The sequence below is a fragment of the Aquarana catesbeiana genome, linkage group LG02, assembly GCF_042186555.1.
Source record: "Aquarana catesbeiana isolate 2022-GZ linkage group LG02, ASM4218655v1, whole genome shotgun sequence".
Lineage (NCBI taxonomy): Eukaryota > Metazoa > Chordata > Amphibia > Anura > Ranidae > Aquarana > Aquarana catesbeiana.
The window spans coordinates 325,157,951-325,302,129 of record NC_133325.1 but is presented as its reverse complement, the minus strand read 5'-3'; positions in this window follow the sequence as shown (position 1 = coordinate 325,302,129).

Here is a 144,179-nt window from a genome sequence, read left to right as displayed (position 1 = left end):
TTATACAATCGTATTGGTAAAGGAGTGTTTGATCAGCAAACCAAGTAAATCCTTTCATGTTTCTAGATCAAAATGATAAGCTTGTTGGTAAATCAAGGTGAGTCTGGGAATGTTGTCAATAGGCTATTGGCTAAACGTAGAGAGGTGGACAGGTGGAAGTACCCCCAACCACCCCTAAAGGGATCATGCTGTGGGTGAGGGACCTCCCCCCCCCCCCCCCGGGCTCCCCAGCCACCAGACTCAAGTCTCCTCGAAGAAGCACGAAGTGCAAGCAATTATTAATTGAATATACTATTATCTTAAAACTGGAAAAGTAATCATTAATGTGTCTAGTACCAACACTAGGATGTAAAGAACAGGGTGGGGGAAAGCTTGAGTTTACTTGGAGAATAGGAACTCCGAAGAGGCCTAGCTCCAGTGTTACTGTTCCTTGCACCGCTGATGCATAATAGATAAATCAGGATCGGTTAAGTCTTAGATATCATGCCATGAATCAGTGAGAAGAAATGCTGACTATCTTCTCCTGTGCCATGATCCAGGATATTTTATGATTCACCGCTGTGAAAGGAACCGCAGTTTTTTTCCAACGGGCAGCTATTGTAATTTTTGTGCCCAGTAGGATAAAGAAAATCAGTTTTTGCGTATGTTTATATACCTTACTCACTTTAAGGTTAAGGAGTGCTATGTTCGGTGTTTAGGGGACCTGAACAGTCATCACTCTGCATATCAGAGAGAATACTTTGTTCCATAGGCCCCTTATACGTGGGCATGACCACCATATGTGATACATTGTTCCTATATGATTGCAATTTCGGAAGCACAGCGGGGAAGCATCTGGGTAAATCTTAGCAAGAGGCGAGGGAACCCTGTACCAACGGGTTATTACCTTAAGGCTAGCTTCAATTAGAGAGATATTTAATATACCCTTGAAGGAGCGCTGATAGCAGGAAAACCATTTGTCCTGATCCCAGGATATATAAAGGTAATTTTCCCAAGATAAAGTGTAGGGAGGTTTAGACGTGACTGAGGCTAGGGAGGAATAAATGATGGAGATCCCACCCCTCTGATCCATAATGTCCGAACACCATGATTCGTAGGTCGCGACCCTAGGAGGTTCTGGTTTATTAGGCCAGATGGAATGGAGGAAGTGTAGTAGTTGTGTGTATCTGAATCGTTCAGTGGGTGGCATCTCAAGTTTACTGGTGCAGAATGCAATAGATAAGGGGCCTGTGGGTGTGAAATAGTTTCCAATTCTAAGTAGACCTTTATTAAGCCACCAGCTAAATGCTAAAATGTTCATTCCCGACGGAGCCAATGAGTGGGAAAGAGTGGGAGCCAAAATGGGGGGGGGGGGGGTCTAAGCTTAGCAGGAGACCATATTAAGAAGTCAATAGTGTGGAGAGGGACTGCTTGACGTTCCATGGAGACCCAATCAGGTTTTGGGCCCTGTGAATAGACAGTGGAGATCTGGGCCAGCTGAGCGGCTTGGTAATACCACCAAATGTTGGGTAAGGCTAAACCCCCTTGAGATTTAAGTCTGAATAGAATAGAATAGAATGTTTTTAGAGCATCTTCTTCCCTTTGGTCCCCATATAAATTGAAGAATTTTGGATTGCAATGTATGTAATTGTGATTTCCAGATTGGGATAGGTAAAGACCTGAATAAGTAAAGTAGGTGAGGGAGGAGGGTCATTTTGATTGCATTAATATGACCTAGCCAGGAAAGGTTATGCTTAGCCCAGGTAGTAAGGTCTGAAGACAGTTTATGGAAGATGGCCGGGTAATTAGAAAAGTATAAGGAATCTATACTAGAGGAGAGATTGACCCCTAAATAAGGGATGGACGTTGAGCTCCATGAGAATGGGAAATGGCTTTGTAGGTTACCTAGTAGGTTGGGGGGAACAGTGATGTTTAGTGCTAGTGATTTGGAGACATTAATGCGGAGGCCAGAGATATCGCCAAATTTTTCAAGCAGGGAGAAAATGTTGGGGGTTGAGGTCAGTGGAGATGTTATAAATAATAGCAAGTCATCAGTGAACAGAGCGCATCTGTGTTCTTGTTTACCACAAAAAACCCCCTTAATGTCAGGATGGGATCTGATTGCAATGGCCAGGGTCTCTATTGCTATAGCAAAAAGGAGGGGTGAAAGCGGGCAGCCTTGCCTGGTACCCTTTTCTCTAACGAGGGGTTCAGTGTAGCAGCCCTGGAGTCTAACCTGTGCACTAGGGCCAGAGTACAGGGCTTGTAGCGTCCCCAGAAAGTGTGGGCCGAAGCCCCATCTCTCCAGGACACTAAATAGGTATGGCCAGGTTACTGTGTCGAAAGCTTTTTGGAGGTTGATCGATAACAAGAATCCTTCCTGATGGGGTCCTCCGTCCCAATGGGAGTTAAGGAGGGAAATGATGTCCACTGCTCTTCTTATTTGGTCAGGTCCTTGTCTCCCCGGGATAAAGCCCGCTTGGTCCATATGAATATAGAGAGCTATGCAGGATGAGAGTCTGTTGGACAAAATTTTTGTTAAGATTTTTAGGTCGTTGTTGATTAAGGAGATAATTAGAGACCAAGGATGTATCTTTACCCGGTTTAGGTATAACCAATATAAAAGCCAGGTTTAGGGCTTTATCCAGGGGAGAACCAGACCTGAGAGAGTTGAAGAACCTGACCATATAAGGGACTAAGGTGGTGGCAATTTTTTTGTAATAACCGACAGAAAAGCCATTCGGTGCCGGGGCTGAATTTTGTTTAAGCTGTTTTATCACCTCGAGGACTTCCGATTCGGAAATCGGGTCGTCTAGGAGGTCAGAATGTTCCGAGGATAGTTTTGGGAGAGAAACATTGTTCAGGAATTCTGCTATGGGAGGTTGGCTTCCAGAATGTGCATTTTTATATAAAGAGGTGTAGAAATCATGGAATGTTTCCATGATGCCGCGTGGGTTTTGTGTTAGCTCCCCCCGTCCGAGCTCGTATTTTGGGAAAGGTGTGAGAGCGAGTCCGTGGGGATAATTTTGCTGTAAATTTGGCTCCTATTTTGTCTGCCTGGTAATAGAATCGAGCTCCTGACCATCTTAGGTGTTTCTCAGCTTCGGTGGTGAGTGCCAGATTTAGGGATGAGTTGATTCCAGGGATTCCAGAGACTCTCTAGTGGGGTTCTGTTTATAAGCTTTGCTTAAAGATTGGAATTCCCTAGTAAGGTTGCTGATATCTACTTTACGTTCTTTTTTAAGTCGTGAGGTAATTTGGATAATCTTTCTTCTAATAACTGATTTGTGGGCAGCCCACAATGTTTCTGGGGAGACTTCATCATTATTGTTTAAGCGGAAGTATTCTTGAATTTCCTGTGTAATGATCGTGCATTGGACCGGTTCGCTTAATAGCCCTTCATTAAGGCGCCATATAAATTTTGTGCAGGGGTTATGGGTATGTTGCATGTATAAGAGAACCATGGAGTGGTCTGAGATAGTGGTATCTCTGATGACTGCTCTATTAGCCGAAGGGATATTGTGGGATTGGATAAAAATGTGATCGATTCTGGTATAAAGTTGATGGGGGGCAGAGTAGTGTGTATAGTCTTTGGATCTGGGGTTTAATTCTCTCCAGATGTCCACAAGGCCCAGGGAACACAATCTGGAGGCTATCTTAGTGCTCTGTTTCGGAGGTTTCCTTGCCCGAGAGGGGCCTGACCCTGATTTGTCAAGGGAGAGATCGAAAGGGAGATATGTGTCTCCACCTATGATTATTTTCCCCTCCAGCTGCGGGCCTAGTATGGACATCATGGAGGAGAAAAAGGAAGCCTGGCCTTTGTTTGGGGCATAATAGGATTCAAATGAGTACTGGATACCCTCAGTAGTGCCTTTTACTAATAGATATCTGCCTGCTTGGTCTCTTATGACATCTGTTGGGGAAAATTTCAGGTGTTTTGAGAAGCATATGGCCACATCTTTAGTTTTATTGTCTGCTTTGGATAAATAAAACTGGGGATAGTTCCCGTGCAAAAAGGAGGGGTTGTATGATGACAGGAAATGTGTTTCCTGTAATAAAAGGACTGCAATCTTTTGTGATTGATAGTGGTTAAAAAGTTTTCGTCTCTTAACTGGGGAATTTATCCCTTGAACATTGTGAGAAACTATACAAATGGGGGGAGATGTGCAGGTATCAGAACACAGGGATCAGAGGGGGGGATATACGCATCGTCCTATAGGTTCTTACCCTGAACTTCAGAAGTGGGTTATATGTCGTAACCTCAGGTATCTGAGAATCTTGATGATGTATCTGCAGGCGTTGTGATGAGCATCTGGATGACCCTAGGGAAAGGCGAGAAAGGAGAAGAGGGGAGGTAGAGGTAGCTGAACCTGAGGAGGAGAGACATGACATGTCAAGAACACTGAACATAACTATATGTAATAATAATGCAACTTATGTAGAGCCAAAGTTCCCTTGAGGGAGGGGGGGCTTCATACCGCCCCCCGCAAGTTTTTCCCAAAAAAGGAACCCCAAACAAGGGGGTTGTTCTACAGTCTCCGAGTGGGGGTAAAACGCCACTCCGAGGCAGGTGGAGGCGAAGTGCGGCCGCTCCAGCCATTCCGCCAAGAAAAATACAAAAACAAAAAAAAAAAGTGAGAGGTGGATGTCCGACCTTCTATAAACTGAGGTTACAGTTTCAATCCCCTAAGCTATATGTGGGGGAAGGGAGAGGGAAATTACTCCTAAAGTGATCTAGCAGGCATTTAAACAGACTCCAGTCAGACTGTAGAGAGTCTTGTTGTCTTCTCTGATAAGGATGAAATTGCTAGTTCCCTTCCATATATGTTGGGTATAAGTCTAGCCATTCAGGACCTGATAACCCAGGTAGAAAGGGATTGGCAGGAAGTCCAGAGAAAAATGTTAGGGATGTGGGGAAGAATGTCATTCTTGCATCATAGGACATGGGTCAGATCCAAACCCTGCAAGGTGGGTAAGGGTGATGTGGGGAGTCAATGACCCAAGACATATCGGTGAGGTCTCAGAAGAGAGATAAAGGGTTGATTATAGAATCCTCGTTAAGGTGGGCGACCATCTTTAGATCTCTTGGCTTGTTGCTTGTACCACAAGGGTTTAATGGGGCTTGTGGGAGGAGGTGTTTTCGCAGAGATTGGGGTCCTGGGATCCAGAGCTGGAGCAGGAGAAGAAGAATGGGATATGAGGCCCAGTTGAAGCAGCAGACGTTCTCCATCTACGAAGTTTGTGAAGCTGTAAGATTTGTTTAAATAGGCAAAGTTTAGGCGAAAGGGAAACGACCATCTATAAGTGATCGATTTTTGTGACAGGAAGAGTGGTTTTAAGGATCTCCTTTTGAGAGTTTGTGTAAGGAGAGAGGTCAGCAAATATTTGAATGGGATGTCCTTGTATTGAAAGGTTTTCTGTTTCCCTGGCTTTATGCATGACCTCCTCTTTAACTCTGAAAAAATGGGGTTTCACCATTATGTCTCTGCATAGACCATCTTGGCGAGGTGGTTGGAGGGCCCTGTGAGCGCGGTCCATTTCCAGCCGGTATTCTGGTATGTCACGGATCAGATTTTTGATGAATGAGCGAACGATTTTGTCGGTTTCCTTAAACGACTCAGGAAGGCCTCTCAATCTGAAATTATATCTGCGCAATCTATTTTCGAGATCGTCAAGTTTTGAGAATGCTATATCTAGCTGTTCATGTAGTTCTTGGATTCTGTCAGTATTCTGATTGGCAACGGCAACGGTTTGATCGGTCTTAGCTTCGATTGCCTCAGTTCTGGCTCACAGGTGATGCAGGTCCGCCTGTATTGTAGATGTGATTTGTGGGCCAGACCTCTGGAGAGCATTGTTGAGAATGTCTCCATTAAAGATGAAAAGTCTGTGGGGATAGAGATGGGGGATCCGGCATGAGCTCCTGGATGGTCTGGGGTGTTAATGAAATCATCCATTGGGGTAAGGGGGGGGGCATCTAAAGTCCTGCCAATCAGAGATTCTGTGGTTGTGGGGGATAATAACATATCATGCAGGTTACTCACTGTTGGAAGAAGCGACCCCTGTGTGTGTGGGTCTTAGGCTGGTGGATCTGCAGTGGATTCCACCGGATTCTGGGCCGAGCCTTGTGCAGGATTAGCGGCCGCCATCTTGGTGGGGGCCGTGATCAGAGGTCCGGGATTAAGATGCCGGGATAAATCCTATCTAGCTGTGCCCCTGATCATGCAGGGAGGTCCCTCGGGTCTTTGGAGAGAGGTGTGGGGGCCCGATTAGTGAAATCCTCCTCTTCTGGTTACTGTGGCAGAGAGTGCAGGCTGGAGTGGTGCGGAGCTCTCAGAAAATGCAACCGTTCATGGAGCTGCCGCGCATGCGCCTGTTATAAGTAACTTTCTTATCTTAAAGCGGACATCGAGCAGCAAAATTTTCAAAACACTGGTTTTAACATGTCCGCTTTAAGCAGGCAGGATATTCAGTTATTCAGTGGCAGTGTATTTTATATATATATATATATATATATATATACACATATATATATACTCTGCATTTAGCATAGACTATATATTCAGTGTTTACTCGATATTCAGTCAGTGCAGGCAGTGTATTAATATAAAAAAAAAAATATATATATATATATATATATATATATATATATATATATATATATATATATATATATATATATATATATATATATATATATATATATATATATCCCCATATTAACCTCATCTGCCCATTAAAATAGTGAAAGGAGAAAATAAACTACTAAAAAACACCTCCCAATAATCTTAATCTACAAATTCTTTCAAAACTGATTTGAAATAAATAAATAGATATATAAATGAATAGATTAATCAATCTAATCCCACCATACTGCATGTAATTAACTCATAAAATACATTAATAATAAAACGGCTCAAATGTGCATGTGCTCTTCAACATATCTACTATTCATATTAAATACATGGCATATGTCTGATTAAATATATTAAGCCGCGCTGCTTGAACTTCCAAGAATAAAATAAATAAAATATAAGTGTGCCAAAACAATGTGCAAGAAATCTTTCTTTTATCTAAAAAATCCTTCCTGTGAACTGTGGACAATACAACAGTACGCTCCTCCACTCAGATTGCGGGCATGTGAAAAGAGAAATTAAAAATCCATTGCGCAGAGATCAACCACCGATTGAATGCTATCTAACAGATAGGGTTGTTCCACTCACATAACCTCCTAGTAGGGATCGCTTTTATTGATCAGCTGCAAAAACCGGAGCACAGCGGTGAGATGCTTCATTCACCGCTGCTGCTATCTCACGCAACTGCAAATGCTAGGGACTTCCAAGGGTTCCTCCTACATGTTACGTCACTGCCACGTGACTTTTTCAAGCTTGAAAAAGTCACGTGGCAGTGACCAGTGACCGCTGTGCTCCGGTTTTTGCAGCTGATCAATAAAAGCGATCCCTACTAGGAGGTTATGTGAGTGGAACAAAACTATCTGTTAGATAGCATTCAATCAGTGGTTGATCTCTGCGCAATGGATTTTTAATTTCTCTTTTCACATGCCCGCAATCTGAGTGGAGGAGCGATTTAAGAAGAAGTGAAAGAAGGAAAGTAACACATTTTGTTTTCACTTAGTTTATATAATTTGTTTCAATTTCACATTATATCTGACACTGAGGTGTTTGGTTACATAATACTGTTGTATTGTCAAGCTTGAAAAAGTCACGTGGAAGTGACGTAACATGTAGGAGGAACCCTTGGAAGTCCCTAGCATTTGCAGTGTGTGAGATAGCAGCAGCGGTGAATGAAGCATCTCACCGCTGTGCTCCGGTTTTTGCAGCTGATCAATAAAAGCGATCCCTACTAGGAGGTTATGTGAGTGGATCAACCCTATCTGTTAGATAGCATTCAATCAGTGGTTGATCTCTACGCAATGGATTTTTAATTTCTCTTTTCACATGCCCGCAATCTGAGTGGAGGAGCGATTTAAGAAGAAGTGAAAGAAGGAAAGTAACACATTTTGTTTTCACTTAGTTTATATATTTTGTTTCAATTTTACATTATATCTGACACTGAGGTGTTTGGTTACATAATACTGTTGTATTGTCCACAGTTCACAGGAAGGATTTTTTTAGATAAAAGAAAGATTTCTTGCACATTTTTTTGGCACACTTATATTTTATTTATTTTATTCTTGGAAGTTCAAGCAGCACGGCTTAATATATTTAATCAGACATATGCCACGTATTTAATATGAATAGTAGATATGTTGAAGAGCACATGCACATTTGAGCAGTTTTATTATTAATGCATTTTATGAGTTAATTATATGCAGTATGGTGGGATTAGATTGATTAATCTATTCATTTATATATTTATTTATTTATTTCAAATCAGTTTTGAAAGAATTTGTAGATTAAGATTATTGGGAGATGTTTTTTAGTAGTTTATTTTCTCCTTTCACTATTTTAATGGGCAGATGAGGTTAATATAAGCGCAACTGACCACTTTATTATTTATTGACTTATCTAATACAGTGTGTACAGTTTCGAATACACTTAAGGCGGCGTACACAGTATCTAATACGGTGTAGTGTGGTGTTGCAAAACATAAAATACATCATGTCTGGAAGGCCACCAAGGAGAGACGGACGCTCACAGGCCACTAAAAGAGGGCAAGCAGCCTCTGTGTCTGTCTACAGTCAACAGTGGTGGTCATGGACATGGTGCATCCTCTGCAGGTGGCCGTGGGGCATGCTTGTCCTTTTTTTTCTGCTGCTGGCCGTGTTATTGAGCCACAACATGCAGAAGAGTTGGTGGAGTGGATAACAAAGCCATCCTCATCCTCCTTATTCTCTGTCACCCAGGTAGAAGTTTGCCTTTCAACGCAGCTGCCAAAGGGGCCTATTCCTCCGGCTCCTTATCCAAAGTCACTCCTTCCGTAGCCCCACCATCATGCACAGAGGAGTCCCCTGAATTATTTAACTACAGGGTTGGGTACATGCTGCTGCAGGATGCGCAGCGATTTGAAGGCTCCGATGTTGGTTCCCAGGTTGAAGAAGGGAGTAACATAAGCCTAGAGAGAGGGGGTGCCACAGAAGGACAAGAAACTGGCAGTCATGTTCCCCCAGCTGCAGCATACTGCCATGTTTGCTCCAGTGATGAGGAGGGAGGGGATGATGAAGTCACTGACTGTACTTGGGTGCCCGAGAGAAGAGAGGAGGAAGAGGAGAAGGAGAAGGAGGAGGCACAAACCTAATGAGGCAGGATGTCCTCTAGGGGGCAGCTTAAGGGCAACCACCCTATTGCATCACACCGCAGAGCTCCGCAGGTGCAGGGCACTGCTGACTCCCCGCTGACTTTTAAAAGTTCTTTGGTGTGGGCCTTTTTTGACACGTGTGCAGCAGATCGCACTGTTGCTGTTTGCAACCTATGTCTGAAGCGGATCAAGCATGGCCAGAACTGCAGCCGGTTGTGCACCACATGCTTGACCAGACATATGACAACCTGCCATGCAGTTCGTTGGCAACAGCACTTGAAAGACCCACATCAAAGAAAGAGGCAGACTTCTCCTTGCTCCTCATCTGGGATCTCCAACCCTACTATACCTCCAGTCCTTTCAAAAACCTGCACTGAGAGGAATGAAGGCATAGCAATAGGTGTCCCAAGTACTTGCAGCCAATCTGCTAGCAGTACACCACCAATTGATTTTAGCAGGCAAATTTCCCTACCCCAGTTGCTGAACTGTAAAAAGAAATTTGGTCCTAGCCATCCACCTGCTCAGCATCTAAATGCTAGCTTGGCCAAATTGCTATTACTGCAACTGCTGCCTTTTCAGCTGGTAGACTCTGCTCCCTTTCGTGAATTTGTGGAATGTGTGGAGTGGATAACAAAGCCAACCTCATCCTCCTTATTCTCTGTCACCCAGGCTCAGTACTTTGCCTTTCAACGCAGCTGCCAAAGGGGCCTATTCCTCCGGCTCCTTGTCCAAAGTCACTCCTTCTGTAGCCCCATCATCATGCACAGAGGAGTCCCCTGAATTGACTACAGAGTTGGGTACATGCTGCTGGAGGATGCGCAGCGATTTGAAGGCTCCGATGTTGGTTCCCAGGTTGAAGAAGGGAGTAACATAAGCCTAGAGAGAGGGGGTGCCACAGAAGGACAAGAAACTGGCAGTCATGTTCCCCCAGCTGCAGCATACTGCCATGTTTGCTCCAGTGATGAGGAGGGAGGGGATGATGAAGTCACTGACTGTACTTGGGTGCCTGAGAGAAGAGAGGAGGAAGAGGAGAAGGAGAAGGAGGAGGCACAAACCTAATGAGGCAGGATGTCCTCTAGGGCGCAGCTTAAGGGCAGCCACCCTATTGCATCACACCGCAGAGCTCCGCAGGTGCAGGGCACTGCTGACTCCCCGCTGACTTTTAAAAGTTCTTTGGTGTGGGCCTTTTTTGACACGTGTGCAGCAGATCACACCATTGCTGTTTGCAACCTATGTCTGAAGCGGATCAAGCATGGCCAGAACTACAGCCGCTTGGGCACCACATGCTTGACCAGACATATGACAACCTGCCATGCAGTTCGTTGGCAACAGCACTTGAAAGACCCATATCAAAGAAAGAGGCGGACTTCTCCTTGCTCCTCATCTGGGATCTCCAACCCTACTATACCTCCAGTCCTCTCAAAAACCTGCACTGAGAGAAATGAAGGCATAGCAATAGGTGTCCCAAGTACTTGCAGCCAATCTGCTAGCAGTACACCACCAATTGATTTTAGCAGGCAAATTTCCCTACCCCAGTTGCTGAACTGTAAAAAGAAATTTGGTCCTAGCCATCCACCTGCTCAGCATCTAAATGCTAGCTTGGCCAAATTGCTATTACTGCAACTGCTGCCTTTTCAGCTGGTAGACTCTGCCCCCTTTCGTGAATTTGTGGAATGTGCTGTACCTCAGTGGCAGGTTCCAAAACGCCATTTCTTTTCACGGAAGGCCATTCCGGCTCTCTACCAGCATGTGAAATGCAATGTTTTGTCCTCGTTGGACAGGGCGGTCAGCAGTAAGGTTCATATTACTGCTGACTCATGGTCCAGCAGGCATAGGCAGGGACGTTACCTTTCCTTCACGGCATACTGGGTAACTCTGCTGGAAGCTGGGAAGGATGCAGGACAGGGTTCAGTGTTATTGGAGCTTGTTCCGCCACCATGCCTCCAAAATGCTACTGGTGATTCTGCCACGGCTCTCTCCTCCACCCCCTCCTCTTCTTCTTCCTCTATGGCTTCTTGTGCAGATTTGTCCTCTGAACCAGTGGTGCTCTATAAGCGTTAAAGGGGCTACGCAAGCAGTCAGGCTAAAAGATGCGGTGCTTGAGTTGGTCTGCCTAGGGGACAGGAGCCACACTGGGGCAGAGATTTTGTCAGCTTTGCAGGGGCAGGCTCAGAGGTTGTTGACGCCACGCCAACTTCAGCCAGGAATGGTTGTTTATGACAATGGCACCAACCTTCTCTCCGCCCTCCGACAGGGACACTTGACCCATGTTCCATGTTTATATAGAAAGAACAGTGCAGCGCTGGACATATATCCCAAATGAGAAATGTGTTGAATCAATATATCAATATATAAATTGGTAACAACGAGTGACAACCAATAAAATTATATGAAACAATATACGGTTAATCAACCGTGGTAGATTATATAAAAGTGAAAAACAAAAAATAAAAGGTTGAAGGTAAAAAATTAAAGTCCCAAAAAGCATTGATGTTCAGATATGGAATCCTGGATCTATGTTCCACCGCAGGGAGAGCTCTCATGGTTCAGAGAAGCAGGATCTCCCAATCTATGGATAGTGTAGGACCCACTAATCATAGGATACTTTGCCGCAATAACCCTTGCTGGATTCTGCTGGAGACAAAAACCTTGATTGCTATATGAGGAACGCTCCCGGGATAGCATCCTTTGGATAGTACCTTGGTGTCGCTGGCTAGCCTTCCTGCGAGGAGGCTGGAGGAACGTCCACAGAGCTCCCTATGGGACATATTCTGAGGTCTGCATATCTCTACTGAGCCTGTTTTGACCCCCCTGAATAAGGGCGGTCGCAGGCTGTTTGGTAAGCCTCCAATACTATTTACTAGGTGGTGGGCAGCACCTGTGGTGGAACATAGATCCAGGATTCCATATCTGAACATCAATGCTTTTTGGGACTTTATTTTTTTACCTTCACCCTTTTATTTTTTGTTTTTCACTTTTATATAATCCACCACGGTTGATTAACCGTATATTGTTTCATATCATTTTATTGGTTGTCACTCGTTGTTACCAAATTATATATTGATATATTGATTCAACACATTTCTCATTTGGGATATATGTCCAGCGCTGCACTGTTCTTTCTATATTTACTTTCTGTGCCCTCATATCGGGGTTATAGTGTTCAGCAGCAGGATTACTTTCACGGTCTTTAGTGGATACTTTATTTATATTAACACTTTCTCACGTATTGTATATGCACCTAGCACAAATCTCTCTTTTTATATTTCATGTTCCATGTTTGGCACACATCCTGAATTTGGTGGTGCAGCGGTTCTTGAGCAGGTATCCAGGCTTACAGGATCTCCTGGGGCAGGCCAGAAAAGTCTGGGTCATTTCTACCAGTCATACAATGCCAGTGCTCGGCTGGCTGACATTCAAAGGGAATGCAACCTGCCCACCAACCGCCTCATGTGTGACATGCCCACCAGGTGGAACTCAATGTTGGCAATGCTGCAGCGGCTGCAAACACAGCAGAGGGCCATCAATGAGTACCTGTGCGAGTATGGCACCAGGACAGGATCAGGGGAGCTTGGCTTCTTTTCGCCACGCCAGTAGCTACTGATCAAGGATGCATGCACTGTCCTGTCACCATTTGAGGAGGCCACAAGGATGGTGAGCAGCGACAATGCATGCATCAGTGACACTGTCCCTCTAGTCTTCCTGCTGGAGCACATGCTTAGTGGGAGGAAGAGGAGGACTTCTTTTCCTCACAAGGCCCTGTTTATCCAGATAGCATTCCTGCGGGCCTGCCAAACACACAGGAAGAAGAGGAGGAGGATTGTGTCAGTCTTGGATCAGCAGCTATCAAGCGCCTGATGCTAATGTAACTGATTGAATTTGCTATGGATGTGGGATCCCTTGAAGATTGCCTATGCTGACTATCCTATTCCTCCTCAATCTTTATGATGCTAGCTTCCAACAATATTTTTGGTTTAGGGCACAACCACCACCACCAAAGGCCTAATTATTCTGCCCCTGTTTAACAGGCGCATGTAATTACAATTTTTGTTCTAATATTTCACAGCAGGGACCGTTCCTGTACCCAACAAGAGTAACTCTGAGGGGTTACAATGTTGTGGCACCACCACCACCACCCATGACCCAATTTTTCTGTCCCTGTTTAACAGGGGCATGTAATTACAATTCTTGATATAATATTTCACAGCAGGGCCCGTTTCTGCGCCCAACAAGAGTAACTGTGAGGGCTTACAGTGTTCTTGAGCCACTAAAACCAAAGGCCCAATTTTTCTGCCTTTGTTTAACAGGGGCATGTAATTACAATTCTTTATATAATATTTCACAGCAAGGTCCGTTCCTGCGCCCAACAAGAGTAACTGGGAGGGCTTACAGTGTTCTGGTAGCACCAACACCTAAGGCCCAATTTTCTGCAGAGTCTATAGGGCAGGCTATATAGTATATAGTGTTCAGAGTATATAGTGTCGGGGGCCTGGGGGACCCCCATGCCATTTTATGAAAAATTTTGGTGCAGGGTTCCCCTTAATATCCATACCAGACCTGAAGGACCTGGTATGGATTTTGGGGGGGGGGGGACATCCACGCCATTTTTTTGGGTATTTTTGGTATTTTTATCTATATTGCCTGGATCCGACAATACGTTACAGCTGCAAGCAGTTTTGGATGACATTTTTCCTTTAGAAAGATGCGCTACTTTATAGGCATACTAAGGACACCCCCAGGCACGATATTTAACCACTTTAATACCAGGCACTTTCGCCAGTTCCCGCCCAGGACAATTTTCAGCTTTCAGCACTGTCGCACTTTGAATGACAATTGCGCAGTCATGCTACACTGTACCCAAACTAAATTTGTATCATTTTGTTCCCACAAATAGAGCTTTCTTTTGGTGGTGTTTGATCACCTCTGCAGTTTTTATTTTTTGCTAAACATACTAAAAAAGACTGATGTTTTTGAAATAAAATAAGTTTTTTTTGTTTCAGTTATAATTTTTTTTCTTATTTTCTCCTTCACTGAGGGGCACTGATGAAGCATCACTGATGGGTTGGCATTGATAAGGTGGCACTGATGGGCACTAATGAGCAGGGAATTATATTTAGAATTGATGGGCACTGATAAGCAGCACTAATTTGCAGCACTGATGGGCACTAAGAAGTGGCACTGACATTCAGCACTGATGGGCACTGATAGGTGGCACTGATGGGCACTGACAGGTGGCACTGATGGGCACTGACAGGCGGCTGTGATGTGCACTGACAGACGGCTGTAATGGGCACTGACAGGCGGCACTTATAGGCGGTACTGGTTGGCACTGACAGGTGGCACTGATGGGCAGCACTGATGATGAGGTACTAACGGGTTTTACTGCTGGGCACTGACTGGCACTGTGGTGGGCACTAATTGGCACTGATCTGGGCACTGATCTGGGCACTGTCATGTTTTTTTATGGGGCACTGACTGGCAGCTTATGGGCACTGACTGGCAACTGTGGTAGCATATCTGATGGGGCTGTGCTGATAATCAATGTGGTGATTATCAGCACAGATCCTCTCTCTGACAGGGAGAGCAGATCGGCTCTTCCTGTCAGCGCGAACTGAGGAATGCTGTTTACCGGCACTTCCTGGTTCACGCGATGATCAGCTTTGATTGGTCACAGCTGATCAAATGGTAAGAAGCCTCTGTCAGAGGCTTCTTACCACGATCAGAGATGCGGCGTGTCAGACTGGCGCAGGTGCGCGCCGGCATGTTATCCGGATGGACGTCATATGACGCCCAGTCAGGATAACTGTACCACTTGCTGGCCGTCATTCTGCTATAGGCCGGGCGGGAAGTGGTTAACCAGTTGCCGACCGCCGCACGACGATGTACGTCGGCAGAATGGCACGGGCAAGCAAAAGTACTTACAGGTACGTCCTTGCCTGCCCGCGGGTGGGGGGTCCGATCGGACCCCCCAGGTGCCTGCGGCGGTCGGATTCAGGTCAGGGGTGATGTCGGGACTATACTCACCGAGGCCAAGATGCCGAGAGCGGCTCGCCCTTACGACCACGCGCACCCGAACCCCTGGAAGTGATACAGGGAGTTGGGGGCACGCGGAGGCACGGGCTTCCGGTAGTAGCAGGATTCCCGAAGGGCCGGAGGGAGGTCCGGGTAGCCGTTGGGTACTGAAGAACTGCAAAGACAAGAAGTTAGATCCGAACCGGGGTTTCAGGCAGAGCAGAGTCCGTAATTCAGGCAGAGGTCAGAACCTGGGTATCAGGCAGAGCAGAGTCCGTTATTCAGGCAGAGGTCAAAACCGGGGTATCAGGCAGAGCAAAGTCCGTTAATCAAGCAGAGGTCAGGGGTATCAAGTAGGCAGAGTATCCGTTAATCAGGCAGAGGTCAGGGGTATCAGGCAGGCAGAGTATCCGTTAATCAGGCAGAGGTCAGGGGTATCAGGCAGGCAGAGTATCCGTTAATCAGGCAGAGGTCAGGGGTATCAGGCAGGCAGAGTATAGTCCGTTATTCAGGCAAGATTCAGCACAGGGTCACTAGGTACAACAGGGACAACAGCAGGTACAGGGAACAGGGCACAGCTGACGACAAACCAGCAACCCGACTGGGTGCTGGAGTCGTCAGATGTAGCCCTCCGGTGAGCGCGTCAGTGTGACGCGCTGCCGGGCACCTGCACGGCCACGGCGCGCACACGGGGACCGCCGTGCACCCGCGCGCGCCGCACCATCCGGCCGCGAACGGGTGTACGGCGTAGCGCGAGTCCACCGCGCATGCGCCCTGGAGCCCGGCAGACGGAGGCAGCCTGTGCCTCCTGACAGTGCCCCCCTCCTAAGGGCGGACACTGGACGCCCAGGCTGGACATCAATTCCGGATGGTCTCGATGGAAAGCTTGAATTAAGCGTGGTGCATGCAGATTCTTTGCGGGTTCCCAAGAATTGTCCTCAGGTGGGTATCCCTTCCACTGGATCAAATACTGCAGTTGTCTGCCCTTCTTCCTACAATTAAGGATGGACTCCACCTCGAACTCATTCTCCCCATCCACCCTAATTGGTGGAGGAGGAAGTTCTCCTCTTTCTGGAAAAGTGCTGTCCACCACGGGCTTCAGCAAGGACACATGGAAGACAGGATGGATCCTGTACGTTCTTGGTAACGCTAGCTCCATAGCCACAGGGTTGATAATCCTCTTGATGGGAAAAGGACCAATGAACTTGGGCCCCAGTTTCCGAGAAGGCACGGATAGTTTAAGGTTGGTGGTGGACAACCAGACCTCCTCTCCTATATTAAAGGTTGGGTTCTCCCTCCTGCCCCGGTCATACTGTTCCTTGTAATCCGCTTGAGCTTTTTGCAACATGTCTTGAATCCTCTGGAAATTAACTTGTAAAGAGGTTATTCTGTCATGCACTGCAGGGACTGCTATCTCAGGAACATCGTTGGACAGAAACGTGGGGTGGAATCCGCAATTTGCCCAGAAAGGCGTTTGGTTGGTAGCAGCATGGACGGAATTGTTATAAGCGAACTCCGCGTATGGGAGAAGACTTGCCCAATCATCCTGGGATCCTAAGCAGAAACACCGCAGGTATTGCTCTAGGGTCTGGTTCGTCCTCTCCGTTTGGCCGTTGCTCTGAGGTTGGTAAGCTGATGAGAGGCAGACCTTGATATCTAGGGCTTTGCAGAGCTCCCTCCAGAATTTGGACGTAAATTGTACACCCCTGTCTGACACAATACTCTTTGGTACACCATGGAGCCTGATGATTTCCTTCAGAAAAATATTGGCCGTCTCCAAGGCCGAAGGAGTGCCCTTCATGGGCAGAAAATGGGCCATCTTGGAGAGACGGTCGACCACGACAAAAATGGTGGTAAAACCCCCCGAGGCTGGCAAGTCCACTATGAAATCCATGGATACGTCAGACCATGGCCGTTCTGGAATGGGCAGGGGTTTTAGTAGACCCCAAGACTTGGCATTTTGACCTTTGTTCCGCTGGCATAAAGGACAAGAAGCCACATATTCCTTGCAATCCCGTCTCCACCCAGGCCACCAAAAAGAGCGAGAGACCAGCTCGGACGTCTTCCTTATCCCAAAGTGCCCTGCGAGTTTATGGTCATGGCACATTTTAAGGGTTAGTGACCGTGTCTCCCGAGGTACAAAAATTTTCCCACGGATCCAAAAAAAATTCCCATTTCTTTTCAAGGATTGTATCTCTGGTTCCAAACAAGAGTTAGACGATGATTTGATGGATGACATCAAGTCCACCTGTGCCATCCCAAGGAAGTTTTGAGAAGAGAGGATTGTACTAGGTTCTGGAGTCTGGGAATCTGCTGAGAACATCCGCGAGAGTGCGTCTGCCTTTCCATTCTTTGTGTCAGGTCTGTAGGATATGTGAAAGTTGAAGCGAGAGAAAAAGAGAGCCCAACGGGCTTGTCTAGGTTTTAGCCGCTTTGCTGTCTGTAAGTACTCAAGGTTCTTATGATCTGTAAAGATCATCACTGGGTGTAATGCGCCTTCAAGCAAATACCTCCATTCTTCTAGAGCGAATTTTATGGCCAGCAGCTCCCTGTCACCCACGTCGTAGTTTAATTCCGGTGGGCTGAGTCTCCGGGATGCAAATGCAACGGGGTGAAGGATGGCTTTGGGCCCTTGTCTTTGGGAAAGAATTGCTCCTGTTGCAATTTCCGAGGCGTCCACCTCCAGTACAAATGGCTGAGAAGGATCGGGGTGGTGAAGAATTGGAGCAGAACTAAACAGGGTTTTCAATTTCAGAAAGGCTACTTGTGCGGCTTCGGACCACCGGAAGGAACCGTGCTGGCGGGTTAGCTGGGTGATGGGTGCCACTATGGCCGAGAATCCGATAATGAATTTCCGGTAAAAGTTGGCGAATCCTATGAACCATTGGACCCCTTTTTTATCGGACGGAGCTGGCCACTCCTGAATGGCTTGTATCTTTTGTTGATCCATTGCGATCCCATCTGCTGATATGATGAACCCCAGGAATTGTACCACTGATCTCTCGAATTCGCACTTCTCCACTTTCAAATAAAGCTTGTGCTGCTTCAATATGGTAAGGACCTTTTTGACGTGCCCCTTGTGTAGCTCAATCGTGGAGGAGAAAATGAGTATATTGTCTAGATAGACAAGGAAGTCATCCAGGTATTCTCGGAATATATCATTGACTAAGTGTTGAAAAGTGGCTGGAGCATTACACAGCCCGAATGGCATCACCAAGTACTCGAAGTGTCCAAACCTGGACCTGAAGGCCGTCTTCCATTCATCCCCGGCTCTGATTCTAACAAGGTTATAGGCACCCCGGAGGTCTAATTTGGAAAAGACCTTGGCGGATCGGAATCGTTGGAAAAGCTCCGGGATAAGCGGCAGTGGATACCTGTTCTTGATGGTGATATTATTAAGCTGCCGGTAGTCCACGCATGGTCTAAGGGATCCATCCTTCTTCCCAACAAAGAATATCCCTGCTCCGGCAGGTGAGGACGAGGGACGTATAAAACCTTTTTCCAGGTTCTCATTGATGTATTGTTTGAGAGCCTCCAGTTCAGTCTCTGAGAGGGGAAATATACGACCGAACGGAATCACTGATCCCGGCAGCAGATCGATCGGGCAGTCATAAGGCCGATGAGGTGGTAGGCGGTCGGCCATCTGTTTATTGAAGACCTCTTGGAACTCAAGATATTCAGGGGGAATCTGCTGGAGCTTATCTGACGGAACAGTAACCGTAGCACAAACTTTTGGGATTGAAGGGAGGCAATGCTCAGAGCAATACGGAGAGGAGAAGGATACCGCCTTAGTGCTCCATTGGATCTGTAGATCATGAGCCTGTAACCAGGGCAGGCCTAAGATGACTGGAAAAATGGGAGAGTGAATGAGGTCAAGCCGTAGGAGCTCTTGATGCCCGGAGTCAGTGGTTACTAGAATAGGCCGAGTTTCCTGGGTGATTGGACCCGAACTAGGAAGAGACCCATCAGCCAGATGCACTTGTAGACCTTGAGCTTTCGTTTGCAAGGGAATACGTAGGCTGCGGGCCAGGGCTGCATCCATGAAGCAGCTACAAGCTCCCGAATCAATGATGGCGGGTAGGCGAGACTCCCCTTCCGGTAGCTGCAGAGAAACAAACAACATCACGTAAGATTTTGGAGCATTATTGTCTTGGCAATTCATCAATTTTGGCTGAAGAAACTTACTGGGCCTTATTGGACAGCTGCGCAGGAAGTGACCAGCTCCCCCGCAATAGAGACACAAGTTGGACTGCCGTCTGCGTTGCCGCTCTTCTGAGGTTAGTGGAGCTCGGACCAGGCCAAGCTGCATGGGCTCGGCCTCGGGAGGTGTTGTAGGAGATGGAGACGGCATGGGTGAGGCTCTGAATGGCGTCCACGTAGGACGTGGACCCTGGAACCGCTCTGAGCGACGTTCCCGCAGGCGCCTGTCCAGTTTCGTAGCTGCCTGAATTAACTCTTCCAAGGAATCGGGAGTCTCCATTCTGGCTAGTTCATCCTTGAGGAGTTCGGACAAGCCTTGACGGTACTGGTAGCGCAGAGCCGGCTCGTTCCAATTTGTGTCGGCCGCCCATTTACGGAATTCTACCGTATAGTCTTCAATTGGTCTCTTTCCTTGGGACAGGTGGTGTAAGATGGCTTCAGCTGTAGCCATCCGCTGTGGGTCATCATAGAGTTTGGACATACTCTCGAAGAAGGTATCTATGGAGTTTAACACAGGACTTCCCTGTTCCATTAAGCCGTGGGCCCAGGCCTGAGGTTCTTCTGACAGCAGTGAGATTGCGAATCCTACCTTGACGATCTCCGATGCGAACGTCCGGGGCTGAAGGGCAAAGTAGAGAGAGCATGCTTTCTTAAAAGCCCTGAATTTTTTACGGTCCCCTGAGAACCGTTCAGGTGTAGGGACCCTAGGTTCAGGAAGCGCCATGACAACTGTAGGGTTGGTGGTGGCCTGAGGGAGTGGACCTTCACTACTGGGTGCGGGAGCTGCAGCGGCAGGAGGGAGTACCCCGGTAATTTGTTGGAGGCGGTTGTCAATCTGAGTATACCCCTCCTGTAGTTTCTGAACGGAGTCGGCCAGAGTGGAAAACTGCTGACACAGGATCTCCAAAGGAGAGCGCGCTCTGTCGGCCTCGGACATCTGGCTGGTTTGTACTGTCGGGACTATACTCACCGAGGCTAAGATGCCGAGAGCGGCCACGCGCACCCCAACCCCTGGAAGTGATACAGGGAGTTGGAGGCACGCGGAGGCACGGGCTTCCGGTAGTAGCAGGATTCCCGAAGGACCGGAGGGAGGTCCGGGTAGCCGTTGGGTACTGAAGAACTACAAAGACAAGAAGTTAGATCCGAACCGGGGTTTCAGGCAGAGCAGAGTCCGTAATTCAGGCAGAGGTCAGAACCGGGGTATCAGGCAGAGCAGAGTCCGTTATTCAGGCAGAGGTCAGAACCGGGGTATCAGGCAGAGCAAAGTCCTTTAATCAAGCAGAGGTCAGGGGTATCAGGCAGGCAGAGTATCCGTTAATCAGGCAGAGGTCAGGGGTATCAGGCAGGCAGAGTATCCGTTAATCAGGCAGAGGTCAGGGGTATCAGGCAGGCAGAGTATCCGTTAATCAGGCAGAGGTCAGGGGTATCAGGCAGGCAGAGTATCCGTTAATCAGGCAGAGGTCAGGGGTATCAGGCAGGCAGAGTATAGTCCGTTATTCAGGCAAGGTTCAGCACAGGGTCACTAGGTACAACAGGGACAACAGCAGGTACAGGGAACAGGGCACAGCTGACGACAAACCAGCAACCCGACTGGGTGCTGGAGCCGTCAGATGTAGCCCTCCGGCGAGCGCGTCAGCGTGACGCGCTGCCGGGCACCCGCACGGCCACGGCGCGCACACGGGGACTGCCGTGCACCCGCGCGCGCCGCACCATCAGGCCGCGAACGGGTGTACGGCATAGCGCGAGTCCACCGCGCATGCACCCTGGAGCCCGGCGGACGGAGGCGGCCTGTGCCTCCTGACAGGTGATCAAAGGTGAGGGGGAGGCCACTCATTCGTGGCTCCCCCCTCGCGATCGCTCCTGGCCAATGACAGGCTTCATCTGCTTCTGTAATGTAAACAGAAGCGGAGGAAGTGATGTCGCTCTCCTCGAGGCGGTCTTTTCGTTTCGGCGCCGAGGAGAGAGGACATCCAAGTAAGTTTGCACCAACACTACACTAACAGTAGAACACGCAGGCACACTTGTCACCCCCCCCATCACCCCCCAGTCACCCCCTGATCACCCCCCTGTACCCCCTGTCACACTGACACCAAAAGCATTTTTTTTTTTTTCTGATTATTGCATTGGTGTCAGTTTGTGACAGTTATAAGTGTTAGGGCAGTTAGGGTTAGCCCCCTTTAGGTCTGGGGTACTTCCCTTTAGGTCTAGGGTACCCCCCTAACCCTGCTAATAAAGTTTTAACCCCATGATCACCCCCCGTCGCCAGTGTCACTAAGCAAACGTTTTTCTGATCGCTGTATTAGTGACACAGGTGACGCTAGTTAGGGAGGTAAGTATATAGGTTCGCCGTCAGTGTTTTATAGCGACAGGGACCCCTATATACTACCTACTAAAGGTTTTAACCCTCTGATTGCCCCCTAGTTAACCCTTTCACCAGTGATCACCATATAATTGTTACGGGTGACGCTGGTTAGTTAGTTTGTTTATTATAGTTTATTATAGTTTACTATAGTTTTAGGGCACCCGCCGTTTATTACCTTATAAAGGTTTAACCCCCTAATCGCCCGACGGTGATATAAGTTAAGTTTTTAGGGTCAGAAAAGGTCTGCGTTGCCCCAGGCAGCGTCAGGTTAGTGCCAGTACCGCTAAAACCCACGCACGCAGCATACACCTCCCTTAGTGCTGTAGTATCTGAACGGATCAATATCTGATCCGATCAAATCTGTACTAGCATCCCCAGCAGTTTAGGGTCCTCAAAAACACAGTGGTAGTGGGATCAGCCCAGATACCTGCTAGCACCTGCGTTTTGCCCCTCGGCCCAGCCCAGCCCACCCAAGTGCAGTATCGATCGATCACAGACACTTACAAAACACTAAGCACACATAACTGCAGCGTTCGCAGAGTCAGGCCTGATCCCTGCGATCGCTAACAGTTTTTTGGTAGTGTTTTGATACAGTCGCTGACAGTCAGGAGCTTTTTTGCCTGTGAGTCTCACTAGTGTACCCCTAAATTTAGAGCCCAAAATGGCAAATCGAAGGTACACTAGTGAAGAGGCCTACACGTTTCTGAGCATGACAGATAGTGAAGAGGAAGTCACTCATCTGTCAGATTCAGGCTCAGAATACGATCCTGTAGAGGACAGCGGCTCCATGACAGATAGCTCTGACGACGGAGTTGTGGTCCCTGCCAAGGTCAGGCGTACCAGACCCCGAACTTCTACTTCTGTCCTTGAAGTGCAAGAACTGCAGGTCCCTCGTATGGAGCAGAGAAGTACTAGCGCCGCTATTCCTTCTGGTGAACTGGCAAGCACCAGCGGCCTAGTACACCCTGGTCGTACATCCAGCACTGCAGTATCACGTGGTGACATGGCGAGTCCCATAAGTGCAGTCCGAGCTGGTGAGGTGGCAAGCACTAGTAGTGTCCCGCTGCCACCAAGAAGACGAACACAGGCCCGTCGTGCCCATAGTGCCCTTCCTGCTGCATTCGCCAATCCGAATTGGGTACCCACCACTTCTGCAGCACCCGTACTTACCCCATTCACTGGCCAACCCGTAATTCAGGTGGAAACAGTTGATTTTACGCCACTGGATTTTTACTCACTGTTTTTCACCGAAGATCTCTATAGATCTATTGTGGACCAAAGCAATTTATATGCTGGTCAACACATCGCCGCTAATCCCCAGTCCTCCCTTGCCAGAGATTGGAGACCAATTACGGTCTCTCCGAATTAAAGATCTTTCTGGGCCTTTCCCTCAACATGGGCATAAATAAAAAGAGTGAGTTGCGGGCATATTGGTCCACTGACCCAATTTACCATATGCCGTGTTCTCTGCTTCCATGGCCAGGGCACGATACGAGCAGATTTTGCGGTTCATGCACTTAAACGACAATGAACTCTGTCGTCCTCGTGGAGACCCTGAATACGATCGGCTCTACAAAATTCGGCCCCTCGTAAACCACTTCAACCAGCGTTTTGCAGACTTGTTTACTCCCCATCAAGTTGTCTGCGTTGATGAGTCCCTGATTAAATTTTCTGGCCGCTTGTCATTCAAACAGTATCTCCCAGCAAGCATGCCAGATATGGGGTCAAGATGTATAAGCTCTGTGACAGGGCCACAGGCTATACATGTAGTTTTATGGTTTACGAGGGCAAAGATAGTCACGTAGAGCCGACAAACTGCCCTGACTACATAGGAAGCGCTGGCAAGATAGTGTGGGACTTGGTGTCACCCTTATTCAGAAAGGGGTACCATTTATATGTGGACAATTATTACACGAGCGTGCCACTTTTTAGTCACCTTTTTGATCATCAAATTGGAGCATGTGTCCACGAATATAACCAAAATATGGGAACGGTGGACCTCAACGACCAGTTGTTGGCGCCGTACCTAATTGCCCGTAAGGCCAGACGCTGGTACAAAAAAGTGTCTGTATACTTATTTCAATTGGCTTTGCTGAACGCTCATGTACTATACAGAGCTTCAGGACAGACTGGATCCTTCCTTAAATTCCAGGAAGAGATCGTCAGAGCCCTTCTGTATCCAGTCTGTGCTCCACCTCACCTTCCCCAACCAAATGCAGTAGGCCGGCTGCATGAGAGGCATTTTCCTTATGTCCTCCAGAGTACCCCTACCCAACGAGCCCCCCAAAGAAAATGTCGTGTCTGCAGAAAGTGCGGATATAGGCGTGACACCCGGTATTATTGTCCCTCCTGTCCTGGCAATCCTGGTCTTTGCATTGGTGAATGTTTTGAGCGCTACCATACACTAGTTGAGTTTTAGCGTAGGGTACAGCATTGCACAGACTAGGACACACTTTCAATGCCATTGCATTTTGAGAGACCCAAACCTGGAACCGTTACAGTTTTAAAAGTTACAGTTATAAAAAAAAAATGTAAAAAAAAAAAAATTAAAAAAACAAAAATAGTTGTTGTTTTATTGTTCTCTCTCTCTCTATTTTCTCTCTATTGTTCTGCTCTTTTTTACTTTATTCTATTCTGCAATGTTTTATTGTTGTTATGCTTTATCATGTTTGCTTTTCAGGTATGTAATTTTTTTATAGTTTACTGTGTTTTAACCATTTTTTTGTTTTCAGGTACGCCATTCAGCTGCAGCGCGGATTTATTTATCTTGACAGCAACAGCGTTTGCTCCCACGATACATAAAGCCGTGACTCCAGCGCTGTCGGAGGTGATTTCACCACCACAGTTACATATTTCAGCATATATGCCGAAGCGTGGGGGCAGCAGTGGGTGGAGGAGCGATTTGCTCCTGCCTTTTGTGGGAGGATGCCCCCATGCTTCGGCATATATATATTTTCGGTAAGCACAGGTTGCGTTAAATGTTTTATTTTTTACTATGTTTTTTTTTGTATTTGCTTTGCAGGTATGGTAAGTATTACTGTTATACTGTAATGTTACTTTGTTTTTTGTTAACCATCATTTGCTTAGCAGGTACGCCATTCAGTTGCAGCGCAGATTTATTTATCTTGACAGCAACAGCGTTTGCTCCCACGATACATAAAGCCGTGACTCCAGCGCTGTTGGAGGTGATTTCACCACCACAGTTACATACTTCAGCATATATGCCGAAGCGTGGGGGCAGCAGTGGGTGGAGGAGCGATTTGCTCCTGTCTTTTGCGGGAGGATGCCCCCATGCTTCGGCATATATAAACAGTGCATGTATGCCCATCATTAGAAGTGGGTGGATAAAGGGAGGTATTCTAATGGTGGGCATACCCACCGATCAATATTTTTTTTTTGTTCAGCCCACAGGCTGCATGAAAAAAAAGTTTACAATATATGTCCAACAAGGACCAGCAACGTACTGGTATGTTGCTGGACTTTGAGTGGTTATACCAGAATGATGCCTGCAGGTTTAGGTATCATCTTGGTATCATTCTTTTCAGCCAGTGGTCAGCTTTCATGTAAAAGCAATCCTAGCGGCTAATTAGCCTCTAGACTGCTTTTACAAGCAGTGGGAGGGAATGCCCCCCACCGTCTTCCATGTTTTTCTCTGGCTCTCCTGTCCCAACAGGGAACCTGAAAATGCAGCCGGTGATTCAGCCAGCTGACCATAGAGCTGATCAGAGACCAGAATGGCTCCAAACATCTCTATGGCCTAAGAAACCGGAAGCTATGAGCATTTCCTGACTTAGATTTCGCCGGATGTAAACAGCCCCATTGGGAAATTGGGAAAGCATTTTATCACACCGATCTTGGTGTGGTCAGATGCTTTGAGGGCAGAGGAGAGATCTAGGGTCTAATAGACCCCAATTCAAAAAAGAGTACCTGTCACTACCTATTGCTATCATAGGGGATATTTACGTTCCCTGAGATAACAATAAAAATGATTAAAAAAAATAAAAATGAAAGGAACAGTTTAAAAATAAGATAAAAAAAGCAAAAAAATAATAAAGAAAAAAAAAAAGCACCCCTGTCCCCCCCTGCTCTCACGCAAAGGCGAACGCAAGCGTCGGTCTGGCGTGAAATGTAAACAGCAATTGCACCATGCATGTGAGGTAACACCGCGAAGGTCAGATCAAGGGCAGTAATTTTAGCATTAGACCTCCTCTGTAAATCTAAAGTGGTAACCTATAAAGGCTTTTAAAGGCTTTTAAAAATGTATTTAGTTTGTCGCCACTGCACGTTTGTGCGCAATTTTAAAGCATGTCATGTTTGGTATCCATGTACTCGGTATAAGATCATCTTTTTTATTTCATCAAACATTTGGGCAATATAGTGTGTTTTAGTGCATTAAAATTTTAAAAAGTGTGTTATTTCCCAAAAAAATGCGTTTGAAAAATCGCTGCGCAAATACTGTGTGTAAAAAAAAAAATGAAACACCCACCATTTTAATCTGTAGGGCATTTGCTTTAAAAAAATATATAATGTTTGGGGGTTCAGAAAGGGCTTTGTCTTCAAGTGGTTAGAAGAGTGGGTGATGTGCGACTTAAGCTTCTAAATATTGTGCATAAAATGCCAGGGCAGTTCAAACCCCCCCCCCCAAATGACCCCATTTTGGAAAGTAGACACCCCAAGCTATTTGCTGAGAGGCATGTCGAGTCCATGGAATATTTTATATTGTGACACAAGTTGCGGGAAAAAGACACATTTTTTTTTTTTTGCACAAAGTTGTCACTAAATGATATATTGCTCAAACATGCCATTGGAATATGTGAAATTACACCCCAAAATACATTCTGTTGCTTTTCCTGAGTACGGGGATACCACATGTGTGAGACTTTTTGGGAGCCAAGCCGCGTCGGGACCCCGAAAACCAAGCACCGCCTGCAGGCTTTCTAAGGGCGTAAATTTTTGATTTCACTCTTCACTGCCTATCACATTTTCTGAGGCCATGGAATGCCCAGATGGCACAAACCCCCCCCCCAAATGAAACCCAATTTGGAAAATAGACACCCCAAGCTATTTGCTGAGAGGTATAGTGAGTATTTTGCAGACCTCACTTTTTGTCACAAACTTTTGAAAATTGAAAAAAGAAAAAAAAAATACATTTTTCTTGTCTTTCTTCATTTTCAAAAACAAATGAGACCTGCAAAATACTCACCATGCCTCTCAGCAAATAGCTTGGGGTGTCTACTTTCCAAAATGGGGTCATTTGGGGGGGTTTTGTGCCATCTGGGCATTTTATGGCCTTCAAAACTGTGATAGGTAGTGAGGAGTGAAATCAAAACTTTACGCCCTTAGAAATCCTGAAGGCGGTGCTTGGTTTTCGGGGCCCCGTATGCGGCTAGGCTCCCAAAAAGTCCCACACATGTGATATCCCCATACTCAGGAGAAACAGCTAAATGTATTTTGCGGTGCAATTCCACATATGCCCATGGCCTGTGTGAGCAATATATCATTTAGTGACAACTTTGTGCAAAAAAAAAAAAATTTGTAACTTTCCCGCAACTTGTGTCAAAAAAATAAAATATTTCATGGACTCAACATGCCTCTTAGCAAATAGCTTGGGGTGTCTACTTTCTAAAATGGGGTCATTTTGGGGGGTTGGCATTTTATGGCCTTCGAAACTGTGATAGGTAGTGAGGAGTGAAATCAAAAATTTACACCCTTAGAAATCCTGAAGGCGGTGATTGGATTTCGGGGCCCCGTATGAAGCTAGGCTCCCAAAAAGTCCCACACATGTGGTATCCTTGTACTCAGGAGAAGCAGCAGAATGTATTTTGGGGTGTAATTCCACATATGTCCATGGCATGTTTTAGCAATATATCATTTAGTGACAACTTTGTGCAAAAAAAAAAAAAATTGTCACATTCCCGCAACTTGTGTCAAAATATAAAATATTCCATGGACTCAACATGCCTCTCAGTAAATAGCTTGGGGTGTCTACTTTCCAAAATGGGGTCATTTGGGGGGGGGTTTTGCCATCTGGGCATTTTATGGCCTTCAAAACTGTGATAGGTAGTGAGGAGTGAAATCAAAACTTTACGCCCTTAGAAATCCTGAAGGCGGTGCTTGGTTTTCGGGGCCCCGTACGCGGCTAGGCTCCCAAAAAGTCCCACACATGTGGTATCCCCATACTCAGTAGAAGCAGCTAAATGTATTTTGGGGTACAATTCCACATATGCCCATGGCCTGTGTGAGCAATATTTCATTTAGTGACAACTTTGTGCAAAAAAAAAATTGTCACTTTCCCGCAGCTTGTGTCAAAAAATAAAATATTCCATGGACTCAACATGCCTCTCAGCAAATAGCTTGGGGTGTCTACTTTCCATAATGGGGTCATTTGGGGGCGGTTTGTGCCATCTGGGCATTTTATGGCCTTCAAAACTGTGATAGGTAGTGAGGAGTGAAATCAAAAATTTACGCCCTTAGAAATCCTGAAGGCAGTGATTGGTTTTCGCGGCCCCATACGCGGCTAGGCTCCCAAAAAGTCCCACACATGTGGTATCCCCGTGCTCAGGAGAAGCAGCTGAATGTATTTTGGGGTCCAATTCCACATATGCCCATGGCCTGTGTGAGCAATATATAATTTAGTGACAACTTTTTGTAAATTTTTTTTTTTGTCATTATTCAATCACTTGGGACAAAAAAATAAATATTCAATGGGTTCAACATGCCTCTCAGTAATTTCCTTGGGGTGTCTACTTTCCAAAATGGGGTCATTTTGGGGGGGGGGTTGTACTGCCCTGCCATTTTAGCACCTCAAGAAATGACATAGGCAGTCATAAACTAAAAGCTGTGTAAATTCCAGAAAATGTACCCTAGTTTGTAGACACTATAACTTTTGCCCAAACCAATAAATATACGCTTATTGACATTTTTTTACCAAAGACATGTGGCCAAATACATTTTGGCCTAAATGTATGACTAAAATTGAGTTTATTGGATTTTTTTTATAACAAAAAGTAGAAAATATCAATTTTTTTTCAAAATTTTCGGTCTTTTTCCGTTTATAGCGCAAAAAATAAAAACAGCAGAGGTGATCAAATACCATCAAAAGAAAGCTCTATTTGTGGGAAGAAAAGGACGCAAATTTTGTTTGGGTACAACATTGCATGACCGCGCAATTGGCAGTTAAAGCGACGCAGTGCCAAATTGTAAAAAGTACAGGAAGGGGGTAAATCCTTTGGGGGCTGAAGTGGTTAAAGGAATATTTCATTTTTATTGTTTCACTTTAAGCATTATTAAAATCACTGCTCCCAAAAAAACAGACATTTTCTAAAACTTTCTTTTGCATTGATACATGTCCCTGGGGCAGGACCCAGGTCCCCAAACCCTTTTTATGGCAATAACTTACATATAAGCCTTAAAATTAGCACTTTTTATTTTTCACGTTTGTGTCCCATAGACTTTAATAGTGTTCGCACTAATTGTTTGCCTGTTCGCATGTTCTGCTACAAACTGAACCGAGGGGTGTTTAGCTCATCCCTATGTGGGAGTATATGCATGTCCCCAAGCCCTTGTGGGGATCGCATTGCTATCAAGCTTTGACCCAGTTCCAGAACATTCAGCAAGAATGGCAGCTGGGAAGAGCTATTTACAGAGACAGGGGGTGGTTCTTAAAGCGGGACAGCTGATAGACAGCTGAAGAGCCACTCTGTTGCTGATAGAGGTGCAGATGGCATCCTGAAGAGACTGCCAAATCTCACTATTACCTGTAAAGGATGGGAGAGTTCAGCTTGTAGGTAAAACTTTGCATGGACAGCTGTAAAGATTGCTGCCTCTGTCCTTTGCTGTTCAGACTAGGCCAGTCTAACATCCTGACTTGTTCCAGATGGATGTTCCTTCCTCAACTGAAGAACTTTGGGTGAGGCCTAATGCTGTTTGCTAAATTTGGAGGGATTCCTCCTACCAGAGATTCTTGGGGAAAAAAAATTGTGTTTATTTGCATGATTGGCTCTGTCATGCAGGTATTCTGTCAGATTAGGCGACCTGTCAGATTTTATTTAACAGAAGTACACCCTGCACTCAGCCACACTAAGCCCAAGTGGACATCTTTTTACACCCACCGAAGTCTTGCATTTCACACTTATTTTTATCACTAAATTGAGCTTATATCGTCAAATACAGTATTTAGAAGTCCGTGACACTGCTTTAATGTTGAGTTTTAAGAGCAGCGGCAAGCCTGCTGATCTCACACATTTGCTAACCTGACAGAAGACCGCTGCTTTTAAAATTCAACAGCAAAACAGTGTCAGACTTCTCGTCTGTTTGGCGACTGCAGACTGTAGGCTTACTGCGGCTGAGTGCGGGGTGTACCAAGATGGCTGTGACGGATCGTCACTTCCGTTACAAGTTTTGATGGGTCGCCTAATCTGAAGGACAGGCTCCCCTGCTGACAGACTGTACAGCTTGGATAGCAAGTTAGAGATAGGAATGTGTTTTTCTCTTTGTTCTGTTTTCTGCTGTGGATGGCTGTTCACCCTGCTGTGTGATGGACTTACATTTTCCAGCTTGCTGAGAGGTTTTCCCTTTAGGGGGAGGTGCTCCAGCTAAATTTTGTATATTTATACTGTGTGTTAGCTGCAGAGACCTGTAGCTAGGGTGTATATACTGCAGTGATGTGCAGTGAGGTCAGTGGCTGGTGAGGCACTGGTTAGTACCAAACATGTTTCGCCAAGAACCTTAGAGCAAGAGCAATAATTCTAGCACTAGACCTCCTCTGTGACTCTAAACATGTAGCCTGTAAACTTTTTTAAAGTGTTGCCTATGGAGATTTTTAAGTACTGAAGTTTGGTGTCATTCCACAAGTGTGCACAATTTTAAAGCATGACATGTTAGGTATCTATTTACTCGGTATAACATCATCTTTCACATTATACAAAAAAATCGTGCTAACTTTAGTGTTTTCTTAATTCATGAAACTGTTTTTTTTTTAAAAAAAACCTGTTCGAAAAGCTGCTGCGCAAATACCGCGTGACATAAAAAGTTGCAACAACCACCATTTTATTCCCTAGGGTATCTGCTAAAAAATATATATAATGTTTGGGGGTTCTGAGTAATTTTCTAGCAAAATAATGATGATTTTTAAATGTAGGAGAGAAGTGTCAGAATTGGCCTGGGTGGCAAGGGGTTAATTACCATAAGAAAGTAATTTACAAATAATTGTTATATATTATTTTTAAAGCAGAGTTCCACCCATTTAAAAGTCAGCAGCTACAAAAAGTGTAGCTGCTGACTTTTAATAAACACACACTCACCTGCCCCACGGTCCAGCGATGCAGCCGCACGAATATCCTATTATTACCAGGTGGCTTATATAGGACGGCCAAAAAATTTTTCTATTCCTATTCACATATTACAGACTAAATACCTTATTCTTGACCATAATATGCTACTGATCTCCAAACATCTATGCACCAAATACATTTGATGGCTTTTGGCCTCTGTTTGAGGTACAACTTATCACTAGTGCTGCTCCTCCTCCAGTATCTTTGCCTTACGTCCCCTCCAATATATTGATGCTGCATGGTCTTCCACATATCCTCTTTCCCGACACCATATACCCCTTCCCTTCACCCCCGCCCCCCCCTTCTTCCCCTCCCTGGCGTGTTTTTTTTTCCTCCACCAATTTGCAATTATTGTAATTCTATAATCATACAATGTTGTTTTGCTCTTTTTTTTTTCTTTTTTACTCTGTAGATTAATTTGTTAAAATAAGATATTGTTATTATATGCAGTTATCTCTGTAACTAATATGCTGTTTGCATTATTTACCATCTGTAAGTTCTAAAAATATTGAAAAGAGGATCTACAGAAGCCCTCATTTTGGGCCAAACACGTCGATCCATATACTCTTTGTGAATCATTCTAATACAGATGAGCGTATTGTATGCTTATGTATAAAATACATGATCTTTTATAGAGCTTATACTCCTTTTGTTTTTAAATGTGTTTGTAAACATAAAATACTGATTTTATATGCTGTGATGTTGACCGATTGTTCTAGGCACTTGAAAATCCCCATCTCCCTGAATCTCCCTATTGGGAGAGGCATGGGAAATACCCCTTTTCAAATTTAGACTCCCTCAAGAGCTGGTTCTGTCCAGCTCAGTAGATTGTTTTAAAAAAGGCCTGGATTCTTTCCTAAATGTATTTAAAATTTTGACTATACCTAGTAGATTGTGTCAGATTTTTCGAACAAGTTTCCCCACCCATTATTGTCTTGAGGGAGTCTATGCCACATTTTCACAGCTCTTACTGTGAAAAAAACTTTTCGTGTTTGAAGATGAAATCTCTTTTCCTCTAGACAGAGAAAAAAACCCCCTTGTCCTCTGTAATGGCCTTAAAGTGAATAACTCAACACCAAGACCACTTATCTATTTATACATGTTGATCTTATTCCCCCCTTAATCTCCTCTTCTCAAGAGTAAATAAATTCAGTTTCACTAATGTTTCCTCATAGCTGAACTTCTCCATGCCTCTTATCAGTTTGGTTTCCCTTCTGTCACGTAGCTGGTTGGAGGCCAAAGTGCTGAGGGGGCTCCCCTTGCGGCTAAGAGCAGAACACCCCTGGAGGTGGTACACGGCATGCAGTGCCTAAAGAAGCACGGGTTGTAGTAGTCTGCAGAGCTGATCACTGGATGACAACAGGAACAGGCAGGGTGCGCTGTAGGGTAGGTGTCCGGGAATACTTGGCAGCAGGGCAAAGCAGGAAGCAGAACCAGAAGCCAGGCCAAGGGTCATGCACAGTGGATCAGTCAGTAGCATAGGCAGGTAGCAGAAACTGGAACAAGCCAGGGTCATACACGGGTAAACAGGTAATAGCAGAGTCAGTGAGCCAAGCCGAGGTCAAACACAGTGGATCGAGCAAAAGGAAACAAGTCAGAAGTTCAAGCCAGGGGTGAGAGCCAGGAATTAAGGTGAATCAGGTCAAAAGACAAGCCAGATCGGTAACAGGAGGTCCAAGATCAGGAAACACAAGGCACAGGAACATGGGGGGGCTGACGATCATCCAGCAACTAGTGGTTGCTGCTACTGGCTTTCAATAGGCCACTGGACGCCATAATCTGTCACGCGCGTGTGCACATATCTTCTTGACTGTTCTTGCTTGTGTGCACATGCACTTTAGCCTTGGCGAATCTCTATTTTGCCATTGACAGATATGCCAGTTCTTCTGTGGATCGTTCTCTGACACCTTCTCTCCACTTCTCCAGTTCCCCAATATTCTTTTTGTGAACTGGTGCCCAAAAATTAACTGCATAATCCAGATGAGGTCTTACTAATGATTTGTACAAGGGTAAAATGATATTTCTCCCTCTGGAGTCTATACCTCTTTTAATACAAGAAATGATTTTGCTTGCTTCCTAAACCATAGCTTGGCATTGCATGCTATCATTAAGCTTATGATCTACCAGAACACCCACATAGTTCTCCACCATTGATTCCCCCATTTGTATCCCCCCCCCCAGTATGTATGATGCATACATATTCTTAGCCCCCAAGTGCATAATTTTAAATTTATAAACATCAAACCTCCTTTGCCACATAGCTGCCCAATTAGACAGTGCATTGAGGTTGGCTTGTAAGTTGGAGACATCCTTTATGGATGTTATTCCACTGCATAGTTTGGTGTCATCTGCACACTGAAATGGTACTTTTATTCCCAGACCTTGTATTATTTATAAATATGTTAAAAAGTAAGGGTCCCAACACAGAACTTTGGAGTACACTGCAGATAACCTTAGAGCATTGAATTTGGCTTTTTAGACAGTTTTCTATCCAATTTACAAACTGATCTTTCCAAGCCTGAAGACTTCACCTTACACATTAGCCATATGTGGGGAACTGTGCCAAACGCTTTTGCAAAATCCAAGTATACCACGTCCACAGCCACCCCTCTGTCCAAGGTTTTACTTACCTCCTCATAAAAGAAAACAGATTTGTCTGACAACTTTTATCTTTCATGATTCCATGTTGTCTTTTGCTTAAAATCCAGCAAGAACACATCTGTGTGGTCTTTCATTAAACTCTCCAATTTCTTCCCAAATATAGAAGTTTAATGAACAGGTCTATAGTAACTTGGTAAAAACTTTGATCCCTGTTTAACCACTTGCCGCCCGCCATATAGCAAAATGATGGTGGCAAAGTGGTTTCAATATCCCGACTGAGCGTCATATGACGTCCTCAGGATATTAAGCCGCTGCGCGCCCCCAGGGGCGCGCATCGTGGCGATCGTTGTTGCGGTGTGTCTGACACACCGCAACTCCGATCTAGGTAAAGAGTCTCTGATGGAGACTCTTTACCACGTGATCATCCTTGTCCGTGTCCATCCACTTTCGGGCCCTACCTTCTATACATTACCGTATTTATCGGCGTATAACACGCGCCGGCGTATAACACGCACCCCAAGTTTAGGAGGGAAGTTTAAGGAAAAAACTTACATTTAAATGCCCATTAATGCAGCCTTGCACAGCGTCCATCTGCAGCCTTGTCCATCCATCTGCAGCCTTGTCCATCCATCTGCAGCCTTGTCCATCCATCTGCAGCCTTTTCAGTGTAGCCTTGTCATTTGCAGCCTTTCCCCAGTGTCATTTGCAGCCTTGCCCCAGTGTCATTTGCAGCCTTGTCCCAGTGTCGTTTGCAGCCTTGTCATTTGCAGCCTTGTCCCAGTGTCATTTGCAGCCTTGTCCCAGTGTCATTTGCAGTCTTGTCATTGCAGTCTTGAAGTTTAAAAATGGCGCCACCGAGATACAGAGTCCTGTATCTCGGCGGCTCTCGGGTCCTCTCGGCGGCTCTCGGGAGGAGAGTAGCCGAGTGTTTGGGTACAGCATCACACAACTGCGCAATTGTCAGTTAAATCGACGCAGTGCCGTATCGCAAAAAAATGATTAAAGTGCAATACTTCTATTATTAAAATAGTTCAACTCACCATAAGCAGAATCAGTCGGAGCCTGAGCGTGTCACCTGCCAATGTCACCTGCCTTCAGATGCGGATTGTCACTTGCCACACATTGCGGATTGTCACTTGCCACGTCACTTGTCAGCGAATGCAGGGTGTCACTTGTCAGCGGATCCAGGGTGTCACTTGCCATGTCACTTGTCAGCGGATGCAGGGTGTCACTTGCCATGTCACTTGTCAGCGGATGCAGGATATCACTTGCCATGTCACTTGGCAGTGGATGCAGGGCAGGGTGTCACTTGTCAGTGGATGCAGGGTGTCACTTGTCAGCGGATGCAGGGTGTCACTTTTAGGGGATACAGGCTGTCACTTATCAGCGGATGCAGGGTGTCACTTGCCATGTCATATTTCAGTGGATGCATGGTGTCGTTTGTCAGCCAATGCAGGGTGTCACTTGTCAGCAATGCAGGGTGTCACTTGTCAGCGGATGCAGGGTGTCACTTGCCACGTCGCCTGCCACCGGGTCGAAGGGGGCCCCGTCAGGTAGGATGTATGCATTTCTAACATTCAGGGGCACATTCAGGGAGGGGGGGTGGGGGGGTGGGGCGGCAAACTCCCACCTGCTAGCAAGCCCGTTTTGCCAGCACCGCTGCTTATTTCATGGGGACCGATCGAGCTTGTGTACTCCCACTTCCTTGCACCATAGGGCAGACGTGATGTAATCAGCCGGAAATGATGCAAGACATGGGAGGCCATCATTTCTTGCAGATGACATCACGCCCGCCTTTTGGTGCGTTCCACCGCTATCAGGAAGTGGAAGTAAACACAAGCCTGATCGGACCCTGTGAAATAAGCAGCGGTACCGACAAAACGGGCTGGCTAGTGGGCGGGAGTTTGCTGTGGATCCGGCCCTGCCCGCGGGGCCCCCTATTGGACAGGGCCCATGGGCTTGAGCCCAGTCAAGCCCAATTGTAAGTCCGGCCCTGGAGAGACGCGAGTAGAGGAGAGCCAATCGGCTGCTCTCCTGCTGTTTATCAGCACAGCCCCCCTCGGATCCCACCCAGGACCACCATCATGCCGCCCAGGACCACCAGGATGGCCATCCACACTGGACTACTAGATATGCCCCCCCTAGACCACCAGGGAAATACTAATTTGTACCCAGGCAGTTGCCAATCAGTGCCCAGTCCAATGCCTGCCAGTGCCACCAGGGATGCCTATCAGTGCCTCATATCAGTGCCGCGTATCAGTGCCCATCAGTGCCACGTATCAATGCCCATCAGTGCCCAGCAGTGCCACCTATCAATGCCCATCAGTGCCCAGCAGTGCCACCTATCAGTGCCACCCATAAGAACCCATCTTTGCAGCCTTTCAGTGCCCATCAGTGTCGCCTATCAGTGCCCACCAGTGCCACCCATGAGTGCCCATCAGTGCCGCCTATCAATGCCCAACAGTGCTGCATCAGTGCCACCCATCAGTGCCGCCTACCAGTGCCCATCAGTGCCGCATATCAGTGCCCATCGTCAGTGCCCGTCAGTGCCCGTCAGTGCCTGCTCATTGGTGCCACCTCAAAGGTGCCGCCTTATCAGTGCCGCCTTATCAGTGCCCATCAGTGAAAGAGAAAACATACTTATTTACAAAATTTTATAACAGAAACAAAAGCAAAACTTTTATTTTTTTCAAAATTTTTGGTCTTTTTTTATTTGTTTAGCAAAAAATAAAAACCGCAGAGGTGGTCAAATACCACCAAAAGAAAGCTCTATTTATGGGAACAAAATGATAAAAATATAGTTTGGGTACAGTGATGGATGACCGCGCAATTGTCATTCAAACTGCGACAGCGCTGAAAGCTGAAAATTGGTCTGGGCAGGAAGGTGTATAAGTGCCCTGTATTAAAGTGGTTAAATATGGGCACCACATTGGCTTTATGCCATTTCCTGGACTTCTCTTCATTTTCTATCAGACAGGTTTATAGAGCTCTGGGAGTGCAGCTAATAATACACTCCCAGTGCTCTTACAGCAGAGACATTGTAAATTAAAGAGATGAGTTCACCTTGGACTTAACCCCTGAATTCCTGAAGTTTAGCTTTAAGGCAACTCTGTTGTTATTTATAACACATATAATAAAGACATCTCTGCAAGGCAAACAAATATCTGCTATCTGTGCCAGTGAATTCCACTGGGACAAAAACTTGCTCAAGGATCTTCTCTATTCAACACATTCTTGATTGTCAAAAGCTGGTGCCCCTGCTGCACTTTATGGTTTCATCCACCAACCTATACATAAGTACAAGGCGCAGGAGCCAGCAGAAAGAACCACAATGCACAGCAGGTGACCAAGCATAGGACATATTTAGTAGTGTGCCAGAGCTGAAGATCTTTAAGGAAGATTATCTGTTGAACCTAGAGGAATTTGGCAGCATGGACAGTGGGACAGGTAAGTATTATTTGTGTGCTTTACAGAGATGCCTTTATTACCTATTTTAAAAATAGAAACCTAGTCACTTTCAACTGTAGACAAATACCTAAATAAAACAACAAAACACACATATTTGTAGTTTTTCCTCCCTGCTCATTTGGCAGTGAATAAGGGTGATCACGATGTGTGTTCCTTGTTGATGACACTGTAAACTGCAAACCTGAAATAGCTATGTCTATTTTGTGTGGCAGAGGTGAATGAACTGCTGAATAGAATGGCAGGTAAACCGGTTCACATGTTTGTATTTTAGCTGCACATGTAGATTTTTTGCTTTGAATTCTGCAGTCATCTTTCAACAGCTTAGGTTTGTGACAAAAATGATTAGTGCCTTATGATCGATTGTTTTTAGATTAACACACTTACTGAATACAATAATCTGCTGTGCATCTTTCTGTCACTAGATGGCAACCAAACAAAACATTTTAAGTCAAGAAAATAGGCAATTCAAAATTTTATAAGTGGGAGTAGATGTAATTTTAAACAGTAAAAGTTAAAATCAAGTAATTAAGGAAATAGCTGTAAGCAATTAGCATTTAATTTTAAAAATTGATGTGCAATTCCCATTGACATGCGAGCAAGAGATTATACTTCTTTTTTTATTAGTATACAACCTAACCTTGTATTTTTTAAAAACCATTGATATATTTAGTTAGTAATGGAGGCTTTCATTTTTATCTGATTGGGAGATGATTATGTTTATGGGGGCAGAACCCCTACTGGCTGAATACTTTCAGAGCAATATTGATCTGATTGATCCCACCACCCTCTTCTTAAAGCAGAACAAACTGAAAATGTTGTTGAATTCATTTTTATAAAAGCAAACTCCCCCATCCATGTCTCCAGGCTTTATTTTCTTGAGTAATCACTTTGAAAAACATCCCCATAGCCATAGGTGTGCGCAGCCTAGTGCACCCCAAAACTCAAATGCACATGCCTTTCTCTGCAGCCTCAGCTGCATTGGATAGTAAATGAATGGATAGTGCTCTGTGCTGAGTGGCTTCCTGTTCATTCACAAAATGAAACATACTAAACACAGTTTACTATGCTTCAGTTATGATTGAACACAGTGAGTGTGTTCACTATGTTCATTTAGAAAAGGAAGAGGCCGGTAAATGACATTTATTTTTTTATTAGAGGTACTTATATAGCACCAATAATTTATGCAGCGCTTTACACTATGCTGTAATTCATGTATCAGTCCCTGCCCTCAAGGAGCTTACACTCTAAGGTCCCTAACTCACAATCGTACACATAATAGGGCCAAGTTAGGCCCCTTTCACACTTGTGCAACCTGAAAGTCGCGCGACCTTGCCGCAATTTTTTATGTGACTCGAAGCAATGCCTGTGTAATCTTGAGGTCTATGGACCTCAAGTCACATCAAAGTCAGACCAAAGTAGTGCGAAGACTACTTTGAAGTCGCTGCGACTTGAAGTTGCACAGATATGCACGGTACTCATTGGAAATCATGGGGTACGACTTGTCATGCCTTTGCAGTCCCAAGTCGCAGTACAAGTTGCAGAAGTGTGAAAGGGGCCTTAGACAGATGCCAGTTGATCTACAAGCATATTTATTGACTAGCTCCTTCCCCCACTCTCCATCCTGAAAAATCCCCCCTGTAGCAGCTTGGGAGAGGGGAGGAGGGTGCCAGCAGCACTGTGGAGGGGGAGCACAACACGGGGAGAAGCCCAGGCAGTAGGGGGAATCGGCATCGCAAAGTGTGATTAGGGTGTGCCCAGGCACACCTGGCACATCCCCTGCGAACGCCTATGCCCATAGCATTTTTTGTGTAAGGGCATCTTGCGCAAGGGAAGATAATTTATGAAGCATTTACTTACTGGAATCCATCTGCCCTTAACTCAAACATGCTGGCAGGAGGGCATGCTTAGCTGAAAAAGCCCCTCCTTCCCTTTTCCTAATGAAAGAAAAAAAAAATACCCATGAAGACTCTTGGGATATATAGTGTCATTTTGGCCTAACCCAGAAACCAGGAAGCAACTAAAAGAAATGTAAACAAAATGTATGTACGAGGGGCATTCAAGTCAAACCGGGACTTTTAATTTTACAGGTATAAAAAGGGATGCCAGTGTGGAGGTACTACATGCAGTAGTAAGTGGCAAGTGTGTCCTATTACTGATAGGTGGCACACATGTCGCAGGCCAGTCCAGAGACAGGTAATCAAGATGGCAGACAACAGTGTTAGTGCGTGCATGGAACAGCATATGGTGATGAAGTTTCTCATTAATGAAGGTGTAAAACCCACAGATGTCTACAAAAGACTTCAAGTACAGTATGGTGATGAGACGCTCAGTCGTAGTAAGACAGTTGAATGATGGGAACGTTTTAAAGATAGCCGTAAGCCCGTGAGTGACAATCCCCGCCGTGGTGGTTCCCAGCCCACAGCAGTCATTCCTGTGAACATTCAGCACATAGAACGCCTGATCCAGGATAACTGACACGTAACCTGTAGTGAAATTGCATAGGAGACAAATCTTTCTGTGGAAACGGTGAACACAATCATTCACAAAATTTGCATTTTCGAAAAGTTAGTGCACGCTGGATTCCGAGACAGCTTTTCACTTTTGAATTGCACTGCATTGAAGGAGCGTTTTGACAGGGAAGGCCAGAATTTTCTGGATCACATCATTACATGTGATGAAACCTGGGCACATCATTTCACTCCAGAATCAAATCGAGCATCAAAGCAGTGGAAGCATGTGGATTCACCACCACAACAATTGCGTCTGTAGGTAAAGTGATGGCAAGTATTTTCTGGGACAAACGCGGCGTTATTCATGTGAATTTTCTACCCCGTGGTGACACTATCAACAGTGAATATTACTGTCGTGTCCTGAGTGATGTGCATACGCGTCTGTGGAAAAAACAACCTGGTTTGATCACTAAGGGTGTCTTGTTCCTCCAGGACAAAAGCACAAGCGCATACTGCTCACCGCACTACATGCACATTGCAGAAACTCAGCTGGGAGTTATTGCCATATCCCCCTTACAGCCAGGACCTTGCTCTGAGTGCTTTCCACCTATTTGGACCCCTAAAAGAGTTCCTCGGTGGTCAGCATTTCAGCACTGATGACAAATTGAAGCAGGCTGTCCTAGGTTGGTTCAGGCGTACTGACAAATCTTTCTATGCCGAAGCTTTCCAGGCATTAGTTAAAGTGGTGCTAAAGGCAAAAGGTTTTTTTTTCCTAATGTATTCTCAAAAATAAGACTTTAATATCACTTTAAATGCTGGGATAAGTGTATAAATGTAGTAGGGGAGTATGTTGAAAAATAAATGCAGTTTCCACTTCTTGAAATTTGTTCTTTTATTACATAAACGCAAAAGTCTCGGTTTGACTTGAACGCCCCTCTTATAATAAGAATACCCCTGCACACACCCTTATCAAATCCAATGTGTTAATATCAAATGAAAATGTACTGCCAGCTTAAATCTATAAGTATACCACACACTTTGACATCAAATATAAATAAGAATTTATTCAGTGATGCACTATGATGCAAACAAACAATCTTCCTATCTATTTACTAATGCTGGCAGCATAATGATTAAAATAGTTAATGCTGATTGAGAGAGTTTAGTTCCACTATAAACAGGCCACACACAGAATTGTGTTTGATAAATTTTCTTTTAAGAATGTTCATTCATTTTTAGTTGTTATTGGTGTCAAATCGACATTTGTTTTTGACCCCAGTGATGAGAAAATTTGAAGGAGTAGGATGGGAAACAAATTATTTCTAACAGTGAATGTGGTTTTCGTTAAGGAAAGTCCATTCATTCTGAAATCAAATGTTAAAAGCAAAACAATTTTTTTAAATACGTTCGAATTATATTCATTAAATTATTGAATGTACAGATGGAGAATTTTCATATACACATTCTTTTCAAAAACATTTAGCTTCAATGTAGCTTTAGATATAAGCATAAACATTCAGCTGAACTCTAAATGCCTGTCAATAGAGTGCTATACTATCACAAGTACTGGAGGACAGTAGGAGTGTGCATGCAGAGTCAACCACCCTCCTTTGTCCATGGGTACCTTAAATTACACAAATTACACAATGTTCAAATGACTAGATCCATCTTCATTTCCTATTTGATTAATTTCTGAATTCCAAATTTACTCAGATAATGCAAAAATTGGCTAATAGAATAGGGTACACATTATTCACCATATCAATAAGACTTTTCCTCCATACTGCTTAACAATTACTGCAAAGAAAATGTTCGTATTGTCAGATGAATTAATTGGATGATTCAGCTTCTCTTTACTTATTAAATAAATTCCAGGTACTCAGAATGACCCTTAATAATGCATGTGGACAAACATGCCTATGACTTTGGTGGAATGTAACCTCATTACATAAACTTATTGCATTAGATATAAGGCAAGAATGTATTCAGAGTCCAAGCAGAAACCGTTTCTATAAAATGCTTTTTAACTATTTAAGGACCGGAAGGATTTGCCCCCTTAATGACCAGACCATTTTTTGTGATATGGTACTGCGTTGCTTTAACTGACAATTGCGCGGTTGTGCGACAGTGTACCCAAACAAAATGTATGTCCTTTTTTTCCCACAAATAGAGCTTTCTTTTGGTGGTATTTGATCACCTCTGCATTTTTTTTTTTTTTGCGCTATAAACAAAAAAGACAGACAGTTTTGAAAAAAAAAAACAATATTTTTTACTTTTTGCTATAATAAATAAAAAAAATGTAAAAAAAATAATTTCTTCGTCAGTTTAGGCCAATATGTATGCTTCTACATACTTTTGGTAAAACATCGCAATAAGCCTATATTGATTGGTTTGCACAAAAGTTATAGCGTCTACAAAATAGGGGATAGATTTATTGCATTTTTATTATTTTTTTTTTACTAGTAATGGCAGTGATCAGCGATTTTTAGCAGGACTGCAACATTGCGGCGGACAGATTGGACACTTTTGACACTTTTTTGGGACCATTGACAGAGCTAAAAATAGCCACTGATTACTGTATCAATGTAACTGTCTGGGAAGGGGTTAACACTAGAGGGTGATCAAGGGGTTAAGTGTTCCCTAGGGAGGTTTTTCTAACTGTGGAGGAAGTGTAGTGACTGGAGGAGGAGACAGATTAGTGTTCCTAATCACTAGGAACAGACGATCTGTCTATCGCCCCCTGACAGAGCGGTGATCTGTCTGTTTACATTGACAGATCCCTGTTCTGTCTCTCTCATGAGCAATCATGGGTGGCCGGTGGACATCGCCGGCCACGCGCATTGGCTTCCGGCATCACGCTGTGGGCACGCCCCCTACTGGTCTTAAAGCGACTGATGTACCATGGCGCCGATTCGCCCAGGAGAGCCAACCTGCCACAGTACAACTACGTCAGCTGGTCTTTAAGTGTACCTTCTATCCAACCGTATGTATTAGGATACAAACGGCAAACTCAAAAGAAGACAGGAACCATTCTTTACTGATCAAAATTAAAGTTTATAGTGCACATTTCATCATATCAATAATTTTTTAAATACATTGGATATTTTGTATAATATATACATTTTCTATCTTTCTTCAAACAGTGAATTAAAGTTTAATCTAAAATAAAATCCATACAGCTTTAGCCATATAACTTACCTATAGTGAAGTGTGTCCCACTTTGTACACTCAGCTAGATCCCGGAGATATCTTCCCTGCAGGAATGCCTGTCCTCTTCCTGCCTGTGAGCCTGGCGCTGCAGTGGTTACCAGATTCGGGTCTTTAGGCAAAATAGCAGTACAGATGGTCTGACAGGGACACACACCCTTCTCCCTCCTCCTCTATTGACTTCTTCTTTTGCTTTTGTGGTCTTTCTTTTGCTTTCATCAGTCACAACATTCTGTCCCCCATTCACAGATCATGGAACAGATCGTGTAATCAGCGAAATAACTTTTCTCAATGGAGGAGGAGGAAGGAAGGGAGTGTCCTCATCAGACCATCTGTACTGCTGTTCTGCCTGAAGACCTGAAGCTGTTAACTACTGCCGTGCCAGGAGTTCAGAGACAGGAAGAGGACAGGCATCCCTGCAGTGAATATTTCTATAGGATCCAGCTGTCTGAACAACGTGTGACGTATTTCATTATAGGCAAGTGATATGACTGAAGCAGTAATACTTTTTTAGCTAAACTTTAGCTTTAAATGCCATACTTCGAGATGCCTTGCATCTGCCGTTTTTAAAACATATCATGTTTTTTTTCAAATCAGATCTAACGGATCAAATGGGCTCTAGCATATGCAAGAAAGGAAAGTTAAATTAATTCAAGCGCAATAATCTTCTTAATATCTTTGGCCAAAGGGACATTCACTTTGTTCTTTCACTGTCTGTGTTCCCTCCATGAAATACTTATTCTAGATCCCCATATATATTCTACTCCAAATTTCCAAATTGTAGTTGGGTATGTGTGTGTGTGTGTGTGTGTGTGTGTGTGTGTGTGTGTGTAGCTTTGTCACCAATGTTTTTGACTACTGTGATGTGAACTTCATCAGGGATACCATCACCTGAGATTGGCAGTTATACAGGTGATGCCATAAGAAACACTCTCGCTATATCTAACTGTTACTAATATAGTGAAAGATCTTAAATTGAAAGAACAAAACAAAATTTAGCTGTGGGACTTTGAATGAGGTGAGCACAGAGAGGTTAATAAAAGTATAAGTAAGCATAATTTATAGATTTATTAACATTATATGACATTCATTGTGTATAAAATACATAAACAAGGGTGCCAAACCACTTGGTAATGACATACTGCAAAAATACTAAAAAAACACATTCACATATGTTACAATTATTAATGTGAAATAATACACAGGCATCATAAAACTTGACGTGCTTCACAAGTCACTGCTCGTTTCTTTGGGAGTAGATGTATATGCAATGTATCTACAGGATAAAGATGTCTATTAGAGATATATAACATGATGATAAATATCATAGAGCAAATAGCAGGGGACCGTATGCAGAGAGATCCCATACTCACAGGTAGGCTAAGCCAAAGTCTCAAAAACCAGTTTCCTAAGGGGTGGTGGCAAGATGTGTCTACCTCGGGAGCTGAAAGAGAGGAACCGGCAAATAACCTCTGGGGAACAAATGGAGGGTAAGCATAACACGGGAGCCAAATAGTTTATCCCTTGGTGGCCCTCAACATTCAACATGATTGGCAGCTGTAACAGAAGTGTGCATCAAGGTAATCAGGTAAGTACTAGGAATGCCAACTATGTATGTAAGTATGTATAAAAGAGTCTACATGGGATACAACACAATCAAGTAATAATATGGACACAGAGACTGGAGAGGAGTGGTGTTAGGTATAAACGTGCAAAGCAATATTATTGATAAAGGAATAAAAATAAAACAGTGATAAAAAATGTTAAAACAAACCAAACATGACATGTGAACTCTGGTGGGAGGATATGGGATATGCTGTTATATAACAGGCCAAAAGAGTGTGTAGGTGCTTACCATAATAAGTGTGTCCTCGACATATGGAGTGTAGCACTTTGAACAGAGGTATCCCATGATGCTAGCCCTCCTATTTGTACCCCCCAGAGGGCACAGCAGGCTCCACCCTAACGCCATGTACAGGTGGCTAGTGTGCAAGCACCCTGGGTAGGGGGGTGCGTGCATGTGCGCACATCCTCCAGCTGCCTGAGATGACATATTACGTCCAAACGCGATGTCGCTGCTGGGAAACCAGGTGGCCCCACCCGTCAACAGAAACAAGGGGACAGCAAGGGAAGCGAACCTTCCCTATATATATCACAGCTCCCGGTACATGGCAAGCCACCGGTAGGGGATAGCGAAAGGGACAGGCTAAGATGTGAACCTTTCAAAATCCCAAAACTATACCCCTCACATGTGTAGAGATAGAGATAGTGGCGCTAGTATAAATTGTGTGAATAAATGAGTCAAAAAGCTGGATGATGCCTATGACCCCCTAATTATACCTAACAAAATTAATAACATGAAAAATAATTTTTAGTTATCAACACCCAGTGAAAGTGTCATTATAGATAACAGTTTGCAAGAAGTAAATACGCATATAATCAAGCTTAACAGTTGTTTTTTCAATCTTCTTGTGATAAATCTTCTACTCTTCCACCACACCACCGTGATAGTGACACCACTCCCTCTGAAGAGCGCACTCATCAGATTGTATAGCCTCCCACTTTCGTGTTCAGCAAAACAGCAATTGAACCACACCTGGGTTGCATATGTTGAACCGTGACTGCAATCAAGCCAGCTCCATATGTGAAAGATAAATGAATAAAGTGCTCCACATAGCGTGATACCGTTTTGACAGGTTTATTAAAATCACTCCAAACACATTTCAATGGTTACCCTCACTTTTAAACCGAAACAAAAAAGCCTTTTAGCAAATCCACAGCAACCACAGCAAGCAACAGGATCAGGATCCAACGGTGCACCACGGTCACAGTGGACCTGAAGTGTAAACTGGTGTATCTCTCACCCAACCTTCTAAGGCCCATCGATCAGATCGGTGTAGTGCTCCTCAGACAGCGGCGTCCAATGTCAGTGTAATGGGATGCCGTGTAACCACGCCCCAGACATGTTTCGTCAAATAGACTTCTTCAAATGGGATTGGCTACACGGACGGTCCATCAATCATTACATACTACCTCTGCTGAATCATGTGATCATCATCAGTCATATGACCTCCTGCTCTGTATATGCGCACACATCGTGTCCCCATGACCGCGAAGCACCAGTACAAAGACTCAATGAATGTTGGATCACAAACATATTAATGATGTATAATTAGAATGCTGCATCAAGCAATATCATCTATGACCTCGCCAAACTTATAATCCATCACTAATTACAATAATAATGTGGAAAAGTAACCAATAAATCAAGGTTATATGTTATTAAATTAAAATAAACATTTCAACAGGAGATAATGAATATATCTAGTTAAAATGTAAGCTATATATAATAGTCATGATACTATCATACAGCTACATAGGACAAGCCATGGATAAACCACAATCTGATCCCATTAATATTAAAAATATGGGTGAATGCAAGTAAGACTTAAAAAAAGAGGAATAGTAATATGTCATCAGTGGTCCCTAACCAGAAATAACTACTACCATACTGGATACCTCTATTCATTAAAATAAGTTGGAAAACTGGTGATCTCTATACCCCTATGGGGCAAATGTACCAAAATACTTTATGGTGTCTCCGATGAAGACTAACATCTTGTATGAGATGTATATAGTATACAATATTTACCATACCATACGTACCATAATTTTAAGTTCGTTACACAACCACAATCTCACACTGAGGGTGTAAAGAAATATATATATATATATATATATATATATATATATATATATAATAATTATAACCTCTCTAAATCCCAAAGTGATAATGAACTGTAGAACAATGGATCGAATGAATAATAGAATAAATTAGATTAAGCGAAGTGACCATAAAGATAGATGCCACATTTTCCTATGAGAACCTGGGGAAGTGGCTGCTAACCACCTGCATTGCCCTAATTGTATTCTATAAATGGGAGTATTTGAAAATTAAAAATTATTGATAAAGCAGTTAAGGTCCATTTCAATATTTAACCCCCTAGGTGCCATACATTTCATCAAGAAAATGCAGCGGGTTTCCCTCTGTGATAGGTCTCTTACTCTATTGGAATCCCTCCAAGAGGGATGGATAATATCCAAACCGCAGAATTGCAACAGAGAGGGGTCCTGGTTATGCCTTTCCTTGAAATGTAGAGATATACTGTGATGATGAAAACCTAGCCTATTGTTGGTGATATGCTCCACAATCCGCACTTAGAGGAGTCTTTTTGTTCTTCCCACATAGAAAAGCCCACATGGGCACCACATCAGGTACACTACGTGTGATGAATTGCAGGTGATAAATTCTTTGATGTCGAAGGATTCACCCTCTCTATTGGTGACCCTCGTTTTCCCCCTATTGCTAATGCTAACCGTTTTGCAGCACTTGCATTTTCTACATGCGAAAAAGCCTTTTAAATTTATTTTAAGGGCTTGTTGATCTGGAGGGTCTAATAACTTTTTAACGACTAGATCACCAAAATTTGGGGCCTGTCCATAAATAAATCTAGGTTGGTTATTTAAAATTTCTCCTAGATGTCTATCCCTGCATAAAATATGCCAATGTTTACGATAAATATTTTCTACTTCTTTGTATTGGCAATGAAAAATGGATATAAAGCTTAACTGATGTTGGTCATTAGAGCTCTGTTTCTCAGTCTTCTTTATCAAACATGTTTCTCTAGGAATCTCAGATATCTCTTGAATGACATTATTCAAGGTTTCCTCAGTGTAACCCTTCTGTAAGAATTTATTTTTTAATATCTGAGCTTGTTGGTGGAAATCAGTAGTTCTTGTGCAATTTCGGCGAATTCTCAACATTTGTCCCCTGGGTATATTTCGAATCCAGGATGGATGATGGCCACTATGAATTGATAAAAAACTATTATGGTCTGTGGGTTTGAAGTATACCTTAGTGATCAATCTGGTATTTTCTTTTTCAATGATCACATCCAAAAAATTAACCTTATTATCGCTGATCTGGTGGTCCAGCCTAATGTTATTAGTATTCTGGTTGAGTGCTTCTAAAAACCTCTTCACAGATTCAAGCGAGCCCTCCCATATAAATAGGAGGTCGTCTATGAACCGACGGTAGAATTTGAGTTGTGGGCACCTTCTACTAAAAACATATCTGTCTTCCCATTCGGCCATGAACAGGTTGGCGAGGCTGGGAGCATATTTAGCCACACCAACCTGTTGTGAAAAAAACTGTGCATTCCACCAAAAATAATTGTGTGTCATACAGTGATCAAGGGCATGTCCCAAAAACCATTTCTGAGTATGAGGTATATCATCCCTCTTACTTAAAGCCTTATGGCTGCACTAGCTTTAATGCATCTTTTAGGGTGTGCCCCCCAAATATCTTGTTTATCTATTGTATGGATTCTGACCAAATCCCTTTGAGTGAGGAGCACATTAAGTACCTCTCCTTATTAGTGTCCACTTGTGTCATGGGTGGAGACCTCAAAGTTCTCCCATATAGAAGAGTGTATGCTCTCATGGTTCAGAGGAGTAGGATCTCCCAATCTATGGATAGTGTAGGACCCACTAATCATGGGGTACTTTGTCGCAGTAAGTGGGCTTAGCACCATATAGCAATATGGTGTGACCAAATCCCCATATTTTTTGATAATATTTTTTGAAATTGTCTAGGTGTTTTAAACTAGCCCTGCTGGAGGTAAATGTCTTTTTTGCATGTGTGCGCTGTAATATTTTGGTCTGCTGTATGGTCTTATGGCTGCACCAGCTTTAATGCATCTTTTAGGGTGTGCCCCCCAAATATCTTGTTTGTTTAAACTTAAAATTATGGTACCTGTCTTAATCTGTCCCGTTGCTGGGTTTATATGAACCCTTGTAAAATATTGTATCCTATATACATCTCATACAAGATGTTAGTCTTCATCGAAGACACCATAAAGTATTTGTGTACATTTGCCCCATAGGGGTATAGAGATCACCAGTTTTCCAACTTATTTTAAAGAATAGAGGTATCCAGTAGAGATGAGCTTCACGTTCGAGTCGAACCCATGTTCGACTCAAACATCGGCTGTTCGATCGTTTGCCGAATTGCGAACGTTATGGGCCGTTCGCGCCAAATTCGTGTGGCATGTTATGGCCCATAATTCACTGCGGCATTGCAGTGCATTGCTGGCTGATGATTGGCCAAGAATGCACTATGACCCGTATGCTTGGCCAATCACAGCGCCGTCAGTAGAGAGAGCTGTAATTGGCCAAAGCCAGGGTGGCTTTGGAAAATTATGGCTCAGGGGGTTTAGAACACGCCCCACACTATATAAGGCCGCCTGCACGGCGGCCCTGTGTAGTGTGTTCCAGCGTGCTTAGATAGACAGAGATAGTGTCATTTCATTTCATTTAGTTAGATTAGGCTGGACAGTCAGTGAGTTAGCTGCACTTACAGTGTATTGTGTATATATATGCATCCCAGGTGTTGTGTATATATATATATATATATATATATATATATATATATATATATATATATATATGCACACTGTATTCAGTTTAGCTAGATCCGTTCCTGTTATCTTCCTACTGACAGGCAGGCTTGTCTTGTTACAGTATTTACAGCTACCTGAAGAAAATTGCTGGTGTTCTTTTGATCCTCTTAGTACCACAGTCAGGCAGCTAGACTATTTAGAGTTAGGGTAGTGCATCCTCCTCACAGTGTTCAGTTAAAACTACAAGTTAGTTTAGTGAGACCTCTGTACAGTGTTCAGCTAAAGCTACAAGTTAGGGTAGTGCGTCCTCCTCACAGTGTTCAGCTAAAGCTACAAGTTGGTGTAGTGCGTCCTCCTCACAGTGTTCAGCTAAAACTACAAGTTAGTGTAGTGCAACCTCTGCACAGTGTTCAGCTAAAGCTACAAGTTAGTGTAGTGCGTCCTCCTCACAGTGTTCAGCTAAAACTACAAGTTAGTGTAGTGCGACCTCTGCACAGTGTTCAGCTAAAGCTACAAGTTAGTGTAGTGCGTCCTCCTCACAGTGTTCAGCTAAAACTACAAGTTAGTGTAGTGCGACCTCTGCACAGTGTTTAGCTAAAGCTACAAGTTAGTGTAGTGCGTCCTCCTCACAGTGTTCAGCTAAAACTACAAGTTAGTGTAGTGCGTTCTCTGAACAGTGTTCAGCTAAAACTACAAGTTAGTGTAGTGCGTCCTCCTCACAGTGTTCAGCTAAAGCTACAAGTTAGTTTAGTGTGACCTCTGGACAGTGTTCAGCTAAAGCTACAAGTTAGGGTAATGCGTCCTCCTCACAGTGTTCAGCTAAAGCTACAAGTTAGTTTAGTGTGACCTCTGCACAGTGTTCAGCTAAAGCTACAAGTTAGTGTAGTGCGCCCTCCTCACAGTGTTCAGCTAAAACTACAAGTTAGTGTAGTGCGACCTCTGCACAGTGTTCAGCTAAAGCTACAAGTTAGTGTAGTGCGTCCTCCTCACAGTGTTCAGCTAAAACTACAAGTTAGTGTAGTGCGACCTCTGCACAGTGTTTAGCTAAAGCTACAAGTTAGTGTAGTGTATCCTCCTCACAGTGTTCAGCTAAAACTACAAGTTAGTGTAGTGCATTCTCTGAACAGTGTTCAGCTAAAACTACAAGTTAGTGTAGTGCGTCCTCCTCACAGTGTTCAGCTAAAGCTACAAGTTAGTTTAGTGTGACCTCTGCACAGTGTTCAGCTAAAGCTACAAGTTAGGGTAGTGCGTCCTCCTCACAGTGTTCAGCTAAAGCTACAAGTTAGTTTAGTGTGACCTCTGCACAGTGTTCAGCTAAAGCTACAAGTTAGTGTAGTGCGTCCTCCTCACAGTGTTCAGCTAAAACTACAAGTTAGTGTAGTGCGACCTCTGCACAGTGTTCAGCTAAAGCTACAAGTTAGTGTAGTGCGTCCTCTGAACAGTGTTCAGCTAAAACTACAAGTTAGTGTAGTGCAACCTCTGCACAGTGTTCAGCTAAAGCTACAAGTTAGTGTAGTGCGTCCTCCTCACAGTGTTCAGCTAAAACTACAAGTTAGTGTAGTGCGACCTCTGCACAGTGTTCAGCTAAAGCTACAAGTTAGTGTAGTGCGTCCTCTGAACAGTGTTCAGCTAAAACTACAAGTTAGTGTAGTGCGACCTCTGCACAGTGTTTAGCTAAAGCTACAAGTTAGTGTAGTGCGTCCTCCTCACAGTGTCCAGCTAAAACTACAAGTTAGTGTAGTGCGTTCTCTGAACAGTGTTCAGCTAAAACTACAAGTTAGTGTAGTGCGTCCTCCTCACAGTGTTCAGCTAAAGCTACAAGTTAGTTTAGTGTGACCTCTGGACAGTGTTCAGCTAAAGCTACAAGTTAGGGTAATGCGTCCTCCTCACAGTGTTCAGCTAAAGCTACAAGTTAGTTTAGTGTGACCTCTGCACAGTGTTCAGCTAAAGCTACAAGTTAGTGTAGTGCGTCCTCCTCACAGTGTTCAGCTAAAACTACAAGTTAGTGTAGTGCGACCTCTGCACAGTGTTCAGCTAAAGCTACAAGTTAGTGTAGTGCGTCCTCCTCACAGTGTTCAGCTAAAACTACAAGTTAGTGTAGTGCGACCTCTGCACAGTGTTTAGCTAAAGCTACAAGTTAGTGTAGTGCGTCCTCCTCACAGTGTTCAGCTAAAACTACAAGTTAGTGTAGTGCGTTCTCTGAACAGTGTTCAGCTAAAACTACAAGTTAGTGTAGTGCGTCCTCCTCACAGTGTTCAGCTAAAGCTACAAGTTAGTTTAGTGTGACCTCTGCACAGTGTTCAGCTAAAGCTACAAGTTAGGGTAGTGCGTCCTCCTCACAGTGTTCAGCTAAAGCTACAAGTTAGTTTAGTGTGACCTCTGCACAGTGTTCAGCTAAAGCTACAAGTTAGTGTAGTGCGTCCTCCTCACAGTGTTCAGCTAAAACTACAAGTTAGCGTAGTACGACCTCTGCACAGTGTTTAGCTAAAGCTACAAGTTAGTGTAGTGCGTCCTCCTCACAGTGTTCAGCTAAAATTACAAGTTAGTGTAGTGCGTCCTCTGAACAGTGTTCAGCTAAAACTACAAGTTAGTGTAGTGCGTCCTCCTCACAGTGTTCAGCTAAAGCTACAAGTTAGTTTAGTGCGACCTCTGCACAGTGTTCAGCTAAAGCTACAAGTTAGTGTAGTGCGTCCTCCTCACAGTGTTCAGCTAAAACTACAAGTTAGTGTAGTGCGACCTCTGCACAGTGTTCAGCTAAAGCTACAAGTTAGTGTAGTGCGTCCTCTGAACAGTGTTCAGCTAAAACTACAAGTTAGTTTAGTGTGACCTCTGCACAGTGTTCATCTAAAGCTACAAGTTAGGGTAGTGCGTCCTCCTCACAGTGTTCAGCTAAAGCTACAAGTTAGATTAGTGTGACCTCTGCACAGTGTTCAGCTAAAGCTACAAGTTAGTGTAGTGCGTCCTCCTCACAGTGTTCAGCTAAAACTACAAGTTAGTGTAGTGCGACCTCTGCACAGTGTTCAGCTAAAGCTACAAGTTAGTGTAGTGCATCCTCTGAACAGTGTTCAGCTAAAACTACAAGTTAGTGTAGTGCGACCTCTGCACAGTGTTCATCTAAAGCTACAAGTTAGTGTAGTGCGTCCTCCTCACAGTGTTCAGCTAAAACTACAAGTTAGTGTAGTGCGACCTCTGCACAGTGTTTAGCTAAAGCTACAAGTTAGTGTAGTGCATCCTCCACACAGTGTTCAGCTAAAATGACAAGTTAGTGTAGTGCGTCCTCTGAACAGTGTTCAGCTAAAACTACAAGTTAGTGTAGTGCGTCCTCCTCACAGTGTTCAGCTAAAGCTACAAGTTAGTTTAGTGTGACCTCTGCACAGTGTTCAGCTAAAGCTACAAGTTAGGGTAGTGCGTCCACCTCACAGTGTTCAGCTAAAGCTACAAGTTAGTTTAGTGTGACCTCTGCACAGTGTTCAGCTAAAGCTACAAGTTAGTGTAGTGCGTCCTCCTCACAGTGTTCAGCTAAAACTACAAGTTAGTGTAGTGCGACCTCTGCACAGTGTTCAGCTAAAGCTACAAGTTAGTGTAGTGCGTCCTCTGAACAGTGTTCAGCTAAAACTACAAGTTAGTTTAGTGTGACCTCTGCACAGTGTTCATCTAAAGCTACAAGTTAGGGTAGTGCGTCCTCCTCACAGTGTTCAGCTAAAGCTACAAGTTAGTTTAGTGTGACCTCTGCACAGTGTTCAGCTAAAGCTACAAGTTAGTGTAGTGCGTCCTCCTCAAAGTGTTCAGCTAAAACTACAAGTTAGTGTAGTGCGACCTCTGCACAGTGTTCAGCTAAAGCTACAAGTTAGTGTAGTGCGTCCTCTGAACAGTGTTCAGCTAAAACTACAAGTTAGTGTAGTGCGACCTCTGCACAGTGTTCATCTAAAGCTACAAGTTAGTGTAGTGCGTCCTCTGAACAGTGTTCATCTATAGCTACAAGTTAGTGTAGTGCGTCCTCCTCACAGTGTTCAGCTAAAACTACAAGTTAGTGTAGTGCGAGCTCTGCACAGTGTTCAGCTAAAGCTACCTGTCGAAGGTTGGTGGTGTTTTCCTGATCCTATCACTACCGCAGGCAGCTAAATAAGCTACAAGTTAGTTTTTTGCGAGCTCTGCACAGTGTTCAGCTAAGGCTACCTGTAGAAGGTTGGTGGTGTTCTCATACTACAGGCAGGCAGTTGATTTTGCTAGCTGCAGTATCAGTGTATATATATATATATATATATATATATATATATATATATATATATATAATATATATCCCAGCTTAGTGCAGCTACAGGCCATTAGTATGTCTAGAAGGCCAACAAGGAGAGGCAGACAGTCACAAGCCAATAAAAGAGGGCAAGCAGGCTCTGTGTCTAGAGGCAACAGTGCTGGTCGTGGAGATGGTGCATCCTCATCAGCACGTGGCCGTGGGACACGCTTGGCCTTTTTTTCGGCAGCTGGCCGTGTTGAGCCGCAACATGTGGAAGACTTGGTCGAGTGGATGACCAAGCTGTCCTCATCCTCCTCATCCTCTCTCACCCATGCTCGGGGTACTTTGTCTGGCAAAGCAGCTGCCAACACGGCCTCTTCCCTCAGCTCAATGGCATCAGTGACTCCTTCCCTAGCCCCACCATGTTCTCCTGAGGAGTCCCTCAAACTGTTTAACCACAGTGTTGGGTACATGCTCCAGGATGATGCCCAGCGTTTAGAAGGCTCTGATGATGATACTGAGCTAGATGAAGGCAGTAACGTGAGCACGGACAGAGGGGGTGCCCAAGAAGGACAGCAATCTGGCAGTCATGCTCCCCCTGCTGCAGCATACTGCTAGGTTTGCTCCAGTGATGAGGAGGGAGGGGATGATGAGGTCACTGACTCAACATGGGTGCCTGATAGGAGTGAGGAGGAGGAGGAGGAGGCACATCACCAACGAGGCAGGATGCCCTCCAGGGGCCAGCCTAAGGGCAGCACACTGACTGCATCACACCCCAAAGCTCCGCATGTGCAGGGCGCTGCTGTCTCTGTGCGTTATTCCAAAAGTTCTTTGGTGTGGGCCTTTTTTGAGATGAGTGCATCAGATCACACCGCTGCTATTTGCAACATATGTCTCAAGCATAGCTCGCGTGGCCAAAACATCTCCCGCTTGGGCACCACATGCTTGACTAGACATATGTTGACCTGCCATGCAGTTCGTTGGCAAGCGTATCTAAAAGACCCACACCAAAGAACAAAGAGGACCTTTCCTTGCTCCTCATCAACTGAGATCTCCAACCCCACTATACCTTCAGTCCTCTCTGAGACCTGCACTGAGAGGAATGAAGGTGTAGAATTAGGTGTGTCACAGCCAAGTACTTGTGGGCAATCTGCTTTTGCTACACCGACGTCAGATTGTACCAGGCAAATTTCCCTGCCCCAGCTGCTGCACCGCCGAAAGAAGTTCGCTCCCAGCCATCCACATGCCCACCGGTTGAATGCTAGCTTGGCAAAATTGCTAGCATTTCAACTGCTGCCTTTTCAGTTGGTAGACTCTGCCCCCTTCCGTGAGTTTGTGGAATATGCGGTTCCTCAGTGGCAGGTACCAAAACGCCACTTTTTCTCACGGAAGGCGTTTCCGGCTCTCTACTGGCATGTGATAGGCAATGTCCATGCCTCACTGGACAGGGCGGTCAGTGGTAAGGTGCATATTACCGCTGATTAATGGTCCAGCAGGCATGGACAGGGACGTTACCTAAGTTTCACGGCGCATTGGGTGACTCTGCTGGCAGCTGGGAAAGATGCAGGACAAGGTGCAGTAGTGTTGGAGGTTGTTCCACCACCGTGCCTCCAAAATGCCACTACTAATGATTGTGACACACCTCTCTCCTCCACCCCCTCCTCTTCCTCCTCCATGGCCTCTTCCTGTGCTTTGTCCTTGGAACCAGCGGTGCTCCGTAACCGTTCAAAGGGCTATGCAAGTATGCAGGCCAAAAGATGCCATGCGGTGCTTGAGCTGGTGTGCTTGGGGGACAGGAGCCACACTGGGGCAGAGGTTCTGTCAGCTCTGCAGGGGCAGGTTCAGAGGTGGTTGACGCCACGCCAACTTAAGGCAGGAATGGTGGTTTGCGACAATGGCACCAACCTCCTCTCTGCCCTCCGACAGGGACAAATGACCCATGTGCCCTGTTTGGCTCACGTCCTTAACTTGGTGGTGCAGCGGTTCATGGGCAGGTACCCGGGCTTACAGGATGTCCTGAGGCAGGCCAGGAAAGTCTGTGTGCATTTCCGCCGGTCATATAATGCCAGTGCTCGGCTGGCAGACCTCCAAAAGGAGTTTAACCTGCCCAAGAACCGCCTAATCTGTGACATGCCCACCAGGTGGAACTCAACGTTGGCCATGCTGCAGCAGCTGCACATGCAGCAGAGGGCCATCAATGAGTACCGGTGCGACTATGGCACCAGGACAGGGTCAGGGGAGCTTGTTTTTTTTTCCCCACGCCAGTGGGCCATGATCAGGGATGCGTGCACTGTCCTGTCACCATTTGAGGAGGCCACGAGGATGGTGAGCATTGACAGTGCATGCATCAGTGACACTGTCCCCCTTGTCCACCTGTTGGAGCACACGCTGCGTGGAATAATGGACAGGGCACTTGAGGCAGAACAGAGGCAGGAAGAGGAGGACTTCCTTAGCTCTCAAGGCCCCCTTTATCCAGACAGTGTTCCTGCGTGCCCGCCGATCACACAGGAAGAGGACGAGGAGGAGGAGGATTGTGTCAGTATGGAGGTGGAGCCTGGCACTCAGCATCAGTAGCAGTCTTTAAGCGATCAGTCCCAAGAAACACATGGACTTGTACGTGGCTGGGAGGAGGTGGCTGCGGACCATGTCGTCCTTAGTGACCCAGAGGACTCCGGACCGAATGCCTCAGCAAACCTACGCTGCATGTTAAAAAACAGAAAATATGTGTAGTGCTAAAAGTCCAACGTAAAAACAATGTCCAACCAATGTTGAATGGTATCAAAGAAAAGACAACTAAAGAAAAAGCCCTCCATGCATATAGGACTCGTGAAATGATCAATATGATTTCAGTGACTTCATGTGAGCAACATATCGAATGTGTGACATCTGGAGTGAACACAGAAGAGACACACCACCACCAACAATGGGAAGGCTTACCGGATCATGTAGACCCAAAAGGGCATACGCCCAACTGGGTCAAATCAGGCTTGGGTGGTGGGTGATGAAAGATATTCCAGAAGAGTAGTAGGGATGAAGTCCAAGGGCTGACAAGATGCTAGTAAGTCCCTCGAGATGGTATTTGAAGGTGGAAGACAGTGTCATAACATGGGAAGGAAAAAAGCCACATAGTGTGATTCCGTAAAACAAGTACCAAATTTATTTAAAAAGAGATACACTCACATGAATTCCTTAAAAACAGCGCTGTAAAAGTATGGCGGCAGTGGGGTCCTACCCGACGCGTTTCATCCTCTTAGACATCGTCTGGGGTCCCCCCACTGCAGCCAGCAAGATATATATAGGTAATATGATTCAAATAGTGGGAGGCCACTCCACGTTGTGTAAAACTGTCACTTCCGGTTGTCAGGCAAGATGGCCGCTCGGCGTGCGTTCCACGCCTCTCTGTGGGGCCAAATGCCGGAACCGGAAGTAAACCAATGGGGTTACAGAGATAGCAAGTGAGAGCAAATGTGAACACCCAAAAGATCTCCCATTAGAACCTATGACCAATTCCTATGGCGTGCGGGAGCAGGATATGTGTGTGACTATGTAAATATGATAACCATAGACCAAAGTATGTTCCGGACAAACAATTAGTGGTGCGCGCGCCCACCGTGAAGTGTACTGTCTTCTATGGGGCATCCGACGTGCAGCGTTATGCGCACGCAACACGCGCATGCGCGATGTTTAGATAAACATAACTAGGAGTGTCATGTTGAAATAAAGCAAATGGCGATATGCGCGCGCAACCTGCGCATGCGCCCCAGTGGAATAAACATGACTGAGATGTCATGTTTGTTCAAATAGCGGTCAGTTCTCTGTACGGAACGGCTGTGCCTAAGTGGGCATACTACGTATATGAAGGATTGACCTATCACCTATGCACAGAAGGGTTACATGTGTTAGTGCGGTGGCCCCAAATCAACAAAGAATGTGGTGTCAGCATGAAATTGAATAAACCTAGAATGAAAAAGGTTTTATATGTGGGCATGTGTTTTAATGCAACGAAAACTGCATACATAATATGTGGGAGATTGTCATTATGGTCACAATACATAAGGGGGCAACATGAATATAGACAGTGGACATATGTCAATGTAATAATGACACATGTCACTATATATATGTGCAAAACAGATAAGGGAACTACCCATATGTAAAGCAATGTGATGAAGTGACAAATGTACACTTGTGGAGTGGGCTCCCCTTACAGTGTACAAATGAGTTTCTAGTACAAAAACACAAGAGTAAAAAATAAGTGGAACATAATAAAGTGATTGGTGCACACAAGTGATGTGGGCTCCCCTCACGATATACGAATAAATAACATATGTATAACATATGTATAACCAAAAAATAAGGTTACAAAGCACATAGGACATATAAATACATAGTGCCAAAATGGTGAGAATAATAAATGTATATAAGGGGGAATTAGTGTATTCCCATAGAGACACATATAAAAAAATATATTGGTGAAAAATAACTGAAAAATAAAAATAAAAGAGAGAGCGAATAAACTAAGAGAGAAGATGTCTGGAAAATAAAATGATGGTGAAGCTGGGCATCAAGCCATGTTGATGAAGGCACTGACATCCAGCTCGACGTTAATACCCAGGGGAAAGTGCTTTCAGAGCTCATAGCCTCCCTGATCCTGCAAAGCCTGCGTAAGGATCCTCATATTCGTGGTATCAAGGAGAAGGACCAATACTGGCTGGCAACCCTCCTTGATCCACGTTACAAGGGTAAGGTTGCGGACCTTATCTTGCCATCGCAGAGGGAGCAGAGGATGAAACATCTTCGGGAGGCCTTGCAGAAAGGTCTGTGCAATGCGTTCCCAGAGACTGGGAGGTTACAAACTCCTGTTTCTGGACAACGTGTTGCTGAGGCTTCGGTCAGTCAAAGAAGGAGCGGTGGAGAAGGTGGCCATCTGACCGATGCGTTCAGACAATTTTTTGGTCCGCAGCCCCAAGGTATGATCGGTTCCAGCAACCATCGCCAGCGTCTGTTTTACATGGTGCAGGAATACCTAGGGGCAAGATCTGACTTGGACACCTTTCCCACCGAAAATTCTCTGGGTTACTGGGTCTTGAGGATGGATCACTGGCCAGAGCTTGCACAGTATGCAATTGAGCTACTGGCCTGTCCTGCATCCAGCGTTCTTTCGGAACGCACATTCAGTGCTGCTGGAGGCTTTGTAACCGATGACAGAGTGCGTCTGTCCACCGACTCAGTCGATCGACTGACCTTCATAAAAATGAATCAGTCTTGGATCACCACCAGCTACCAAGCACCTGATGCTGATGTAACCGAATAATTTTTTTTGAAATCTCAGATCCCTTCAAAGACTGCCTATGCTGATGCTGAGTGACTATCCTGAGTAATTATTCTCTTCCTCCTCAATGATCACGCTGATAGCTTGTAAGAACATTTTTGGTTCTGGGCGCCACCACCAGTGCCTAAGGCCCAATTTTTCAGCCCCTTTTTAACAGGGGCGTGTAATTACAATTTTGATGCAATACGTTGCAGCAGGGCTCGTTCTTGCGTTCCAACTAGAGTATCTGTGAGGGGTTGCAGTGTTGTGGCACCAGCACTAGTGCCTAAGGCCTAATTTTTCAGCCCCTGTTTAACAGGGGCGTGTAATTACAATTTTTGATGCAATACTTTGCAGCAGGGCTCGTTTCTGTGTTGCAACTAGAGTATCTGTGAGGGGTTGCAGTGTTGTGGCACCAGCACCAGTACCTAAGGCCCAGTTTTTCAGCCCCTGTTTAAAAGGGCGTGTAATTACAATTTTTGATGCAATACTTTGCAGCAGGGCTTGTTTCTGCGTTCCCACTAGAGTATCTGTGCGGGGTTGCAGTGTTGTGGCACCAGCACCAGTGCCTAAGGCCCAATTTTTCAGCCCCTGTTCAACAGGGGCATGTAATTACAATTCTTGATCTAATATTTCACAGCAGAGCCCGTTTCTGCACCCACCAAGTGCAAGTGAGGACTTACAGTGTTGTGACACTAGCACCACCACCACCAAAGGCCCAATTTTTCTGCCCCTGTTCAACAGGGGCATGTAATTACAATTCTTGATCTAATATTTCACAGCGGGGCCCTGTGAGGGCTTACAGTGTTGAGCCAACAACAACACCTAAGGCCCAAATTTCTGCTGAGTATATAGGGCAGGCCCCTACTTTCAAACATCCAACTTACAAACGACACCTACTTGCAAATGAAAGGAGACAACAGGAAGTGAAATGAAATCTACCCCTAGGAAGGGAAATTCTCTCCTGTAAGAGTTAATATGGGAAAAACGTTTCTCCTTTCCACTGATGCTTTATCACCAATCCTTGTTTCACAAATAAACCCAAATTTTCAAAAAACATTTGTCATTGGGACAAAAAGTGAGGTGAAATCTTCTGAAGAGGAACAGAGACAGCAAAACAAATGTCACAGGGGTGATAACCCTTCCCTATGTTTTCCAAAAAGCTTAAAATAGATTTTTTGGCTGGAGCTAAACACGTTAAAAATGCACCAGTTCAAAATTACAAACAGATTCTACTTAACAACAAACCTTACTGCTGTTCAGAGTATATAGGGCCTGGTGGCCCCACGCCTTTCCTTTTTTTAATTTAGGTGCGGGGTTCTCCTTAATATCCATACAAGACCCAAAGGGCCTGGTAATGGACTGGGGGGTTTCCATTTGAAGTCTTCATTATTCACTGGGGCCACACATCATCACTACTTTTGCACCTTCACTCACTAATTTACCCGATTAATGTCTAGATAGCATTTCTATGCCAATTTATTTTATTTATTGAGGGCTAACTTTAGCCACACACGCCCGCTATCACTGGCACATATATACATATATATTGGACCACGCTTTGCACTTTTATGAATTAACTGGTGTGGGAGATTAATGGAATACTATTACTACTATATATATATATATATATATATATATATATATATATATATATATGTACATACACACAACTTTCAGCAACTGCGGACTGGGTATTGGTTTAATAGGTATATAGTGTTTGCTACACTTACTATGCCCCATTACTACTATCCCATACACGCCTGATTGGTTACCTCCTTATTATCAAGGTATCCCCATCATTGTTGTGTTTATTTCGTCACATATTGGGATTTTTCTATCCTTATTGGTGACACATATACACTTTTTTTTTATCACTTCACCGATTTTTCCTCCTTCTTGTCATTAGCGCATTTTTTTTACCCATATATTAAACAACACCATTATGTTTCCAGGTGTGTGGCATTTTTTCCTTCTTTTGGTTGCATTTACATTAACCACCAGGATGTCAGCTATGTGCACACACCACATTGTTACCATCTCCCCGCCCCTTCACAGCTCCCATGGGGAAAAGGAGTTGACTTCTGGACACGCCCAGGGGAGACCCTCTGTATGTTACCATATATATTGCTACACATAAGCTTGCCTTCTTTATCCAACCGGATTACTTTTCCGGCGAGAGTTGACCAGCATTTGGCACTACTTGTAAGTTACAGATATTGAGATATACTCATACATATATGGCTCTCTTCCTGCCCCCCCCCCTTCCCCCCTTTCCTCCCTTTTCATTTTTTCATTTTTTTTTTGTTATTATCATTCATTGATCCATTTGTACCTACCTGCGCCTCTCCTGAGGAAGAAGTGAGAATTGCCCTTCAAAATGCGTAGAGATCAGTCGCGCAGCAGCTCTAGATTGATTGGGGTATCTGTATGGTGCCTTCAGTTCCTGCATATCTAATTTTTTCGAATGAACTCTATGCAGCACCATTCATGCTCATCATTTATGTCTTCTTTATTATTGTGGTACAGATGTTTTTAAATGTATGATAATACATTTTTCAGATTTTTACATTTACTGTCTGAGGTGTGACTCTTTAAAAGTCCCTTGGGCAAAATGTTTTTTCTGTGTTGTACAGGCTTTTCTTCTAAGATTGCCCTGTATTTGGCTCCATACATCTTCCCATCAACTCTGACCAGCTTCCCTGTCCCTGCTGATGAATGGCATCCCCACAACATGATGCTGCCACCACCATGTTTCATGGTGGGGATGGTGTGTTCAGGGGGATGTGCAGTGTTAGTTTTCTGTCACACATAGCGTTTTTCTTTTAGGCCAAAAAGTTCAATTTTGGTCTCATCTGACCAGAGGACCTTTTTCCACATGTTTGCTGTGTCCCCCATATGACTTCCTGCAAACTGCAAATGGGACCTCTTATGGCTTTCTTTCAACAATGGCTTTCTTTTTGCCACTCTTCAATAAGGCCAGATTTGTGGAGTGCATGACTAATAGTAGTCCTGTGGACAGATTCTCCCACCTGAGCTGTGGATCTCTGCAGCTCCTCCAGAGTTACCATGGGTCTCTTGGCTGCTTCTCTGATTAATGCTCTCCTTGCCCGGCCTGTCAGTTTAGGTGGATGGCCATGTCTTGGTAGGTTTGCAGTTGTACCATACTCTTTCCATTTTTGGATGATGATTGAACAGTGCTCTGTGAGATGTTCAAAACTAGGGATATTTTTATATAACCTAACCCTGCTTTAAACTTCTCCACAACTTTATCCCTGACATGTCTGGTGTGTTTCTTGGCCTTCATGTTTGTTCACTAAGGTTTTCTAACACATCTCTGAGGGCTTTACAGAATAGCTGTATTTATACTGAGATTAAATTACACAAAGGTGGACTCTATTTATTAATTAGGTGACTTCTGAAGGCAACTGGTTGCATTAGATTTTAGTTAGGAGTATCTGAGAAAGGCCTGGTTCATACCTATGCATTTTTTAGTGCATTTTCAGTTTTGCAGAAACACACTACAGTCCATTTATCATGATTTCCTATGTGCCATGTTCACATCTGTGCATTTTATGGAAAGGGCCAAGTACTTTTTTCTTTTTGATTCCATAGACTTCAATGAATCAAACACGTGCATTGAAAAACGCAAAATGCACCTGGAATATGCAAACTTCAACCTGCATAGGTGTGAAAAAGGCCTAAGGCTCGATTCACACCTATGCATGTTGCTTTTGAGCGTTTTTGGAGGTTTTTTTTTCATGCTTGCCACGTTTTTGAGCAGCGTTTTTGTAGCGTTTTTGCCGCGTTTTTGCCGCGATTTGCGTTTTGCTTTTTTTTTTTTTTTTTTTTTTTTTCATTTTTTTTTACAGTCTTAAAAAAAAAAAAAAAAAAAAAAAAAAAAACGGCAAAAACGCACCAAAAACGCACCAAAAACGCTGCAAAAACGCTGCAAAAACGGTGCACTTGCGTTTTTGATGCTTGTCCATTGAAATCCATTACATGCAAAACGCTGCTTTTTGCATGAAAAAAAGTCCCCGACCCTTTCCAAAAACGCAGAGATACAAAAAAGCATTGATGTGAACATGTTCCATAGGAACCCATGTTAAAAAATTCCCATGCATTTCTGCAAAATGCAAAATGCATCAAAAAACGCGCTAGTGTGAATGGAGCCTAAAGGGGGCTGAATACAAATGTATGCCACATTTTTCAGATATTTATTTGTAAAAAAATGTTGAAAACATTATCATTTTCCTTCCACTTCACAAGTATGTGCCACTTTGTGTTGGTCTATCACATAAAATCCCAATAAAATACATTTATGTTTTTGGTTGTAACATTCCCCAAGGGGTCCCCTAGAAAACTGACCACACTAAGCAGGAGAGCACACTGTGGTCAGTTCTCTAGCTGTGCTGGGAAGTCCGCCTGTTATCTTCCAATGATCACACTTGTCCTGACACCCCCCATGCACAGCCTTTCCCTGGGACGTTCAGTCTGATGTTATCCTCCAATGATCACACTTGTCCTGACACCCCCCTGCACAGCCTTTCCCTGGGACGTTCAGTCTGATGCTGTTTCTACTCCCTTAGGTCTAAGGCTCGATGCACATCTATGCATGTTGCTTTTCAGCACTTCTGCAGTACTTTTTGCGGTGCTTGCCACGTTTTTGGACATGCGTTTTTACTGCGATTTTGCCATGATTTGTGTGTTTTTTTTTAAACTGTATATAGCTAGTTGCTAAGGAGGGGTCCGCGTCCTTAACAACCAATGAGTCATCAGTTGTCAGCGGGCTTCCTGCTGAATGTAAAAAAAAAGAATTGCCGGCTAAAAAAAAATCGAGAGAAAACCCCCCCTAGGTCCATACCAGGCCCTTGGGTCTAGTATGGATTCGGAGGGAACACCCATGCCAAAATTTTTTTAAAAATGGCGTGGGGTCCCCACAAAATCCATACCAGACCCTTATCTGAGCATGCAACCCGACAGGCCAGGAAAGGGAGGGGAACGAGCGGGCACCCCCCCCACAACCATACCAGGCCACCTGCCCTCAACATGGAGGGATGAGTCCTTTGGGGCAGGGGGGCTCTGCACCCCCCCACCCCAAAGCACCTTGCCCCCATGTTGATGGGGACAAGAGACTCTTCCCGACAACCCTTGCCCGGTGGTTGTCGGGGTCTGCGGGCTGGGGGCTTATCGAAATCTGGAAGCCCCCTCAACAAGGGGGCCCCCAGATCCCAGCCCCCCCTATGTGAATGAGTATGGGGTACATTGTACCCCTACCCATTCACTAAAAAAATAGTAATGTAGTGTTAAAAAATACAGTAGACAGTTTTTGACAAGTCTTTTATTAAAATATCTTATTCTTCTCCGCTTCTTCTTCTGGTCTTCCTCCATCTTTTCCCGCATCTTCATCCTCCGGTCTTCTCCTTCCCCCCGCTTCTTCTTCTGCTCTTCTTCTGTCTTCTTTGTCCGGTGTTCTTCTTCCTCTGCCGCCGCTCCAGCTGACGACCCTCCTCCGATTCTGCGTCCCGCTGATCTGTTGGCGCCGATGTCCTGCATTTCTTAAATAACCATGGGGGCATGACAATCGGATTACGTCATCCGGAGGCCACGCCCCCTGTGATGTCACTGACCCACCATGCCCCGGGTGGTGACGTCACAAGGGGGCGTGGCCTCCGGATGATGTAATACGATTGCCCCACCCCATCGTTATTTATGCAGGACATCGGCGCCGACAGATCAGTGGGACGCAACATCGGAGGATAGTGGTAGGCGGGAGCGGCGGCAGAGGAAGAAGAACACCACACAAAGAAGACAGAAGAAGAGCGGAAGAAGAAGCAGGGAGAGAAGGAGAAGACTGGAGGATGAAGATGCGGGATAAGATGGAGGAAGACCAGAGGAAGAAGCGGAGAAGAAGAAGAAGATTTTTAATAAAAGACTTGTCAAAAACTGTCCACTGTATTTTTTAACACTACACTACTTTTTTTTTTAGTGAATGGGTAGGGGTACAATGTACCCCATACTCATTCACATGGGGGGCGGGATCTGGGGGCCCCATTGTTAAGGGGGGCTTCCAGATTCCGATAAGCCACCCCAACAACCACCGGGCAAGGGTTGTTGGGAAGAGGCCCTTGTCCCAATGAACATGGGGGCAAGGTGCTTTGGGGTGGGGGAGCCCCCCTGCCCGAAAGCACCCATCCCTTCATGTTGAGGGCATGCGGCCTGGTATGGTTCAGGAGGGGGGGCGCTCGCTAGTCCCTTCCCTTTCCTGACCTGCTGGGCTGCATGCTCGGATAAGGGTCTGGTATGAATTTTGGTGGGTCCCCCATGCCATTTTAAAAAAAATTTTGGTGTGTGGGGGTCCCCTCTGAATCCATACTAGACCCAAGGGCCTGGTATGGACCTGGGGGGGACCCCACGCTGTTTTTTTTTCACGATGTTTTTTTTTTTTAGCCGGCAATTCTTTTTTTTTTTTACATTGAGCGGGATGACTCATCGGTTGTTAAGGTCATGGCGGCCGGCTTCCCGGCCCCCTCCTTAGCAACAAGCTATATACAGTGTAAAAAAAGAAATAAAAAACCCGCAAAACACAAATCGCGGCAAAATCGAAGTAAAAACGCGGTACTTGCATTTTGGATGCGGGTCCATTGAATTCTATTACATGCAAAACGCTGGCTTTTGTGGGAAAAAAAGACCCTTTCCAAAAACGCAGAGGCACAAAAATGCATTAATGTAAACATGTTCCATAGGAACCCATGTTAAAAAATTTCCCTGCATTTCTGCAAAATGCAAAATGCATCAAAAAACGCATTAGTGTGAATCGAGCCTTATGTAGCTTAGAACAGAGGCAATGTGATCAAAGATATTTATATATTTTTTTGTTTCTATACACAAATGTTTTGCCTTTCATTTCTATTTTAAACTGAATGGGTTGTTTTACAAGGTAGGGGTTTACAATTATATTAAGGACAAGTGGATTATATTGGCCATATTTAAATGTTTTTGGATAGTGTTATTATGCGCTTGCCAAATGTAAGTGTGTTTTTAACTTTAACAACTGCACTTAGACTCCATGCACACTAGCGTTTTTCATAAGCTCGAAAAGGCTAGAAAAAAATGCTAGATGAAAAATGCTGATAATAGCATTTTTGTGCCAGCTTCCAGAAGCTTTTAGAAGAATTTAGGAGCATTAGCATTTTATTAGCGTTTTTGCAGAACATAAAAAAGCTAAAAAAAAGCGGTTAGGAGCGTTTTAGTAGCATTTAGAAGCAGTTAGGAGCGTTTAGGAGCACCCCGCTTTTTTTTCTTCTGAAAAAGCTCTCCAAAAAAACTCTACAAAATCTTTTTTTTTTTGCTCCTAGACGCTAAAGCTCATAAAAAAGCTAATAGCCTTAAGTAGTGTGCAATGACACATAGGATAACACTATTTAGCTTCTAGGAGCAGAAAAAAATGCCAATAACAGCTTCTAGGGGCTTAACTACTTCAGCCCCAGAAGAATTTGCCCCCTTAATGACCAGAGCATTTTTGCGATATGGCACTGTGTTGCTTTGATTGACAATTGCGTGGTCACGCAACACTGTACCCAAACAAAGTTGACATCCTTTTTTTCCCCACAAATAGAGCTTTCTTTTGGTGGTATTTGATCACCTCTGCGGTTTTCATTTTTTGTTCTATAACCAACGAAACGTGACAATTTTGAAAAAAAAAATTTTTTTTTTTTTTTTACTTTTTGCTATAGTACCTATCCCCCCCAAAAAAATAAAAAAAAATGTATTCACTGGCCTGCACAGAGTCCTGACCTCAACCTGGATAGAACACCTCTGGAATGAATTAGAGAGGAGACTGCGAGCCAGGCCTTCTCGTACACATCAGTGCCTGACCTCACTAGTGCGCTTCTGGAAGTATGGTCAAACATTCCCATAGACACACTCTTAAACCTTGTGGACAGCCTTCCCAGAAGAGTTGAAGCTGTTATAGCTGCAAAGGGTGGGCCAACTCAATATCGAACCCTACAGACTAATGCCCCGTACACACGGTCGGACTTTGTTCGGACATTCCGACAACAAAATCCTAGGATTTTTTCCGACGGATGTTGGCTCAAACTTGTTTTGCGTACACACGGTCGCACAAAGTTGTCAGAATTTCCGATCGCTAAGAACGCGGTGATGTCAAGCACATACGACGAGACTAGAAAAGGCCAGTTCAGAACCAAGCGTGGCACCCTTTGGGCTCCTTTTGCTAATCTCGTGTTAGTAAAAGTTTGGTGAGAGACGATTCGCGCTTTTTCAGACTCGTGGCTTTTAGATCGTTTTCTGCCGTTCAGTTTGTGCTTGTGGGTTTGTATCTGCTCTTCAGTGCATGCAAGCAAGTTCCGCGTGACTTTAATTAGTCATTGTATTCTTGTTCGTTCGTTACTGTTTTTCAGGTCGCTCTTCACAGGCCTTGCTGTTCTTCAGTGCGTTCTGTTACTTCGTTCTGAGCAGCCGACCGTTTTCTAGCCATGTTGCGTATGCGTACTCCTCGTAGAGTTCGTGCTGTGCGGGGGCTTGGTGTTGGGGTCCTGACCTTGACACAAGTCCAGTCCATGAACAGGGTGGGGAGGAGTTCATGGACCAAGAATTGGTTGCTCCAGCGTGACCAGTTCTCTCATATGCCTTTGCTCCTTGAGATCCGTGAGAATAATCCTGATGATTTCAGGAACTTTCTCAGGATGACGGACCCCGTGTTTCACCGTCTGTTGGCTTCGCTGACCCCTTATATTAGCAGGCATCACTGCGGAGCAGAGGTTGGTCGCTACCCTGCGGTACTTGGCGACAGGGAGAAGCCTGCAGGACTTGAAGTTCTCGACAGGCATCTCCCCCCAGGCTCTGGGAATCATTATCCTGGAGACCTGTTCTGCCATCATCCAGGTCCTGCAGAAGGAGTATATGAAGGTAAGATTTTTATCCTTTAATATCACATTTTTTTGTATTTAATGTTTGATAATATATTGTATTTCTTTCCTCGTTCCCTAATTACCATGATTGGAATCTGCTGTGAATGTCCCCTTTGTCCTCATGCATGCTGGATTTTTATGTCATTATTTTTTTAGGTCCTTCATACAGATTGGCCTTCAATAACCTCCCCAGCATGGTCTCTCCTGGTCCTATATTCACCTCATGTAGTCACTTAACAATGTATTTTTTTAGCTCCATAGTATTGCTTTACCCCAAACACCCCCTGAAATGTTTATAAATGTTATTTTTGCTTTAAATTCTGGCAGAGTGGCAGAGGCTTATTTTTTGTGGTGTCCAAAAATCATTTTTACTAACCCTCCCTCCCCCCAACTGCTAAGTCAGCTGATCCCAATTCTCTATCTATCCTCAATCATCTATCTGCTGACTTTGCCAAACCCATACACACTATACCCACCTCTTTTTTGCTTTGATTTATGGATGAATTCCCCGAAGCATGTAGTGCAAGGGCCTGCCTGTATACTTTCCAATGGTACTGTTTGAATTTTTAAGATACTATTATTATCTTGAGTCAGGTAATAGCAGAATGTTCAAATGTGCTCAAATGTGTCCAGTGTGTATTTATATCTTTGTATTATGACACTTCTTACCTGTCCAGTGGGCTGCCAATAGTGTAACTGAGGGGCTGTTCCAAGTAATACCCTGTATTTAGGCATTCATCTCTCAATGAAGTGAAGAGGGTTACCTGTCCAAGATTTCCACACCCCCCATAATGTTCGAAATGGCCCATGAGAGGGGGGGAGGGGAATATGATAGGTGTACCTTAGACTTTGGTGTTGTTAAATTCCCCTTAATAAATGCTCTCTGGAGGTTGCCCCAGAATGTTTGTGCCTAATCTGCTTGCCATGTTTCTGTGCAAAAATATTAATTAATTTTTGTTTTCCTCAACAGTTTCCTTCCATGCCACAGGAATGGCAGACTGTGGCCTCCCACTTTGCCCAGCGGTGGGACTTTCCTAACTGCGGAGGGGCAATTGATGGGAAACATGTCCACATCATCCCACCACCCAACTCAGGGTCGTACTATTTCAACTATAAGGGGTTCAATAGTATTGTGATGTTGGCGGTGTCGGCTAATTATGACTTCTTGTATGTGGACGTGAGGAAGAATGGCCGGATGTCCGATGGTGGAGTCATCGCCCAGATGGAGTTCTACAGGCGTCTGCAGAATGGCAGCTTGGACTTGCCAGCTCCAGAGGACAATGTGGAAGGACTCCCATTCGTGTTCGTTGCTGATGAAGCGTTTGCGCTGGGGGACCACCTGATGCGGCCATTTCCAATGAGGACCCTCACCCCGGAACAGAGGATTTTTAATTACCGGCTGGCCAGAGCCTGAAGATTGGTAGAGAACACATTTGGAATCCTGGCCAGCCGGTTCTGCCTCTTTCTGACACCTAGCCATATGGCGGAGTATAAACTGAACCATATTATACTGGGGTGCTGTATTCTCCATAACTTTTTAAGGAAACATTCGGCCAACTATGCTGGCTCAGTTGGGCCTGAGGCCGGAGTGATACCTGAAACACTGACGGAGCTTGAAAGCGGCCGTCCTGGCTTGCCCTCCCTGAGTGCCCGTGATGTCCGGTTACGATACCTGGAGTTCTTTGTGGGTAGGGGGGCCATCAATATGCCTTCAAATTTGTGAAGCCTTTTTCCAATAAAAAAAAAACAAAGAAATTCTTTGTGGACATTTACTGCTTGTGTTTGTTTTAGCTGACCCTGACAGCAATGTGTGGAGTCCTGAAAATGGCGTGATTGTGTAACCTTATACAAAGCACTGTTGGCTGTTATTTACTAAAGGCGTATACACTTTTTATACTACAAGTGCTCTTGAAACTGCAATGAAAATGCTCTTGTAGTGCAAAGAGGATTTGGCCTTAGGAAATAATCACCATTTTTTATGAAAACAGCAATTACATCACCACAAAATGTTGTCGCGTTGAGACAATAATCCACACATTCTTGATTAACAAACTTTTTAATACCTGCACAATCACATGTGCATTTAGAAATGGTTTTTAGAACAAACCAACATGTTTTTTGTATAACAATTTTTGGGGTGGCATTATCAAAAATAGAAATGTCCATTTACGATAAAACAGGCCTGTGTAAAACCAACAAGAAAGACCAAAAACTTGAACTTACAAAGTTCACATATGGTAAAACCTGAAGGCAATATCAGACATGAGTATTTAGGAACTGTGTTTGATATTGCGTTCAGATGGGGTCAAATCACCCCTTGAAAAGCCAAATTTGGAAGATGCACACCAATTTACGAATGTCAACATGTGCGACCTGCCATCACGGGGGATCAAGGGACGTGTTTTTGGGGAGCAAGCCCTTCCTCACCGCTACTTTATTATTGAGAAAGGGGTTGCACCCCCAAAACGCGTCCATTGATCTCCTGTGATGGCAGATAGCACATGTTGGCACACTGTGTGCATCCTCCAAATTTGGCTTTTCTAAACATTACAAAAAAATTTAGAACATTGTACCACACAAAACCAAAAGTGATTTTGTGGGGTATTAAATTTGCCCCAAAATATCAATGATGTTATTATTTCTTTTAATCACATCATTGATTTTTGTCTTTAGGTTCTCCAATTCCAAATTACACCCCATGATCTCCCCGATCAGCATCTCGGCACTTTCGGATGTGAAAGGATCTCGATCACCTAAAAAGAGAGAAACCAAACAAAAACAGGTATCAAAAATCTGCCAGCATCCATCTCTTACCTGAGCCTGTGGTCGCAGACACTCACCTGTTGTGGTGGCAATTTCAACCACATCTTCTTCCTCCTCCTGCTCTTCTTGGGATGGTGGTATTTCCCCTTCTTCCCGAGGTGGGGGGTCTCTGTTCTCCTCGGATGAGGGGTGTCCTCCGAGTCTTCTCTCCCCTATGTAAAACAAAAATGGTATAATTAGCACACAGTGATTTGATGGCAGAACTATAAATAGGAAACATTGCTTGGAAGTGGGGTACAATTGTCTATTTTAGCAGAGTTCCAAGATGTCACTTTTTTATTGTCCTTTGCCAACCTGCAATACTTTACCTGTTTAGTACAAACTTCACAGATGGAGACCCCCCTATAGTATACACTGGAGCATCTGTGTGCCCCCTAATAAAAATGGTGTTCTTGTGTCCCACACTAGTGCTCCAGTGTCCAGATGTGAAAACAGCTGCTGAGTGTCCTCTCCTTACACAGAATCTAGTTAGCATTTAATTCTAGTAACAAACCCATCTACACAAACAAATATTTTTCATCCAAGTAAGCCCTAAAAAAATGTGGGGAAATGCAAATGGCAGAAACAATGTTGTTTTAGAGGGTGAAAAAAAAATTTAGTAGACGAACGAATAATGGGCCCATGAACATTAAAATTGACAGTTTAAACTGTACAATTAAGATAAGCATATGGAGCAGCACGAACGTAATAAAGACAAAAATAATAGGAACACAGCACAACTACTTACTTTTTTGCAGCACTCTCCGGATCTTTCGGTACTGCTCGGGCTCTCTTAATTTTAGGTCCAACCACCGCTTCCTGAGCTGATCTTTCGATCGTCGTACCCCGAAGTTTCTGTGCAGACTTTTGATCACTTTAGCAATGATTTTGGCCTTTCTGATGTTGGGGTGGGGGTAAGGCCCATACTTGCCTTCATAGTCGGCCTTCTTCATGATGTCCACCATCTCCAACATCTCCCCAAAGGACATATTTGTGGCCTTAAATCGTCTCCTTCTGGATCGGGACGTTTCCGGATCCGGGCTTTCCTCCTCCTCGTTGCTAGAATTAGCACACACCTGCTCTAACTCCGCCATGTGCTCTTCACCCACTGCGCCGAACGAAAAGGGGCGGGGAATAGACTAGAAAGAACGTCAGGGGCGGGCGGAGTTACACGCATGCACAGTGTGTATAAAGTGTAACACGCGTGCGTAGTACGTACGATCTGTGAGCGGACGAAGGAGCATTGGACGCGCCGATCGTAAGAACGAAGGTAAGAGACAATCTTGTGCCTATACTGCTTCTATATTGAGGCCTATATTGTAACCAGATTAGGGGAGTTTTGTCTGACATTAGGCTTTGTCTTGTGTTGTGTCTTGCAGTGAACATGGATATCTTATTAAAAGATAATGACTTCATGTCAATATTCATTGATAGGTTGAGGGAGCTGCCATGTCTGTGGGAGATCAACCACCCACATTACAAGAACCAAACAAAGAGGAAGGCAGCACTGGATCATTTGTTGGAAATTGTGAAGCAGGTGATCCCCACGGCAGACATCACATATTTGAAGATCCTAATTGGTGGCCTGAGGAGCACTTATGTAAGGGAGCGCCAGAAAGTCCAGGATTCACAGAGATCCGGAGCAGCAGATGACATCTACGTCCCCAGGATGTGGTACTATGACAGGCTGGATTTTCTATCAGGCCAGACTGAGCCCAGGTCATCCCTCTCCAGTCTTCCTTCCACGCTTCCTTCCCCTCCAGCTGAGGCTTCTGACGCCCAACCTAGGCCTTCCAGGCAACAACATGTGGAGGAGCCCAGATTGAGCCAGGTATAGCATTCCTCTAAATATTGCTGGTTGTCCAATCAATGATGTTAACTAGATGTTAGTTTGGAGTACTAATTTATGATTGATGATGCAAAAACTAAAACCATGTCCCTTTTTCATACACAGGGAAGTCTCAGCCAGGAGGTGGCCGGGCCGAGCCGGCTGCCTGATATGCCGGTCCCTCCACTCCCCCTGGAAAGAGAAAGTGGCAGGAGGAGGAGTGCCCTAGAGGAGACTGCCATAGGCCTCTTTTTTGAAGGGCTACAGAGGCCCTGGGAGCACCACACACCGTGGAGGAGGACTTCACTGCCATCATTGCCTCTAAAATGCAGAGGATGGAGGAGGGACAACAACTCATGTGTGAGTCGCTCATATTGGAGGCTCTTAATAAAGGTATGAGGGGCCAAATTACATCTCAGACACACCTTTGCGAACTCACAGATGGTCCTCCTCCTTCTTCTGCAGTTCCTCCTCCTCCTTCTCCTCCTCCTCCTCAAGGTCCTCCCAGTCCTCCTCCTCCTCCAGGTCCTACTCCTCCTCCTGCCACATCTCCAACAGCACAGCCACAGCCTGGAATGAAGCGTGGAAGGAAGACCAGAAAGTGAGGACCCTGGATCCAGTCTGGTCGGCCAAAAAATGCAGCCTCTTGTGGTACCACAGCCTGGGGACACAGATGTCATCTGCTGCTATCCGGATCCCTGCGACTTCTGGACCAGACTGCCCTCCCTTACATATGGACTCCTCAGGCCACCAATTTTGATGTTCAAGAATTGATGTCTGCTTCGCTAATTTCTCATGTTTATCCAGTGTTGCCTCCCTCTTTGTTTGGTTCTGAGCCCTTAATAAAGGAATTTTGGTTTGAATTATACTTGCCTATGTGTGTTTTACTTCAAAAAGAACAGTTTGTTTGTGAGGATTCAGGTACATTTCAAAACTACAATGTGAAATTAACAAGGGACACCAACACCAAACAATCTCCTTGAGATTAAATAATAAAAGATATCAATGGTGTTGTGGTAACTTGACACACAAAACACACACAAAAATAGTCTGAAGTAAAACTAAAAATAACATTAAACAAAGATCAGCCTTTGAAAAAATACAAACATAAAATCTAAACCAAAAATGACTTGAAATCACGAAAAAAAAATTCTGTCAGATGTGACAAGTAACAATATATTCCGGGAATCCCAAGAAAAAAACACAAAAATAAGTTTGTGAGAAGTGTGTGTGAATATGAGCAGCAAAACTACTTAATTCTTCTCACATTATAAAGAAGAAGAGAGTGCGCTGTATTAAACCATTTTTAACATTACAGCGTGACGAAAGTGCTGTATCCATTGCGAACGCTAATTTTACCTGACCGAGCTGTTCCGTGTCGAAATTTCTTCTGAGCATGCGTGGCACTTTGTGCATCGGAACAGGCCACACACGGTCGGAATTGACGCGATCGGATTTTGTTGTCGGAAAATTTTATCTCCTGCTCTCCAACTTTGTGTGTCGGAAAATCCGATGGAAAATGTCCGATGGAGCCCACACACAGTCGGAATTTCAGACAAAACGCTCCGATCGGACATTTTCCATCGGAAAATCCGACCGTGTGTACGGGGCATAAGACTGAGATGCCATTAAAGCTTATGTGTGTGAAAAGGCAGGCGTCCCAATACTTTTGGCAATATAGTGTATATGCGCTCGATGTTAAATGGCTCCTCTTTGCTGGGCCTGAGGACTCAGTTGTCTATGCCTCATATTACTCTTGCTTTGAGCTAACTTGTTAACACAGACATGGTAAGAGGCAAACAGCATGAAGACACATAAGATTTTAGCAGCCTTAAGCTAAAACTTTTTTTAAAGGAAATACATATGTTCCTATGCAAAGTTCATGCAGTCATGAGATCAGGGTTGACAAACAGATGTTTGAGTGATGTACAGTGACACTGCGCTTAAAGTAAGAATTAATGTCTGATCAGCTGTGTACAAAGAAAATGGTGTACAGGGCTCGTCCCTCTCACCTGTGTGTAAGAAGAAAGAAAAATCTTAAAATCACATTAAAACACTTTTTTGTAGTGATATTGTGAACACTGTAAATTATCTATTAAGATTGGCTGATGTTTAAACTTGCATTCTTTGAAATACTTATTAAATATTCAGTCTAGACTAAGTTGAATGTATTACTTATAATCTGTTCTACCACTTGATATTGAAATCAAAGCATTTGGTAATTCATTTTGGAGTCAACCTTTTTTTGTTCTTCTAATATGTCTTTAGGGAATTATGTCTGTTCTGCATATTTTATTAATCATGGGTGTCTCATACACTACTGAAGAATCCATGAGTTGGATGTGATTTGAAGACTAACTTAGATACATTTTCCATTCAGTAGGTTTGTTTAGGGTTATTCTGTCGGAGAATTGATATACTTATGCAAGGTCACACTGAGGGAAGTCTATAACACGCTGCAGATTGATACTACTCAAAGTGGAATTACACTACAAATATCACTACAAACCAAAAATGCTATTTAATTTATTTTCAATATTTAAAGCAAACTCCCCAATCCATCCATGTCTCCATGCTTTGTTTTGCTGAGAAATCACTTTGAAAAACATCCCTTGGCATTTCTGTCTGTGGCCATCTTGAATAAGAGCAGATAATTTATGTAGCATTTACTTCCTGGAATCGATCTGCCCTTAGCTAAGGCATGCAGGCAGGTGGGTGTACTGTGCTGGGAAAACCCTTGCTCCCCTCCTGAAGACTCCTGGGATGTACGACATAGGACTGGAAATGTAAAAAAAAAAGTTTAAAAGCAGTAAATACGATATACTTTCTTATCTATTTACTAATGCTAGCAGCATAAGGATTAAAAATAGTCAATGTTGATTTTGAGAGAAATGTTCCGCTTTAATGTTTTCTTAGTTTTAATGGACAAATACAGCAACCTCAGTCACCTTCAGACTAAACAACTTCCCCAGCTTTTAAGATGAAGGGCATTTTTTTTCATAAGGAGCAGTCAGTTACATTCTGTTCAAGGATTTAGAGTAACTTGGAATCACTTTATAATGTGGCATATGTGACCCTTGTAATTAGTGAACACATAATTGATATAATGACCTAATTTAGCTAAATATGTGCCCTCAGTAACAAAATATATTTTCTGCCACCATCCTTTAGTTATTACTTGTTATACCAATTTAATTTTTAGGTTATGAATTTTCATGTTATCTGGATTTTGCAAAGGATCAGGCCCTCTAGAGAAATATTTGCCCTAGGCCAACTTATATTTCAAATTGGTTCAGAGTAAAATTCTGTTCTTAAAGCAGAACTCAACCCATCGATTTAACTCTTTGCTAAAACAGATCCATTTAAATGCCACATGAAATGGCTAGTGTCAAAGCCGATCACATGTGCAGCACCATGACAACTGAAGCTCAAACAAAGGTGGCAGCTTTCTTGGCTGTAAAGGTTAGGAGGGGTTAGTTTTACTTTAATATAAATGTGCAAAATATAATTTACTAATATATGACAGTAATTGGAGGAGGACTTCAGACAGCTGGCCCTCCCCTATTACTTCAGCTGTAGCTATTTATGCATCCTGAACCACCAGTATACAGTGCAGGCACAGGCTAAGTACAGAGACATCCAATCAATTTGCGTACTGCTGTCTCAGGTTGGTCTCACTTTCATAAGACATGGAATCCTTAACTTAACAATGTTTTGAGTTGAGCCCATTATAGTTCATTTTGCCTACCTAAATGGTAGTTCTGTGTAATCTTTTTTAATACATTTCATAAAATAGGCATCAAAGTCCAAAGAACATTGTGAAAGGATAAACCACAACCTTTACCTAAAGTGACCTTGTTTAACAGGGCAATTTGTATACAATAAGAACCCTGTAAAAGGAATGTGGAATATGTTCTTTTGCAATAAATAAATAATATATCTATGACCTGGTATTCAAAATGTATAGCATGAAGACCTTAATGTAAGATTTCTGTAAAGTCTTAAATTACTGCAAGTTCTTTTGGCTCAGGACAAGAAAATACTGGAATACAATTCAAGTAACACTGTACATCTCAATGCAGTTCTTAAACAAGAGAAATGTGCATTTCTGCCACTAGGGGGCACTACAGGGGAAAGGTTCCAGTTTAGTTTGCTTGTGGGCTCCATCTTGTACCTACTACAGTTTGGTGATTGTTAACATACACTAGATGATAGTTTCTGTCCTTTTAGGCCTTCATTGGCAGGTAAGAGGGTACATTTGTCTGAAAACGAGTTTATCTTTTTTAACCTTTAAATGATTCCTATTACTGTTCTTCACCATTACAGCATTTTGTTTACCAATAGTCTGGTCAATAAATTGTTTTTTTTCCTCCTCTTTGTAAAATGGTGAGGCCAACATCTATAGATTACAAAAAATGTTCACAGTGTAATCTCTGCTGAGAGCAAAGCTGCAATTTGCAAATATTCTGAGAAGAGATACTATTCTCCAAATGCTACAAGAATGGGCACTTCAATACAGGGCACGCTTACCCCCTTCCTGCTCAGGCCAATTTTCAGCTTTCAGCGCTGTCACACTTTGAATGACAATTGGGTAGTCATGCAACACTGTACTCATATGAAATTTTTATCATTTTTTTTAGATGTTTTTTTTTATTATTTTTTGCTAAACAACCAAAAAAAAACCTGAAAATTTTGTAAAAAAAAAAAAAAAAAAAAAAAAAAAAGTTTTTCTTATGTTCTGTTATAAAATTTTGCAAATAAGTAATTTTTCTTCTTCACTCATGTGTGCTGATGAGGCTGCACTGATAGGCTGCAATGATGGGCACTGATGAGGCGGCACTGATGGGTATTGATGAGGTGGCACTGATGAGGTAGCACTGATGAGCACTGATGAGGAGGCACTCATGAGGCTGCACTGATACTGAGTTAAGGCAGTAGGTGTGGCGCTGTTTTTAGGAGTGAAAAAAAATCCTTTTTACAGGAATCTGAGTGCTGCTCCAATAGCACACGCTATCCAGTGACTTTAACCCAAATAATGTAAATGATGAATAAATAAACTTTCCTTGGCATAATTATATAAAGTGACTGGTGCTTTAAATCCAGCTAATGATCTTAGCAATTAATAATACATTTTGCTAAATTCATATAAGATATGGTGACAATCCTAAACAAAGTGACTAGTGCTCTGGAGAAATAAATAAAATTAAAATTATCATAAACACAGTCCTTTTAAATGCATAAACGCAAAGTCTTTTTGAAAAAATGACAGGTGCTCTTCAATCATGTTTTTAACTATAGAGAAAAGAGGCACCCATAGCATGATAACGTTTCCAAACATTTTATTAAATGTACACAGTTATAAACATACTCACATCTTCTCTGTGAAGCCGTGGAACGCAAATCGTCCCGGACGTCCTGATTTTTAACGTTTTTAATGATGCTATGGGTGCATCTTTTCTCTGCATGTGGATGAGATGGAGATGAGATGAACTTGTAAAGGAGCAAAGAGAGGAACGGTATCTGCAGGCGTGGATCTGGGATCTGCTAAACAGTACGGCCGGGTGCCGTTAACTTTAGCTGCTCGCCTCTCCTGACTCGAGTCACGGTGTTCTGCCCATAAAGTTCCCCTCGGTGGATAAGGACCCCCCTCTACTGCGCAGGCGCAGCGCTTGCGCAGTAGAAGCCGGCGGAAATAGCTGAAGCCAAATAGAATAGACATCAGCTGTACACGGGGCCTGTAAGAGGGCCCCTCGTGGGCTCGCTTTGCTCGCCACGCTTCGGGCACGGCCTCGCTTCGCTCGGCACTTTATTATTCTCCCTTTAGGCCCACTTGGATGGTGGGGCTTGAACCTGGACCCAAGGCGCAGGCGCCGTGTACAGCTGATTGAAGTTTTTCAGCTTCAGCTATTTTCAGCGGCTCCTAGTCGTTCGTACTGCGCAAGAGCTGCGCCTGCGCAGTACAGGGGGGCCTTATCCGCCGGGGAAACTTTTTCGGCAAGACACCGGCGATACTACTGAACTCCTTCTCCTCTGTAGAGAGCGACACCCTCAGCTCGAAGACACCCCCCCAGGGTAATTTCACTATACCACTTCTCCAGGGCTTTGAAATTGCTGGGAGCCGCAGCACAAGGATTACTGCTCCTCTGCCCGAAAATGATCAAGTAGTCCAGGCGGAGTAATCTTTGTGCTGCGGCTCCCGGCAATTTCAAAGCTCTGGAGTGGTTTTCGAAGAGGGGACCGGAACTTTAGTTTAATTGGTGGAACCACAGTACAAGGATTACTCTGCCGGGACTATTTGATAACTTTCGAGCAGAGGAGCAGTAATCCTTGTGCTGCAGCTCCTGGCAATTTTAAAGCCCTGGCGGAGTGGTAAAGAAGAGGAGATCAGTACTCTGCAGTGCCATAAATAGTGAACAGAATTACAAGAGGTAAGGGCTTGAGCCCAGCCCACAGTAGAGCAGAAGTATTTTTGCAATTGCTGCAGACAGGAGGTTAGCAGTGATTGCCTCTTGTGCCATGTCCGTAGTGTCTAACAGTCTCTTGAGCTATGTCTGCAGTGTCTTACAGTCTCTTGTGCCATATCTGCAATTTTCTACAGTCTCTTATGCCATGTCTGCAGTCTCTTACAGTTTCTTGTGCCATGTCCGCAATCTCTTACATTCTCTTGTGCCGTGTCCGCAGTCTCTTACAGTCTCTTGTGCCATGTCCGCAGTCTCTTACAGTCTCTTGTGCCATGTCCGCAGTCTTTTACAGTCTCTTGTGCCATGCATGCAGTCTCTGACAGTCTCTTGTGTCATGTATGCAGTTTCTGACAGTCTCTTGTGCCATGTATGCAGTCTCTGATCGTCTCTTGTGCCATGTCCGCAGTCTCTTACAGTCTCTTGTGCCTCTGATTTTTTTGGTAGGTGATGGACAGGTAAATTATCTTGAACAAACGGGAAATGAATGCACCACAATCTTCTGGATGTTTCCCAAATATATACTTTTATTCAGATAAAAAAGATAATAACTAGAAAATGCGTTCCCATCAAAGCAGTTATATGAATACCTTCATACAACAAGGTGCTCATAACCATCATGCAAAACAAATCACTCTGTGCAAGCAAATATATTTAAGACCAAGAAAGCACTTGAGTGGGTATACGTCCTAATTTGTAGATGTGATTTATTGTCTGGCATGATGATTTGGCATTTTAAGTATTGACTTGGAATTTAGCTTTTTCCAACTATAATTCTGTCATATCTTACCACTGATCCTCCTTTAAACTTCCATGTTTTCTTTAAAAAAAATTGACGATACAGTTAAATACATTAGTTTCCAGGCAATGGATTCAACGTCCCCTCCTTTTCTATTTGCCAGACCTGTCCGCAGTCTGCCCTCCAGCTGGCGTTGCCTCATTTCTCCCCATTGGCTGGCAGTGCTGTAACACCTGCCATAGAATCCGGATGCTAGGCTGTGCTGCTGCATTGTCTGTTTCTGCTCCTCCAGCCTGATTTGAGCATCACCAACCCAGGACTCTGGGCTTTTAATAGCATCTGCATACTGACTCCTTTTTTTGTAGTACCCTGCTGTGTTACATGTTTTTGTATTCCTTGTTGCTGACCTCTGCCTTGTACTCTTTAGCTTGCCTCCTGAACTTGACCTAACATTGTCTATTGGACTATGCTTGCTCACTTCTTGCCATGACGTTGGATTGGAACTATATTTTAATTACACTTGTTTGCTACATGCCCTAACAGTGGAACTGTTTTTAGAGGACACTTGCCCATTACCTTACATGACCTTGGCCTGTTCCTGGATTCTGGTACCAGCTGCTGTCTGCTGCCTGACCAGCCTCAAGACCAACAGTACCCGTCCTTGTCTCATATGCTGTGTCCTGGTGCTGTCTGGCCAGGAACTATAGACCTGTGGGCATCCAAAGTAGGCCTGCTTACCCTAAGGGAATGTTGTCTGCTAAAGGTAGAAGAAACACCAGGCAGCTATAGCTCCTGACCTAAGAATCGAGTTGTGCGTTACAGCAATTACATTGAAACTCCAAATCTCTAAACCTATTTGTGTGTACATATTATACTGCAGGAAAAATAAATGTTTGATCTTTATGATAATTCCATAAATAGATGTGTTGTGCTCAATGAACTTGCAAATGGCAGTCAGAAAGCATTTCTCAGAAACAAGCCACATATATGCAGAAATTACCGGTACATGCTTTTTACATCCCACTAAATCTTTTGCTATTCTTTATCTGATCGCACTCATACTATCCGTCCTGTACCAGCATTAATTCAAATTACATTCACTAGTGGTCACTTAGAGGGTAGAAAGTAATGAATGCAAGCATGATTCAGAATCCAGCACAGCATTTATGAAAATCATGATAACAGTGGGAACGATACAAAATGTTCTTGACACATAATAGATTTATAATGTTCTGCAGCAAGGATGTCCAGTGCTACCAGCTATTTTCCTTACTGCTAAATTAACTGTACTTTTTTTTATAAGAAAAGATAGACAATGCTAAAATATGTAAATTCAGTTTAAAGTGACCGACATTTTATAGCAGTCATTTGGTATGTTCAAAAACACATTAGCCAAATACAAAATAATAAAAAAAACTAACTGACATATTATACTGTATATTATTTATCTTCTAAGTATGCTCCAATCAAAAGCAGATAAACACATACAAGAGGGACACGTATTTGCGCTATGCCTTTGTTTACCATCCTAGCACTTTGTATATTGGGGGTCACACTATGGTCCTAATAAAAGACTCCCTGAGTCTGTGACTACATTTCAAGGGAATTTAACAGCATGTCGACTAGCCGCTGCAGTTTTACTGCAGGAGAATGGCACGGCTGGATGAAACGACATTACCTTACATCGCTTCGCCTTTTGGCCACTAGGGGCGCGCAGATCACCGCCATTACTAGTAAAAAAAAATAATAATAAAAATGCCATAAATCTATCCCCTATTTTGTAGATGCTATAACTTTTGCGCAAACCAATCAATATACGCTTATTGCGATTTTTTTTTTTTTTTTTACCAAAAATATGTAGAATACATAAACTGAGGAAAAAAAAAGTTTTTTTTGATAAAAAATGTGGGATATTTATTGTAGCAGAAAGTAAAATATATTGTGTTTTTTTCAAAATTGTTGCTCTTCTTTTGTTTATAGCGCAAAAAATAAAAGCCGCAGAGGCAATCATATACCACTAAAAGAAAGCTCTATTTGTGGGAAAAAAAAGGCGCAAATTTTGTTTGGGTATAGCGTCACACAACCACGCAATTGTCAGTTAAAGCGATGCAGTGCCGTATCGCAAAAAATGACCTGGTCATTGAGCAGCCAAATCTTCCGGGGCTGAAGTTGTTAAACATAACCATATTTGAGAAACATACCATTACTGAGAACATAAGCATAGCGTATGTCTGTATATGTCTGTACTTCATGGTTGTGCAGTATACAATAATGAACAATAGGTGCATTTCTATGACTAAGGTACCTTGTCCGAGTAATCTTGTTTCCTATCAGCAGTACAGAACAAAACATGCACCACATCCCTTTTTGTTTTTCCCTCAGTATTCAACTCCTCTCTATTCTAACCCTGATATGCACCTCCACTGTGGCTCCTTCTACGTCCTTTATGCTTTTTTCTTCACTATTCCACTTCTCTAATGTGGGTCCATCTTCTCCTAGCTCTATGTTGCAGGGTACAGTTGTGTGAAAAAGTATTTGCCCCCTTTCTGATTTTTTATTTTTTGCATATTTGTCACACTTAAATGACTCAGATCATCAAAAAATTTTATTACCAAAGATAACCTGAGTAAATACAAAATACAGTTTTTAAATGACAGTTCATTTATTAAGGTAAAAAAGCTATCCAAACCTGCCTGGCTTTATGTGAAAAGTAATTGCCCCCTAAACCTAATAACTGGTTGTGCCACACTTGGCGGCAACAACTGCAATCAAGCGTTTGCGATAACTGGCAATGAGTCTTTCACATTGCTGTGGAGCAATTTTGGCCCACTCTTCTTTGCAAATTGTTTACTAATTGTTTTAATTTGGCCACACTGGAGGGTTTTCCAGCATTAATGGCATGTTTAAGGTCATGATACAGCATCTCAATTGGATTTAAGTCCGGACTTTGACTAGGCCACGGCAAAACCTAAATTTTGCTTTGTTTGAACCATTTGGAGGTGGACTTGCTGTTGTGTTTTGGATCATTGTCCTGCTGCATAACCCAAGTGCACTTGAGCTTGAGCTCACGAACTGATGGCCGGACATTCTCCTTTAGGATTTTCTGGTAGAGCTCAGAATTCATGGTTCCCTCAATTATGGTAAGTTGTCCAGGTCCTGAAGCTACCACCACCATGTCTGACTGTTAGTATGATGTTCTTGTTATGAAATGCTGTATTAGTTTTATGCCAGATGTAACAGAACGCAGTGGCGGAACTACCACCATAGCGACCCACGTGGGTGCTATGGGGCCCGCAGCCGAGTGGGGCCCGGTGAGTCTGGCGTGCAAGTCAGCAGGTGGCGGGTGAGCCACCCAGCTGCCCGTCTGCTTGGCGCTCGTACAGTCACACTGACTGCGCGAGTGGACGCAAGCTGGGCGGGTGAGAGAACAGACGGGAAGCTGCCAGCTGGGAGGCTCGGTGGGTGGACTGGCCAATCAGCGGGTGGTGGAGCAGAGAGATGAGATCATCTCTCACCGACTGTCGCCCGCCCTGCATCCCGGCAGTTCCGCCCTCACTCACTGTGCAGGCAGCACACAGGAAGTGACAATCCCCATTCCCCACCTTAGCAGGAAAGTGACAATCTGCAACTTGTAGCAGGTGATGTAGCAAGTGGATAATCCTCAATATGTGACAGGTGACGTGGCAAGTGGACTATCCGCAATGTGTGGCAGGTGTCGTAGCAAGTGACAATCTGTAACTTGTGGCAAGTGACAACCGCAACTTGTGATTTAGACTCTTTTCCCGATTTTATCGTTTCCCGGGAAATGTCCCGGGAAATTTGGTTTTTCACGATTTTTCGCCCCCGAGGTCTGCGACTTGTACTACAATGGAAATTGAGCTGCGGCGCAGCCCACCCCCCACCCCGCTCCGCCCCGCTGCCAGTCTCTGTGACCTGTTATGGAAAGGGTTGGGGAATGGGCAGCACTGCAGCTCAATTTCTATTGTAACCACGCGACCGGCTCCGCCTCTTTTTTGTTCCCCCTCGGCCTCTCTTCTGTAATAGTGGTGGTGACACTACTGCTCTGGGATACCTGATAGATGTAAGAAGGGGCTCCTCTGGGGACACTGGATGTAAGGAGGAGCTCCGTTGGGGACACCTGATGTAAGGAGAGGCTCCACTGGGGACACCGGATGTAAGGAGGGGCTCCTCTGGGGACACTGGATGTAAGGGGGGCTCCACTGGGGACACCGGATGTAAGGAGGGGCTCCACTGGGGACACTGGATGTAAGGAGGGGCTCCTCTGGGGACACTGGATGTAAGGAGGGGCTCTGCTGGGGACACCTGATGTAAGGAGGGGCTCCGCTGGGGACACTGGATGTAAGGAGGGGCTCCGCTGGGGACACTAGATGTAAGGAGGGGCTCCGCTGGGGACACTAGATGTAAGGAAGAGCTCTGCTGGGGACACCTGATGTAAGGAGGGGCTCTGCTGGGGACACCTGATGTAAGGAGGGACTCTGCTGGGGACATTAGCTTGTAAGGAGGGGCTCTGCTGGGGCACCTGATGCAAGTAAGGACTCTGCTGGGGGCACCTGATGGCATCTGGTGGCAGGCGATGTGGCAGGTAACATGCTCAGGGGACCCACTGATTCTGGATTATTGTGAGTTGAATGATTTCATTCTATATTACAATGTAATAATAGCAATAATGCGCTTCAATCACCAAGACACCACAACAACCATGGTGCTGGGATGATTGAAGCGCTAACACCAGGTGTTTGGAGTATCTTTATCTGCTGATTTGTTAAACTCTGGAATACATATTTCTGTTGTGGTGTAGGATCTGGGCCTGTTGTCCCTCCATCCCTCTTTCCTTCTTTCTCTCTCCCTCCCTCCCTCTTTTCCCCTTTCTTTCTCCATCTCTCATTCATCTCAGACTCTAACCCCACCCCCATTTGAACCACGCCCATATAGGCCACGCCCACTATTTCATGGAAACTACGCCCATTTTTGGCGCTGCGTGCGCCACATTTTTAGTTTTTGCTACGCCACGCCTACAAACGCATGCCCCGCCCCCTAATTATAATAAGACTCTGCCTACAGCCAAAAAAGTGTCCCTATACATTTTTTTACAATGTTGGCAACTATGTGTTTAGCTCTTAAAGTGTAACTAAACCCACAACAGTAAAATCTGTCTGTATATGCAGCATAGCATACTTGTTATACTCACTGTGGAACTTAAGGGGTAGCATCTGCATTGTGTAAAAAGGCTGTTTTTATCCTGTATGCACAGATCCTCCCCTCTTGCACTGTCTATCTGGGGAAAGCCAGCTAACATAGGCAGAGTAGCCAACCTGCACATGTTCAGTTGTGTCTTTTATGCTGGAGAGAATAATTACATGTTGATCAGAGCTAGCCAGGTCACATTAAATTGGCATCACACATGTGGGCGTGTATACAGGCTGCAGTGGAAATCTCCACCTTTCTGATCTCTCAGCACTGGAGCAACTGTGCAGTTTATCACTGACCGTGAGATCAGTCAAAAAGGTATATAGTGGCAATATTTTAACCACTTCAGCCCCGGAAGATTTGGCTGCTGATTGACCGGGCAATTTTTTGCAATTCGGCACTGCATCGCTTTAACTGACAATTGCACGGTCGTGCGCCGCTGCAGCCAAACAAAACTGACATTCTTTTTTCCCCACAAATAGAGATTTCTTTTGGTGGTATTTGATCGCCTCTGCAGTTTTTATTTTTTGCGCTATAAACAAAAAAAGAGCGACAATTTTGAAAAAAAACACAATATTTTGTACCTTTTGCTTTAATAAATATCCTCTTTTTTTTTTTTTAAAGCTATTTTTTTTCTCAGTTTAGGCCGATATGTATTCTTCTACATATTTTTGGTAAAAGAAAATCGCAATAAGCGCATATTGTGCAAAAGTTATAGAGTCTACAAAATAGGGGATAGATTTATAGCATTTTTATTATTATTATTATTTTTTTACTAGTAATGGCGGCGATCTGCGATTTTTATCGGGACTGCGACGTTATGGCGGACACATCGGACACTTTTGACATATTTTTGGGACCATTGGCATTTATACAGCGATCAGTGCTATAAAAATGCACTGATTACTGTAAAAATGTCACTGGCAGGGAAGGGGTTAACACTAGGTGGTGATCAAGGGGTTAACTGTGTTCCCTGTTACGTGTTTCTAACTGAAGGGGGAGGGGACTGACTAGAGGAAATGATGGATCGTGGTTCCTAGCTAATAGGAACACACGATCTGTCACTGCCCTCAGAACAGAACAGGGATTTGTGTGTTTACACACACACACTTCCGTGTTCTGTTTCTCGTGCTCACGATCGCTCGTGGCCAACGGTCATCGCGACCATCGGCCACGAGCATCGGCATCTCCGCAGTTCAGCGGGCGCGTGTGCGCACCTGCTATCCCTATCCTGCGAGCTGACTTACAGCTACAACGGATCGTACCGACCTGCTGCAGTAAAATGATGGTGGCTGGTCGGCAAGCGATTCATGTAAAAAGCAGATTAATAACCGTGTTTGCACTGTTTGGTGGGGGGTCAGATGAACTATTTGTTTTATATTACTGAGTTTAGTATCGCTTTAAAATCCTTCTCCTGCTTGGCTCTGTGATGCAGAATGCATGCTTTCATCTGCACCGTTGAGCTACCACTGCCTACTTCAACTTTTCAGCTCTGTGCTGCAAACTACATGGTTTCATCCATGTAGCTTGCAGAACAGCATACCAATTAGATCAGGTTACAAGGGTAAAGCTGAAATCCAGCCCCCTATCAAGGCTGAGTCTTAAAAAGTCCATTTGGCACCAAGACTTACACTTGGTATGCCTGCACATTCCGCAGACTCCAACTGTGACCCTAAGTATAGGGCTAAAAGCTTGCCAGCCACACTTCTTGCAGTGATCAACTATCTTGATTGCAGGTGTTGGGGTAATATTCATACACATGCTACCTATATTAGGGCCACGCACCGCAGCAACCTCTCTGGCACCTTTGCTCTATAATTTGTCTTCTTCACTTTTATCTACACCCATTCTCTCTGGTCTCCTTCTCTTCCCTCTATGTCCCCTTTCTTACTTCTGGGATCATTTTCTTCCACTACCATGTACGTATGCTCTTCATTGTAGCTATTCTCCTCCTCTTCCATCCATTCCTAATTTCCGCTAATCTGGGATGTTTTTCCTTTACCTTCTGCTATGTATGCGCTGCCCTATAATTATTCTTCTCCAATTTTAATCCTAGATGGAGCAATTGCTTGACAAAGAAGCTAACAAAACTAAAAAATGACTACTCACTAAAAAATGACTACACACTAAAAACACAACCATTTTTTAAATCAATACATGAGTAGGCACATATTTTGTCCTCAGTGATACACCACATCTACATCATTATGATCTCCTATCATGTGATTTTTTTTTTCACTAGTTACTGCATCTCCTTTCCAGTAGGATAGTGGGAGAGTGATATAATTACAGAATGCTTGTACATGTGCCCAGTATCAGGTATCCATAGTGGAAATCTTATAAGAGCAATTCTTTTGAAGCCTTTAAATTAAAATGCAGAACTGGCCTTGAATCAAGTAGTGCTTCTCTTTATTGCTAACAAACATTTGGATATCCCTGATGGTTTCTTTATATCCTTCTCAGGTTCTGGTATGCTAGAGCGGTATTCTGTGTGTCCAGCCTGACATAGTTACCTGCCAGTAATACCAAAGTATCTTGTGTGCAGCCATGGCAGATTGGTTTTCTGTCAACATCAATGGTAAAGTAGCCATGCTGGGTGGAAAAAAACAGGCCATGCAGCTATTAATTTAAATGATGTGATATCAGGTTTGCTATAAATCTATCAATGAGCCCAACAACCACTTAGTGCATCACAGTAGGGACCCAATCGTAATGCAGAGTACCAACAAATACAAGCAAGTTTACTTTCATGTTGCCAGTATAATGGTATGATATGTTATTATTGCCTTAGGGCTGTTTGGGGATAAAGAAACTTGCTAACAAAATGACAAGCTCAGGCACTGCCGATGATAGTCAGGGCTGAGAAAGCAAGCCTCTGGCAATAATGAAAACCGCATTTATTGACCACTAAATGACAAAAAGATTAGTACATTTAGACATATAGGCAGCTGAGGTTACAGATCTTGACTTTTCCCTTTAAAAACTTGGTTCTCTTCTCCAGCTCATGAGCCACCTTATTGGTCAGTGAAGCTTCCTATTATAATAAAAAGGCTAGGGTGGCATGAAGGATGGGACGAGATTTTAAGAGGAAATATAAAGATCTCTAGGGATGAATTGGGAAATAATCTGTGGGTACTCTGACTTCTGCAGACAGTGCCAGTCCAAACAATCTCAGGGGAGAAACTGACAACAAGGGTAGCTTTTTTCCCAGCAGGTTGCTACTATTTTCCCCCTAAAATCAGCTGGCATTAAAGACATCCTACTGCTTTGTCCTTCTCCATAGGAATAAACAAAAATTGGATGATTTAAGCATGTGTTTATTAAAATATTGTTTACAACAATTGTGGATTGTGCTTACACATCTAACTGCCCTATGACGTCTATGGGTAAGTTAGATCTGTGGAGCGCTATGGGACAAATTTTACCATTTCAGTGTTGATCTTCATTTTCAAAAAATAGAAAGGCCAAGGGTACCTTTGTTCATTCTTCTCCTTACTACCCCACATTGGTTACAATTGGAGTTGTTTGCAAGCATTTTAAACTGCAGAGTTAAAGTGGAAATCCATGCAAAAACTAAAATCCCTGCATCTATAGCCACCACAGATCTAACACTAACCTCTCTATCCCTGTAAAGAATAAATGAGTATACATACCTTTTTGGAAGCTGATCTGACCCGCTCCGACCCGATCTCCAGTGGCGGAAGCTCTGGAGAGGACACGGTCGACAACGACTGTGAAAAGAATGGGAAGTGACGTCACCCATAGACTTGCTATTCCGTTGTCATCCGTCTCCTCTGCACCCACCTCTACAGTGAAGCCACGGCTGACTGCTCAGCGTGGGATCCGGATGGAGCGGGTCAGATCAGCTTCCAAAAAAGGTATGTATAGCGTGGCCCGGAGAAGAAAACTGAGCAGGGGGGTAAGTCAAACAAGCCCTTAAAACCTAAAGAGCAGCCCAGAGACATGCTGTACTACACCCAAAAGCTGGCTGGGCACTCTGACTCCCCCCTGCATGCCTCACACCAGCCCTTATGCTCCTCTGAGACTGATAGCAGGGAGGACACAAGCATACTGGATGACACAATGCCATTAGACATTCAGCATGACCTCATGTCTGATCAATTTGTCTCCCCTTCAGAGGATGGTGCTCAGCCCTCTCTGAGTGGGATCCTGCATGCAGTACATAAGTGCACTGCCTCTGTGGAGGACCTGAAGGAGAAATTTGGATGGCTGAGGGAAACAGTATCTCTTATGCGTCAGGACCTCCAAAAGATCAGGGAGAGAACCACAGCAGTGGAGGGACGGGTGAGCGACGTGGAGGACCAGTTGCCCCCCCTTCACAGGAGTGTCAGAATGACCACTCAAAATACCTTCCAAGCTCTCAGTAAAACAGATTACATCGAGAACCACCTGAGACGCAACAATGTGCGCATAGTGGGACTCCCTGAAAAAGTGGACCCCACAACATTTATTGAAGGATGGCTGCAGGAAGTTTTAGGCAAAGAAGCTTTCTCCCCTATTTACACTGTGGAAAGGGCCCACAGGGTGCCCCCGCGACCCCTTCCACCTGGCAACCCCCCCACTATCGATTCTAGACAGACTTCTGAATTACAAGGATAGGGAGGTGGTGCTGCGCCTGGCTAGAGAGAAGGGCACCGTCAAATACAATGGCACCATCTCATTCTATCCGGATTTCTCCGTGGAAGCTCAACGCAGGCGATCGAAATTTGCTGATGTCAAGAAAAGACTAAAAAGGCTGCAGTTACCATATGCAATGCTGTTCCCGGCCAAGCTGAGGGTGATGGCTGAAGGACAGAACCAATTCTTTGAAAATACACAAGATGCAGTGGTCTGGCTGGATTGCAATGAGCAGGATCTTCGCCGCCAAGGCCGAGATCATGGAGCAGGATAAATCCTGTTTGGCAGTCGGAATTCCAGGAATTAAAGGGCGTTAAATTCCTTTTTCAGTTCGGCATTTTGAAGAGGAACTATATATGCAATTTACACAGCGAGTGACTAACACAAAAACTCTTCACTTTTTCATTATTTGTTAACTCCACTACCTGCACGGGTGATGCTACCGTGTCGGGTGCTTGTGAGTTACGTGAGACCATGGGTGACATGGCTAATGTTTCAATGTCCAGTTGGCATAAACAGACAGAATGAATCGCATACCCTACAGCCCCTGGGAGGTTTTGGCTATGTGTGTTTAATCATGGCTAGATCCAGGGCTTTCATCTATCTCAGTCTATGTTTTGTTTTCTACTGTTCTGCCGCGCAGTTGCGCAAGACTGACTACCTTTTACGAACACTGTGTTTCCAATGTGCAGCCCCCCTGCAAGGCAAATGCTTTTTGATGCAATACAATCTACTACACCCGGGCCATCATACAGTCCAAGCCAGTCTGATCTCTAGGGGTCAGCTGGATCATAAAGGCCCCCCTTTTCAATATGTTTCTAAAAGTATGCAATGTTGTCCACACCCATAGTATTGTAGAATGTCCAAGGAGTGAATGACCCCCTGAAACAGACCATGATCTCCTTTTGTTTGCACAAATTCCACCCGGCCATCATTGGCCTTCAGGAGACTCATCTTCTGGGAGACAATGTGGGGTGTTTGCAATACGCCTGGGTTGGTAAGTCATATCACTCCACTCACTCCGCATACTCACGCAGGGTGAGTGTACTGATACACAAAGTGCTGGTATACCAAGAGCTTGATTCGATGGTGGACGCTTCTGGTAGATTTGTCTTTTTTTACTGTAAACTGTATACCTTAACATTGCTGTTAAGGTTCTCACGGGATGTGTTACAGTTGTTGGTGACGTACCTGGCAAGTAAGCCTGATGTTCCAGTGCTGATTATGGGGGATTTCAATTGCTATCTAGACCCCAAATTGGATAGACACCATTCAGTCCCCCCCCCTCTAGGGGCAGCAGAGGTACTGCGTTAAGTCGCCTACTGGTGGAAGTGGGCTGGACAGACTTATGGCACATACGCAACCCAGGCACAAAGCAGTTTTCATGTTTCTCCAAAACCCATGGCTCCTTGTCACGTATCGATCTCAGTATAGGCACACCCAAAGGAGTTGATCACACCTCCAGGGTGGAATATTTTCCCCATGGAGTGTCTGGCCGTTCTCCTGTGGCCCTCTGGCTGATTGTCCAACCCCCTACATCATTGCCCAGGGCGCCCTGGAAGCTTAACGCATTATGGCTCAAATTGTTCACCTCTCCAGAACGTATAGCAACCCAAATTGATCGGTTCTTTCAATCTCATAGTCACTTTACAGATAAGATCCAAAAATGGGAAACTTTCAAAGTCTACCTCAGGGGGGTGTTTATTGCGAAGATAGCTACAGTAAACAGAAACTTCTCAGCCCTACTGGAACAGGTGGGGGACCAGGTACGGCAGGTGGAACTATCCTATGTCACGGATCCTACGGATTCTGCAAGGGAAGCATGGATTTTGGCCCAGGATTCCCTGGATCACTTGAGATCCTCCACTGCAGGATGCAAGAGATTCTTCACCAACCTGGCATTTTATGAGGAAGGGGAGAAAACGGGATGCCTACTGGCAAGGATAGCTAGATCACAGCAACAATCCCTGGCTGTTGGAGCGATCCGCGCCTCCAATGGCAGGGTGGTTAATGACCCTGAACACATTATTTCTGAGCTGGCATCCTTCTACAAAGACCTCTACGGGGCGAAGGATGGCTACCCAGATACTGACCTTGAAACTTATCTAACGGGGATTGACCTGCCTTCCCTGTTTGTTTGGGCGTGTTAATTTACAATTCCTAAAATAGCTTATCATAAGACATTATCTCTGAAGAAAAGTTTATTAAAAAAAAAAATAAGCCAATTGTCTCTTCCATGGCTGCTTCCTGAGTGGTTAAGGAAGCCATCACAAATGCATGTGAATTTCATTCGAAATATACGATGAGTCTGTGCCATTAAAGGTCAATGACACTGTTTTTATCTGTGTTTCTTTTATGCAGTTGCAATGTCATTGTTTTAATGCCAAGATCTCATTGTGCATTTTGCATGCAGTTTCACATGCTTTTAACTGCACCAAAAATGCACAAGTATGAAATATGCCTAACAGTGCTGGTTAAAGAAGCTGCCTCCAATGAACACTTAATCACTGTGGTGTCATCACAATAACAGATGTGACAACGCTATTGTGTTTTGGCTACAGAACAACTATCGTTTCATTTGTTTCTCAAATAAATGAGCATGCTTACATATTTAACGAACTCGGCAACAGTCCCATAAAATATGAATCAACACCACAGGTCTTCTTGTTTACGGTAAGGCAGTTTGTGGCGAATGATTTATTTAGGCGATAGGACTCCGGAATGCAGTATTACGCTTACTTCCCAACTGTTATTATTCATGGGAAGTCAACAGTCGACTAGGGAAGGAAATAGTAAAATAATGACGTGCTAGCTTGGTGCAATATATTTATTGGACCTGGTTACAATTGTTTTATTTAAGACAGAGTAAAAAGGCACATAAGGTTTACAGTTGCAGAGAACATGAAGGTCAATCAGTATCCACCTTTATTTATATCCCAGAAGTTCTTGTTCTGAGGATTTATAAGAAAAATTGCTTTTCTCTATAGCCTTTTCTAACATATCTAATTACATTTCTATAACATATAACATACAGGAACTCTAAAGTAGATCAATGTTAGTGTAGGGTAGATTACAATGATTTATCTGACATACATAGAATGATCATGGGATTGCACGCAGCCCACACCCCAAAGAAAGTTTTATATATAATTATTTAAAAATATTCCCCAAAATACAACCTGAATAAGAAAAAACACACGGGACAACATATTGTCATAAGTAATGGCCGCTGCACTTTATTGGTTTGCATTAATCTTAAAAATTTCAAAAATTATTTTATTTAACCATAAATATTCAAGTAAAATTAAATTTTTCTTTAAGCTCAGTTATTAGAACTTGAGCCATAATAATTAAAATAACATTAAATGTCCCCACAAGCCGGTATTTGTTTTTGCAAAAAACGAAAATGGGCCTAAACCAAAACGGCAACCATTTCGATACAATTCTGCAAACCAAGATTAAAAAGGTCAATGCCATTATCTGACAAATGTATTCCATCTTGGCGATAAAAACCCGGAATGTTGCCTTCTAAATCTAAATGTCCATAAGCAAAACCACTAATGGCAGGTAAAAACTTGGAAATTGCTCGATTAACTCTTTTTGTGATTTTCTCCATGACTTTATTGTGTCCTCCCGAAAACCAGTACAATCTCGGCACTATCTCAGAAAAAATGATAGTAGTATTAGGGGAAATCAACTTAAAACTGTGCAGATCCTGTTTGATCAGGAAAATCAAATCTAATGTTCTGAGCTTGCATAATTCATTTCCTCCTACATGAATGATTAAAATATTAGGCAAAGGCCATACATCAGCTAAATGAGCTTACACATTAAACAGTTGACACCATCAAAGACCTTGTATGCCTTTCCATGAGGCATCAATACATTTTCAGTAATACGCTGTGCAGCTCTTTTCCTTGCCCAATAAATGTACGAGTGTCCCACAATCCAGACATATTTCTTGACTCCTAAAGAGATCAACTAAATAAATTAGGACGGATGTACGTTTTAAAACAATCAGAATCCTCTCTGCGCCACCACCGATGCTGCTCCGATTCGAAAGGAATGTGAAGTAAACTTGAATTTCTTTAAACCCAAACTACCAAGACATTTTTTCAAGACAGCATTAAACTGAAAAAAGTAAGCGGGTTACTATCCATATGTAACAAAAATAGACCTGAAATCTGAGGGCGCATAGCCGCATATTGTTGATCTCTTTGTATACCAGATGAACTAGATCTGTTGGGAGGAATTAATTCCGAAATCCTCCATGCCCCAAAAAAGGAAAGAACAAAAGCGGTTCTAAAAAGTAATGCTTAAAAATTGGAAAAACAAATAGAAGCAGTACTCAAACAGATCTTTTCTAAAGTTTCTAAGGAAATAGGTCTAGTGTCATCGGGAGTATACCTTTCTCTCCTATAACTTTTTAAGGTCTGCTTTACAGAAAAATAACTGTTGCAAGCGGGCATATTTTGTAAACGACAAAAGAAAGAAATACCGGCCAAAAGCTTAACTATACGGCTAGGAGCATGATTCTGACTCATTAAGGATTCCAAAAATAATAAAATAAAATTTTCGTATGGAAACAAAGATAAATTCTCCTTATGCAAACAAAACATTTACCATTTCACCGAAGCTCCTGAATATTCTTTCCAAGTCTAATGCCCCATACACACGGTCGGACTTGTTCGGACATTCCGACAACAAAATCCTAGGATTTTTTCCGACGGATGTTGGCTCAAACTTGTCTTGCATACACACGGTCACACAAAGTTGTCGGAAAATCCGATCATTCTAAACACGGTGACGTAAAACACGTACGCCGGGACTATAAACGGGGCAGTGGCCAATAGCTTTCATCTCTTTATTTATTCTGAGCATGCGTGGCACTTTGTCCGTTGGATTTGTGTACACACGATCGGAATTTCCGACAACGGATTTTGTTGTCGAAAAATTTTATATCCTGCTCTCAAACTTTGTGTGTCAGAAAATCCGATGGAAAATGTGTGATGGAGCCCACACATGGTCGGAATTTCCAACAACAAGGTCCTATCACACATTTTCCGTCGGAAAATCCGACCGTGTGTACGGGGCATTAGAGGCTACCGAAGTCTTAATTGCTCAAGTGACCAAATTCAAATCCGATCCCATAGATGTATTGGGCAAGGATGACTCTCCAAATCTGCATTGGGAAGAAGCTGGCAAAAACGACTCATCTAAAAGCGAGCGAGTGAATCAGCTATGATGTTATCTATACCTGGAGTAAATTGCGCCTTTTTCCATATGTTCCATTTCAAACATAAAAAGACTAAATGATGCAATAACTTAATAACATGCAATGATTTGGAAGATAAACAGTTAACTGCGAAAAGCACACACTTATTATCAGTCGTAATAAGGATTCGCTGGTTCACAAAAAACCTACCCCAAATTTCAACCGCAGCTACCACTGGAAAAAGTTCAAGTAATACTATATTTTTTGTCAAATCTCTGGATATCCAAGCTTCTGGCCAGGTGCCACAACACCAGTGCTCCTTCCAGATTGCTGCAAAAACCTTTAGAGCCTGCTGCTTCTGTAAAAAGATGACGAATGTGAGAAAATGGTGACTTTAAACCTGCCGTTGAAAGATATAAACGCCTAGAAAATATACGCCCTACTGGCATTACCCTAGACGTGAAAGCTAACAATCCCAACAAGGATTGCATTTCTTTCAAAAGAACTTTCTTTCTACACAGAAAAACATAAATCATGTTCTCTAACTTAACTATCTTTTGCACTGGTAGTCTAAATTCAAGTAAATCAGTACTTATTATTATTATTACTATTATTATTATTAAACAGGATTTATATAGCGCCAACAGTTTACGTATCGCTTTACAACATGAGGGCAGACAGTACACTTACAATACAAATCAATACAGGAGGAATCAGAGGGCCCTGCTCGTTAGAGCTTGTAATCTATCTATAAGAATACACAAAAATTCAATAGCTGTACATGGAAGAACAGTCTTTTCAACAGCTAAGGGAACTCCAGAAAACTCTGCCATATCTTTAAAAGTATTTAATAAATTCAAACAAAATGTGGAATCTTTTGGGCCTATAAATAAAAAATTGTCGAGATAATGGAAAATACCCTCCCAATTTGACTGAAAGGACAGCACCCAATGTAAAAATTAGGAAAATTCTTCAAAATATGAACATGAAAGTGCACACCCCATCGGGAGACACTTATCGAAAAAATAAAAACCTTCAAAGAAAAATCCTAGTGAATTAAATGCTTCGGGCGCAATAGGTAAAAGCCTGAAAGCAGATTTAATGTCTGCCTTAGCTAATAAGGCCCCATGTACCACTGATCTAATTTTGTCAATCGCATCTTCAAAAGAAGCATACGATACGGAACATAGCGAATCATCTATATCATCATTTAACGACTTTCCAGTGGGAAACGATAAGTGATGAATAAATCTGAAAGTGTTCAGTTCTTTTTTGGGGACTAGGCCTAACGGTGCTATCCTAAATTTCATAAAAGGAGGAGAAGTAAATGGACCAGCACTTCTACCTTCAGCTAATTCATTCTGTAATTTTTTCCAAACTACATCTGGTGACTTATAAACCAATTTTAAATTCTTTACTAATGAACAACCTGTACCTTAAAATGATGGTAACGGGAAACATGAATAAAATCTGTGAATTAGAAAACTAGCTTTCTCCCTGTTTGGGTATCTGCCCAACCACTGGAGCATATTTACCAGTTTCCCTGGAGTGTGTGCTTTTGTTAGTATAGTCTCTTTGTGACTGTAAGGCCATGTTCATTTTATAACATTTAATGACTGGGTGTGACCCAGTGCAAAAGGAAAACTCATGTTTGTATCTACAAGCAGCGTTCCAATTACACTGTGATTCGTTATAGGAAAAACAAAAACCTTTCTTATAAGCTGCTGAGACATTACTTACCGTATGTTGTCTGAATGTAGGAGGTTTCTGTGGGGTGAGTAAAGCGACAGTCCTCCAGGTAATTCTTCCACCCGTTCCTGTTCATCTTCTGCTAGGGGACTGGCTTCTTCTTCCTCCGCTAGCGCCAGACACCTCCACAGCCAGCCATCTTCCCCGCCGCTCTCCACTCTCTCAAAAACCTTCCTGAGGAGAGTCTTCATGGTCAAGCCTAAAGAGATGTACTATAGCTCTTTTGCTAAGGCTTGACCAACTGTGAAAATTCCTGTCAAACAAGCTTATTTATAGGGGACCTATACAGTAATACCTGACATAAAATGTATGAAATTTGAGCAGGAAGGAGGCGGGGCTGCGGCAAGCCCATGAAGGCGGGCCCAAATACCTGTTCCCTCCTTTTACATTCTGCTTCTTATTTCACTGTTTAGCTAACCAATGAAAAAATCCATGTTGTTCGCTGACAGAAATCCTTGTATAACATCATATAAAACAATCTCAGCACAGAACTTTGATTACTGACTCAAAAATGATAAGCGACAGATGGCCTAATCAGTCAGACTGTATAATTTAAAAGTGTAATGTTTTATTTATTTCTAGATGTTTGGGATGACCAACCTCACATCTCCATGGATTGTCTAGTGGAAACCGGTTTCCCAGTCACACTTTTTCAGCACATTTACCCACCTGTTCCCTGATGCCTAGCCTGCCTGTGTGCCGCCTCAGCTTTCATGCTATACTGCTTGGACCCGCTTTCGGTGACTGTTGCTACACTCGAGCTTCATGGTTAGCCTATAAGTATGGGTAGATGTTACATCATTTCCCCTTTACAATTTTACATTCCCATACTCAGCCTGACTCTATACTGATACCTTATACTTTATACTTTTTAGACACCCTGGCCACATCTTCTCCTGGTGGTAATTAACCACGAAACGCGTAGAGATACGGATGCCATACCAATGCATTTTTTATCTAGAGCAACATTTTGATATATATCATTATATGTTTTACCATTGCCTACTAGATACCTCCTTTTATCATATTATCAACTATTCTTGATTTTAGAAATTGATCTGTGAGCTACTTTTAATACTATGCCCTTGCATTGTTGTGTATTCTCATCATGTATGGAATTGACATCATACTTATGTGTATGTGTGTACCAGTTTCGACCCATTCATGGTTATATGCAATAAATTAAATTTGTGTACTCAACTACAGTTCGTTACTCACTCTTTTATTGCATGTTTCATTTAAAGTCCCGAACCCTTGCTTGTATAACATCATATAAATCATATAAAACAATCTCAGCAAGCACAGAACTTTGATTACTGACTCATAAATGATAAGGGACAAATGGCCTAATCAGTCAGACTGTATAATTTAAAAGTGTAATGTTTTATGTAGGTAAATGTGGAGACCATTATAAACAGCCCATTTATCCACTTTTTTTTCTCCAGTATCTTATGAACGTCATCAGGGGACACCATGTAAAACAATGGAGACAACAGAGCAAGCCCTTGTACACACAAGAACCCAAAGGTCAGTTGCCTGGTGCTCAGTAAAAAGTTTTATAAAGCCATCTGCTTCTAGCTATATTGCATGAAATGTCAGTCCATGTTGACAGTATTCCTTTCTGAGATCCGAACTTTACTCCAGAACTGGCCCTTAACTCAAGCATGAGGGACACTTGAGGGGGGTGGCGACCTACGCTGTGTGCACCGCTGCAAACAGCGGGTGTGTCCAAACTGTTCACAGTGGGATGGGCTTAAAGGGCATTGTTAAATGCTTAGCTTTCTGTGCCACAAGCAAGATTCTCACAGTTAGATATAAACTCCAGCATAATCATAAAAAAGAAAGCCACCCAAATCCCCCTCCAAGCACAAATCTTCCACCTTCCTCAGTCCTACTCTACTCCCCAAATATCCCCTTCCCAGCACAATTCCCATTCTTCCCCATCCCAGCACAAATCCTCACCCTCCTCAATTCCTCCTCCCAACATTAATACTCTTCCCCCCAATCACCCCTCTCAAAATAAATCCCCTTCCACCCCCAAATCCTCCCACCCAGCACAACCCTCATTCTAGTACAAATCCTCCCTGACCCAACCACCCCAGATTTGGTGGCACCTTCCTTGAACAAACATTGTCCTGCAAATATGAACTAAGTTCCATAGCCAGATACCAGAACAAGTTATAGCACTTGCCTCCACTAACATGCCTGGCAAGGGTGCGCTAGTGCGGGTACCGAGGGCACGTACCGGCATCTCTTGTGTGGTGCCTCGAGTCCCAGATGCCACGATGACCCCCTCTATGGCAGCTGGCATCTCTTGGTAGGAGGATATGTGCTTGCAGGGTGTTTTGGGAGCAGAAAGGACTTGTGCTAGAGGGGGGGTTGGGGGAGTTCGGATTTTAAATCCACCCCCCCTTCTAGCACAAGTCCTTTCCGCTCCCAAGGCACCTTGCTAGCACATATCTTCCCCTCCTGGCATGAAATTTTGCCCTCCCCTTCCCAGCCACTGTGTTCTCCCCATTCACTGTCACTGCCTTTTCCCCTTCCCTGTCACTGCGCTCTCTCCTCACCGTCCTTCTGTTCTCCCCTCTTGCACAGACCTAAGATCAGCGGGAGTTCATGCACAGTGGTGTCCCTCCTCCCCGGCTCTTCCTCCTGACCTGTGTACATTAAATCATCATAGCCGGGGAAGAGGCAGCTTCAGTTAGCTTTCCAGTGAGTGATTATACAGGCAACCAATGGGGAGAGGTGCCAGCTGCCATAGAGGAGATACATATGTGGGGCTAGAGATGTGGGGTAGGTGTGCCAGGTGCCCTTGCTAGCGCGCTGATGTTAGAAGACATAGTGGAGCTGAGTGCTGGAACTGCTTCTGGCACTGGGCCTTGGGAATTAGTGCAGACTCGCAGGTCATCGGAATTTAAATTAAATCCCGGGACAGTCCCGGCGAATCCGCGATGGTTGGGAGGTATGTGTTTGTCTCATGTTCGGCTGGACAAGGCACCTGTCTGCCACATTGGACAGACCTGGATACACACACATGCTGCCCCTGCAGCTGTATGCCTCCTGGGCACAAAGCCTCCTGTCCCTGGGTGGAGCCATGAACTACATACATGCCCTTGAATATAATGTGTGTGCACACTCAGCCAGTTGGTCTCTAGTAAGATCAGAACACAGGGGTAGAGGCTTCTTCTCACCCAAAGCTCTTCAAAGCCTCCAGACTCCAAATCCTGGCTTTACAAAACCAAAAGATAAATTTTCTACACTCTAAACTTTTGGAGCCTCTCATTCTGAATAAGTGAGAACCTTGTGTTCTCTAAAATCCTCCTAATACAGTGGCAGGGCCTTGCACTGTCTCAATATACAGTGTCTTGAAAAAGTATTTATACCCTTTGAAATCTTCTACATTTTGTCATGTTACAACCAAAAATGTAAATGTATTTTATTGAGATTTTATGTGATAAACCAACACAAATTGTGAAGTGGAAGGAAAATGATAAACAGTTTTCAATTTTTTTTACAATTAAATATATGAAAAGTGTGGCGTGCATATGTATTCAGCCCCCTTTACTCTGATACCCCTAACTAAAGTCTGGTGGAACCAATTGAGAGAACAATCAGCGCAAACCAAATATAAAAGAACAGTATGCAGGCTGAACACTAGGAGGAAAACACCGACCTCAATGATATACAGTAAATAAAATAAGTGCAGCGCAAAAGAATATAAATGATAATGGAGTTTTGAATATTCTAGTAAATAGTAAGAGTCTTTAAATATGAACAAGTGAAAGTAGCAGGTAGTAGAAGGTGGCAAATAACTTTCTTCTGGGGACACTGGTAACAAACTTAAATCCGTACGGTGCGTGTGTAAAAAAATTGCGCTTACCAGATCCAATTGACCCCTTGATTATAGGGGGTCCGAAACAGCATAAGTGGGTCCGTGGCAAACTGCTGGGCTGGTTGAAATCTGTAGAAATCCCCTCAGATCAGGAGTAGACAATCATAATACCGCTGGATACTTTCTTTTCTTTCTCACTTAGGCTATATCCCTCGGGGGGGGAGGGGGTCCGTGTTGAGATGCCAGGCGGAGAGGTGAAAATCCCCAGGAGCAGTAAATGACATAAAGAAAACTTCTAAGAGCGATCCATGTGGAAATCAATGTTCAACATTTATTAAAAAGTTTAAAACAAGAAGACGCTAGCAGAGCGCCAATATGTACACGTGCTGAGGCAGTGAACAACGATGAGACAGACTGCTCTTTGACAGAACAGCTGTCAGCAGGAGAATGCTGCGGGTGACGGTGGTCAATCCATACCGCCCTCGTACGCGGCGTTACGTCTGAAAGACTTCGTCAGCGAGGGTGGAGAGCACCTGTCACCCGCAGATCGTTAAAATACCCGCCTGATTAATGGGAGTGTCAGAGAGCCGTAGAACCGGAAGTCCCCAGAAGGGAGAAAATCCTCTGCAGTTTACTGGGGACAGCATCCCGATATAATCAGATTTGGAAGGAAAAAAAAATTAAATATAAAAATATGATAAAAGTAAAAGAAGCTCGGTAAGCCACAGCTAATAAACAGCAGTGGTACCAAAGCTGTTTGATAGAACAGAAACTTCAAAATGTTACAAATGTAACTAATAATGTGTACTAAAAATGTATAAAAGATTGCTATAAACATTATAAACAATCATATGACTCCTAGTGCACCCGCAACATTCTCCAGCTGGTAATAAAAAAAAAAAACATTGTTTTAACACTCAAACATCAGTAAAGAACACCTGCCTATAAATAACAGCACAAAAATGTAAAAACTATAAATACAAAGTTTTACATACATAGTGGCAATATAATATAAATACTACAAAAAAAATAATAATTGGATACATAATGTCATTTATTAGAAATGAAACAGTTTAAATCAAACTCCACATTTAGTCCTCTAGGGACTGACACCCTGGTTTCATGTATCCAGAAAGATTCTCTCTGGCTGAGATGTCTAATAAAATTACCCCCCCTCCAGTGCCTAGTGACTTTTTCTATCCCCCAGAAGAAAAGTTGTTTAGGGTCCCTATTGTGATGGATTCTGAAATGTTTGGACACCGAATGGGTTTTAAGTCCCCGCTTGATGTTACCAACATGTTCAGAAATCCGGACCCCCAATGCTCTGGATGTCCGTCCGACATATTGAAGACCACAGCTGCACTGAAGCATGTAAACCACGCCCACAGTGTCACATGTGATCAGGTTTTTAATTTGGTAATTGATGCCAGTAGAATGTGCAGTGAAAACTTTCTTTTTCTTGTTGTTAAATTTACATTGCCTACACGCAGGGCATTTTCCACAGGCAAAGAAACCGGACATGAAGTTAAAAATACGGTTTTCTTTGATGACCGGGGGGTCAACAACACTTGGGGCTAATAAATTACGCAGCGTGGGTGGGCGTCTGTAGATGAATCTCGGACGAGATGGAAGTGAGGGTCCCAAGACATTGTCCCTTTTAAGAATGGCCCAGTGTTTCAAAATAATTCTTTCTATTTTTTTATGTTGAATATTATAATCAAGGACAATCCTGTACTGGGAGTTGTCCTGGATCACGTTTTCTGATCTATTAGAATCAGCTACCAGGGTAGCTCTGTCCAGCGAACCAACCTTAGTTAACTCTTCCATGATCTGATTTTTCATGTAGCCCTTTTGTACAAATTTCTCTGCCATAATCTTAGCTTGTGTGTGATAATCACTATCTAAAAAGCAGTTCCGACGTAGGCGTATGAACTGTCCTCTAGGGATGTTCATCAACCAGTTGTTATGGTGGCAACTATCCAGAGGAATATAGCCATTTCTGTCGGTAGGTTTGCAGTAGTTGCGTGTTCGATAAGCTCCTTCGTGTTTAAAGATTTCTAAATCAAGAAACGCTATACTCATGGTGTCAGAGTTCCAGGTAAGACGGATGTTTTTGGTGTTGCCGTTAAGTCTGGACATAAAGAGCTGGAGACTAATCAAGTCTCCTTCCCAAATCATGAACAGATCATCAATGTATCTTTGGTAGCAGACCAACTGTGGTGGTCTGCTACCAAAGACCGACATCTCTTCCCAGTGGGCCATGAAGAGGTTAGCAACGCTCGGTGCAAACCGAGCGCCCATGGCCACACCAAGGGTCTGTAAGAAGAATTTGCCCCCATACCAAAAATAATTTTTGGCTAAGCAAAAATCTAAAGCTTTTAAAATAAATGCACCGAGTGGAGCAGGTAGGTGTGATTTATCAAGCGCCCATTGGACGGAGCGGATGGCATCAGAATGTCCAATGATGGTATAAAGTGAACCAACATCGGCTGTTACCAGTATGCTGTTTTCACTACAAGGTAAATTTTCAACAATGTTAATGATGTGTTTGGTGTCTTTCAAGAACGCGGTGGTAGAGGAAACCAGAGGTTTCAGGAAAAAATCAATGTATTGGCCCAAGCGAGCAGAGACCGAATCTATCCCATTAACAATAGGTCTACCAGGTGGAGCCTGGAGGTCCTTATGAATTTTGGGTAGAAAGTATATAATGGGTCTTCTGCATGCGCTTGGGTTCAGATACAGTGCCTCTTTCTTATTCAAGACACCGCTAATTTTACCAGAGGAGACAAGTGTCTCCAATTCCTTTTTATATTGGAGAACTGGATCTTTGCTGAGGACCTGGTAGGTATTCCGGTCCGACAGCAAACGGTCCATTTCGCCTTGGTAATACATTTTACTCATAACCACTAACCCACCCCCCTTATCAGCGGGTCGAATAACCACATTTTTATTTTTTTCCAATAGGCTAATACCTTTTTTGAGGAAAGATGGGTCACCAACTTTTCTTACTTTTAACTCTTCTAGATCACTGGAAACCATATTTTTAAAGACCTCTATATGTCTATGGTCATTTTTTGGGGGATTAAAAACAGATCGATTAGCTAAATTGGAATGTAGTTCCTCATTGGATATGGATGGGCCACAAACAGACCTCTCTCCAGGCTTAGAAAGAAAATACCTTTTGATATTTAGGGTTCTAACGAATTTTTGGAGACTGATATATGTCTTAAATTTACTCATATTGCAGGCTGGAGCAAATTTCAGACCCTTATCAAGCACCCGTAATTCATCATCAGACAGGTCAACCCCGCTGATGTTAAAGATACCTGTGCCTAATGGGACTTTAATCTTTTTTGTTTTTCGTCCAGCTCTTCTCCCTCTCTTTGTCTTCGTTTCCCGCCCTGTCTGTTTCCGGTCGGAGTGAAATCTCCTCGATCCGGCCATTGGGATTGGGCCTGTCCTAAAAAATTATTTGGGTAATATGTGTTATCTTGGGATAAGGGAGTGAATCTGTTATGCAGGGGAATAGGGGTCCGCTCGTATTGTTGATCATATTGATCATAATACGAGTTATAATCAGAGTATGGATGGTATTCTCTGTGCGAAGAAGAGCCTGAACCCCTGCCCCTCGGGGGGCGTGCTGGCCTCCAAACATTTTCCCTACGTTCCTGGGAATAATGGTTGGGTTGCTGCTGGTATTGGGTTCTGTCTCTGCCCCTCCCAGAGGGGTTCCCCCTTCCTCTTGTATTTCTGTTAGGTTTTTTAGGGATGGCTCCCTGTGGGAAAGTAGCCCCACCCTGTGAGGATAGATACATGGGTCTGGGGGTATTAGGGGGTAGAGGGTCCACTGTATGGGAGGAGGAGACTTCAGGAGTTTGGGCAGGGGTGTGTATTTTAGATTGCCATTTACGTACGCCGCGTACGAGGGCGGTATGGATTGACCACCGTCACCCGCAGCATTCTCCTGCTGACAGCTGTTCTGTCAAAGAGCAGTCTGTCTCATCGTTGTTCACTGCCTCAGCACGTGTACATATTGGCGCTCTGCTAGCGTCTTCTTGTTTTAAACTTTTTAATAAATGTTGAACATTGATTTCCACATGGATCGCTCTTAGAAGTTTTCTTTATGTCATTTACTGCTCCTGGGGATTTTCACCTCTCCGCCTGGCATCTCAACACGGACCCCCTCCCCCCCCGAGGGATATAGCCTAAGTGAGAAAGAAAAGAAAGTATCCAGCGGTATTATGATTGTCTACTCCTGATCTGAGGGGATTTCTACAGATTTCAACCAGCCCAGCAGTTTGCCACGGACCCACTTATGCTGTTTCGGACCCCCTATAATCAAGGGGTCAATTGGATCTGGTAAGCGCAATTTTTTTACACACGCACCGTACGGATTTAAGTTTGTTACCAGTGTCCCCAGAAGAAAGTTATTTGCCACCTTCTACTACCTGCTACTTTCACTTGTTCATATTTAAAGACTCTTACTATTTACTAGAATATTCAAAACTCCATTATCATTTATATTCTTTTGCGCTGCACTTATTTTATTTACTGTATATCATTGAGGTCGGTGTTTTCCTCCTAGTGTTCAGCCTGCATACTGTTCTTTTATATTTGGTTTGCGCTGATTGTTCTCTCAATTTATCTTGTATACTGTTACACCTATCTATCAGCTGCAACTATGGAAGTTTTCTCATTCCTTGACCAAAGGGAGGTCAAACTTAATGAGATTTTTTCTAACACTCCATCTGCTAATTCATCGGATGATCTTCCCACCAATTTTAGAAAATTGGGCTATCTCTTTGAAAAACAAATCAAAGCATGGTGGGATATTGTATCATTCGAACAGTATATAAAAAGCAAACTGGTGCCGAGAAGACTTAGGTGGGATTTACCCCCCAGTGATGGCCTCACCGATGAGGAATCCCTGTCTGATTGGCACCAGTTTTTTATTAATAAGAGCCAAGAACTTATTGAGTTTCTTCTAATCAGGAAAAAGAAAAAAATGGTACTTATTAATCAACAAATCTCTGAGTTAAAAATTAGACTAGAGTCAGCTCAAAATTCCCCTGATTTTACTAGACTATCAGGAGAATTAAAAGCGAAGATGCTTAAGTGGGATAAAGAATCACAGGAGAAAAAACGTACTAAGTTCATCAGGGATTCAGGGGATTTTTCTAGAGGAGAAGTTTTTAAATGGCAATCTAAAATACACACCCCTGCCCAAACTCCTGAAGTCTCCTCCTCCCATACAGTGGACCCTCTACCCCCTAATACCCCCAGACCCATGTATCTATCCTCACAGGGTGGGGCTACTTTCCCACAGGGAGCCATCCCTAAAAAACCTAACAGAAATACAAGAGGAAGGGGGAACCCCTCTGGGAGGGGCAGAGACAGAACCCAATACCAGCAGCAACCCAACCATTATTCCCAGGAACGTAGGGAAAATGTTTGGAGGCCAGCACGCCCCCCGAGGGGCAGGGGTTCAGGCTCTTCTTCGCACAGAGAATACCATCCATACTCTGATTATAACTCGTATTATGATCAATATGATCAACAATACGAGCGGACCCCTATTCCCCTGCATAACAGATTCACTCCCTTATCCCAAGATAACACATATTACCCAAATAATTTTTTAGGACAGGCCCAATCCCAATGGCCGGATCGAGGAGATTTCACTCCGACCGGAAACAGACAGGGCGGGAAACGAAGACAAAGAGAGGGAGAAGAGCTGGACGAAAAACAAAAAAGATTAAAGTCCCATTAGGCACAGGTATCTTTAACATCAGCGGGGTTGACCTGTCTGATGATGAATTACGGGTGCTTGATAAGGGTCTGAAATTTGCTCCAGCCTGCAATATGAGTAAATTTAAGACATATATCAGTCTCCAAAAATTCGTTAGAACCCTAAATATCAAAAGGTATTTTCTTTCTAAGCCTGGAGAGAGGTCTGTTTGTGGCCCATCCATATCCAATGAGGAACTACATTCCAATTTAGCTAATCGATCTGTTTTTAATCCCCCAAAAAATGACCATAGACATATAGAGGTCTTTAAAAATATAGTTTCCAGTGATCTAGAAGAGTTAAAAGTAAGAAAAGTTGGTGACCCATCTTTCCTCAAAAAAGGTATTAGCCTATTGGAAAAAAATAAAAATGTGGTTATTCGACCCGCTGATAAGGGGGGTGGGTTAGTGGTTATGAGTAAAATGTATTACCAAGGCGAAATGGACCGTTTGCTGTCGGACCGGAATACCTACCAGGTCCTCAGCAAAGATCCAGTTCTCCAATATAAAAAGGAATTGGAGACACTTGTCTCCTCTGGTAAAATTAGCGGTGTCTTGAATAAGAAAGAGGCACTGTATCTGAACCCAAGCGCATGCAGAAGACCCATTATATACTTTCTACCCAAAATTCATAAGGACCTCCAGGCTCCACCTGGTAGACCTATTGTTAATGGGATAGATTCGGTCTCTGCTCGCTTGGGCCAATACATTGATTTTTTCCTGAAACCTCTGGTTTCCTCTACCACCGCGTTCTTGAAAGACACCAAACACATCATTAACATTGTTGAAAATTTACCTTGTAGTGAAAACAGCATACTGGTAACAGCCGATGTTGGTTCACTTTATACCATCATTGGACATTCTGATGCCATCCGCTCCGTCCAATGGGCGCTTGATAAATCACACCTACCTGCTCCACTCGGTGCATTTATTTTAAAAGCTTTAGATTTTTGCTTAGCCAAAAATTATTTTTGGTATGGGGGCAAATTCTTCTTACAGACCCTTGGTGTGGCCATGGGCGCTCGGTTTGCACCGAGCGTTGCTAACCTCTTCATGGCCCACTGGGAAGAGATGTCGGTCTTTGGTAGCAGACCACCACAGTTGGTCTGCTACCAAAGATACATTGATGATCTGTTCATGATTTGGGAAGGAGACTTGATTAGTCTCCAGCTCTTTATGTCCAGACTTAACGGCAACACCAAAAACATCCGTCTTACCTGGAACTCTGACACCATGAGTATAGCGTTTCTTGATTTAGAAATCTTTAAACACGAAGGAGCTTATCGAACACGCAACTACTGCAAACCTACCGACAGAAATGGCTATATTCCTCTGGATAGTTGCCACCATAACAACTGGTTGATGAACATCCCTAGAGGACAGTTCATACGCCTACGTCGGAACTGCTTTTTAGATAGTGATTATCACACACAAGCTAAGATTATGGCAGAGAAATTTGTACAAAAGGGCTACATGAAAAATCAGATCATGGAAGAGTTAACTAAGGTTGGTTCGCTGGACAGAGCTACCCTGGTAGCTGATTCTAATAGATCAGAAAACGTGATCCAGGACAACTCCCAGTACAGGATTGTCCTTGATTATAATATTCAACATAAAAAAATAGAAAGAATTATTTTGAAACACTGGGCCATTCTTAAAAGGGACAATGTCTTGGGACCCTCACTTCCATCTCGTCCGAGATTCATCTACAGACGCCCACCCACGCTGCGTAATTTATTAGCCCCAAGTGTTGTTGACCCCCCGGTCATCAAAGAAAACCGTATTTTTAACTTCATGTCCGGTTTCTTTGCCTGTGGAAAATGCCCTGCGTGTAGGCAATGTAAATTTAACAACAAGAAAAAGAAAGTTTTCACTGCACATTCTACTGGCATCAATTACCAAATTAAAAACCTGATCACATGTGACACTGTGGGCGTGGTTTACATGCTTCAGTGCAGCTGTGGTCTTCAATATGTCGGACGGACATCCAGAGCATTGGGGGTCCGGATTTCTGAACATGTTGGTAACATCAAGCGGGGACTTAAAACCCATTCGGTGTCCAAACATTTCAGAATCCATCACAATAGGGACCCTAAACAACTTTTCTTCTGGGGGATAGAAAAAGTCACTAGGCACTGGAGGGGGGGTAATTTTATTAGACATCTCAGCCAGAGAGAATCTTTCTGGATACATGAAACCAGGGTGTCAGTCCCTAGAGGACTAAATGTGGAGTTTGATTTAAACTGTTTCATTTCTAATAAATGACATTATGTATCCAATTATTATTTTTTTTGTAGTATTTATATTATATTGCCACTATGTATGTAAAACTTTGTATTTATAGTTTTTACATTTTTGTGCTGTTATTTATAGGCAGGTGTTCTTTACTGATGTTTGAGTGTTAAAACAATGTTTTTTTTTTTTATTACCAGCTGGAGAATGTTGCGGGTGCACTAGGAGTCATATGATTGTTTATAATGTTTATAGCAATCTTTTATACATTTTTAGTACACATTATTAGTTACATTTGTAACATTTTGAAGTTTCTGTTCTATCAAACAGCTTTGGTACCACTGCTGTTTATTAGCTGTGGCTTACCGAGCTTCTTTTACTTTTATCATATTTTTATATTTAATTTTTTTTTCCTTCCAAATCTGATTATATCGGGATGCTGTCCCCAGTAAACTGCAGAGGATTTTCTCCCTTCTGGGGACTTCCGGTTCTACGGCTCTCTGACACTCCCATTAATCAGGCGGGTATTTTAACGATCTGCGGGTGACAGGTGCTCTCCACCCTCGCTGACGAAGTCTTTCAGACGTAACGCCGCGTACGAGGGCGGTATGGATTGACCACCGTCACCCGCAGCATTCTCCTGCTGACAGCTGTTCTGTCAAAGAGCAGTCTGTCTCATCGTTGTTCACTGCCTCAGCACGTGTACATATTGGCGCTCTGCTAGCGTCTTCTTGTTTTAAACTTTTTAATAAATGTTGAACATTGATTTCCACATGGATCGCTCTTAGAAGTTTTCTTTATGTCATTTACTGCTCCTGGGGATTTTCACCTCTCCGCCTGGCATCTCAACACGGACCCCCTCCCCCCCCGAGGGATATAGCCTAAGTGAGAAAGAAAAGAAAGTATCCAGCGGTATTATGATTGTCTACTCCTGATCTGAGGGGATTTCTACAGATTTCAACCAGCCCAGCAGTTTGCCACGGACCCACTTATGCTGTTTCGGACCCCCTATAATCAAGGGGTCAATTGGATCTGGTAAGCGCAATTTTTTTACACACGCACCGTACGGATTTAAGTTTGTTACCAGTGTCCCCAGAAGAAAGTTATTTGCCACCTTCTACTACCTGCTACTTTCACTTGTTCATATTTAAAGACTCTTACTATTTACTAGAATATTCAAAACTCCATTATCATTTATATTCTTTTGCGCTGCACTTATTTTATTTACAATGGTGGAACCAATTGCCTTCAGAAGTCAGCTAATTTAGTAAATAGAGTCCACCTGTGTGAAATTTAATCTCAGTATAAATACAACGGTTCTGTGAAGCCCTCAGCGATTTGTTAGAGAACCTTAGTGAACTCACAGCATCATAAAAGCCAAGGAACACACCAGACAGGTCAGCAATAAAGTTGTGGAGAAGTTTAAAAAGAGTTAGGTTATAAAAAATATCCCAATCTTTCAACATCTCACAAAGCACTGCTCAATCCATCATCCGAAAATGAAAACAGTATGGCACAACTGCGAGACATGGCCATCTACCTAAACTGACAGGCTAGAAAGGAGAGGATTAATCAGAGAAGCAGCCAAGAGGCACATGGTAACCCTGGAGGAGCTGCAGAGATCCACAGCTCAGGTGGGAGAATTTGTCCACAGGACAACTATTAGTCATGCACTCCACAAATCTGGCCTTTATGGAAATGTGGCAAGAAGAAAGCCATTGTTGAAAGAAAGCCCTAATAAGTTACATTTGCAGTTTGCGAGAAGCCATGTGGGGGACACAGCAAACATGTCGAAGAAGGTGCTCTGGTCAGATGAGACCAAAATTGAACTTTTTGGCCTAAAAGGAAAACGCTATGTGTGGCAGAAAACTAATACTGCACATCACCCTGAACACACCATCCCCACCGTGAAACATGTTGGTGGCAGCATCATGTTGTGGGGATGCTTTTCTTCAGCAGGGACAGGAAAGCTGGTCAGAGTTGATGGGAAGATGAATGGAACCAAATACAGGGCAATCTTAGAAGAAAATCTGTTAGAGCCTGCAAAAGACTTGCAACTGGGGCGGATGTTTACCTTCCAGCAGGACAACTACTTTAAATATACAGCCAATGGAATGGTTTAGATCAAAGCATATTCATGTGTTAGAATCGCCCAGTCAAAGTCCAGACCTAAACTGAGAATCTGTGGCAAGGCTTGAAAATTGCTGTTCACAGATGCTCTCCATCCAATCTGACAGAGCTTGAGCTATTTTGCAAAGACAAATGGGCAAAAATGTCACTATCTAGATGTGCAAAGCTGGTAGAGACATACCCAAAAAGACAAAGTATTGACTCAGGAGGCTGAGTATAAATGCATGCCACACTTTTTACATATTTATTTGTAAAACATTTGGAAAACCATTTATAATTTTCCTTCTACTTCACAATTTTATGTGCCACTTTGTTTTGGTCTATTACATAAAATCCCAATAAAATACATTTAAGTTTTTGTTGTAACATGACAAAATGTGGAAAATTCCAAGGGGTATAAATACTTTTTCAAGGCACTGTATATACATTATATATATGTATTGTGGCATAATGAAAGGCAAGGGGATTGAGGGACAGTATGGAGCAAGAGGTGGCTTTGGCCTGGGACTCAGGAAGCCTCCTGAGAGAGCTACATATGGAAATTTCTTTCTAAGAAAATGGTCTGTAAAACTCTCGTGTTGGTGACTGGGAGAAGCCCTTCACCTGTCAGAGAGGAATCTGTACTGTTTAGTTAGCGCCTGGATGGCAAAGATTTATTTTCTGTTTTTCTTTGTTGGTTTTATGTACAATTCTTTTTTTTTTTTTGATTTTTCACATACAGAAAAAAGAATACAAACGTGGAACATAGTAAACATCCAGCACTACAATTTCACAGCACCAGTGTACAATGCAGGTCCCGGACAAACTAAAAGAAAACGTCAGAGATCCTTCCAGAGAAAAATCATAGCAAGAAAAGAAAAGGGTACACACAATACATATTCATTATATGCAGTACAAAATCCCCCCCGCCATACTAGGAAAAATTATATTAGGTGCCCATCCAGGCTTACACAAACCTCACTGCTTGCCACACATGATAACCTTCAGCCAGGAAGCAGTTAATCTGATGCTGTTGAGCTATTTTCTATCCAACCACCCCACACCTTTTTTAATTTATCAGGTTTTAATAAAGCTGACTACAAGTCAAGAAAGAAAAGACCTACTGTTTGGACTACCTTTTTCCCAGGGAAGGTGAGCCCAACTTAGGCTAACCCCCATGGTACATACTTTTTTTTTTTTAATTGTTTATTTATTAAGTATTTTCAAATATATAGGAACAGAGTATACATTCACATAAAGAAGTAATCAAAAGAAGTATAATCTTAACAAAAGAAAATTTTGTAACATATTATGCGTCAAGGAAAGTAACATAAAGTATCAAATGATTATCAGACATTACATACACATCATGGTGAGGAAGAAGGAGATTAAGTGAAACAATTGCAATGTTGAGGTCATTCGCATTATGTTACTCGTACAATTTGAGGAGTCTGACATTTCACCACCTTAACTCAGGACTACCTGGGGATTCTCTATGTTATATTCGGAGGAGTCCCAGTTCCCCCATATAGCACCAAATCTGGGGAGGGAATCATCAATTATAGCTGTAAAACGTTCCATACTGCGGATATCTGCGATGGTCGACAAAAATTGTGTAAAAGTAGGGGGAGCATTGGCTAACCAACATTGGGGTATAACCCGTTTAGCTGCTAATAAAAAGAAAGCCATCAGTTTCCTGAGGGTTTTTGGCGTTTTTGGGAGAGGTAAGCCTAGTAAAAGATGTATAGGTTGATGGGGTACAGGGATATCCAGGACCTTCTCCAGAAGGGCATGAATCTGTGACCAGTATGGCATGATCAAAGGACATTCCCAAAATATGTGGTAATGGGTGCCTAAAGATGAGCCACATCTCCAGCACTGCCCAGAAGTTGTCAGTTTCTGTCTTAATAGAAATTCCGGGGTCCTATACCAAAACATCAGTATTTTATAGGTTGTTTCCCTCTGAGTCACACATCTAAATACCTTAGATGTACTTTCCCAGATATCCTTCCATTCACTTAATAAGATAGGTCTGTTTAAAATGTGGAACCATTTCCGCATATATGAGTGAGTCTGCTCCGTGATGGGGGAGGCAGCATGTAGGATCTTATAAATGGTAGATATTAGATGAGGTTCGTAAGGACCTCTGGAGCACACCATTTCAAATTCAGTAGGTATGGATAGGGTCAGTTGTGGGGTTTTGGTGGAAAAAAAATGTTTAATTTGTAGGAAAGAGTAAAAAAGGTTTTTCAGGATTTTGTATTTAGACTGTAAGTCAGGGAAAGTGAGGAGTTTACGTGTCACTGGGTTAACCAGGTGACGTAGTTGGAAAATACAGGCTTTTGTCTATGGCAACATGGCTGTCAGGGATCTCTGGATTAAAAATTATATTTATTAAAGGAGAGCATGGAGATGAAAGCGTATATTTACTAGAACAACTTTTCCATATTGAAAGTGTAAATAACATCGGATTCAAACTGACTGTACGCAATTGAGAGGTAAATTTGTCAGAGGATGGCCATAGCATGCAACATGGGTGTGCGGATACTGTAATGCCCATTTCTATTTCAGACCATCTATTAGGGGCATATCTAGACATCCAAGAGGCTATGGCTCTTAGATGTGTAGCATAGTAATACTTAATTATATCAGGTGTCCCCAAACCTCCACCAGCTTGAGTTGCAAGAAGTACTGAGCTAGCTATCCTATGAGACTTATGATTCCATATAAAGTTCAGGAAATTTTGTTGGAGTCCACGGTATATACTTTAAAGTGACACTGCTAGCATATATTCAATTTTGGCCCTTTTTCTGCAGAGGCCTTAATTCCCCGCTGGTTGGCGTGTACCGCAAGATTGTCCATTCCTCCTCCATTGTTTCCCAAGGAACTGGAACCCGGTGGACCATGCAGGATTTAAGACACTGGTGAACTAGCCAACACAAGATAAGCATGTCTTGTTTTATATCCTGTAAATGTTTTTAACTTTTCTAATAAATCTCCTTGTGATACTGCACTTAGGTTGCGCTTCCCACTCCTTCCTTCTTTTTGTCTAATTTACAGAGCTGGCTCAACTCTGAGGATAACAGCCCCAAAGTGCTTCATATTTTTATGCCCTGGCATTAGAGACTGAACAGATTATCTCAGAATTATTGCTGTATGTTTGCCTGAACTATTGTCTGCATATACGCCATGCTTCTGACCTTATTGACCTTCCTTAATTCCCCCCTTGCCTAAATTCTGGTCCGTTCTGAATAGGACTATTTCTGATGCTGCCAGGTAGCTTGCCGTCCTCCTTCCCACATTCCTATTGGCCATTACTATAATGGGCCCCCTCACTGACCAATAGGAAAACCTAGGGCAGGCAAGACTTGTGACTACCTGGAAGTGCTGCAGCTTTGCCTCATTATAATTGCCTGGCATTCAGGCATAGAGGGTACAGTGAAAGCTGATGCAAGGACCTCCAGAAGCCTGCACTTTATATCTACTATCAGTTTTATTTTTTAAGTGACTAGTCACTTTAAAGAAATCCTGAACTCATTCTCTCCCTTGTAAAAATAATAATAATAATAATAATAATAATAATAATAATAATATGCATCCTCTATCTTAAAGCGGATTTCCACCCAAAAGTGGAACTTCTGCTTATATGCTTCCTCCCCCCTCCGGTGCCACATTTGACACCTTTCAAGTGGGGGGGAGGGAACAGGTACCTGTTTTTGATAGGTACCCTTCTCCACTTCCGGAGGACTGCATGCGCAGTAGGGAAGTGGCTATGAAGCATGAAGGCTGCCGGTTTCCCTTACCCTGAATGGGGCGGCAGTACCCGACTGCCGATCCGAATATCAGCTTCGGGTGCCAACATCGCGGTAACCCTGGACAGGTAAATGTCCTAATAATAAAAGTCAGCAGCTACAGTATTTGTAGCTGCTGATTTTCATTTTTTCATGGGGGGGGGGGACTCCTTTTTAATTAGCATCATGAACTTCTCTATGGATTCGCTGCTAAATTAGTAAATATAATGGAAAAAAAATATTTTTGCCTCCATCCAGCCTTAATTCAGCCTGAGGATGGAGAACCATGTCAGCCAGAAGGATCTCCTCTATGACATAAACCTAGATGAGGATAAAAAGATCTGGGTGCCTGCATCAACAAGGAATGGCTGCACTGAGAGGGGAATGGTTTTTAATTTTGCTAAACGTCAAAAGGCAGGGGTGACACTTTAAATTTAGTACTGCTATGCTGTAATCAGTCTAAGTTGAATTTATAGTTTGTTATTCACTTGGTCTGCCCTAAGCCCAGTGTTGTCATTTGCTTCTGCTTGCTGCTTGGGTGTGTTCCTGGCAATAGTGCAAGAAGATTCAGTAAGGCTGCGTAATGCATATTTATGTCCTCTCACTAGGAAGTTTTTTGTGGCAGTTATGTAGGCTATTATATTGTAGGTTATTGTAGGCTATTATTGGCAGTGTGACCTTGTGAGTGCTCATACCTCTAGGCCTTCTGCCTAGGGAGAGTATCCAAATGTTTATGGGACAACATCTGAGTCTGAGGCACTTCCTTGCTAGACGTGGTTTACCCATGTAGCACCCCCTAGCGTTGCTAGAGTGCTAAAGGCAAGATTTTGTTAAGTGTAGGTAAATTTGTGCAGGTTTGGCTGGCAGCCAAGCCTGTCTGTGTTTTTCCTGGATTGGACAGAGATCCAGGGAGAGCTTGATGGCATCATCACAGAGACCTCCCCCTATTTCTTGAATGTGCTGGAACCCAGAAAGATGGGAGGGGAAGTAAGGTGGAGCTGCCTGGAGTATTCTTAGGGCCCTGACCAATCGGCAACTTGGATTGGCAGGGGACAGGCCCCCTTAAATACTCTGGGTCAGCTCAGCTGGGGTGAGGAGAGTTCGGGTGGAAGCTGGAGATGGAGTGTTAGGCTGTCGTGGCCCTTGAGGGAGCTCCTCAGTCTGGGGGGGTGACCTTGGGCCTGTGCTCGGGTGCGGACTGGACCTTCCCAAAACCACGGAGGTGTCCTGGCCAGGAAGCATGGGGAGCAAGGAGGACAGTGGAAGAACACTGCCGGGCAAGTCTCCAGGAGGAACCAGAACAGCCAAGAGGGCTGGTGAGTGACACACGATCAGAAGGACTGGGAGGTACGCCTGAGAGGACTGGGATGGAGCAGTCTGGGATGGGTGCAGAGCCAGTCAGGAGGGAGGACTGTGGTTGCACAGCACTGGATAGGGGCAATGGAAAGGCTGCAGACAGGAGGGCTGGCAGTGCCTGAAGAGGTGGTACTGGGAGCAGTAGCCACATTTAGGACAGCTAGCACCAAGGACTTCTATTTTGCTACACCATAGGGGCCTGATAGACTGCAAGCAAGTGTATGTGATGGAGGTGAGCCAGGAGGAGAGATTTATATACCAGTGTGTATATCGTTAAGTCCCTACCAAGTTTCTTCAATTAAGTGGGCATCCCATATGTACCCTACCCCCCTCCAAGTTATATTCCACTAATAAAAAAACAAAAACAAAGTGCAAGGACTGCTTCTTGACTCTGTGTCTGGAAATTGGCGTTCTTGGCTGACTCACTAGCGGCCCCTATGGGGGTAATGCTACATTTGAGGGCTATTTCTGGAATGTCTGCCCACAGGTAACCTGTCAGCCATTGCCCCTAGCAACTGGAGTTGGTCAAGCCAGGGAACTGTGCTTTGTTCCAGAGACCGTAGAGGGATTGAACCGGGGAAGGACTTATGTGCTCTGCCTGCCTGTAACTGCAATACCCAAGTGCCGTTGTCCATAGAGGGAGTTGCTTTCAAGTTCAAGTTATTGCTGCCCTGCTTACCCAGTTGGACACTTGTGCTAAACCTGCAATTCAGTGAACTTTACCATGTGCTGTCCCCCATGGCAACCACGGCGGGTGACCATGCCCATGGATAACAAAAATGTCCAGCAATCTGCTAATGCTGGACATTGTGACTTTATGCTCCAAACTTCTGCTTCATTCAGTAAAGTGTGCCTGCAGATGTCTAATGTTGCCTGGGGTGATCGGGGTAAGCCAGCTGGTGCCTGCGGGTGGGACTGTTCTAAGTGAGTTTCTTTCAGTAAGGCATGGGCTAAAAACTTTATTGTTGCAACCAGCAACCACAGTGAAAGTCAGCAGCCATCCTACCTCTGATAGCGCTATGGCTACTTTTCCAAGAAATTGTCACCTGCGGAGTGCAATTACGGGATTGGGGCAGAGAGCTGTTAGCGATCATTTTAGCCCTGAATGAATAGAGACATCTCCTCGAAGGTACCTATGTGCCGGCTCTCATTCTTACTGACCATAAGAATCTCACATTCTTGTCTGAGGCTAAATGCCTCCCTCCCAGAAGGGCGCAATGGGCTCTTTTCTTGTCAAGTTTCAATTACATTGTCTCATTCTTACCCGGTACTAAGAATGTAAGGGCTGACGCTTTGTCACACTGACCATAAGAATCTCACATTCTTGTCTGAGGCTAAATGCCTCCCTCCCAGAAGGGCGCAATGGGCTCTTTTCTTGTCAAGTTTCAATTACATTGTCTCATTCTTACCCGGTACTAAGAATGTAAGGGCTGACGCTTTGTCACAACAATTTTCCTCCACTTCCAAGATGAAGTCAGTTCCTGTTCCTGTGATTGCTCCTGATCGTATTCTGGCTACGGTTCGCACCAGTCTCACTTCACCTTTGGGTGACAAAATTCTTGCCGTTCAGGCCCATGCTCCTCCTTAGAAACCTTGTGACCACTGCTTTGTCCCAGAGAGTCTCCATACTGGGTACATATGAGTTCCCACTTGATTGAAGAAACTTATATACAATCTCTCCTTCTGGCTCGCCTCCAGCACATACACTTGCTTGCAGTCTATCACTCCCAGGACCAGCTAGCACAGGTTTCAGGCCCAGCACATCCTCAGCTGGGTCTGATGGAATGCCCTTTGCAGGCAGGGACTGCGGGCCCCTATGGTGTAGTAAAATAGAAGTCCTTGGTGCTAGTTGTCCTAAATGTAGCTACTGCTCCCAGTATCACCTCTTAAGGCACTGCCAGCCCTCCTGGCTGCAGCTGCCCCTTTCCATTGCCTGTGCCACCACAGTCCTCCAGACTGGCTCTGCACCCACACAAACTGCTCCATCCCAGTCCTCTCTATGACTAAGCACCAATACATGGTGTGAAACGTGTCAGTTATTTATCCCTGCCTTTGCTAATATGAACTGACTGTATTGGATTTTGTCTTCAATAAAGGTGTCTTATTGGTGGGCAGCTGTCCAGGACTTTTTCTTTGCTCTCTGATCCCAGTCCTCTCAGGAGTGCCTCCCAGTCCTTCTAAATGTGTGTCACTCACCAGCCCTCTTGGCTGTTCCTGTTTCTCCTAGAGACTGGCCTGCTGTCCTCCTTGCTCCCAGTGCCTCCTGGCCAGGACACCTCCATGGTTTTGGGAAGGCCACAACAGCCTAACACTCCATTTCCAGCTTCCACCCGAACTCTCCTCTCCCCAGCTGGGCTGACCCAGAGTATTTAAGGGGGCCTGCCCCCTGCCAATCCAAGTTGGGGATTGGTCAGGGTCCTCAGAATACTCCAAGATGCGCTTTTTTTTGGGGGGGGGCTAGAAGAAATGCTGTTATGTGCATAGTTATGCATGCACATCTATATTTTTACAGACCCATCTATCAGGGATGATCTGGGGCAGCTGGTCCCTTACATATATTCTTCATACAGGACTTACTACATTCTCGGAGGAAGATAGGGGACACATATATGCTGTAGTGGAATGGAAAAATATCCGCAACAGAGTCACGGAGCTTGAAAGGCACGGACACTATGTCTTTCAAACTGATGGACTTTAGGAGTCCCCTGCATCATACATCATGCGATCTCAGATCCGGGTGGCAGGTTCTTAATTGTCATAGCGGATATTAGCACATGTAAGATGGTTCTAGCGAATGTGTATATACCTCCACCTTTCCAGATTCAGATCCTCTATGATCTTTTAAGCAAATTAGCCCCGTATATGCATCTACCTCTTATTATAGATAGAAGGGGATTTTAATGCCATTCTCTCTACTACTCTAGATTCATCTAATGAGCACAGGGTGGCGTCTGCCGATCTTTCTGCCTGGGCGGCTACGGTCTCTCTGACAGAACTATGGCGGTGGAAAAACCCTAATATAGTAAGCTACTCACATTTATCAAAAACTCATAGGTCTTCCTCAAGGATAGATATGGCCTTTGCTAATGCACCTATGTTACAATTAGTGGGAGGAGCAAATTATCTAGCTGGTGGTCTTTCAGACCATACGCCACTATTGGTGCACATTGGTATCCCCTCGGCCTGTAGAAAGGGGGCTTGGAGGCTGAACCCAGGCTGGTTGGAGGTAGAAGGGGTGTCATCCCAGGTAGCACCACATTTTACGGGGTATTGGAAGGATAATGTAGGGTCTGCCAACCCAGACACAGTATGGGATGCGTTTAAGGCTTGTATGCGGGGCCATTATATTTCAGCTATCAAACAGGTACGTAGGTCTTATAATAAAAAGGAACAAGAACTGCAAGAAAGGGAAAGGACTTGTGAAATTACACATGCAAATGATAACTCTGATGCAACCTATAATGACTTGTTAGACACGACGCATACTGGCTTTGCACTTCACTGACCTAACGCATACGTCTAGGACAAAGAACGCGGAGTCCACTTTTGAACAGGGTGATAAGAATGGTAAGTTACTGGCTATGCTAGTGGCGGATCAGAGAATACAGACGAACATACCGTGCATCAAAAACCGTAGGGGAGACATGCTCACAAACCCAGTAGACATTATGGATACTTTTGTGGAGTATTACAAAACCCTGTATACTCCTATCCCAGAGTATGACAAGCAATATTTGAACGCATTGCTATCGTCTCTGAACATTCCGGTCCTGTCTGTTTCGGATAGGGATGTTCTGGTGGCAGACATAACCGAAAAGGAAGTTGAAACAGCTATCAGGGCTTTTCCTCCGCACAAGTCACTGGGACCAGACAGTTTCAGTATAGAATGGTACAGGTTGCATATTGAGGAATTGGTCCCCAGACTGAAAGCTTTATTTCACTATTGTTTGGAACACAAATGCTTGCCGAATTCCATGCTGGAGGCACAAGTGATTCTTTTACCGAAACCAGGCAAGGACCCGTTGTCTCTTTCTTCGTACAGACCTATAGCGCTTTTAAATCAAGATTTTAAAATTCTCACGAAAATTTTAGCTACAAGACTGTCACAGGTTATCACTACCCTAGTGGACATAGATCAGACTGGTTTCATACCTCAAAAATCTACAGACACTAACCTACATAGATTGTTCGCTCATTTGAAGATCGATCACGACAACGCGAGAACTAGGGCGGTAGTGTCTCTTGACATGGCCAAGGCCTTTGACTCAGTCGATTGACATTATATGTTAGCAATACTGCGTCACATGGGATTTGGGGAAGTATTCATGACCTGGATTTCACTTTTATATAGTGCATCCCTGGCTGCCATAAAATTGGGTACCTCAGTGTCACATCAGTTCTCAGTGGGTAGAGGCACACGTCAGGGATGACCGCTATCTCCATCCTTATTTGCGCTAGTTATAGAGCCTCTGGCTATAGCTTTGAGAAGGTCGTCTGAGGTGAGAGCATTGGAAGTAGGAGGCATATGGGAATGTACTGCTCTCTACGCTGATGATATGCTTCTGTTTCTGCAAGATGCTGGATCATCCCTAGAAGCAGTGTTTCAGATACTAGACAAATTTGCTGTGGTCTCCAGATTGCGGGTAAATTGAGAAAAATCCAATGTGATGGTTATTGATGGCGATGCCTGGACTTTGGCAACCAAAAGGGTTCCCATTCTCTGGGTATCGGAGTTCAAGTATTTGGGTATACGTATATCACCTAGGGTGGGGGATTTCATGTCCCTAAACTTGTTACCTCTATTGAACAAGGTTAAGTTGCAGCTTGAGGCATGGAGACACCTGCCGTTGTCCCTGATTGGCAGGGTTAACTTATTGAAAATGAAGATTCTTCCAGTCTTCTTGTATTTTTTTAAGGAACTCTCCAGTCTGGATCCCCTGCTCTTTTTTCAGGAGGGTGAATAACTTATTCAGTTCCTTTCTCTGGTCCGATGCGCATCCTAGAATCAGCCTTCGCACTCTACAGGAGCCATTGGGGCAGGGTGGACTGGCTCTACCTGATTTATTCAAATATTTCATAGCCGGACAAATGGTGTTTGCTAGACGTTGACTGACTAGAGATGACAGGGACTCAGCGACGGTACTGGAGGCAGCCCTTATGGGTTCATATGAGAGTCTGTTTTATCTGGTACATAGAGGACCTCAGGCTTCTCCGTCTTTGACTCCCTCGATGTGCGTCACTGTTCGTGCATGGGACAAGGCACAGAAGCTGATGAAATCTCCAGAAGGGAGTTGGTCACAGGACACTCCCTTGTGGTTTAATCCCAGGTTGCCTCACTTTAGTACAATCCCTGACCCAATAATTTGGGCTAGAGTCAGTATTAAGCAGCTGAAACACTTAGTGGGAAGGCAAAAATTGTTATCCTTTGACCAACTCAAAGAAAAATATAACCTACCCAACTGGTATTTTTTCCGATACATCCAGTTAAGGCACGCTTTCTTAACCCAATTCGGCTCAGATAAGCTGGAGTTGGGTTTATCACCACTAGAGAACATGCTGGGGGCAGACAACTTACCCAAATCGCTATCAGCAGTATACAAGGAATTATTTGTTGAAAGATCAAAAATGCTTGCTAAATGCAGGGATACCTGGAGTGCACTGGTAACAGACTTTGGGGGGGAAGATTGGGATGACATGTGGGATCACCCCTTCCGGACTTTAGTGTCAGCCAGAGACAGGCTCATTCAATTTACATTTTTGCACCGGGTCTATTATACCCCTGCAAGGATTGCTGGGATATATGGTATGGGTGCAGCTGAGTGCTGGCGCTGCACGGCCGATAATGCTGATTTTGACCATATATTCTGGCAGTGCCAGCCGATACGGGAATTCTGGAAGGAGGTGACACACACTATACGGAAGGTACTTTCGGTGCAGGTTCCTGTAACAGTGGCAGTTTGTTTGCTGGGCCAGGTGGAGGAGTTAACGCCGCGTAGGGCACAAAGAACCATGATTTCACTTTCTCTTTTTTATGCATGTAAAGCTATCTCATTGTGCTGGAAAAAACCTAACCCACCTACTATATCCTTCTGGAAAGAATTGATAAATAAAGCTCTCCCTTTCTATAAAGCAACATACCTGAGAAGGGGATGTCCAAAAAAAATTGAGAAAGTATGGCAGTGCTGGCTGGATGCCAAATTCTCTGAATTGATCTGTTTAGGAGAAGAGTCACACACACTGGCATATTTTGTTAGCACATAGGTAGACGGTTTTTATAATCCCAACTAGTTAAATTACTAAGTATGTGATGACTGTGTACACCACTGACTTCATTGAGTACCTAATGCTGTTATCGGAAGTTAGAGCATAAGTATGACCTATAACTAGTGGAAGCTGCACGCGAATGGGGTGGGAGAGGGAGGTGGGGGAAGGGGGTTTTGGTACATGTTGTACTGCTGTATTATTATTGAAATTGTTAAAATAAAAAAAAAATTAAAAAATCAAACCATTGCTCCCTTGATGCGGTCAAATAACTCCGTAATCAATGGAATCGGATAAGCATTCTTAATCGTGAAATGATTGAGACCCCTATAATCAATACAAGGTCTCAGTTCACCACTCTTCTTCATCACAAAGAAGAAACCAGTACTGGCAGGAGACGAGGATTTGCGGATGAAACCTCGAAAAAGTGCCTCTGCAACATACTCCTCCATGGCTCTATCCTCCAAGACCGACAAAGGGTAAGCCCGGCCACAAAGGGGTATGGCACCAGGTTGAGGGTCAATTGAGCAATCATACAACTGGTGTGGAGGCAAACTACAGGCTTGACCTTTGTCAAAGATATTGCTAAAATCGCGGTACTCCGGCAGGGAGGAAAGTGAAGACGTGCACAGGACACTGGCTACCTTCTGGAAACATGTCTTACTGCATTGTGGCGACCAGGAGAGAACCTCAGCACAGAGCCAATCAAAAGAGGGGTTTTGCCTCTGTAACCAAGGATAATCAATAAGCGGCGGAAACTTAGGTGAGGAAATAACTGGGAATTGATTTATCTTATGGTGAAGAGCCCCTACGGCCATGGACAATGGAACAGTCTCATGAGTCACATGGGCAGGCTGTAGAGGTCTCCCATCAAGAGCCTCAATGGCAAGTCATATGTCACGCAGCTGCAGTGGAATCGAGTGCTTCGATACAAAGGCAGCATCAATGAACAGGCCTGCAGCCCCAGAGTCGATTAGAGCCTGTATCTCTATGGACGACTTAGCCCAAGAAAGGGTAACCGGAACCAAGGGCTTATCCTTCAGGATAACTGGGGACGAAACAAAGCTATCTAAGGTCTGTCCATGACAGGACCTCAAGGTTTTGGCGTTCTCTGGACGGGTAGGACAAGACTTCAAAAAGTGACCTGCCTGGCCACAATAAAGGCACACTCTCTCCCTCCTCCTAAGGGCTCTCTCATCCACAGAGAGACGTATGAAGCCCAAGTGCATGGGTTCACCTTCACTGACAGACTCAGGACCAGGCATGGGAAGTGAGGGAGGCAAGGGTGGGACTGCAAAGTTCAGAACCAAAAGGTACAGGAGGCTTCCGCAAGCACTCCTTAAAGGAAGGTATCTCTCAGAGTCTGGAGTCAATAAGCATGGTAAACGAGATCAACCTCTCCAGCTCCGTGGGTATGTCTTGGGCTGCTATCTCATCTTTGATGTTATCCGAGAGACTGTGAGAAAAAGCAGCCACGAGGGCCTCATTGTTCCACACAACCTCTGCTGCCAGGGTACAGAAGTCAATGGCGTAATCAGCAACAATTCTCGTACCCTGTTTGGTGGACATGAGGCTTTTGGCAGCAAAAGTGGAGCTTGCGGGAATGTCAAATACCCTTAACCACTTCAGTACCCGGCCATTGTCAAATGACGTCCACAGATGGGATCTCCCATCTTGGGTGGACGTCATATGACGGCCTGGGCTCCCCGGCCACCTAGGGGGCGCGCGCGCACGCCTGCCGCGTTGCTCGGGACCCGGTGCGTGTGCCCGGCGGCCGCTATGTCCCCCGGGCACCCGCGATTGCCCGTTAACAGGGCCGTACCGTGGATCTGTGTGTGCAAACACACAGATCCACGTCCTGTCAGTTGAGAGGAGACTGGTCTGTGTTCCCAGTACAGCGGAACACTGATCGGTCTCCTCCCCTTGTACATCCCCGCCCCCTACAGTTAGAATCATTCCCTAGGAAACATATTTAACCCCTTGTGTCCCCCTAGTGGTTAACCCCTTCACTGCCTGTCACATTTACACAGTAATCAATGAAATTTTATAGCATTGATCGCTGCATAAATGTGAATGGTCCCAAAACCAAAAATGTGTCAAAAGTGTCCGATGTGTCCGCCATAATGTCGCAGTCACGAAAAAAAATCGCGAGTATTTTTTATTAATGTTTACATGCGACTATTGGTCCATGTTCCTATGTGTATGCAGGACCTTTTGGTATGCATGAGAACATGGACCATCAGTTTGAGCTTTTACTCAAGTTTCTAGCCGCATGCTTTTTGGGGCTGAGGTTTGGTGATTGATCGAGCTGTGTTCTCATCACTGATTATCACCGCCCCCAGAACACCTGTAGCTACTGTATCTATTTAAGATCTATCATTTGTCTCAGTCATTGTAATGATTAACCACAAGATGTATGTGTGAACCGCGTCTATGTGACCACAGTTTGGTGTCTTTGGTGTTATTTTCGTGAAACAAAATAAAAGGCAATCAAAAGTTCTGGATGTGCAGCCATTTTTTTCTTCTTTCTAAATCTTTTTATCATTCCTTTTCACCATTACTATGCTAAGACAGTGGTGCACTCTCTCTCCTTTTCTGTTTCTTATCCATTGGAGAATTTATGAAGCCTATTGATATGCTGTGTCCTATCGTTTGTATGTGAGTGCAATACCTACCATTTCAAATATTGTTACCGGTTTCCTTACCAAAACTACGCATAGACAGTGGCGCTTCCCCTCTCTACCCCCCCCCATTTATTCCTTGTCTTAAATTAATTGGCGAGTACACTGTCGAAGTGTACTTCCCTAAACAGACTTTATCATGTACAGCTATTATGCAGAGGAATTTCCAGTCATCTTCCCTTCTTCCCTTCATCGTCAGTGGAAGAACGCTTTACTGGTTTACTCTTTTTGAGCTTGGTTACAATTAGATCCTCTTTCAGAAGTTATATTTGTGTTTGTGATTTTTTTTTTTTTAATCCGCCATGTTCTTTATGTGTCCTGCACTCTTTATTTGAGATCTCACACACATTTATACAGCAGGCTGACTCAAAGCTAACCTAATTAACATGAGCTAATTTACTAAAACATTTACCCAGACCAGATGACAGACTTGTGGGCACCAAGCTTCACACAGTAGTATAAACACAATAGCTGGAGCTAATTACAATTAACAATACAAACAACAATCTCCCCCCTCCTCAGCCTAGTCATCAACAGTTCGTCTCCTAGCCAGTGCTGGTGGCTAATGTGATCAGCTCACTCAATTAACATAAACACAGGTAGTTGGAGTTGATGACACCAGCATCTCCTCACAGGATGTGTCCCAACAGTATAATTCAGTCTTATCATTCTAATATGGCATATAAAGGGTTCCCAGAGTCTGTGTGTTTTGGGGGGACATGGAGCTGAATCCAAAGTAACACCAACCCCAGGGTCCCCAGGCATACAGCTCACAGAGAGCACCATTCCCCCAAATGCTAGGGCCCATAATCGGTGGGCAAGAGGCTTGCGTTCAGTCCCCTCCAATAGCCTCTGTCCTGGGTGAGTCTGTCACATATCTCCCCCATCAAAGGTTGACTAACAAGGTCCCAGACCTCCACCTGGTCTGGACATGCGTTAGTCAGGCAGAGTGAACTCACATAGTCTTCCAACATGATCTCCTTTCTTGGCTGCACGGAATAGTTGACCTCAGTAGGTGTAGGGCAGAGGTCATTTACTCTCTGTCTGGCTGCCAGGGCTTCAGTTGGATTGTTTTTAACATTCCTGGGCTCGGTCTGCTGCTGGGCAGAGGGGCCGATCACCCCAGCTTCCTGAAGCTGTAGAGAGACACTAGGTGCTAGGCAGAGGCCAGCGGTGCTCTGCCCTGTTGCCAGCGATTCAGCTGGGAGTAGCAGCTCCACTACATCAGCTTGTCGTCGGAGAGAGGGGCCAACTGCCCCGGCTCCCTGGAACTCCACAGTTGTTGCCAGTGCTGGGAAAAGGTTGGTAGCACTCTGCTCTGTTGCCAGCACTTCTGCTGGGGACTCCGCATCCTCCCCTCCAGCTAACCGTTGGGGCAGGAGGCTGGCTTCCTCCACTCCCAAACTGTGTAGTTGCCATTGGAAAAGGGAGCCGGCTGCTTCCTTTTCCATTCCCTCATCTGGCTGCTGGGACGACATGTCGATGGTACTGTCTCCCAGGTGCACGGATCTTTGCTGGGGAGGAAAGTCCGCTTCCTCCACCCTGGCCAACTGTTGGGGAGGGACAACACACACCTCCTCTCCCTTCTCCCCCTGTATCTGCTGCTGGGAAGTGATTGCCACCTTCTCACCCTGAGCCTCCAAAACTGCCACAGGTGTGGGGCAGAGGTCTTGGACCCTCTGTCCGGTTGCCAGCACTTCTGCTGGGGGTTTGCTAGGTGGTTCCTCCTCTACAGAAACGTCTATGAAATCCCCAGTCTCTGGAATTGGTAAAAGTGTGGGACAGAGGTCTTGGGCCCTCTGTTCAGTTACCAGATCTTCAGCTGGAGAAGTTTGTTTTAACTCCATAGATGCTGCTGGCAGAAAATCACATGTCCCTGTCAGTGTTGTGGGAGAAAGGCCTCTTCTCTCAAGAAGGCTGAAGCCACTGTTGGAGCTGGGCAGAACACAGTGAACTTTGGCCCTGATAGCAGCTCTTCTGCTGGAGGCTCATCAGGTTGTTCTTCCTCAGCAGAAAAGTCTATCAAATCCCATGTCTCTGCAACTGATGTCTGGGGATAGAGGTTCACCATCTCCTGTCCATTGAACCCAGAAAATGCTATCATTTCTGGGCAGAGGTTAGCAGAGCTCTGCCCTGTTGTCAGCACTTCAGGTTTGGGGACAGCAATCTCCGGATTTTCCACTGCCGATTCTCTGGCATGCTGCTGAACTTGTTCTAGCAGTTTCCTGTATGCCCTTTCCAGATGCTGTTCCTTCCTTAGCAAATGGTCCAGATCAGGTTTGAGCTCTGAGACCCCTGCAAGACCGAGCATAGACTCTCTATATTCTCTCAGGTCCTCAAGGTCAGGTTCCCCTTCATCGCCAAACATAAAATGATCTGTAAGGCTCTCCCACAGCAATCCAGGGCCGCCAAAGTCGTATCCCTCCGGAGAGCATTCTGTTGTCTCCCCTAAATATCCCTTCTCTGCGTGCCATTGCAGAGCCCGATAACGATTGTCCAGCTCTATCTCCTGCTGGACCAGCCTGTCCAACTCAGTCACCCATTGCTCCTGGGGCCGCTCTCCCAGGAATGCCATCCGCAATGCCTGTTGGTCACTGGCCCGTTGCTCTTGGGTTGGAAAGCACTTGCCCTGTTTTATACCAGCGACCTGGAGGGCTCCGATCCAGAGCTCCACCCGAATCTGCTGCCTGAGCTCCAGGTATTCATCCTTAGACACAGTCCTGGTGTATGTTGAAAGGATGATCCGCAGCAGCCCCGGGAACTCTGATGCCAGGTCCATATCTCCGCTGGGGTGACTGAAGTCTGCTAAGCTGATCTTGGATCCAGTTGGAGGTTTGGATGTCCCAAACTGCAGGAAGCTTTCCCGCTGCTTGCCACCAATGTCACGGAACGTCCCACACTCCGCTTGAGTGCTTCCGTCAGTATACCGCTTCCTAAGTTCTGGAACACGAGCCCAATGGATCTGGCTATAGGAACCCCCAAGAACTAGACAACACCAGTCCCCTCCAATAGCCTCTGTCCCGGGTGAGTCTGTCACACCCATTATATGTGAAGGACTCTACCTTGAGGTGAAATGTTAGCCTACCTGACCTCTGCAGGTCCCTACTAGCCTTAGTGGGTAAGGGGGGTAGTACATATATATAGTTATTATAAGTTCGTAATTCACACAAAAAATTGTTGCAAGGGAAGCAGATACATATAAGCCAATCCAGACAGACAAAAAATAGTTGCAAGGCAAGTAGATACGTATCACCCAATCCAGATTATTATTATTTTTTTATTATACTGAAAGAAGAATTTACCTGCACCTCCTAATTTTACATTGACTTTTAATATTTTGTTGGGTATTTCTGCTATGCTGGGATTTTTCAAAGAGAAAAAAAGGAAAACAGAAAATATAATCTGTTTGAAAAAGCATACAGTTTTATTTTCAAGGAAATGGGATACCTGTGGATTGATCTTATGTTACGATGTAAGGCCTAAAACAGAATTGTCAAACATATGTCAATTGCATCAGTAAAGACAGAAAGAATATTATACAAAAATGATTTCACAAATCCACATTGTGGTAATAATATTTGCTTGCCTAGCCTGGGGAAGTAGTTATTGTTCTCATTGATGTGGAATAAATTGACCCATCCCTACTGAGATAAAAAAGGGATGAAATGATTAAGTTCTCAAGCTGACAATTCCATTCGACCTTCCAAATAATATATGTACTCACACACAGAGAAATTGTTCTCCTAATAGACATATAAATAAGCCTTTTTTCCTGATCAGTGCTTTCTGAAGGTCCACAGTGTTAACCATCTCTGTGCTGTGCTATGTACAATCAGGCAAAGCCAACATTACTTCAGGCTAACATTAACCATTTTACTTTTCATTTATTGTCTGTTGTATTTGAATTGCAGATAACTGTGCAAACGACATACTGAATGTAAATAACAGCCTTTAAGAATTATTTACACATTTCTGTTCAATATATTTTAGCTATCACTTTTAAAAGTAAAATATGGAGAATAATTAATTTAATAATAAGTTCCTGGACTGACTGTATTATGTCAGAATGCCTTAAAGCGGGGCTACGGTTCAAAACTGATTCAAGGCTACAGTCAAACAATGCTCCAAGGTCTGCCTCCAGCTACTATTATGACAAATATATTGGGAGTCCATAGCTGAGATGGCTTGAAAGATCCCCTTTTATTAGCAGGTCCTATGTAGAACTGCCACCCATCAAAGCCCCCAGAGCTGAATTTTTGAAAAGCGTAGGCGGTATATAGACCAACCTAAAAGTGGCACTGTGTTGTTTCTTCAAGTTGAACATTGTTGACTAATTGTACCCTGCTATGGCTTTAGGCAGCCATCTTGCGGAGGATGGCAATCCTACTGGATACCTAAATTTTGAGAAATTTAGGTGGCTATCTTCACTCAGAATTTCAGAAATTTGCATAATTTGGTGTGCCTGCAAGGTGAACGTAAGATAGAGATAGGGGCCTTGCTGGTTAAGGAAAGAGTAGGAATAATATAACTGAGAAGTACTGTACATTGGGGATTGCAGTGTGACCAAACAATATCCAAGTCTTCTTTAAGAGAAGTGCTCCTCAGGAATTTTGTGGTCTGTTAGTGCATGCTATATTACAATTGGAAGTGTCTTGTAGATAGTGCTTTTTTTGCCTGAAGAAATATATCATTTGCAACATATGTGCCATTGCTGTAAATTGCCTTATTTCAGGGAGCATTCAACTTCTACAATATAAATAAAGTTTAAGTATGTGTTTACTTCATGTGTATTTACTCAGTTCTCAGGTACACTGAGTAGGTCCCACCTACAACAGCCCAAGACAGGAATTGACTAAAGCAAAATGAAAGCTGGCCAGAGTTGTGTTATGGGTGGGGCTGCTATTGTTTTATATGATAGGTTCTAGTGCATGCACGGGGCAGTTACTGAGTCAAAACTGGTGCTGGTTTAGTGATAGCACTGCTTATTTGTGTTGACAAAACCAAACAGTGCTACATAACTTACTGTCTAACTGATTTTTGTAGAAATATTTCTCTCCCCATTGGGTACTCTTAAAGTAGAACTATAGGCAAAACTTTTTTTTTCATTTTGGATAGAGTAAGGGAGTGTAATGCCGCGTACACACGGTCGGACTTTCTATCCTACTTGGTCCGGCACACTTTCCGACGGACTTTGTCCGCCAGGTGCGCCGGACTTTAAAACGGACGGACTTGCCCACACACACCCGGACTTTCCGGCGGGCTAAGTCCGCCCGTCTTTCCGACGGACTTTCGCCGGAGTTCCGGCGGACTTTCAGAATGAACGGACTTGCCCACACACGGACAAGTCCGTTCATTTTGAACGTGACTCAGGTGCGACGGGACTAGAAAAGGATGTCAATCTTGCCGCTTTTATCGGCGAGATTGACACCTTGCGAGCCCCGTCGCGGGGCATACCAGGCCCTTAGGTCTGGTATGGATTATAAAGGGAACCCCCTACGCCGAAAAAACGGCGTGGGGTCCCCCCTAAAATCCATACCAGACCCCGATCCGAGCACGCAGCCTGGCCGGTCAGGAAAGGGGGTGGGGACGAGCGAGCGCCCCCCCCTCCTGAACCGTACCAGGCCGCATGCCCTCAACATGGGGGATGGGTGCTTTGGGGGAGGGGGGCGCCCTGCGGGGCCCCCCCACCCCAAAGCACCTTGTCCCCATGTTGATGAGGACAAGGGCCTCTTCCCGACAACCCTGGCCGTTGGTTGTCGGGGTCTGCGGGCGGGGGCTTATCGGAATCTGGGAGCCCCCTTTAATAAGGGGGCCCCCAGATCCCGGCCCCCCACCCTATGTGAATGAGTATGGGGTACATGGTACCCCTACCCATTCACCTAGGGAAAAAGTGTAAGTAATAAAACACACTACACAGGTTTTTAAAATATTTTATTAAACAGCTCCGGGGGGGGGGATCTTCCTCCGGCTTCGGGGGTCTTCTTCCGGCTTCGGGGGTCCCTCCGCTTCATCTTCTCCCGGCGTCCGGTTGGTTCTTCTCCGCTCTCTTCTCCCGGTGTTCCTGTTCTTCGGCCGGCTCCTCTGCTGTCTTCAAGTAGCTCTCTTGCCAGCAGAGGTCCGGACTTCTGGGCTTCTGGGCTTCTGGGCTTCTCTTCCCCAGATGTTGACACGACGCTCTCTCCTGCTGGACTGCTCTCCGAGGGCTGCGTTGTGACTTATATAGGTGGAGACCCCGCCCCCTTTTGATGTCACAGTCCCTGGGCATGCTGGGACTGTGACGTTTTAGGGGGCGTGGTCACTGGGTGATGTTGACCACGCCCCCTAAAACGTCACAGTCCCAGCATGCCCAGGGACTGTGACATCAAAAGGGGGCGGGGTCTCCGCCTATATAAGTCACAACGCAGCCCTCGGAGAGCAGTCCAGCAGGAGAGAGCGTCGTGTCAACATCTGGGGAAGAGAAGCCCAGAAGCCCAGAAGCCCAGAAGTCCGGACCTCTGCTGGCAAGAGAGCTACTTGAAGACAGCAGAGGAGCCGGCCGAAGAACAGGAACACCGGGAGAAGAGAGCGGAGAAGAACCAACCGGACGCCGGGAGAAGATGAAGCGGAGGGACCCCCGAAGCCGGAAGAAGACCCCCGAAGCCGGAGGAAGATCCCCCCCCGGAGCTGTTTAATAAAATATTTTAAAAACCTGTGTAGTGTGTTTTATTACTTACACTTTTTCCCTAGGTGAATGGGTAGGGGTACCATGTACCCCATACTCATTCACATAGGGTGGGGGGCCGGGATCTGGGGGCCCCCTTATTAAAGGGGGCTCCCAGATTCCGATAAGCCCCCGCCCGCAGACCCCGACAACCAACGGCCAGGGTTGTCGGGAAGAGGCCCTTGTCCTCATCAACATGGGGACAAGGTGCTTTGGGGTGGGGGGGCCCCGCAGGGCGCCCCCCTCCCCCAAAGCACCCACCCCCCATGTTGAGGGCATGCGGCCTGGTACGGTTCAGGAGGGGGGGGGCGCTCGCTCGTCCCCACCCCCTTTCCTGACCGGCCAGGCTGCGTGCTCGGATCGGGGTCTGGTATGGATTTTAGGGGGGACCCCACGCCGTTTTTTCGGCGTAGGGGGTTCCCTTTATAATCCATACCAGACCTAAGGGCCTGGCATGCACCGCGCTCACCGCAATAGGAAAATTTGTTTTTCCTATTGCAGAGAGCGCGAGATGCAATACCCTGCCCTCGCGTCGTATCTGGTCCGTCGGACCAGCCTACACACGAGCGGGCTTTCCGTCGGACCAGCACACACACGAGCGGACTTTCCGCCCGAAACTGAGTCCTACGGAAAGATTTAAAACTTGTTTCAAATCTAGGTCCGGCGGGCTTTTGGGAAGAAGTCCGCCGGAAAAGTCCGCCGCCGCCCACACACGGGCGGATTGTCCGGCACACTCTGGTCCGCCGGACCAAGTATGCCGGAAAGTCCGACTGTGTGTACGCGGCATTATAATCCCTGTCAGTTTTTTTTTTTGTTTGCCATCTGTGTCCTATTGGGGTGATTTACTTTCACTTCCTGTCCCATAGCCAAACAGGAATTGAGAGGAAATCCCTGCAAATTAAGGAAATTTCTTGGGGACCCCCAGGTCGCCAGAACTAGTATCCCCATTGGAAGATTTCCCCTCTATTACATTTCTGGGAATTTGGGATTTTCCTTCGCTTTAGTTATACTTTAACATGTCATATACAGTTATGCCCCGTACACACGGTCAGATTTTCCTTGTTGTCGGAAATTCCGACCGTGTGTAGGCTCCATCACACATTTTCCATCGGATTTTCCGACACACAAAGTTTGAGAGCAGGATATCAAATTTTCCGACAACAAAATCCGTTGTCGGAAATTACGATCGTGTGTACACAAATCCGACGGACAAAGTGCCACGCATGCTCAGAATAAATAAAGAGATGAAAGCTATTGGCCACTGCCCCGTTTATAGTCCCGACGTACGTGTTTTACGTCACCGCGTTCAGAACGATCGGATTTTCCGACAACTTTGTGTGACCGTGTGTATGCAAGACAAGTTTGAGCCAACATCCGTCGGAAAAAATCCTAGGATTTTGTTGTCGGAATGTCCGAACAAAGTCCGACCTTTTGTACGGGGCATTAGTTTTCAGAACACCACTTTGGTTCCTTATTTCCTATTTTTACTACTCATATTTAAAAAGGGAATATTAAGGAATGGAAAAAGATGTTTATGTCAGAAGATGTTTACGTCAGTTTCAGTCAATGTTTTAAATAATCATCCACACTGTTTTATTACAATAATATTACTTTTGGAGCCACAAACCAAAGTGCTTTATTTTCATTTTTTTGTAAAAAAGAGAAGAATAAATTAATGAGATGACAGACACCTCTGAAAATGAGATACCTCTAGACTTACATATTCAGTTAAATTTATGAAACTTTCTAAATACAAAGTTGATGTTTCGCAAGTTCAGTAGATACTGCACATAGTAATGAACAGTGTCAATCTCACACCCACATGCCATTTCTTTTCTATTCAATGCAATTTAAAAGTAAGACAGCTTGTCAAACTCATAATCTAAAATAATGGCTGAAAATGGCATAGCATAAAAAAGCACTTAATAGATTGAGTGCTGCAGCAAATTGCAGAGTGCACAAAAAGACTTTAATGTAAAGAAAAAAGAGCTTAAAAGGAACCAGTCTTGAGTGGTCTTATGTTAGAATCTGAATATTCTGTATTAAATTATTGTAAGTTGGGACTTTAAATGAAGCATGTTCAATATGGCCAGAAAATTAGTCAGTAATAAAAATATATATATATATTTATTATCTGGACAGTGAAAAACTGTCTCATATTGAATACAGCAATTGATAAACATACAAAAAATATATACACTAAAGACCGTATGGCAGCACCTCTCTCGCACACCTTGTATCTGCTATTGGATTTCGGTCTTCCCTGTTGTGGCAATAGAAATGGAACCCAAACAATTTACCAATTGGGTATTTCCCAACACCCCATCACCCCTTGCACATCAAACAGTGTGGAACCATGTGTGTATGCTTAAATCCCTGGTGGGTCCAATCTACCACAGTTCCCGATATAGACACTAAAGGCAGCCTCCAGGTTTGGGTCTTGCAGGTTCCAGGCTTCGTTTGTAAATGTAAAATCAATAAAATAGGGTAAATGGCGCTCCCTAGTTAAGGGGGGTGAACACCATCAGTGCTTACATAGGAGAAAAACAAAAATGACCAAAAGTGGTAAAAAAAATATATATATATAAAAAGTGATAATCTACTATTAATAGCCCCCTATATTACATGACTATAACCAATCAGAACATTGAGTGCTATATACCTATCAATATTAGTGACTATTCACATCCATAAACAGTACTATAAGTACCATTAGGTAGTTATAAAGAGTTATAAATCGAAAATGGTAAAAATCAGTGATAAATCAACTCATGAATAGTATGTGAGTACAAATTTGCACCAATCATAATATGTGCATCATACCAAGTCCAACAAAAAAAAATATATATGCATCATGACAGGTCCAACTATAAAATATCCCCCCAAAAATAGTCCAAATAGTGAAAAAAGAAAAAAAAACAAACAGGAAAAAGTAGTGAAGCTCCAAAATGGCAAAAATGTTCAAACAATCTGGTGACTCTTGTGCTCAAGCTGAACAGGTGACTCTTGTGCTCCCCCTTATGGGTCCCCACTCACCAGCTCCTCATACCCCTACAGGGTGGTAGGCATATATGGATTAACGTGGATGGTCTCTCTTGGTAGCTCTGTCACTGGCCCGTGCTTCCACCCGCTACATCAACACAAGGCATCCGAGACAATCATCCACTCAGCGCAACCTCTGCCACCATCTCCAAAAAGTAATCCAGCAGCTCTTCAGGGCTTAAGTCCTTTTGTTGCTGTGTTGGGTAATGTCGTTCGTAAATGTACCCGCCCCTGAGGAAGGGTTTTTTAGCCACGAAAAATGTCAGGCATATCTGGATGCATCCCATGTCTTATATAGACGGTCTAAATGGAAAAATTGGTATATATCACGCTGACAAGATAAAATAGCAGCCAGCACAGCACCAAACTAGTGTAAACTAAAAAAAATTATATAGAAATTATGTGCAGCGCTCAAAAAAACAATGAAGTAAATGTGAATAACCACAAAAAATATATGTATATCTACACGTTCATGTGTGAGAAATTACATGGAAAATCAATGTGTGAAATATGAATAACCAAAAACAATATTAATATAAAATAGTGACACGAGTATCACAAGACTTCAAATATTCAGTGAATCCATATATTATCATCAGTGAAAAAAGTCCATAAGCAGATAATGGGAAGAAGGTGACTTCTAAACCAAAAAAGACTTCTGCATGTGACATCAATATTTAGGTAAAAGAAACAACAGTAAAACCACAACCAGTTGTGAAAAGGATTACCGGAGTAAGAGGAAGAGGACTCAAATGGGCTTATGCACAATGAGTCAGTAGAGCTTCATATATATTGTAGACTCCTAGATTGTAAGCTCTAACGAGCAGGGCCCTCTGATTCCTCCTGTATTGAATTGTATTGTACTTGTACTGTCCTCCCTAATGTTGTAAAGCGCTGCGTAAACTGTTGGCGCTATATAAATCCTGTATAATAATAATAATAATATATATAGACAGTCTATTTGATTTTAGCTCAGTTGGATTTATGATTATTATACCACTATGTTCGGAAGTCACATAAACATGGAGAACGATATTTTATGCCACATTGTATAGTGTACTTTTATGCTATGATCTACAGTGCCTTAAAAAAGTATTCACCTCCTTGGCATTTTTCATGTTTTGTTGCCTCACAACCTGGAATTAACATGGATTGTTTGAGGAGTTGCATCATTTAATTTACAGAACATGCCCACAACTTTGAAGAATTATTATTATTTTTTTTTTTAATTGTGAAGCAAACAACACATAGGACAAAATAACAGAAAAGGTCAATGTGCATAACTATTCATCCCCCTAAAGTCAATACTTTGTAGAGCCACCTTTTGCGGCTATCACAGCTCCAAGTCGCTTTGGATAAGTCTCTATGAGCTTGCCACATCTTACCACTGGGATTTTTGCCCATTCCTCCTTGCCAAACTGCTCCAGCTCCTTCAAGTTGGAAGGTTTGTGCTTGCGAACAGCAATCTTTAAGTCTGACCACAGATTTTCTATTGGATTGAGGTCTGGTCTGGGCTTTGACTAGGCCATTCCAACACATTTACATTTTTCCCCTTAAACCACTCAAGTGTTGCTTTAGCAGTGTGTTTGGGGTCATTGTCCTGCTGGAAGGTGAACCTCCGTCCTAGCCTCAAATCACACACAGTGTGGTACAGGTTTTGCTCAAGAATATCCCTGTATTTAGCACCATACATCTTTCCCTCAACTCTGACCAGTTTCCCAGTCCTGACTGCTAAAAAACATCCCCACAGCATGATGCTGCCACCACTATGTTTCACTGTGGGGATAGTGTTCTTTGGGTGATGTGATGTGTTGGGTTTGTGCAAGACATAGTGTTTACTTTGATGGCCAAAAAGTTCAATTTTAGTCTCATCAGACCAGAGCACCTTCCTCCATACATTTTGGGAGTCTCCCACATGCCTTATCCCACAATGTTTTAATAAGAAAGTCATCACAGATTATCCCCTTCCCGCTGAACGTACGCAGATGTGCATACTCGGCTTTCCGGGTTATACCGGGATGATGCCTGCAGCTGCAGGCATCATCCCGGTACCATTTTGTAGAGCCGGCGATCGGCTATCCATGTATAGCAACCGATGCGGCTAAAAGCCGCTCGGCTGTTATACCGCAGGAGCAAGAGGGGACGTCCCCCCCTCCCGCCGCTCTTACTGGGCCTCCCGATCCACCGGGAGGCCCGATCGATGATCCGCCGCCTCCGGCGGCTGCTGACAGTCTGGAACGAAGCCATGGGTGGCTTAGTTCCAGCCTTCTAATTGTAAATGCGGAAGCGTCATCATGACGTCACTTCCCGTTTACTCGGCTGCCAATGGCGCTGGTTTTAGAATAATCTACAGTATTCAGAATTGCCGTTTTCAGCGATCTGAATACTGTCTTTTAGACCCCCGATCCCTCCATAAAGAGTACCTGTCACCACCTATTACTGTCACAAGGGATGTTTACATTCCTTGTGACAGCAATAAAAGTGATCAAAAAATTATTTTTTTTTTTAACTCATTTTCTAAATATAAAAATAAATAAAATAAACAAGAAAAGAAATTTTTTTTTAAAGTGCCCCTGTCCCCGTGAGCTCGCGCAGCAAAGAAAACGCATACGGAAGTCGCGCCCGCATATGTAAACGGGGTTCAAATCACACATGTGAGGTATCGCCGCGATTGTCAGAGCAAGAGCAATAATTCTAGCACTAGACCTCCTCTGTAACTCTAACCTGGTAACTGTAAAAAAAATGTAAAGTGTCGCCTATGGAGATTTTTAGGTACCGTAGTTTGTCGCCATTCCACGAGTGAGTGCAATTATAAAGCGTGACATGTTTGGTATCTATTTACTCAGTGTAACATCATCTTTCACATTATACAAAAAATTGGGCTAACTTTACTGTTTGATTTTTTTTAAATTCATGAAAGTGTTCCTTTTCCCAAAAAGTTGTGTTTAAAACACTGCTGCACAAATACCGTGTGATAAAAAATATTGCAACAATCACCATTTTATTCTCTAGATTCTCTGCTAAAAAATATATATATATATATATATATATATATATACACAGTATATATATATATATATATATATATATATATATATATATATATATAATGTTTGGGGGCTCTAAGTAATTTTCTAGCAAAAAATACGGATTTTAACTTGTAAACACCAACATCGAGCTAGTCGTCTATAGCCCTGTAGTTCCAGAAACACCAAACCCCAGAAAACAGGGGCACCTCACTGGGATCCCTAACTGGCTGATGCGTCTCAAAATATAACAGAGTCTCCTATTGGGAGTCAATATACAACAGGTGTCTTCTTTTTATAATTAAAGCAGAACTCCAGACAAACATTTTTTTCTTAGCATTTGCTCTGTAAAAATATTTACTGACATGAGATGTATGCCACTTTTAGGATCAATGTCCTTACTTTAGTATTTACTATTTCATTTATGCCGGATAGTCAGAGTTGGTCAGAGTTGAGGGAAAGATGGATGGTGCTAAATACAGGGATATTCTTTGCAGTGGCTTCGGGACATCCCCAGTCCAAGAGGGCAGAAAAGCTTGAGGCTGTACCTCCATGTCTTGGAGTCATTCTCAATACCTTTCACCGGAATTTTACACTTTTGCAAGGGAGATTTTTTCTTGTCATCCAAACCACTGCCTCCAAAACATGCTGCCTTAAGTTGTATCAGAACTGAAAACAACACAGAATCAAGCTCCAGATCCAACATACGGATTTCCCGTTACTTCAGCCCCAGGCCACAGGTTAGGTTGGATACACGCTTAAATTGGACCTTCTCTCTTTGCCGTAAATTTGCATGGTTGCAGTTCTTCCTCCCTCTGCAAAATAAAAAGCTGCCTTTTTTCTTTTTGTTTACTTTTTATTTATATATTTTGTATCCAGCCTGACCTCCTCCATTCTCACCTAGGCAAGGATGACATCTCTTTTTTTCCTGTGGCTTCATGGGATATCCTCGTTGCATATTCAAGGAGGCTTCAGTTTCCATACAGTGGCCAGGTGATGATGGACATGGCACTAGAGAAAGGAGCTGCTGGTGTGTGCCATCAGGGGGCCGGTTGTCTGAAGCCATAAGAGAAGGTCGGGCTATCATTGATATCAGAAAATGGTGGCGTGAGACCTGGCTTGCAGTGATGGAATGACAGGTCACAGCAGGGCAAGGATGGATTCATTGGGTGAGTATGTTTATGTGGATACTAGCAGCAGTAAGAGGGAAAAAATACACACATGAGGAGAGAAGTTCCCTCTTAAGCAATCATTTGTGGTGCATTTATGCAAAGTTCCATTAAGCCAACCTTTTTATTATGAATGGGCTTCCAATGTACCATAACAAATCATAAAACACACATGGCCCATATGTGTATTGTAATGTGCTGCTGTGCATTGTGCTCTACTGTACAATGCTCTAGGGTGCAATCGCCAATTAATGGCACTGTAGATGTGTTGCCATGCATTGTACTAATGTGCATCACTTTGTTTGTGTTACCTAAGGGTCTGGAAATGTATGAAAACAAATCAATGCCTGTCACATCTCCTGTCCCTTAGCCACAACATTAGACAGGAAGTAGAAAGGAATAAGGTAAATGTCAATCATGGAGGGAGTCCATTTTACTAGTAAATATTTGGGCGGCATGTCAGACTGACATGCCGCACGTGCGATCGCTGCTCCGTGCGCCCCCGCGGGCGCGCGCTGGCATGTTATCCTGCTGGACGTCATATGACTCCCAGTCAGGATAACAGAACCACTTCCCGGACGTCAGTCTGCTATAGGTCAGGTTGGAAGTGGTTAATATAACACTAAATATGCACAAGACTTAAAGAAGTACAGCCAAAGCTCGTTTGGCTGTACTTCTCCTGTGGATCACAGGAGTGAAGTTTGTTCTGCACTCCCGTGACCCCTTTTTAACCAACAGCGGGCTGAAGCCCGCTGTCAGCTGATGTCACAGAGGTGGTCCAGGCTGGGGAAAGGTCTCAACCATATGGTTGGGATCTACCTCGCTTTGTGCACTGGTGCACAGTCATGTTGGTTAAAATGGTAATGTTTGAATGATAATATATTATTTTTTTCATGGAACATTGTTTGTTTATAAAGAGTAAAAAGGTTATTATAGTATGATACTGTTCCCTTTCACAAACTACAATTAATAAACCTAGGAGCTGGAATCCAGCAAAATATTCCTAATAATATCCGCTCCTTAGGACTTATATGAGAGGGGATGTTATTTATAATTTAGAGGCTTGCTGGGTTAGATTATCATCAGTGCATTGCATTAACATTCCTGACTGAGCACCCTTTACACAGCCAGATGCTGAGCCATGATTTCCTTATGATAATATCTCTTCATTTCATGTCTCTGCAGAACACCTGAGGGGCAGCACCACTGACAAAGGAAACTAATAAGCCATAAAGAATGGGAACTTTTCACTAGTAATCCTGTCTTATGGATGAAATCAGTTTTCATATTGCAGTGCCTCTTTTCATTATGGTATGTTGATTTGTTGATTATGTATATAAACACCGAAGAAATGACACTTTGCTACAATGTAAAGTAGTGAGTGTACAGCTTGTATAACAGTGTAAATTTGTTGTCCCCTCAAAATAACTCAACACACAGCCATTAATGTCTAAACCGCTGGCAACAAAAGTGAGTACACCCCCAAGTGAAAATGTCCAAATTGTGCCCAATTACCCATTTTCACTCCCTGATGTCATGTGACTCGTTAGTGTTACAAGGTCTCAGGTGTGAATGGAGAGCAGGTGTGTAAAATTTGGTATTATCGCTCTCACTCTCTCATACTGGTCACTGGAGGTTCAACATGGCACCTCATGGCAAAGAACTCCCTGAGGATCTGAAAAAAAGAATTCTTTCTCTACATAAAGATGGTCTAGGCTATAAGAAGATTGCCAAGACCCTGAAACTGAGCTGCAGCACAGTGGCCAAGACCATACAGTGGTTTAACATTACAGGTTCCACTCAGAACAGACCTCGCCATGGTCGACCAAAGGAGTTGAGTGCACGTGCTCAGCGCCATATCCAGATAATAAAATATTTACAAAAATGTAAGGGGTGTACTTACTTTTGTGAGATACTGTATATACAGCTGGTAAAATAAGTATAGAACACGTCACCATTTTTCTAGGTAAAAATATTTCTAAAGGTGCTATTGACGTGAAATTTTGTCCACATGTCAGTAACAACCCATGTACTCCATACATACAAAGAAACCAAAACAAATAAAGCAGAGCTCCACCCAGAAGGGAAACCTCTGCTTGTTCACACCTTCCCTCCCCTGGTACATTTGTCACTTTTCTGGGAGGGAGTGGGTACCTGGTTTTGACAGGTACCCGCTTCCACTTCGGGGTAAGAACACAGATCGGTGATCTATGACATTTCCGGACCCACCTCCTTCCCCTGCTGCCTTCTGGAACACACACAGGTCCCAGAAGATGGCGGACCATTCAGAAAGCACAGCACGCCTTGCGCATGTGCAGTAGGAAACCAGCTGTGAAGTCTGAAAGCTTCACTGTCAGTTTCCCTTACTTACAATGTCGGCGCCTGCACCATAAGCTGATTGATGAATTTGCTCAGGGTGCTGTCATCACAGGATTACTGGACAAGTAAGTGTCCTTATATTAAGTCAGCAGCTACAGCATTTGTAGCTGCTGACTTTTTTTTTTTTCAGAGTGGAGCTCCTTTTAAGTTCAGAAATTAAGTTATGTGTAGTAAAATGGAATGACACCGGGAAAAAGTATTGAACACATGAAGAAAGGGAGGTGCAAAAAGGCATGGAAAGCCAAGACATCAGCTGAAATCTATCAGTAATTAGAAAGCAATCCTGCCCATTGTCAGTGCAAATTAATATCAGGTGGTTCAGTCCCAACTAATGGCCAATAAAACGGTATCTTAGGTGTCACACAAGAAACAACTCATGATGGGTAAAAGCGAAGAGCTCTCTCAAGACCTTTGCAACCTTATTGTCGCAAAAAATACTGACATTGGTTACAGAAGGATTTCTAAACTTCTGAATGTTTTAATGAGCAATGTTCAGGCCATAATACGGAAGTGGAAATAACATAATTTCACCATAAACCAGCCACGACCAGGTGCTCCTCGCAAGATTTCTGACAGAGGAGTGAAAAGAATTATCAGAAGAGTTGTCCAAGATCCAAGGACTACTTGTGGAGACCTTCAAAAAGACCTGGAATTATCAGGTACAATTGTTTTAAAGAAAACAATAAGTACCACATTTTTCGCTCCATAAGTCCTAGGTTTTAGAGGGGGAAAACAAAAAAAAAATATTCTGAACCAAATGGTCTCAATGTAGATATGGGAAAAAATGACAGTCTTGCAGATTGCGTAATGGATAACAGCCTCTAAAAGTTCCATGTAAAAAAGGTTGTTTATTAAATAATGAATGTGGTGAACTTACATAGGATTGCCAACCCAGTGAGAAAACCAACACAAGGAGCGCTGATCCAGTATTTTGTCAATAAACCAGAAAATTCAAGTAAAAAGTAACAAGCTTTAATGACAAATGTATCCTTTCCTAAACATTATCCAGATGATCAAATGGTGAGAAGCCTGGGAATCCCAATAACTCACGACTAGCATATCATCCTCTGCAGTTCGGGGGGTGGGGGGTGGATGGATGGCTGTCACCGACCCTGATCCTGTGTAGAGGGTGTGGAGGAGGTTCCCACTGTCAAACTGTCAGATGTCAAATAAGGGGAGAGTTTAAGGAGGATCCAAATACTCCAGTGTCAGCCCAGGAAAGGCAGGAGGGATAGTGCTATGCAGCCCAGAGTGGAGGAACAGAGCCAGACAGGTGGCTGGTGTCCGGGTCTATACAAGCAGCTCTGCATCGGCAATCACAGGCGGGCTTAACACACTCCGTTCCCGGTGGTCAGAGAAGAAAGACAGAGCCATGCAGTCACAGATGGAGGGACAGAGCCAGGAAGATAGCTTGTATTCAGGTCGGGGGGGGGGAGGTCTGGTCAATATTCACTCCATAAGATGCACAGACATTTCCGTCCATTTTTTGTGGGGGAAAAAGTGCGTCTTATGGAGCGAAAAATACGGTAATGCACTCAAACGCCATGGCTTATATGCATCCTCACCACGTAAGATTCCATTGCTGAAGAAAAAGCATGTTGAAGCTCGTTTAACCACTTCAGCCCCGGAAGGTTTTACCCCCTTCCTGATCAGAGCACTTTTTACAATTTGGCACTGCGTCGCTTTAACTGCTAATTGCGTGGTCATGCAATGTTGTACCCAAACGAAATTTGCGTCCTTTTTTCCCACAAATAGAGCTTCTTTTGGTGGTATTTCATCACCTCTGCGGTTTTTATTTTTTGCGCTATAAACGGAAAAGAACTGAAAATTTTGAATTTCTTGAGGCGCTAAAATGGCAGGGCAGTACAACCCCCCCCCCCCCCAAATGACCCCATTTTGGAAAGTAGACACCCCAAGGATATTGCTGAGAGGCATGTTGAGCCCATTGAATATTTTATTTTTTGTCCCAAGTGATTGAATAATGACAAAAAAGAAAAAAAATTTACAAAAAGTTGTCACTAAATGATATATTGCTCACACATGCCATGGTTATATGCAGAATTGCACCCCAAATACATTTTGCTGCTTCTCCTGAGTACAGAGATACCACATGTGTGGGACTTTTTGGGAGCCTAGCTGCGTACGGGGCCCCTGAAAACCAAGCACCGCCTTCAGGATTTCTAAGGGCGTAAATTTTTGATTTCACTCCTCACTACCTATCACAGTTTTGAAGGCCATAAAATGCCAAGATGGCACAACCCCCCCAAATGACCCCATTTTGGAAAGTAGACACCCCAAGCTATTTGCTGAGAGGCATGTTGAGTCCATGGAGTATTTTATATTTTGCCACAAGTTGCGGGAAAATGACAAACTTTTTTTTTTTTTGCACAAAGTTGTCACTAAATGATATATTGCTCAAACATGCCATGGGCATATGTGGAATTGCACCCCAAAATACATTCTGCTGCTTCTCCTGAGTATGGGGATACCACATGTGTGGGACTTTTTGGGAGCCTAGCCGCGTACGGGGCCCCGAAAACCAATCACCACCTTCAGGCTTTCTAAGGTCGTACATATTTGATTTCACTCCTCACTACCTATCACAGTGTCGAAGGCCATAAAATGCCAAGATGGCACAACCCCCCCAATGACCTCATTTTGGAAAGTAGACACCCCAAGCTATTTGCTGAGAGGCATGGTGAGTATTTTGCAGGTCTCATTTGTTTTTGAAAATGAAGAAAGAAAAGAAAAATGTATTTTTTTTTCTTTTTTCAATTTTCAAAACTTTGTAACAAAAAGCGAGGTCTGCAAAATACTCACCATACTTCTCAGCAAATAGCTAGGGGTGTCTACTTTCCAAAATTGGGTCATTTTGGGGGGGTTTGTGGCATCTGGGCATTCCATGGCCTCCGAAACTGTGATACGCAGTGAGGAGTGAATTAAAAAAATTACACCCTTAGAAACCCTGAAGGTGGTGCTTGGTTCTCGGGGTCCCGTACGCGGCTAGGCTCCCAAAAAGTCTCACACATGTGGTATCCCTGTACTCAGGAGAAGAAACAGAATGTATTTTGGGGCGTAATTTCATATATGCCCATGGCATGTTTAAACATTATATCATTTAGTGACAACTTTGTGCAAGAAAAAAAAATTTGACTCTTTCCCGCAACTTGTGTCACAATATAAAATATTCCATGGACTCGACATGCCTCTCAGCAAATAGCTTGGGGTGTCTACTTTCCAAAATGGGATCATTTGGGGGGGGGGTTGAACTGTCCTGGCATTTTATGCACAACATTTAGAAGCTTATGTCACACATCACCCACTCTTCTAACCACTTGAAGACAAAGCCCTTTCTGATACTTTTTGTTT